Source organism: Rhineura floridana, chromosome 9, assembly GCF_030035675.1.
Source record: "Rhineura floridana isolate rRhiFlo1 chromosome 9, rRhiFlo1.hap2, whole genome shotgun sequence".
Classification (NCBI taxonomy): domain Eukaryota; kingdom Metazoa; phylum Chordata; class Lepidosauria; order Squamata; family Rhineuridae; genus Rhineura; species Rhineura floridana.
The window spans coordinates 58,813,449-58,957,627 of NC_084488.1; positions in this window are offsets into that span (position 1 = coordinate 58,813,449).

Sequence of the window (144,179 nt, forward strand, 5' to 3'; positions counted from 1 at the left end):
TTTTGATGCTATTGATTATGGTAACTTCCTGAACAGACTCTATTGAATGGATTTCAGAGGCACTGTATTACAGTGGTTCTGTTACAAAAGGACCAGGCCTGAATGCAGGCCTGACAGATATAGGCTCTCAATTCCTTGAGATGCCAATAAGGAATGGAGACCAGACCAGACAACAGTAAATGTTTGCCTTTATTAAACCTTTGCAAAGGGAGGGCCTCAATCAAGTGGCTCTCTCGAACAGTTGACAAGCATCATATTTATAGGCTATTAACGCGTCATATTCATAATCTTTAAGGCTTCACAAGCTCAAAGTACATTAGTAATCAAGAATACATAATGCGGTGCTTTCCTAAAATTGTTTAATTTTCCACTTCTCTGTTCTCATCTTCAGACTTCCTTTATCCTTGACCTTTGGTCCTACAAGCTAGCAATAGCATCTCTAATTGCTGAAGAAGCAGATAAACAGAAATTCCTGTATTTTGCACAAAGCAAGCATATGTTATATTTCGCATCAATTGATTTTATATCAGTGACATTTTAATTTTTAACCCATTGTAACATTTGCCCCTCAGATACTTTCTTAACTTTCAAAAGTGAGAAAGTATCTTCTTAATTATCAATGGTGGCATAAACATTTTCCTCTCCGGCAGGAACTACTTGGGGAGCATAGACAGTATGGTTCCATACCTCTTCACGGGATGGTGACATTTCAGTGTACTCTCCCTGTATCTCATGCAAGGCTAGCTGCTGATACATCATCAACTGGCCTTTTCTTTTCATGACTCGGATAAGCATGCCAGATACACAGGATATGATACATGGTAAGCACATAAGGATGAGAAATACAATGCAGCCAATAACAAATAGATGTTTCAGCCAGGCCCAGTTTGGCAGCCAGCTAGTAAGCCAGTCCCAATTTAGGCCCTTCCACTGCTGATTGCCCACATACGCTGTCATTTCTGCATGATCTACTAATTGATTAATTACCTGTGATTCATCTCCAATTTCAACACAGCACTCACTGCTAGTGTTTAAGGTAGCGCAGAGCCCACCTGAGCTGGGGAGTAATAGGTCAAGACCTTGTTGGTGTATGACCAATCTTTTACGTATCTGCTCAGTTTCCTGCGTTAAGGTGCGTATCGCTTCACCAGTAGCATTTGTAACTACTTCTACTACCGCTTGTAACCTTAACAGACCATTAGTCATGGATCTAGCTCCGACAATTCCTACGCTACTCCATGTTAGTGGTTCATAATAATCGATCAGATCTTGGGGAGTCCAAATTTTACTTCCCCAATTGTGGCCTCCTGCATGTAACGCATACCTCTTATCTCTGGTGTGGGTGTACAGAGGCCTGAAGATGTGTTGTCCTTTAGGCTTTACATTAACATTGGGTATCAGATAGGCAACATAACAACTCCCTTTCCATTTGGGGGGCAAGCAAGTATATGCAGTTGTTCCACAAACAAACCAGTGATGTTTAAATGCACATTTACCCAAGGGCCATATCTGTGAATGATGGGCTTGCATGGTCCCATTCAAACGAGACTGAAAACCATGCTGTGGGGTGAAGTACCAACTCATGAACAATGGCTCAGTATATATAGGGCCACTAGCATTGCATCTAGTTACTCCTGGGAATGTAGTCATGCAAGTATCTATCCCCCTTCCCTTCCGATCTTTGACATACCAAGAATCGGAAGCTATGTACACTTCAGACCAAGCTTGGGGCTGATCTCCTTTGTACCATCTAAGCATAGTGGTTTGGTCTGGAATGTTGGTGGTCCAACTGTTAGCACGACATAAGGTTAAACCATACCATTGCCAATAATCGTCTAGTCCTGTGTGGCCACAATGACAAGGGGGATTTTTCTGGAATGTGTACTTCATGCCCTGTGGTGTGCAATTACATCTGGTGTTATTTATGTGGGTGTTGTTATACTGTAAATTAAGACAAGGAATCCCTTCTGGCCACTTCTGCCATGGGCCTCTTTTGTGTGTGTAGAAACAAGAGGAGTAGCCCAACTGGGGCCCTACGCTATCATTGTTTTCCCAACACCACAATCCCCTCCTCTTCATGACTTCCACTTGGTTATACCGTGACCAAGTTTGGTTATGTGCTGGGCGATCCACAGCCAGTTCAAGGATGGTGAGTGGAAGGGGATACAATGGAATCTGACCATGGTATATTTGCAAGGGAGCACATACCCAACACTTAGAAAGCTTGAACTGGACCACGATGTCCTGTACCAGCTTAAGGAAGGTATTGGTTTGTGACAGGGACTCATTCTTAATCAAGGGGTGTGTCCATGCCGGAAATAGAATGCAAGATAAAGCAACATAATAAAAACCATACATGCTATAATTATGGCTATGCATATGTAATACGGATTAAATATATTCTGAGCTGCGGGGCTAATAACTAAGTCTGGGGCACTCTGCAGAGACGTAGCTTCAGGCTCAGACCGGGGACTGTCTGCGAAAGCCACTTTTCTTCAGGGATCTTCTTCCGTCCCTCACCTGTTGGGGAATCCTTGGCTATTCCCGTCCCTGGCTCCTGCACCTCTATAGGTGCTGATGCTTTCTTGCCTCTGGTGTGGTGGACCCACTTGGCCTTTCCAGCAATCTTCAGTGCTGCATCCGTTGTTAACAGCACCTGGACCGGTTGGCTCCACTCGGGCTGGAGGGTCTCCTTCTTCCACATCTTTATCCGGACCCAATCTCCTGGTCTAAAAGGATGGATCGCTGCGTCCAATGGCAACCTCTGGAATTCTTGGGTGTATCTATAAAGTTTAGAGAGAACAGACTGCAGGGCAATAACATATTCTTTGATCACAGCATCTCTCACTATTTGATTTATTTCAAGAGGCTGGGTCTTGAGAGCTGCCAGTACTGGCGGTCTCCCAAATAAAACTTCAAATGGGGTCAACTTAGTCTGTCCTCTGGGAGTGCAACAGAAAATTGTCAATGCCATGGGTAGGGCACTCACCCAATTTTGTCCAGTCTCTTGGCAAAGCTTGGTTAACGTGGCCTTCAAGGACCTATTAGCTCTCTCTACCTGCCCAGCTGACTGTGGCCTCCAGGCCGTATGAAGGCGCCATTTAAATCCAAGGGGCTGTTGAAGCTGTTGAACCACTTTAGAAATAAAGTGGGGTCCTCTGTCAGAGTCTATTGTTTCAGGGAGAGAATATCGGGGGGAAATTTCCTTTAACAGTATTTTAGCCACTACTACCGCAGTGGCTTGTCACGTGGGGTAGGCCTCTATCCAGCCAGATAGCTGGTCCACAATCACAAGAAGATATTTGTATCCATTTTTCCTAGGAAGCTCTGAAAAGTCAATCTGGAGTCTCTGGAATGGGTAATACGCCCAAGGGCGGCCTCCCATTGGCACGGGTGCAGTTGGCCCTTTTTGATTGGTGGCTGCACATGTGGTGCATTGCGCTGCCGCTCGTGCAGTTTCAACATAAAGTCCTGGTGCCATTATTTGCCTGACCAATAAATCTCCTAAGGCGCTCCCTCCTAGGTGCGTGTTTTGGTGTGCTGCCAGTACAACCTGTCTCAAAAGGGGCCGTGGTACTATAACTTGTCCCGTTAACAGCTTCCACCACCCTTCCGATGTCAGAGATGCTCCTTTGGTGGCAGCATCCTCTGCTTCAGCGGGTGAGTAGTGAGGCTTCAAAGCATTCAGAGGGGTAAGCTGGAGAGCAACTGTGGGATGTCTTTCAGAGAGGGCTGCTTCCTTTGCCACTTTGTCAGCTAAGTCATTCCCTTCCCTCAGCCTCTTCACTTTCTCTCTGCCATGGGCTAAAATGTGCATCACGGCTACTTCTTGGGGGAGGGCGACTGCTTTCAAAAGCCTTTTGATGATATCTAAGTGTTCAATTCTTTTCCCCACACTGTTTATAAACCCTCTCTCCTTCCATATCATGGCAAAAGCGTGAATCGTGTTAAAAGCGTATTTACTGTCCGTATAAATGTTGACCTTTTGCCCCTTAAATAAGAAGAGTGCTTTTTCAAGTGCAGTTATTTCTGCCTGCTGTGCGGAGTACCCATCTGGCAATCTACCGCTGGAAAGCACTTGACTTCCTTCTATTATGGCAAACCCTGTTCTTCTACGACCTTCTATTGCTCTGCTGCTGCCATCAATGAAAACTTCATGGGCGTCAGGAAGTGGCAGGTCAGAGAGGTCGTCTTGGGGCTTTGTGGCAATCTCAAGGGCATGTTCACAATTATGCAGCAGCTGTCCTGGCTGGGGCATCAGGGTTGCAGGGTTTAACGTATTGCAGGTGCTAAGGGTGATTCCCTGTCTCCCAAAAAGTTGTTGCTCAAACTTGGTTAGCCGGCTGGGGCTTAAAACTCTGGCTGCATCAGCTCCCATTATTTTCCTCAGGTCATGTGGTCCTAGGACCTCAACTGGGCTTCCAACCATAACTTTGTCAGCCTTCTTAAGCAGGATGGAGGCGGCTGCTAGGATTCTTAAACAAGCAGGCCATCCTTGGGCTACAGGGTCTAATTTTGAGGAATAATATCCTACAGGTCTCTGTTTGGGCCCCCATTTTTGTGTTAACACTCCTGCCACTACCCCTTTATTCTCTGAGATATAAAGGCGGTATGGTTTATTGCCATCTGGTAATGCAAGCACAGGCGCTTGGGTTAACAAAGTCTTAAGCGTTTGGAAGGCATGCTGTTGCTCTTTGGTCCAACGCCAAACCTCTTTTAATTGTTCAGTTTCCAATGCTTTATAAAGACGCAGCACTATCCTGGCGTACTCAGGAATCCATGGTCTGCAGAAGCCAAACAGTCCTAATACTGTGCGTAACTCTTTCACATTTCTAGGGGAATCCAAGCTACAAATTGCTTCCTTTCGTTCAGGGGACAACATTCTGCCATGGTGGGATATTTTATATCCTAGGTATTTAACTTCATTTTGGCACCACTGTATTTTCTGGTGGCTGGCGCGATACCCTTTTTCAGCCAAATGGTTGAGCAATGAGACGGAGTCCCGCTCACAAGAATGCCTGTCTGGGCTACAGATCAAAAGGTCATCCACATAGACCAAAAGGACAGTCTCCTGGTGCCACCCCTCTAAGACTTTTCGCAAGGCCTTAGTAAATTCTGAGGGGCTTCCCACGTATCCTTGGGGTAGCACGGCCCAAGTCATTTGAGAGGCTTGGCCTGTTTGGGGGTTTTCCCAGGTAAAGGCAAACAAATCTTGGCTCTCAGGATGTATGGGAATGCTGAAAAAGGCATCTTTTAAGTCTATCACAGTGAACACTGCCGCCTCAGCTGGAACTCCAGAGAGGAGTGTATGTGGATTAGGAACTACAGGAACGTCTTCTTGTACTTGTTTGTTGATAACCCGTAAGTCTTGTAGGAACCTGTATTTACCTGGTTGGCCAGGTTTCTTAATCCCAAAGATTGGAGTGTTATGGGGAGATGTGGCTGGACGTATCCACTTGTCTCTAAGAAACTGCTTTATGAGCACAGTGAGACCTTCCCACACATCTCTTTTTAATGGAAACTGTTTAACAGGGGTGGGTGTTGCTCCTGGCTTCAGTCGGACCTTCACAGGTTCGGCAAATTTAGCTCTGGCTGGGTTCCCTTCTGCAGCCCACACTTTAGGGTTTATATTCTTATTACTTCTTACATCATCATAAATGGGGCGGTCATCTCTCTGGTATAAGATTGCCATCTGATATGCGGCTTCCATTGCCTTAGGAATGGTAATAACAAGACAGTGTTTCTTAAAGGAAATGGTGGCTTGCAACTTTGCCAAGACATCCCTTCCTAAAATGGGTAGGGGGCATTGTTCTGAAACAAGGAAGCGATGCTTAAAGACTTGCCTTCCCGCCTGCATTTCTACTGCTTTGGTTAGGGGTAATTTCTGCTTATTTCCCGTTACACCCAAAATGGTTCTGTAATTGGGGCTAAAGTGGTGGGGTGCCGCCCCTGGAAGCATGGAATAGGTAGCTCCGGTGTCAACAAGGGCTCTCAACTTTTGATTTGCCACTGTTATGGGGATAAGCGGCTCTCCCGGATCACTACCTTGTATGCCCGACCACCTTCATTCAGAATCTTCTTCAGCAAAAGCTGGAAGGAGGGGGGCCGTGGGTTTCTGTCTTTCTTCATTTTTGCAATCCTTGGCCCAGTGTCCCTTTTTAAGACACTTGGCACACTGATCCTTATCCAGCCTTCTTCTGGGGCGTTGTCCCCTGCCTTCTTCTCCTCTTTTCTTATTCCCGTCTCCTTGCAAGGCAGTGGCCATTACCGCACACTGTCTTTTAAACATACGCTGATCCTCCCTTTTCTCTCTCTCATCTCTGTTCACAAACACTTTATAAGCAATGTCCATTAATTGACTCATGTTCATTCCCATAGCTCCCTCAACCTTCTGCAGCTTCTTTCGGATATCTTGGGCGCTCTGTCCTATGAAAAGTGTAACTAGGAGTCTCTGATTGTCAGCACCAGCTGGGTCAAGGGGGGTATATTTCCTCATAGTGTCCTGCAGTCGCACAAGGAAAGAGGAGGGATCTTCATCTTTGCCTTGTCTGACTTCATACAGCTTGGCCATGTTAGTGGGCTTGGGTATGGCGTTCTGTAACCCATGAAGAATGAGACGCTGGTAATTTTCAAGTTCGGTGCTGCCACCAGGCGAAGCATCCCAACCCTGGTCTCTTTCCGGTAGGATAAGGGCAAGGGGCTGTGCATTAACTCCTGCTGCTGCCCTCTCTAACTCAGCCTGTCTGCGGGCCTGTCCCATAACTAAACTTTTCTCTTCAGAAGTTAACAAAATGTTCATCAGTGTTTGGATGTCTGCCCAGCTAGGGTGATGACTGATAAATATTGACTGCCATAGGTCATACGCTTTCCCAGGGTCTTCTCTCAAAGGGGGTGTTTGATTTTTCCAATTAAACAAATCAGAGGTTGTGAAAGGGACATAAACATACGCTGTACCCCCTTGTCCATCAAGGACCTCTCGCATGGGGGCCTGGAGGTAACTATTGCCACTCCTGTGTTCCCTGTGGTCTTCTCTTTGTCCAGCAACTTCTTCTGCAACCTCTTCTAAAATTCGGATTCTCTTCTGTTTATGGGCTTTTTCCTCAGGGGTATTTGCTGGACTATTATGGATTTCATGTACATATTTGTGGACAATGGTTGGGCTATGTCCTGTTAGACACAGAGAACACTCTGGATTATTTTTGAAGGGGGGTGTAGTTGGAGCAGTTGGGCTTGAAATGCATGCTTCCTGCGGAAGTAGCAGGGTGCTGCGGGCTTCTAGTGGCCAGAGAGGATCTGGTAAAGTCTTTATGGGGGTCTCTTGGATTAAGAAAGGGTTGGTCCCATGAGGCAAACTAGGATTCAACAGGGCGGCTTCTGGGCTAGCAGATGCATCTGACGGGCTGGCCACAGATGGGCTGACGGGCTTTCCTTCCTCATTCAATGGTTGCCTATATGGTGGCGGTTGTCTATACGATGGTGGGGCACTGGGCAACGTTTCATCGTCCCCTGTTTGTGGCAGTACTTGTTTGACTGGCCTAAAGATGGGGCCTCTTTGCATCATGATTCTCATCACGATTGGAGAGGGCGGATCTCGGTCCAATGCTTGCCACATCAAGGCATACTGGATGGAGTCATGCTGTTTTTGGTCTGTGAGCACCTTTAAGACTTTAACTATTGCTTGGAACTGAAAGGTGCCTTCTGGTGGCCACCCTGTTCCCAAAGTGGGCCACAGCCTCTGGCAATAGAATATTAACTTGTCTCTTTCTAACGGGTATTGGGTTTCTGCCTGTATAATATCGAACCCTTTGAGGACAAGCTGCAGTGGGGTGTCCTGTTGTTGACTCTTCCCTAGCCTCCTGTTCCTGGCCTTGGAACCAGCTCCTCCCATCCTGGGGGCTCTAAAGAGGTCTGTTAGGGCACAACAACACTCGCGACTGTCGCTTTGTTCTTTTCCCGGCCTTTTCCCTCGCGGGAGAAAGGAAACGCGGTACTGGAACTCCGCACTAGCTTCAGGATAGTCCACTAAGGATACGTCCTGTCTCAAGCACACTCACACATACAGCACTCCCCTCCAAGGTTCGATATATTCTCACCTGTCTTCTGGTGTCCTGTCTGACCCGCTTGCGCTGTCAATCAGAAGATTATAGGTTTGACTCCTGGCTGGCTCGCCAGTTTCTGTTACAAAAGAACCAGGCCTGAATGCAGGCCTGACAGATATAGGCTCTCAATTCCTTGAGATGCCAATAAGGAATGGAGACGAGACCAGACAACAGTAAATGTTTGCCTTTATTAAACCTTTGCAAAGGGAGGGCCTCAATCAAGTGGCTCTCTCGAACAGTTGACAAGCATCATATTTATAGGCTATTAACGCGTCATATTCATAATCTTTAAGGCTTCACAAGCTCAAAGTACATTAGTAATCAAGAATACATAATGCGGTGCTTTCCTAAAATTGTTTAATTTTCCACTTCTCTGTTCTCATCTTCAGACTTCCTTTATCCTTGACCTTTGGTCCTACAAGCTAGCAATAGCATCTCTAATTGCTGAAGAAGCAGATAAACAGAAATTCCTGTATTTTGCACAAAGCAAGCATATGTTATATTTTGCATCAATTGATTTTATATCAGTGACATTTTAATTTTTAACCCATTGTAACAGTTCCATTCCTACCCAAGGGGCTGAGTTCAGAGAATAGCATTGGGGAAGTGCTCTTCAGTCCTCTGGCACTTATGCTATGTCCTACAGAGCACTATTCTAGCCCCAATGTTATTTAACATCGATATAAAACATTGGGAGTGGTCATTTGAAGTTTTGGAGTGAAGTGTCATCAGTATGCTGATGACACTCAGTTCTATTTCTCCATACCATCTGAATCAGAAGTGCTGCTCAGTCTCTGGACTGGTGTCTGGATGCAATGTTGGACTGAATGAGGGCCAGTAAACTTGAGTTTGAATCCTGGGAAGATAGAGGCTCTGTGGGTGGGTGGGTTCCATGTTTGGAAAATTGGTCAGTTGCATATTCTAGACTGGGTTGCAATCCTCGTAAAGGATCAGATACATAGTTTGGAGGTACTGTTTGATACCACACTGTCATTAGAATCCTAAGATAGATAGATAGATAGATAGATAGATAGATAGATAGATAGATAGATAGATAGATAGATAGATAGATAGATAGATAGATGATAGATAGATAGATAGATAGATAGATAGATAGATAGATAGATAGATAGATAGATAGATAGATAGATAGATAGATAGATAGATAGATAGATAGATAGATAGATATCCTGCCCTTCCTCCAAGTAGGAGCCCAGGGCTGCAAACAAAAGCAATAAAAACACTTTAAAACATTAAAAAAACAGAATTAAAAATATATTAAAACAAAACATCTTTAAAAACATTTAAAAAACCTTTAAAAACATATTTTCAAAAAACAAACAAAAAAGGTTTAAAAACATCTTAAAAAGCAATTCCAACAGAGAGACAGACTGGGATAAGGACTCAACTTAAAAGGCTTGTTGACAGAGGAAGGTCTTCGGGAGGCGCTGAAAAGATAACAGAGATAGCGCCTGTCTAATATTTAAGGGGAGGGAATTCCAAAGAGTAGGTGCCACCACACTAAAGGTCCGTTTCCTACGTTCTGAGGAACAGACCTCCTGATAAGATGGTATCTGCAGGAGGCCCTCACCTGCAGAGTGCAGTGATCAACTGGGTATATAAGAGATAAGATGGTCTTTCAGGTATCCTGGTCCCAAGCTTATAGGGCTCTGCACACCAAAACAAGAACCTTGAACTTGGCTCGGTAGCAAATGGGCAGCCAGTACAATTCTTTCAGCAGCTAGCAGAGATGGCACCTGTCTGATATTTAAGGGGAGGGAATTCCACAGGGTAGGTGCCACCACACTAAAGGTCCATTTCCTACGTTCTGAGGAACAGACCTCCTGATAAGATGGTATCTGCAGGAGGCCCTCACCTGCAGAGTGCAGTGATCAACTGGGTATATAAGAGATAAGATGGTCTTTCAGGTATCCTGGTCCCAAGCTTATAGGGCTCTGCACACCAAAACAAGAACCTTGAACTTGGCTCGGTAGCAAATGGGCAGCCAGTACAATTCTTTCAGCAGCTAGCAGAGATGGCACCTGTCTGATATTTAAGGGGAGGGAATTCCACAGGGTAGGTGCCACCACACTAAAGGTCCATTTCCTACATTGTGCAGAATGGACCTCCTGATAAGGGGGTATATAAGGGATAAGGGGGTATATAAGAGATAAGACGGTCTTTCAGGTATCCTGGTCCCAAGCTGTATAGGGCTTTGTACACCAAGACTAGAACCTTGAACTTGGCCCGGTAGCAAATTCTTTCAGCAGCAGGGTGACATGTTGGTGATACCCTGCCCCAGTGAGCAGTCTTGCCACTGCATTTTGCACCAGCTGCAGCTTCCGGACCAAGCTCAAGGGCAGCCCCACATAGAGCGCATTACAGTAATCCAGCATACAGGTTACCAGTGCGTGGACAACAGTGGTCAGGCTATCCCAGTCCAGAAATGGCCACAGCTGTCTTACCGGCTGAAGCTGGTAAAAGGCACTCCTAGCCACTGAGGTCACCTGGGCCTCTAGCAACACAGATGGATCCAGGAGCACCCCCAGACTACGGACCTGCTCTTTCAGAGGGAGTACAACCCCATACAAAGCAGGCAACAGACCAATTATCTGAACTCCGGAACCACCAACCCACAGCACCTCTGTCTTGCTAGGATTCAGACTGTTTATTCGCCCTCATGCAGCCCACACTGAGTCCACGCAGTGGTCCAGGGCTTTCACAGTCACTCCTGATTCAGATATTACAGAGTAGAGCTGGGTATTGTCAATGTATTGCTGACAGCTCACCCCAAATTCCCTGATGACCACTCCCAAGGGCTTCATATAGATGATAAACAGCATGGGGAACAAGATGGTACCCTGCGGCACCTCACAGTGAGCGCAACTGCCAGGGGGCTGAAAGACTATCACCCAATGCTATGCTCTGAAAACAACCCTGGAGATAGGATCAGAACCACTGTAAAACAGTGCCTCTGATACCCTCTCACCAAGTCGGCCCAGAAGGGGACCATGGTCAATGGTAACAAAAGTCGCTGAGAGATTAAGTAAGAGTAACAGAGTTGCACTCCCCCTGTCCTCCCGATAAAGGTCATCCATCAGGGTGACCAAGGCAGATTTAGTCCCATAACCAGGCCTAAACCCAGACTAGAATGGGTCAAGATAATCTGTTTTATCCAAGAGTACTTGCAATTGCTGTGCCACAACCCTCTCAATCACCTCTCTAAGAAGGGGGTATTTGTGACTGGATGGTAGTTGTCACAAGCCATTGGGTCCAGGATGGGCTTTTTCAGGAGCGATTGGATCACTGCCTCTTTCAGGGTGGTTGAAACCACTCCCTCCTGCAATAATGTGTTGACCACACCCTGGATCCACTAGGTCAAATCCCCTCAACAAGCTTTAATAAGCCAAGAAGGGCAAAGGTTGAGAGGACACGTTGCTGGCCACATCTTTGCAAGTACGTTGCCCATGTCATCAAGCCACATCAACTGAAACCATTCCCAAGAAGTTGCAGCAGACTTTGCACTGGACACCTCACTGGGACTATAGTAGATGTGGATGGGGCATCAAGATTGCTATGGAGGCTAGCAACTTCACCCTCAAAGTGCCTTGCAAACAATTCACAGTGGGCCTCCAAAGGGTCTAAATCTCAATTTCCTGGAGTTGCCTCTGTGCCTAGGAGTACCTATTACCAGTTTGTCAGGTACACCAGTTCTGGCCAGTTCTGGATACGGATAGTCTGATCATTGTAGTTCTTGTGTTAGAAACCTCAATGCTGGATACTGTAATGTGCTCCATGTGGGGCTACCCTTGGGCCTGGCCCAGAAGGTCCAGCTAGTGCAGAATGCTACTAGGCTAGGTTCAAGATCCTTGTATTAATTTACAGAGCCCTGAAAAGCTTGGATGCAAGATACGTTAAGGACCACCTGAGGAATAGTGTTAACTTTCTCACATGTGACTTACACCTGCTTGATATCTACAAGAAATCAAGTATTTAGCATGGCCAGTCCAACAATGTGGGATGCCCTCCCAATGGAAATCTGCCAAGTATTATTGCTTGTTATTTTTAGACATCTTTTGAAGACTTTCTTGTAGCGACAGGCCTCTTCAGTTGGATGAATTTAATATGATTGGCCAGTTCCTTATGATTTTCAACTTTTACATTTTTCTTATAGTTATTGTGGTTTTATATTTATTGTACACTGCTCAGGTGTTTTCTATGTGAACTAGCACCATGCAAATATTTTAATAAATATAAATAAATAAATAGTGCTAGGAGAGTTATGAGTTAATAATTGTAGGAGAGGTCATCTGCTTACCAGAGGCACCATGGGAAGAAGAACCCTTGATATTTGTTTGTGTTATTGATAAGATGTCTGACTGTTATTGGATGCTCTAGGCCTCAACCAAGGCAACTATGCAGTTACATTCCAGTTTTTTTTATCATTTTTATTTATTTAACACAATTTATATACAACTTACTACAACAAAAAAAGCCCTCTAAGTGGTCTCCAACAACAATCTAAGCAGTTTATAAGAAGTATAATTGTCTTTCTCACCAAAAGCCTAAGGAGATTCCTGACTCTCTACGACAGCATCCCTAAACTCTTTTGTTGCTCTCAGGTATAGAGGAGGATGCTATCCTGTCATCAGCATTGAACTAAGAGGCAACTCTCAGTTTGGCTGACTTCTGTATATAGACTGGGAATGGGCCCATTTTGTCCTTTGTCTCAGATAGCAAATGTCTTGGGCCAGCAAGTCATGCTCCCCAGTTCCCTGAGGGATGAGACATTGCAGGGACAGCATGTTTTGGCTTAGTTTTCTTTGGATGAAAGAGCCCTTGAGACTTAGGATGTTTTTGTTATATATGGTTTGTTTATGAACATACAAACAGAGAATAAGTGGAGGCAAAGAGTCATTCCCACAAGGCAGCAGATCCTCTGTCCTGCATCAGACATCTGGAGAGAGGCCTGCATCTTCAAGGTGCCTTCAGCAAGCTCCCAATTCTCTCTCTGTGTGTGCCTCACTACGACTCTTTCAAACTGATAAAGACCCTGCTGCTTCTGTACATTCACAAACCTTGCTAATACCCCTGGTCCTCAGCTAAAGGGGTCTCACCTTCCCCCGAGCTCTGATGGGTAACTCATTCAAAGCACAGAGAGATTCCCAACTCCTAACTTTTAGCTCCAGTAAGAAAGTTCCAAGCAACCATCTTTGGATATTAAATCACAATCCACCTAGCAAAGGAATGGCCATGTAATAGTACTATTCCAGGAGCAGGGGCACATCTCTTACGTATGGATTAAGAGAGTGCATGGTAGACCTTTAGGTGTTTCTCATTGTGAGGATGATATGACTTCAGGTTGGCTTTTGTCTTTGACATCTACATTTCTATTGGTTTACTTTTGATATCTTGTGCTGCTTTTGAAAAATAATAACATGCTCCAAATTGCCTTAACAAGAGGCAGCACCTCTTAAAAAGAGATAAGTGGATGTCAATGAAAAGCTGTTGCCATAGTAACCAGCTGCACAGTTCAAGGGCAACAATCGAGTTTAATCTGTCAAAATGCTTCCTGTCAAAAACACAAACAATAATCCCTATCATATTGGTGAGAAAGGGGGAGAGGGTTATTATTTTTTCCTAAGATGAACAACATCCCTAATTCAACTACATTCTGTTTTATGTGCCTCTAATAAGGTGGGTTCTAATCCACAAAAGTATTTGCTATAATATTTGTTGTCCTTTCAGGTGCCACAAGACTCTTCCTTTCCCCCCCTTTTTTTGCTGCAACAGACTTGGAAGGCTACCCCTCTGGAAACTGTTACATTCTTAAGAAAATTGAAAAATCTGGAGAATCTGTGCACATATTAGACATCATCACCCTCTGCCTGCTGTGCCAGAAAATGAAGTGGAATGGGGCCAAGGATGTGGCCCCACACCCCCATTCTATGTATGACTCCCTCTCACACAGTGTACTCATGTGCTGTGCTGAAATCTGTCCTCCAGTTTCTCAGAATTTTTCTGTCCATTTCATTCCTCCCAAGGCACTTTAGAAATTCTTTAAAGATTCTTTATGATGGACCTTTCCCTGGTGAGATTTGAAATGAATGTGGCTACTTCCCTCTGCAAGTGTGTTTATGGGGGGGGGGCATTGAGATGGTCTGCTCTCAGACACTTATGGAATCTGATAGATTCCTGAATGCTCTGGGGGATTTTTCTGACTGATATGGCTGGTGCTCCTGGTGAGACTCTTGTCACCCTGTGGAATGGTGAGATGCACAGAGCAATTGACACAATTGCTCCTGAGTGCCCTCACTGTCACCGTGGAACACGTAGGTCACCTTGGTACTGTTGTGAACTTAGTGTGATGGAACAGGAAGACTGGCAGCTAGATTACGCAGGTAATGTAAATCTCAGTCTGAATCTGACTGAACATGTGTGGAGACACGTTACCATACATACCATGTGGCAGTGACAGCAGTGAAAACTTCCTTCTCCACCAGAATTGTGTCTGCAAGTAGCCGTCCGGCAAACCTTTCTTGAATTGGTGAGGAGGGTAGGGCAGGTTTGATCATTTGCATGCTTATTGAGCTCAGTGGGATTTACTTCTGTGCAATCATGCTTAGGATAGGTGAAACTGACCATGGCGGATGAGGAAGAGGAGGGAGAGAGGGCTGGAGTGGGCAGGGGTGGAGGAGGGGGAGGAGAGAAAAAGGGATGATGGGAGAAGAGAGGAGGAAGAGAGAGGGGGAGGGGAGAGGAAGTAGAGAGGGAGGCAAAAGGCAGGTCTGATCATTTGCATGCTTACTGAGCTCAATGGGATTTACTCCCATGCAATCATGGTTAGGATAGGCGAAGCTAACCACAGGGAGAGGAGGAGAAGGGGGAGGGAAGGAGGAGGAGATAGGAGAGGGAAGGAAGAAGGGAGAGGAAAGGAAGAAGGGAATTGGAAGGGGAGGGGGAGGGGCAGGAGGGGGAAGGAAGGGAGAGTGAAGGGGAGGAGGGAGGAGGAGGCGAGGGCAGGTTTGATAATTTGTATTCTTATTGAGTTTAATGGGATTTACTCCTGTACAATCATGCTTGGGATAGGTGAAACTGACCCAGGGGAGAGGCAGGGAGAGGGGAGGAGGGGGAAGGGGGAGGAGATTGGGTAGGTGTGAACTGGGCAGAAGGAAAGACCCTTTACTTTCCCAAAGGAAAACACTGTGAATAGTATCATTGTTTTTCAGGGTTTCACCCACCTTTTTATTCTACAGCAGGCACATGTAGTCTCCCACACAAATTTAAACCAAATGTGTCCCTGGCCACATCGATACCAGACATTTATTCCACTTTAAATAGTCATGGCTTCCCTGAAAGAATCCTAGGAAGTATAATTTGTGAAGGGTGCTGAGAGTTTTTAGGAGATACCCTGTTCCCCTCACAGAGCTCCAATCCCTAGAATTCTCTGGGAAGAAGAGCTGATTGTTAAATCACTCTGGCCACTGGAGCTCTGTCAGGTGAATAGGAGTCTTCCATACACAATCATTTTAACAGAATGGCTCATGTAATTCATCAGTGGCGGCAAAACTTTCCTGATAATATGATAGCTTGGCCACTGATCAGAGATGATGGGACTTGTAGTTAAGCAACATCTGGAGGGACACAGGTTGCTCACCACTGTCATACATTTTATAAGTACCACAATGAGGGAGCAAGCTGAACTTCACCCAAGGTGTCGTGTCATTAGGAAAGTTTAGAAAACATATTCTAATTGTTCAAGTCTCATGTGGAATTCAGTTTATTAGCCTATTATATTATTTATGCAATAAGCCGAAGAAGTGATATTTTACTATCTAGACATTAATTTGACATCTAACAGTAATATGTGAAACACATTATAATTGTTAATAGGTTATTATTATAACTGTTAATTGGTTATCACCAGCAGTTAAGTCAAAGAATTGAGCTGGCCAATATTCCATGGAGTCTGACATGCAGTGTCCAGCACCAGTCCCATCACAGCAGGCATTCAAAGCCTGTATTTTTGTCCTGTCCTTCTTGCAATGTTTCCCTTGAGGATTAATTAAATACTGAATTCAGAAGTATGATCTCTAAAGGAATGGCAATTCCACATATTTTACAAACCCCAGATTGCAGAGTGGTTGCAATTTCAAATCAACACATTCTGTAAGAATGGATACCTGGTCTGAAATAGGCCATTGCAGTGGTTCATAGAATATGTTCATCCATGAAGGCTCACCTTGATAGAACATTCATATATTTTGTTTTTTGTTTGAAATTGGAGATCAAAATGAGAACACATTCCCTTAAATAAAACAGTTTAGAATATTCATAATTTTACTATGTATTAGATTTTTATCCTGCCTTTCCTCTCAAAAGAGGTGACAATTTTGTGCATTGCTGTTGCTAATGAAAAGTATATTTAACGTGATATGCTAATGGGAGCACTTTGTGGTTTATTTTCTTAAAATATAGAATAAGTGTTTGACTCAACAGATGACATTTACCTATGCCTTGACTGCAGATACAACCAGAAATCCTTTGCTTTAGCAGTATGAATTGCACACACATCACACGCTGGTACATACACAAATATGTTTATCATCTGTTTTTAAACTTTAAATACAATTGCATTCGCATCATCTGTGTTTGATGCAGCTTGTCAGTATATTTAATAACCTGCATATAAGTTCATGTAAGCCAGTTGTGATACAACCATTCCTGACCTAGGTTCACAAAGCTTTCTGAAATTCTGTTTCACTGAAGTACTTGGATACTTTGGCACATAGAACTGAACTACTTTGGGAGAGAAAGTGGATTTAAGCTGGGAAAACTTATTCTCGATGAAACACGTAAAAGGTCATTTCAGGATCACTCAGTCTCAATATTTCTTTTCTCAGACTTAATTCCAGCTACACAACAGATACCAGGCATTCAAACAAGAATTTTCCAATAGTGATTATTTTCCTAAAGAATATGCTTGCACTTGGTGGACCAAGCCAACTGGTCCAATAGGGCCACCATTCACATGTCATTCCTTTTATATAGATATTCTTTTCTGTCCATGTGTAATGGTTTTACTTGTTTTATAATTGTAACTAACTGTTTTATTTGTTTGTATAATTGTATGTTAGATTGTTGTAACTCACTTTGTGATCTTATGGGAAAAGGCAGATAAGAACTCAAATATAATTTAATTTATATACCGCTTCATACTTCAAAGAAGTCTCTAAGTGGGTTACACCATTGTAAAAATATCACAAGTAAATACAATAAGAAGCACCCAGCTCTCACCAGGGAGCCCTCAAATCATTCCTCCCCCTTAACAATACCATAAAAACAAAAACAGCAACAAAAGGGAATGGTGCCCTCTCACTCTTCGTGTAATCTAAAAGGTAGGGATGGATCATATAGGGAGTGTGTGGAAGAGAGACACTGAACTCTTCCCACTCTCATGCCTAACCTTCCTGCAGTTCAAGATTGGCTCCAGGTAAAAGTGGGCCTCCTATGGAGTGGGGTTGAGTCCTGAGGAACAACAGTGGGCAGCAACACTGAAATTTCCCACAATGCTCCCAACCTAGTGCCAGCCCAGGGCATTGTGAGAAAGGAAAAGGAAGATGCCTAGACCTAACCACTTTGCCAGTGATTTGAGTGGTGGGATTTTTAAAAAGGAAGGGTAGAACAGGCATTGGTGGAGGGCCTACCGGGATGATGGGGCCCCAGCAGCCACATGAGGGCTCTTCTGCTACAGTTGGTTGATCTGTGAGCTGGGAATAGAGAAGTGGTTGGAACAAAAGACTGAGGTGGGCTAAGGTACAGCAAGGGAAATTCTGTTAAAGGCTCCTCCCCACCCTCTGTTTTGCTTTATTTATTTATTATTAAATTTAACTGAGGTTATCATACTTTGGACACATAATGAGAAGACATGATTTATTAGAAAATATAATAATGCTGGGAAAAACAGAAGGGAGTAGAAAAAGAGGAAGGCCAAACAAGAGATTCCATCAAGGAAGCCACAGACCTGAACTTACAAGATCTGAACAGGGTGGTTCATGACAGACGCTCTTGGAGGTTGCCGATTTATAGGGTCGCCATAAGTCATAGTTGACTTAAAGGCACATAACAACAACAAATTAAATTTATATCCGGTCCTTCCTCTCAAAGGGAGTCCAGGGCGGCAAACAACAAGTGACAAAACACTAAAAACATCTTAAAAACAATTCCAATACAGATGCAGACTGGGATAAAGGGATCTACTTAAAAGGCTTGTTTTATACGTGAATGTAGTGGGCAAATGAAAGAACGTGTCCTGTATTGACACAGTTTAGCTCTTAGTCAAATCATGCAGATACATACACTTTAAACACTATTACAGTCATCCAAGCTGAGAAACAGCCAGTTCAGTTCAGCTAGTGTAGCAATGTATGATTGTGTAAAGAAATCCTGGATAGAAGAAAAATCACTTAATATTTTCAGCATGAACCGATGCTCAGGAAAACAACCCATTAAAATTTCATCTACATTTTCTACCCAGTAGGAATAACTAAAAAGGGCACAAAAATGCAATGCCACTCAGTTCTAAAGAGTTTTTTTGCAAAATGCAGAACAGCCTAAGCACCTAATATGTCAAAAGAGTTCCCTTTTCATTTCCAGCACATCAGTGTTTCTAAGACAGACTTCATTTTGATGGGCATTTCAGCTTTTGATTGGCAATGTTGAAAGCAGCATTAGAACTGGAAACAAAAAAGGAAGCAGATGTTCAGATGGCTTTTGAGGTTTTAAAATGTGTTTTGTGAGTATTTCTATACGTGCATTTTTATGCCATGCAAAATGATAGTGTAGCTAATGAGCAAATAAAATGTTGACTAGAAAGGTGTGTGCACAGCTTCTAGGCAAGCTTATGCACAATGAAATGTTGACTGGGTTAAGTCGGAGGAAGCTGCCTGATAGTACTGCTCTGGGGACTGCACCCTTGTTTGTTAAACTAAATGTATGATGGAGGAACAAGGGGAAAAGTTTTTCTTTTTCTTTTTCTATTCACCATTTTAATTGCTCTCAGTATTTCCTCATTATCCCAGGATAAGGTCTAAGGCACATGAGGCCACCACCTTGCTGAAGCTAAGCAGGTCTGGGTCTGGTCAGTACCTGGAAGAGAGACTACCTGGGAACCACAAGTATACCGCCTTGGGTTACTTGATGATTATAAATGTAAGAAAATAAATAAAAATCCACAGTTACATGCATTTTCCTCATCCTTTGGGCCTCATCGCATCACAAGTTTCCCCACTATCCAGTGGAGGCCGGCCACTAAAGCAAATGGGGTACTGCACGACCAACGTCAGTCTGGCCTAGGGATGGCAAGATTTATTTATCAAATTTATATCCCCCTCTTCCTACCAGAAGGAGCCCAGGGCAGCAAACAAAACATGAAAAACACTCTAAAACATCTTAAAAATAGATTTTAAAATATATTAAAACATCTTTTAAAACATCTTAAAACAAAACATGTTAAAAACATATTTTTAAAAAGCCTTAAAAACATCGTAAAAAGCAAGTCTAACACAGAAGCAGACTGGGGTAAAGTATCTACTTAAAAGGCTTGTTGAAAGAGAAACGTCTTTGGTAGGCGCTGAAAGGATAACAGAGATGGTCCGTGTCAAATATTTAAGGGGAGGGAATTCCAAAGAGTAGGTGCCACAATATTAAAGGTCTGCTTTCTATGTTGTGTGGAATGGACCTCTTGATAGGATGGTATCTGCAGGAAGCCCTCACCTGCAGAGTGCAGCAATCGACTGGGTATATAAGGGGTAAGACGGTCTTTCAGGTACCCTGGTCCCAAACTGTATAGGGCTTTGAATACCAAAACCAGAACCTTGAACTTGGCCCAGTAGCTAATGGGCAGTCAGTGCAATTCTTTCAGCAGTGGGGTGACATGTTACCAATTACTCTGCCCCAGTGAGCCATCTCACCACCACATTTGGCACCAGCTGCACCTTCTGGACCAACCTCAAGGGCAGCCCCAGATAGAGCTGATTACAGTATTCCAGCCTGGAGGTTACCAGTGCATGGACAAAGGTGGTTGGTCTTGCGTGGTCCAGAAATGACTAATCAGCTGACTTACCAGCTGAAGATGGTAAAAGGCACTCCTAGCCACTGAGGTCACCTGGGCATCTAGTGACAAGATGGATCCAGGATCACCCCCAGACTACAAACCTGCTCTTTCAGAGGAAGTATGACCCCATCCGAAGCTGGCAACTGATCAATTATCTGAACTCGGGAACCAACAACCCACAGCGCCTCAATCTTGCTCCATCTTGCCCTCGTTCAGCCCACCACCGAGTCCAGGCACAGGTCCAAGGCTTGCACAGCCTTTCCCAATTCAGATGTTACAGAGAAATAGAGCTGGGTATCATCAGCGTACTGCTGACACCTCACCCCAAAGCTCCTGATGACTGCTCCCAAGGGTTTCATATAGATGTTAAACAGCATTGGGGACAAGATGGTACCCTGTGGCACCCCACAGCACAACTACCTAGGGGTCAAAAGACAATCACCCAATGCTAATCCCTGAAAACAACCCTAGAGGTAGGATTGGAACCACTGTAAAATGGTGCCTCCGATACCAGTCTCACCAAGTCAGCTCAGAAGGATACCATGGTCAGTGGTATCAAAGCCACTGAGAGATCAAGTAAGAATAACAGGGTCACACTCTCCCTTCTCCCAATAAAGGTAATCCATTAGGGCAAGCAAGGCCGATTCAGTCCCATAACCAGGCCTAAACCCAGACTGGAATGGGTTAATCTGTTTCATCCAAGAGTACTCCCAATCACCTTCCCCAAGAAGGGGGTGCTTGCAACTGGGCAGTAGTTGTCACAACCACTGGGTCCAGAGTGGGCTTTTTCAGGAGTGGCTGGATCACTGCCTCTTTCAGGGAGGTTGGAACCATTCCCTCCCACAACGATGTGTTGACCACACCCTGGATCCTGCTCGGCAAGCTTTAATAAGCCAAGAAGGGCAAAGGTTGAGAGGAAACATTGCTGGTCACATTGTCACAAGCACCTTGTCCACGTCATCAGGCCTCATCAACTGAAACCAATCCCAAGAAGTTCCAGAAGATGTTGCACTGGGCACCTCACTGGGGATTACAGTAGATGGGGATGGGGCATCAAGACTGCTATGGTAGTAAGCAACTTTACCTTCAAAGTGCCTTGCAAACACTTCACAGTGACCTCCGAACAGTATAAAACTCCATTTGCTGGAGGTGATGTCAATTTTGGTTCTCGCAGTGTCTCTTTTTTTCAGGCTTAAATTCAGATCTCCACATTTCTGCAGTAATTTGTGATTTTTTTAAAAAAAAATCCTCATGAAAATTCTCCTGCATGATACCGTGGATTTCTCCTAATAAATGCATTTTTGTAGGGAGTTTTGACTAATGTATACATTTTTGCTAGTCATTTCACATCATATAATGCATTTTTGTATGTTATTCTCACTCATATATTCATTTTTATGCACACTTTCCCCTAACATATGCATTTTTGTAAACAATATTTGATTGGCAAAGTGCACCACAAAATCCGAAGTACAAATTTTGAAGGACAGCTGTGTTTTGGTTCTCATATTGTTTTGGAAAGTGCAAATTTGATAAATTCTATTTGAAACGCAAACTGAATAGAAATTCTCGTCCATCCCTAGTCTGCCCTCAGCCCCCACCCCACCTGTCCTCTTAATTACAATCAGTCAGGAGGGCTTTCTCTGTTATTGCTTCTGGCTCCACTTACTCCTGGTCTCCCTGCCTTCCATCCTACGAGTCCCATTGAGCACCAGCCACCAGCACAACAGGCAGCCAGTGAAGGAAAGCAGGCATGGGAAAAGTCACAATGCAATGATGATGAGGATGATGGTGTGTGTTGTTTTGCCTTAAAATATATGTTACAGGGGAGAGAGGGAGGAACAAACACTGCAGATTGTGCAGCTGCAGATTGTGGTGGAAGAACAAGTTACTCCAGTCTCAGTGTTTGTTAGTTTATTTATCACATTAATATCCTGCCCTTCTTCCTGGAGCTCAAAATCACTCTCCCACCCAATTTTATCCTCACAACAATCCTGTGAGGTAGACTAGGTTGAGTGATAGTGACTAGCAAAAGGTCACCTCCTGAGCTTCATAGCAGAGTGGGGATTTGAATCTGGGTCTGCCCGCTCCTAGTACTAACACCCTAACCGTGACTCAGCCCTTGTTATTCCATTTCTGGTGATCACAATCAAACATTTTTCTTTAGCATGTTCTGCCTTCTTCAGCAGGGATGGGTTTTGTTTGCAAGCATTCATCTAGGCTTGCGTCTACTTTGTCTTAGCTGTACTTTGTACAAACACCTCTATTTGTTTAGGTTCTCTACACTGGCTGTCAGTACAGCTGTAGCAGAAATCATTAAATTCCCATCTAATTATCGTGTTGTCATTTAGACAGCCAATGCTCAGAGTTAGTCAATGTTTGTGTTAGAAATTCCCGGTCGCAGGGCTTTATAGCAAAATACTTTGTGAGGCATATCAGGGGTGATATGTGTTTTTACAAAAAAAGAAAACAATGAAAAATGAAAACTTTATAATATTTGCAGATGTGATTGTGTTTACTCTGGAGGACTGCCGCTATGATGGAGACTAGCCCCTTAACATCCTTCCCCCCCCACTACCCATTGCCTGTAAATATTCCTTTCATTTATTGGTATTTCCATTCAAAATATCGATATTAGTATCAATATCCTAAATATCAAAAATTGGACCGGTAAAAGCAATGGATAGTGGACAAAGAACAAACTGGAATTTATACCATCTGTTAGGTCAACAGAATGCTTTCAAAGTGGCACCAGTCAACAGATCTGATCCCTAGTTCCAGGTAAGTTTCTGAAAGGTATGTAGAGGTACAAGACTTACTGAGAAAGAATCAGGACAGCTTCTGTAAAAGGAAATCCTGCCTCATTGGCCGTTTGGAGCTCTTTGAGAATATTAACAAGTATGCAGATAGGCCTAATCTGGTAGACCCAGACATTATACTTGTAGACTTCCAAACATCATTTGACAAAGTTCCTCACCAATGGCTCTTGTGTAAATGTAGTAGTCATGCAATAAGAGGATTGTGCTGTTATAGACTGGTTTTTGGTTAAACAACGAGAAGCAGAGAGTAGGAGTATATGGACACTTATCAAAGGGACTAAGGGATGTAACAAGAGGTGTGATCCCCCAAATAATTTACAGTGGAACCGGTGCTATTCAAGTTTTTCATAAATGATTTGGCATTCTTTCAGTGTGGCCTCTCCAGGCATTCTCCCACACATTTACTACATATTTTATCTGGTCTGGACAAGTCCTGGATCCTGAAATGGGCTGATTCAGGTCAATCTGAGATTTGCCTGGAGTGGTTTGAGGCAGCCCGGGATTGTCCCCGGTCAGATTGGGTCCAGCTAGAGCTATTTGGGGCTGTCAAAAGGTACAGGCAGTTGGGCAGCAAGGAGAGGGGAGGCAGATACTTTGATATGCATAATTTCCTTTTCCCCCACCTCTCTCCTTGCTGATAACCATGTTTAATTAGAGTTTAAAACCCTGATTAAACATGTGGCTGGGGGGGGGAAGTAGAAGGAGGTGATGCAACCAACTGCATTACAGTTTAAAATTCTGTTTAAACATGCAGCCATGGGAGGAGGGGAAGGAGGAGACAATGCTGCTGACTACAAGTTTAATTATGGGGTCAGGTAGGACCCAGATCAGACTAGGACAGATTGGGGCCTGATCAAAATCATTGAATTGGGCTCCAAACCAAATCAGGAGTGCCTTGCACAGCCCTGGTGTTTACCATTGTGTAAGGGGAGGACAGAGTGGGCATGCAGTCCCTGATACCCTCTGTCATCAATGGCTACTAGTGATGATAGCTAGATTCTGCCTCTACTATTGGAGTCAGTAGGTCTCTGAGTACCAGTTGCTGGGAATTACAGGTGGGGAGAATGCTGTGGCACTTTGATCCTGCTTTCAGGTTTCCCATAGGCATGCAGTTAGCCAATGTGAGAACAGGATGCAGGACTAGATGGGTCAATGGCCTGGTTCAGAAGGATATTCTTATGTTCACATCACAGTTGTCATTCCTGGAACTTCTGCAGCATGGAACCTACTCTATGTGTATAGGCTCTCCATGCAATTTTAAACCCTGGAAGAACCGGGCTCTAAATTGGACAAAGAGCCTGTACAATTAGAAAAGGTTCCCCACATCAGGAGTTATTCCTTCAGTTCACAAAGAGCAACAAGGGTGGTGACAGGAGTGGTGGAGTTGATGCACTCAGCCCCACTCTCTTTATTACATGAGGAAGTATAATGTTGGAATAGGGGTAATGCTAAAAAATATTAGATAGTCTGCTGCAGAATTCTGAGTGTTATGTCAGGCAGAAATATTTAGAAGGGTTTTTCTGTAACAAAAACTATGATGAGAATGGATGTGAAATACAAAAGGGTACAAGACAGGGATGTCCACTGTCCCCTCTTTTATTTATTTTGGTTCTAGAAGTGCTGCTTAGAGACATAAGTCAAGACAAAAGGATTTCGGGAATAAAGATAAAAAAAGAGGAATATAAACTGAGAGCATTCGCTGACAACTTGATAATTGTATTAGAAAATCCCTTGGAAGGAATTAAAGTATTGATGGATAAATTAAAAGAATTTGGACCATTAGCAGGATTTAAGATCAATAACAAAAAAACAAAGATGTTGGTGAAGAATTTATCTTTAAGGGATCAAAAAGAGTTAATGGAGAAGACAGATTTTAAAATAGAAGAAAAGGTGAAATATTTAGGTATTATTATGACAAATAAAAATTCAAAGTTGTTTCATAATAATTATGAAAAATTATGGACAGAGATTAAGAAAGATTTGTTAAAATGGGATAAATTACAGTTGTCATTAATGGGTAGAATATCTGTAATAAAAATGAATGCATTGCTGAGAATGATGTTTCTATTTCAAACAATACCTGTCATATCCTCTGATTTACCTTTTAAACAATGGCAAAAAGATATTTCTAAATTTGTTTGGCAGGGGAAAAAACCAAGAGTTAAATTTAAATTATTACAAGACGCCAAAGAAAGAGGAGGACTGGGATTACCAAATTTGAGACTTTATTTTGCTGCTTGTTGCTTAGTCTGGATAAAGGAATGGATTGTATTGAGGAACAAAAGATTATTGGATTTGGAGGGCCACAACCTGAAGTGGGGATGGCATGGATATCTATGGTATGATAAAGTAAAAGTTAATGTGGATTTTAATAATCATTTTATAAGACGTCCTTTGTTGAAAATATGGAATAAATACAAAACAAGGTTTTTTTTAAAAATACCACTATGTGTTTCAAGTCAAGAAGCATTTTATAGAAGAGAAATGGCTGGAAAAGAGAAATGGTTAACTTACCAAGAACTATTAGAAAATGTGCATGGAGAATATATAATGAAAGAGAGAGAACAACTAATAAAGGAAGGATATAGTTCTCAATGGTTTGCCTATTTACAATTGTTAGAAAGATACAAATTGGATAAGAAAATGTATGGGTTTGAAATAAATAAATCTGATTTTGAAATAGGTTTGTGTACAAATTATGAATGTATAATTGCAAAAATGTATAAATTTTTATTGAAAATGGACATGGAAGAAGAACAAGTAAAAGAATGTATGGTCAAGTGGGCAAACATTTTTGGTTATAATATACAAATGGATCAATGGGAAAATATGTGGAAAAAAGGTTTGAAATTTACATTATGCTATAATCTTAAAGAAATTTTTTATAAAATGATGTATCGTTGGTACATGACTCCAGAAAAGTTGTCAAAAATGTATAGTAATGTTTGTAATGTATGTTGGAAATGTAAACAACAAGAAGGATCTTTTTATCATATGTGGTGGTCGTGTAAACAGGCAAAATTATTTTGGGCACAGATAGGTAGGATGATGCAAAAATTTTTAAAGATAAATATTCAGTCAAAGCCAGAATTTTTTTTATTGGGTTTTATGGATAAACAAAAGGAAAAGAAATATGGAAGAATAATATTATATATGATTACGGCAGCAAGATTATTATATGCACAAAAGTGGAAAATGGAATCAATACCAACAATGGAAGAATGGCTATTGAAATTAATGGATTTAGTTGAGATGGACAAATTGACATGCCTTCTCAGAGAAAAAACGACAGATACATTTCCTAAGGAATGGAAGCCTCTTTTGGACTTTTTGTTGAAAGAAAAAAATGAAATGATGATAATGGGATTTGACGATTAATTAAGATAGACTATGGAAAAAAGTGAATTTCGTATGTTTTAGGGGACAGGTTTGATATATATTATATACTTATAGCTGATCTGTAACAAATTGGAAGTCAAGTTCTTTTTTATTTTTGTTGTATTGTTTTTGTTGTTTGATTTTGTTTGTGTTTGTTTTATGAAAATTTGAATAATAAAAATTATTACAAAAAAAAAAGAGAATGGGAAATGATGTGTCATAATGCTGTGTTCTTGTGGCAATAATTATAATAAAATTATACAGCCACAAGAGTGGCTGTATACTATAGCCAGTGTGGATTTTTCACATTCCGCACTGTTAAATTGAAAATACCCCATGCCATTCTGATGCCTCCTATAAGTTCATTTCAAAACAAAACCTTACAAAACTTATAGTTCTGAAATCAGAAACGCTTGCTTAACAACCCTCTCAATTTTCATGGTGATAAATGAAATAGTCAGAAAGAACACAGAGTTCAAAGTCTAAAGAGAGAGAGAGAGAGAAAACAGTACCCTTTTGGACTTTCCCCTCTGAGAGTTCTCATAATCTGTTGAAATCCATTAAAAATCACCCATGTTCACAGAGGACCTGTAATACTATTACTGACCTTGCCCCATGTTCTGACCTTCATCTTCTGCAGTTTAAAAGTTTAAAAAATGCCTGGCTGATTTTTAATTAATTTAATAAATTTTGCATTGAACTGAACGATAATGTCGGGCATGCTCAGTAAGAACCTATTGTCAGGGTTCTAAAAGCCAAACTCACAGCTGCTGGCCTTGGCTAATCAGGGGGCCACACCCACAACAGATTTGATTTCATGTGAGACAGTCATGGCTTCCCTCAGAGAATCCTGGAAAGTGTAGTTTATGAAGGGTGCTGAGAGGAGACTCCTATTCCACTGACAGAGCTCCAGTGGCCAGAGTGGTTTAACATTCAGCCACTCTGATTGAAGGTCTGTGAGGGGAACAGGGTGTCTCCTGCAACTCTCAGCACCCTTCACTAACTACACTTCCCAGGATTCTTTGTGAGAAGCCATGACTGTCTAAAGTGAAATAAAGGTCTGGTGTGGATGTGGCCAGTGACAGCTTTGGTTTAAATTTGGGTGGGAGGCTACATATGCCTGCTGTGGAATAAAAAGGGGGGGGAAACCCTGAAAAGCAATGATACTGTTCACAATGTTTTCCTTTTGGAAAGGGGCTTCCCCTCTACCCAGTGCCCACCCACCCAATCTCCTCCCTTCCCCCTCCCCCTCCCCTCCCTGCCTCTCCCCCAGGTCAGTGTTGGACTATGACCTGGTAGACCAGGGTTCGAATCCCCACACAGCCATGAAGCTCACTGGGTGATCTTGGGCCAGTCACTGCCTCTCAGCCTCAGGGAAGGCAATGGTAAAACCATGAATGAATACCGTTTACTCTATTCATAGGGTCGCCATAAGTCAGGATTGACTTGAAGGCAGTCCATTTCCATTTTCAAACATGATTGCACAGAAATAAATCCCATTGAACTCAAAAAGTATGCAACCAATCAAACCCACCCTCTCTTCTCCTCCCTCTTATCCCCTCCCTCTTGCCCCTCCCCTCCCCCTCCAATCCCCTCCTTCCCCCTCCTCCTCCCCATGGTCAGTTTTACCTATCTTAATCATGATTGCACGGGAGTAAATACCATTGAACTCAATAAGCATGCAAATGATCAAACCTGCCCTCCCCTGCCCCTTCATTTGCCCCTCCCCCTCCAATTCCCTCCTTCCACTCCCCTCTTCCCTCCCTTTCTCATTCCCTCACCTCTCCCCTCCCCCTGCTCCTCCTCCATGGTCAGTTTTACCTATCCTAACCATGATTACATAGGAATAAATCCCACTGAAATCAATAAGCATGCAAATAATCAGACCTGGGTTTCCCCTCCTTCCCCTCTCCTCTCCCTTCTTCCTCCCCTCCCCTCTTCCTTCTTCCTCCTTCCCTGCCCACTCCAGCCATCCCTCCCCCCCGGTCAGTTTTACCTATCCTAAGCATGATGGCATGGGAGTAAATCCCACTGAACTCAATAAACATGCAAATGATCAAACCTGTCCTTCTCCTCCCCTGCCCCTCCTTCCTGCTCCCATCCCCCTCCTCCCCTCTGCCCTTCCTCCCCTCCCTCCTCCTCCTCCCCTCCCCATCCCCTGTGGTCAGTTCCACCCATCCTAAGCATGATTGTAGGGGAGTAAATCTCACTGAACTCAATAAGCATGCAAATGATCAATCCATTCTTGGCAAGCTTGCACAGGATCACATTTCTTATCTCCTGGATTAAAAAGCAGAAAAATTCACTAATAGGCAAAAAGCCTTGGGGTTTAAGAAGGTACCTATAGCCCACAGATATTTCTATCAAACTTGGGCAGCTATAGTGAATGCACCAGGGGAGCAGGAGACCTGACCTCCTCTCTGAGATATTGTACCGCCCTACAAATATGTCAAAATGCAAACACAATTTGGGTTGGTCTTTCACAGTCCAATCCACTTCCTGTGTAGCTTCCACTTTCTGAAGCAATGCATCAACCGAAGCACAGCCATCCTTCAAAAATTTTTTTTCAGATTTTGCAGTGCAGTTCTCCAGCCATTTAATATGTGCAAAGTGTCCATAAATACACAAATATTGGTGAAAATTAAAAAATGCACTGTATTAGGGGAAATTGCTTTGCAAAAATGTGTATAATTTGTATTTAATTGTTTTAAATGTTTAAATTGTGTTTTAAATTGTTTTTAAAAGATGTGTTTTAAATTTGTATATGTGTTTTTAGTGTTTTTAGGTACTGTAAACCGCCCAGAGAGCTTCGGCTATGGGGCGGTATACAAATACAATAAATAAATAAATAATATAAATAAATATAATAAGGAAAAATTGCATTACAAATATCAGGAGAAATGTGCACTAAAATGCTGGTGAATTTTCAGGATGACCTTTTTTTGAAAAAAATTCAAACTGATACGGAAATGCAGAGAAGTGAACTTGTTTTTAAAAAATTATTCTATGCTTTAACGTGTTATAAACCGCTTTGATGTTTTTAACGAAATAGCGGTAAACAAATATTTTTATAAATAAATAAATAAGATTGAAAAAAATAAGAAATGAAGAAAAACGCAAATTTGCCCATCCCTGCTCCCAGGAATGTTGGGAGATGTTGTCCCATCACCAGTGTTGAAATAAGTTGTGACTGCCAATCCAACTGCAGTTTTTTGTATGTGAAACAAGAGGGTGCCGCCTCATCCTTGGCCTCAGACAGAAAACCCCAAACTTCCAAATCCTCTATGCTCCCCATCTTCATTTCCACCTGTTTGTCTGGGTGATGCTCCAGTGGCAGGAAGTGGAAGAGAGGAAGCTAGGGGGAAGGTGCCAGTCGCCCTTCAGAAACTACATTTCCCAGGAGCAACTTGTGCCTGGCACTCTGAGTAGCAACATGTCAGATGCCAGCAGCCAGGTAAGCAGATGGGAGAGGTTGGCTTGGAGTATGGTTAGGAGGAGCAGGCTGGCAGGCCAAACTATTTGGATTGACTCAGAAATATTCTGAACTATTTCTTGCTTTTTGGGGCAATGCCTCAGCTTATTCCAAGCTAATCTTTTTTAAGCTTGAGGGAAATGTGGCCATCATTATCCTGCATTTTATAATAGTACCTTCTCAAAGGTTGGAAACAGATACTCCCCCCTGCCCCGAGAGTTGAAGACAACTTTAAAAGAGGGTCACTGCTCATGGTGTGTTTGCTCATCTGCTAGTAAGCCAAGCTGGGACGTTTTTGTATTGCCCTAAAAACCTGCAAAGCCTGTTTAATCCAAGGCAAAAGTGGGACCAAAGAAATACATGTATACAACATAAGAAGTGATGCCCCTCTTAGGCCACATCTGCACTTTACATTTAAAGCACCCTTGTACACTTTAACAATCATGGCTTCACGCAAACAATCCTGGGAATTGTAGTTTGCTAAGAGTGCTCAGAGTTGTTAGGAGACCCCTTCTCCCCTCACAAGGCTACAGTTTCCAAAATGGTTTAACCATCAATCCCTCTTCCCAGGGAACTCTGGGAATTGTAGCTCTGTGATGGGAATGAGTATCCTAACAAATGTCATCATTCTTAACAAACTACAGTTCCCAGGATACTTTGGGGAAAGCCATGACTGTTAAAGTGATATAAGAGTGCCTTAAATGTAGGGTGTAGCTGTGGACTTAAACTACTTTCAACTATAATAACAATATTGTCGATTTCCAGGTATAAATGTTGTTTTATATCTGTAAAAACCATCTTACAATTCCCTCATCTATAGAATACAGTAGCTGTAAAGAGTTAAACTGGAGACAGAGCAGGGGTGTGTGCATAGGCTGTGCCCCCCAATGTCCCTTGGCTCAGGGACCACTCATGATTAGTGCAAAGATCTGAAGAAGAATGTTAAGTGTATGCAGTTGAATGCACTTGTAAACTCTCCCCACAGTTGGAAACCCTGATAAGCCAGGATTCCCACTCACAGAGAGGTTTCTAAGCGTGTTCAAATGAATGCTGTTACAAACCCTCTCCAGACTTGGCGCTAATCACTCAAAGATCTGAGGAGCAGCTAGGTGGTGTTGAGAAAGGGCGTGTGTCTGCCCTTTGCATATTCAGGCAAATGCCTGAACACAGCTAGTGGGTATCCTGCATTTCAGGTTGTAAGACATTTTGATTTGACAATTCAGTTCTGAATTGAAGTTGCAATGTCTGGGGGGTATTCAGTGCTGCTCCTACTCAGAACAGACCCAATGAAGTTAATAGACATGACTAAGGGCACAATCCTATAGGTATTTATGCTAGGCTGAGAGGAGTAGGATATGGTGGATCTCTATCTGAGCTGCTGGGTCCTAGCTCATCCGGGCTACCTTAGCATAAATCCTTCATCCTGGCTTAGCTGGCAAAACCCCACCCCTCCCAGCTCAACTGAGGCTCAGCCAACTCAGCTGATAATGGTGTAAGTGAAGCCAGTGTAAGTCCCAAAAAAGGGGTGTTTCAGGGATGTGGTGGTGATGGGATTGAAGGGATCGTATCCAGGATGTTCAGCTAGGTCATATGACCTCCAGTCCTAGCATAAATTAAGCTGGGGAAAAGGGTGGTCTAAGAAATAATAGCTCTGTTTTTTATATAATAGTTCTGTTTTTTGCTGCTTTTATTTCTTTCTGCTGGGCTCTGCTGGCTGAGCCGGCATTCTGCCCTCACAAGGGCTCCTGAATGGAGTTAGGAACTGGTGTACTTTAAGCTGGCGTAACTTCAGCCAGCTTAAGTTACGCTGGCTTCCTTGATGTAGGATTGCTATAGTGTCATTAATTGTAATTGGTCTACTCTGAGTAGGACACAGTTGAATACAACCCTCTGGCTTTTGCTATATTATGGTGAGCACAATACAAGAAGTTCCTACACAGGCCCCATTGAAATTATTGTCAGTGACCTTGTTCACACGATACAGCATGTAGAATGAGCACATGGAAGAGGAGCAGTAGTCAGGATCACTGGTTCCATCCCCAACCTGTTCAGTATAACTTATGAACAGATCCTACACTCTGTATGCTCAGTATGCACAATGTGGGAGTCTATAAAAAGGTCCTTCTTGGGTAGACTACCTTCATGAGAGAGAGCTTTTCTGGGAGGATGGTATGTTTGAACAAACTCTCAGTCTTATTAAAGCCCTGAGAGAGGCAATTTTTCATGTTGTAGATGGATTATGAAGCTGCCATGTGGGAAGCATGATCTACTGGATATATTTTCAAACGCTTACAATTTCATGAGCATTGGTTTGAAGTCCATCAAGGATTGGATCCCAATTTCTCTTGATTCTCACATTGCAATTGCAAAAACCAATGCACCATGGCTGCATATATCCTAGCCTGTATTGCTTTGTCCAAGCATCTGGACTGTGGATCAGGGTGCCTTTGATAGGTTTTTCAGAGGAAGGGAGGCTTCCTCCTTTGATTTTGATTAAAAACACACAATTGATGCTCAGTTAACAAAATCATTAGCAACAGTGGGCATTTTACTTTCAATGGGATGCATAATATGTAGGTTTCAGAATTGCCACAATATGCTGTATGTTTTATTCGGAAACTGATGGGAGTTTACTGTGTTGCCAAGTGACTGTCACAAACTGGAATGAAATGTCTTTTGCAAAGCTATTCTTGAATACCCAGAAGAATTAAGGAGCAAGCGCCAAATTTACTGCCAAAGCTACCCCCACTGACAAGAACAAGAAAACCTTGTAAATACAGATAATTTTTTTTCATTCATGATATGCCAAATGTAGTTTTTTTTGTCTTTTCAGTGGCATTTTATATTTGCTAAGATACATTTGTGTTTGTGAGTAAATAATGTGCTTTTAATTATCACTATAGCACTTTGGAAATGTGCTATGCACTTGTACATTTTCTCACATCCATCCTATGAAGTAACTTGCTGTAAGGTCCATAGCATCAATCATATTGACCAGCAGTAAACTGAAGCTTGTTGTGAACACATGAAGCTGCTAATTCTGAGGCAGACACATAGCTCATCTTGTTCAGCGATGTCTACTCTTACTGGCAATAGCTCTCCAAGTTCTCACTTCATGATTCTCACTGTAGCATGGAGCCCTCTTCATACATTCAAAATAATGCCTGTGATCATAAAGTATGTAAATAGAGCACCCTGGGTCCATGCCTGTGTCTCTTCATGCACCAGGTGCACTTGCTCCACCCCAAACATTCTGTATTAAATGGGAAAGTCTGAAGGGGTCTTCTAAGCTTGTTCATCTGAATACATTTAGAAGCCTCTTTGGGCCGGGAAGGAATTGTCAGGATATCTTCTGCCCCAGACTCTGAAGAGACCTCTACAGAGGAAGGGGCTTGGGGACACATGGAGAACCACAGTCCAATGGAAGACCTGGAGGAACCTGCAGGAGTCCAAAGGCAACTTGATCAACCTCATATCAGAGATGCTTCTACTGGGCCTCCAAGAACCCCTTCAGCCCTATTCCAAACCCCGCCTTGTTCCCTGATTCTTTCCACTGCTTCTAAGGTCTTAGGAGTGAAGGCAGAACAGGCCTAATAAAAAGCCCAGAGTCACCAGAGGAGCAGCTATCTCACCAAGTGTCTACTCAGGAGGACGGGTCTACGTGGGAGGAAATAACACCCTCCTGCAAGGAATGACTCAGCTACAAGCAATGACCTAGCAGAAGATAAAGAAGGATCTATACAAGCCTCTTATTTTGTGCTGTACTTTGCTGGGTTGACAGCTCCTCTTCGAGAGATGCTGGCCTTTGTGCCAGGTCATAGACTGGGATGTATGTCTGTTCCTTCTGCACACTTTATGCCCACACAAGGTTTTTTGAATAGGGCTAAAAACAGGTGTACGTTTGACACACATAACTGCTATATAACACATAGGCTGAGGTTGAAAGAATTTGACTCAGAAAAATGATCATATTGTAATATCTGGTTCGCAGTATCTGACCTTGGAATCCATTGCAACCTATTCTGAGGCAGAATTTTAATGAACAAAGAATTTTAGGGCTGAGTGTATGATTGCCTCATTTTCCATGGAACTGAATTCACCTTTTTTCTTGACAATGTGGTCCATAGACATTTATGTGAACTTCCTTTCGGTGGTAGCCTAGCATTAACAAAAATGGTAGATAGAAGTCTGTTTGATCTCCTGTTGAAATAAAATTGCAATATATGTTATAAAATAAATAAGAGTGTCTGATAACAGTTACAAAGCAAACCAAGAAGAGAGTGTGTGAAAGTACATGAAAGGGCAATATGCTACCAGCAGCAGTTCAAGCATTTAAAGCCCTAAATAAATTGGGACCAGGTTATCTAAGGAACCTCCTTGTCCCATGTATGCCTGCCCAGCAATGGCACTCCTTAGATGCACCCATGCTGAGAGTGCAACATGCCCCAGAGATGTGTTTAGTTTATACTAGAAAGTGGGCTTTTAGCATTGTAGACCCAGCCCTCTGGAATCAGTTCCCAGCTGAAATTAGACAGGTGCCTAATAACTTCATGTTAGGTGGCGCCTGATGACATTTTTGTTTATGAAGATTTTCCCTGAAATGTCACGCAGTCATTTTATGGAATATTTGTAGAAATAGTTTTATTGCTTTTAGAATTTGCATCTTTTGCAAAAGATACACGCCTTGGATAGCTTCTGGCTGAAAAGTGGTTTATGAATTTGTTAACTAAATAAATCATTATGGCAATTGTGAAATGAGATGGAAATGGATACTTCTATGTACTGCATGGTAAAGACACTATACATTTATCTATACCAGTTGATAGATGTCCTTTTGAATATGAAGCACATAGCAGGATGGTCAGGCATTCTCTGTTTGTTGGATTAGGTTCTCAGATATTTATCCAAAGGTCTGTGTTAACAGTAGTCCTGCTTCTAAACTTCTTGCAGCCAGTTGGAAGCAGCTATTGTTAATATGTATTCTTAGTGTATGTGTTTGTGGGGGGAACAATAGGAGTGTCTTGTAGCAAAATTTATTATGGCATAAGCTTTCATGGACTAGAGTCCACTTTGTCAGATCCATGAAGTAAAGTCTTAGGTACATAAGGGGGGAAATTGTAAAGTGGGAACTGAATGGCAATGGGATGTAAACATCAGCCAGTAATCATAAGAACATGAATACATATTAAATGGGCAAACCTTTAACTTTTTACAATAGCAGATTAGTGATAATTGCTCAGATAATTGTATCAACATCTGTAGCGGGGCAGGGAACCATTCACAAGAAACAGTTAGATAGCACAGAAGATATCTTGGCATTGGTAAACTAATTAGCACATGTAGTGCGATAAAAAAATCATTTGCCTCAATTAAGCCCACAAGTGATGGCAGTGAACTTTTTGATGAATTGTATTTGAGCTGTTGCACATTCTAGCCTTCCTTTGAAGCTCCTTTGTTGCAGAATGCCACTCTGAGATCAGTTACAGAGTGTCCTGGGAGGCAGAAAGTTTCTTCCACTGGTTTATATATATTGCCATTTCTGATGTCAGATTGGTGCCCATTTATTCTTAGGGGAAAGGCACTCTGTACATGCTTAGAAATGCTTTTTCCTTGGGCATCAATTATTAAAACCCAAAACTTTATTCTTGTCAGGGGAAAACATTTAGCATCTGCATCGTAGCATTCTGTCTTTGGTGTCTGGAGTTTTGTTTTTAAAAGGTGGCAACCTTAGCTGAAGAAGTAGACTCATAACTTATTCATATTTAAAATGCTGACCTTAACTCTGGATGTTCAGCAAAACTGCATTTGAGCAACAAATTGGGTAGACTTTGAACATACAAAGCTCTGGGACCTGCAAATCCTCAAGCTTCTTAAGGATTTGAAGCATGATACCTTCAGACTTATAATGTCTGATGTGTGCATATTAAAGCAGTGTGCACTAGCATAATGGAAGTTATTGTGTGATTCTTATACATGGCCTGACAGTAGGTTGCGGAATTCTTAAACAGAGTTATTTGAAAGGTAGGCTCTAAAATCTTTATAGTGATTGATACAAGCATGAACTTGAAGCATGAATTTAAGCATGACTTAGCTGCAAGTGTAACCCACAAATATGTCACTACATTAAATAGAAGTGGAAGGGTTCAGTCTTTTCTGACAGTGTGATTCCCATCCATAGTTGCAGTAAAAAAACACAAGGATCAAAATTAAATATATATATTAAAGAAAAATAGTTCTCATATATTATCAGAACAGATAATAATACTCTTAGTACTATTAACAATCTGGCTGCTATTCCTTCATAGCAGTAAAGAAATTACATTTTTTTAACAACTAATAAGATGTAAAGAAGAAGAAGAAACCCAAAACAAACAATGAGTTCACAGTCCTTTAGATTTGCTGTTATTTTCTTGTGCAGGTGGCAAAATTTTCTTTTGTTGCTGCTTGGCTCCTACAAACTATCAAAGCAGGCCTGTGAATAACACAGAGTTTGCTGGCCTTCCCATCCCCTCTGGAGCAGCTTCCGCTTCTTGAGTTGGGGTGGTCTGCTCGAATCTTCTCTTTCCATACATTATTCAAGTATATACTTAACCCACCCTGGGAGTTTGGGGTGAAGAGCAGGCAATAAATCTAAATCTTAACAACAACAACAACAATGCCTCAATAAGAGAAGTTAGGTTGTTCTGAGAAGCGTCTCTCGATGATTACTGCCACTCAAGGAATGCCTGAATGTCCATACAGTCCATAGCTGATCCTATTCCCAAGGCTGAATGTGCCAACACAGCAGCCAGCACACTGTTGCTCCCTTCTGAGGCCACTTATTTGGATTGGCTGACTATTAACCTTTTGTGGAGCCATCCTGTGATTCTACAATGACATTTTTAATGCTCTGAGCTATATCTCATCATGTAGTTCCCAAGCACAGAACAAAGTTAGTTAAAGGTGGCCAGTTCTTCAACCAAAGACAAAATATGTCCCTAAAGCAAGGTGATAAACCACTCTACATTGAACCAGTAAAGGAAATATAGCATTTTTTTTGTTTGCTGCCATCATATAAAGCCTATATACAGTGCTAGTTAAGGTTTTGGAGGGTCCTTGAGCAACACACCATCCATGGTCCCTGCTCCTTCAGTGAGTCCACATCCTCACCACCATTAGCACCATCTGCTCCTCTTCTTCCCTATCATTGCTTGTTTGTGAAGCAGAGTGCCAATAAATAAGCATGCAGACCTCTATTGCTCCTCCTGCTCTTCTCACCTCTCCCATTGCCTGGACCAAAGCAAGAGGTGGGTGAACAAGCAGGTTGACTGATGAAGGGGGGGGCACATGCCCCAGGGACTCTTGTCAGTGGAGTGCCTGCTGGAGTGTGAGTCTTTGGCAGATGAACAACCATGCTGACCCTGTCCATACAAATTGTTTTTTGTGGTCTTTTTCCCTTAGCAGGTGAGGTAGGGAAGCTGTGACATACACACATTTCCCCAAGGTCACACTGTAGAATTTTGGATGGATCCAAGTCATTTAGTTAGTTGTACTTGGGGCACAATCCAACCCCCTGGTGGGCTACAGCAGGGCTTAATAGATCACCAAGGCCACCACTGCATCTAGAGTCCTGTTGCTTGTGCCAGCCAGGGTAGAAGGGGGGCAGGGAAGAAAATTCTGGATTTTTTTTTTTTTGCTGTACCGCCTTCAGACTTGCACAGAAGAGGGACCCAGATTGGGCCAGCTTCTAAAGCTTGCTGATAGGGGGCTTGGGATGCAGAAGATCCTTGGCTGGCCCAGTTCTACCCATTTCCCATTCCATAATATCCCATTTCAGCAAGAGCTTCCACCCACCCATGGTTTGTGTGGGCACCAATGGGCAAAGGGATAGCTCTACCTCATCCAAACTCCCTCCAGAGCAGGTTATGGAAGGTTTGCATTGTTCTGCACAGTTACACATTGAAATTGGTAGCACTTAGATTAACTCACTCTGCCTTGGTGTTTTGGGTTTTATCAGTCTGTTTATCTTGCCTTTTAGAAAGTTGTTCTGCTGGCATTTTCTTTGTTTCATTGTGTTAATTTTAACTGAGGCAATTCTGGTTTTTTTAAATTAAAAATGTGAAAAACTCTCTGGACCTAGCCTAAAGTAAGCTGTTTAACTCTTGACCATTGCTACACATGCATATTTAGAAATTGTGCTTCATGTATCTTAATAGGTGACACAAACCCATGCAACTGTAATATATGCCAGTAGCAAACATGTTTCCTGTTGTATATATATCACAGGTATGCACACTGCAGACCTAAGATTAGCCATTGCTCATTAGCACATATGCATGAAATGACAAACTATTTGCATGTACTATTGTATAACATGTGAAAGCTCCCTGGTTGCCAGAAATGCAAGCTTGTTATTATTTGTTAACTTATTCTAATTCAACAATGAAAAGTTAAGGGTAATTATGTCTGCGGAATCTTATCAGTTTCCTTTATAATTTTAATGCTAGAATTATAATATAAAGAAGTGTTAGATGTTTTAAAATATGAATGAGATATTAGAATATGAATTGCATATTTAAAGAGCAGCTTAGAATATTGACTTAATTACTGTGAAGTGGAGATGGAAAAGAAATTCTATTCAGTCCACATTTAAAGCCAAACTATCAAATCACACTTTCTGAAATAACATGAGAACAAAAACACAGCCATTCTTTGAAATTCGCAAGTATCTGAATTTTGCGATGCAGTTCTCCAACCAACCAATGTTTATAAAAATGCAGATATTAGGGGAAAGTGTGCATAAAAATGAATATATTGGTGAAAATAACATACAAAATGCATCATATTAGGAGAACTTGCTTGCAGAAATGTGTACATTAGTCAAAACAGCATACAAAAAGTCTTTATTAGGAGAAATTCACATTAAAATGATGAAGAATTTCCATGATTATTTTTAGCAAATTGCTGCAGAAATGTGGAGAACTGAATTTTAGATCGGAAAAATGAGAAACTGAGAGACCAGAAATGGGCAGATCCTTCCGTCCCTACTTTGAACTCAGAAGGATTCATGCATTCACAAGTTGTGCATGCTGGAATCTTCAGCTCTATGTAGAGGTGGAGTAACTACCCTTTATCCAATATTCCTGGAGCTTCTTTCTACCATGGGAGGAGCAGCTGACCCAGGAAGCAAGTCCCTGCAGCTTCCACCAGTTTCTTTCATCAAGCTCTTTGGTAAAAGTAATTATTACGTGTTATAGTAATCGTCTGGAACGCCTATGGAATTAGCTTTCCAGGGATGCTCACCTAGTGCACTGTTATCTTTTTTGTGCTAAGTGGTTTTTTAAAAATTGCCTTGGTGTTTTGGGGTTTATCAGTTTGTTTATCTTGCTTTTTAGAAAGTTCTTCTGCTGGCATTTTCTTTGTTTCATTGTGTTAATTTTAACTGAGGCAATGCTGGGTTTTTTTTAAATTAAAAATTGTTTTGGGAGACTGTATACCTGTATACTGCAGGATATAAATGCTTCAAACAAACATTAAAAGGAGTCTGGAAGGCAGGGAACTGAAGGTACCATAATATTCTTTCTAATTAATGCAGATGCTAGCTCTTTAAGATGTGGGGACAGATTTCTCTGGAAATCAGGATTGGAATATATGAATGTTGGTTTCCTGCTAAATCACTGCTTTTGTTTTTCACCAAAATACATGCCTTAGAGAAGTGCTTCTCCCCATCAGCTGACACATTAGCATAATGTTTATGGCCAATAGGTTGTTGAAAAGCTTTAAAACAGAAATACTGTATATGTCCTTTCATTGGGAATGTAATATCCTTCCATCTGGAGTGACTCATTGCTGCAGCCTGTAGTTAGTAGCAACTCTTCTAAAATAAACCTTGTTGCTCTTTACATCCTAAATGATTCCAGATTTAGTCACATTTTGCCTTTTTCCCATTTTGTTTTCTTTTGAATCCCTGACTGTGAATTTCCCAACTTGAATTTTTTAACAAATTATGTTTGTCACTCCTGCAATGAACTATTTTGGTGGCTGGTAGAAATCTTTGGGGACCTTTTGTCCAGACTGCACTTTCCCATATGTCGCAGAATCAGGTCTGTGCATATAGACTGTTGCTGCTCCTAGCTTTTGCTTTAAAAGAAAGATAAGAAGTGATGTGTATGTATTGTGTCAGAGGCTTGTCCTACAAGTTATTTTAACTTCTAAAAATGGGCAGGAATCTTGCGCAGGATGGAAGGCTCACTGGAGTTGTATAATCAAATCACAGTGTGTGTGTAGGTGTGTGTATTATGTGTGAATATATATGGGTGTGAGTGTGTATATATATATGTATGTATATAATTTACATATACTTTGGATTAATTAAGCAAAAATAAAACAGTCCCAGAATGGGGGCAAATAATATCTTTTCAGCTAAGTCATTTTACCATCTGGGAAGATGAATATTTTTAGCATTTTTGAGTGAAATCACCACTCACCTCCTTACAGTTACACATTTAGCTTAGAAATCATGCTATTTTAACAAATAATTAAAATTGTAATACCTTTGATTTATGTCTTAATTTTTTCTAAAGATTCAGAAAAAAGGATTCTGTATTATGCATCTACACAAGCAAAGAATTTATTTTGGCATCAGAAGGAAGCTTTATGTATGCAAAAGGTCCTAAGTTCAATCCTTGACATATAGTATTTAGGAAGGCCTGGAGAAAACTCCTGTCTGAAATCTTGGGCACCAGCTGCCAGTCAGTATAGGCAATACTGAGATAGATGCTCAGTATAAGGCAGATTGCTATATTCCTAAAAGAAAATAACACAGGAAGATCAGGCCAACGGCCTATCTAATCTAGCATCCTGTTCTCACAGTGGCCAACCAGATGCCAGTGACTGTAAGAGCACTCTCGCGTCCTGTGATTTCCAGCAACTGGTAATCAGAAGCATACTGTCTCTGACCATGAACACAGAGCTAGTAGCCATTGGTAGCTTTATCCTCTGTGTATTTGCTAATCCTCTTTCAAAGCCATCCAAGTTAGTGGCCATTAATTCCTTGATCCGCTAGCCCCATGTTTGCCTTAACATCTATATGGAACATGCAATACTTCTAGGATGGTCATGTGTTCTATTTTTACAGGATTTTTACGGTTCTCTATTAAAAAGGGCTATCAGATGATATTTCTCTGTTGAAGCAGTCGTCTGTTGGAAGGGTGGTCTGGTTTAAATCTGGTTGAAAGATAAGGAACCATAAGAAGTGTGAGCCGGGGCCTTGAAGTTGTCCATCAACAGTTAGCACCTAGACAGAGGACTGACCAGGCTCACAGATCACCTGGTCACAGACCCACTATAGTGAGATGTATTGTATTCCTATTAAAACTATAGTAAGTACTTCTAAATTTATATCTATATATAAAACCAGCATATGCAAATATTATGCAAATCTGTGCCCTCTTTTGTCCTCTTTTCTGGTGGTCCATTTCTTTTTTTAAATTTTTGATGATGGTGGACATCCTCGGATTACATTCTAACAGGCCTGAGCTATGTGATTTTCACCCATTGCAATGTATGTGCTGTTGCACCATTTTAAAGGATAAATTTTATACTTTATGGTCAATGCATACATAAGGTAGAGAGTGTACAATCCCAACATGCATTCAGCGCATATGGTTTGCTTCTGTGCTGAATGGGCCTTTTAAAAGATTCATTTTTGTTCAAATGAGAGCTGATATTTTCAGTATTTCACTGGGAATGTACAAAACAGCCTTGACAGGTATATGGACCCTGCCTACTCCTCTGAAACTATGGAAACCCATACATTTATTGATAGTGTAGGAATGAAAAATGTTCAAGACAAAGAAACTCATCAATTAAACAGCGGGGGGAAGCTGCTTTTAATCACAGCAATTTCCTGCGTCATTCTTTATGTTCAATTATCATAATAGCTTTTATCTGTCATGTAATGCAATGCCTGTTTGAAATGCACTGCAGCAGTACACACCAAAGCAAACAATCTCCTCCAAATAAATAAATAAATCTGATTGCCTGATATTGTGCAAGAGATGGAAGGACGGGGGGGGGCGATTCAGCAGCTTACTAATGGACTGCTCATCTCTCTTATTTACTTCTGAGACATGATAGGTAAGGTTAATAAGAACATAAGAACATAAGAAGAGCCTGCTGGATCAGGCCAGTGGCCCATCTAGTCCAGCATCCTGTTCTCACAGTGGCCAACCAGGTGCCTGGGGGAAGCCCGCAAGCAGGACCCGAGTGCAAGAACACTCTCCCCTCCTGAGGCTTCCGGCAACTGGTTTTCAGAAGCATGCTGCCTCTGACTAGGGTGGCAGAGCACAGCCATCATGGCTAGTAGCCATCGATAGCCCTGTCCTCCATGAATTTGTCTAATCTTCTTTTAAAGCCGTCCAAGCTGGTGGCCATTACTGCATCTTGTGGGAGCAAATTCCATAGTTTAACTATGCGCTGAGTAAAGCAGTACTTCCTTTTGTCTGTCCTGAATCTTCCAACATTCAGCTTCTTTGAATGTCCACGAGTTCTAGTATTATGAGAGAGGGAGAAGAACTTTTCTCTATCCACTTTCTCAATGCCATGCATAATTTTATACACTTCTATCATGTCTCCTCTGACCCGCCTTTTCTCTAAACTAAAAAGCCCCAAATGCTGCAACCTTTCCTCGTAAGGGAGTCGCTCCATCCCCTTGATCATTCTGGTTGCCCTCTTCTGAACCTTTTCCAACTCTAGAATATCCTTTTTGAGTTGAGGCGACCAGAACTGTACACAGTATTCCAAATGCGGCCGCACCATAGATTTATACAACGGCATTATGATATCGGCTGTTTTATTTTCAATACCTTTCCTAATTATCGCTAGCATGGAATTTGCCTTTTTCACAGCTGCCGCACACTGGGTCAACATTTTCATCGTGCTGTCCACTACAACCCCGAGGTCTCTCTCCTGGTCGGTCACCGCCAGTTCAGACCCTATAAGCGTATATGTGAAATTAAGATTTTTTGCTCCAATATGCATAATTTTACACTTGTTTATATTGAATTGCATTTGCCATTTTTCTGCCCATTCACTCAGTTTGGAGAGGTCTTTTTGGAGCTCTTCGCAATCCCTTTTTGTTGGTAGATAACAAGTCTTCTCTAGCCCTTGAGAAATTTGTAACGGAACATTTTGTATTATTCTAGCTTTCCCCCCCACAAACAGACGTGGTGAAATCAGCATGTGAAAATATTTGATCTTGCATATAGATGTTCTGCTATACCCATAGGTAATGCCTGCAATCAGGCATTTGGTCTACCAGGCAATCAAATGAATGCTTAATGAAGAAAAACCCACATATTTAAAGGCCCATTTACAGTCATGCTGTTTAGTAGTGCATTTATAGTAGTGCTATGCGAATCCCCCCCCATTTCTCGAAAGTCTTCCCCTGAGAAAGAGGCTTCCCTTTTTCTGCCTCATCCTCAGGGATGCATTTGGGAGGGTGCAGCTGAAGGTTTGAGCTTACCTTATTATTGTAAGGTGGTCAAGGATGGTGCGTGTTGTTGTTTTTGCTTCCAGTAAACATAACTCCAGCATCCTTAGCTGTCCACACTTCCTGAACTGAAAGAGCCCCATGGAAGGAAATACCCCATGGTGTCTTCCCCTGGGCTTTAATTAAAACACAAGTACCCAGGCAGGCTGCAGGGAGCAAACTACTGGCGAGATGATCTGCAGAATGAAAACCTTCCAAAAACCTTGTGGCCTTCTCAAAAGTAAGGTAAACTTGACAAAAACTCAGCACCCCACCCATGAGGATTTTGCTGAAATTGTCTGTCTTCTTTGATGTTTTTTGAATGCAATTTCTTTTCTCATTATTTGATGGAGACAAGTTGAAAAAAAGTGGGGAAAATTTTCATCCTAGTGCTATTTTATAGTTGAGTTGATCCAGGATTCTCTAAGGCTTCTGCTGCCATAGCTTGTAGCAGAACCAGTCCAAGTTAAGTGCAGGAACCTTTAAGGCATAAAAAAAGAGGAGAGTGCCCTTACCTTGCCATCGAGCAACTATAATCATGCTTTGGGGGAGGTTTCCAGCACACTGGGTGTACTCAGCAATACCTACTTGCTGTAAAGTGTCATTCCCTTTGTAAAGTATCACTCCTGTTTGCTACCCTGGGCTCCTCCTGGGAGGAAAGGTGGGATATAAATCAAATAATAAATAAATAAATAAATAAATAAATAAATAAATAAATAAATAAATAAATAAATAAATAATAAAATTCCCAGTCCCCAGATGGTTGAGAGAGTGATTCGGAGGCAGAAAACAACTTTATGGAAGTGGGTCTGTGGGATTCTGCCTCAAGGCATCTTGAAGTTTCAGTCTGAAGAGACAATTCTGCAGGCCACCCATTGTACACTTCTTACGAGGTCAGGGGTTCAGATTTCTCAAATGAGGAATGAGAATCTACAGCTCTATCCTATAACCCAGGGATGGGGAACATGTGGGCCTCCAAATGTTGTTGTACTTCAGCTCTCATCAGCCCCAACTAGCATAGCCAATGAGAGGGATGGGAGTTGTAGTCCAACAACATCTGGAGGGCTACAGGTTTTTGTACTCTATGCCAGCCTTTTCCAATCAGTGTGCCTCCAGATGTTGTTGGGCCACAACTCCCATCAGCCTCAGCCAGCATTGCCAATGGTCAGGAAAGATGGAAATTGTGGTCCAACAACATCTGGAGGCACACTGGTTGGGAAAGGCTGCTCTATGCAGTTGCCCCTGACTACAATTCCCATCATACCTGACCATTGGCCATGCTGGCTGGGGCTGATGGGAGTTGGAGTCCAGCGACATCTGGGGACCCAAAGATTGGGAAAGCTGTTCTAGGCAAAGCAGATTGAGAATGTAGCTGGCAGAGAATCAGGTGAAAGCACAGAACCAGGTTCCAAGCCAGTGCACAATCCTCACTACAACTGCACCTTGAACGCTAAGTAGGATTTCTCCACTGTGTAGGTCAGGGGCAGGAAACCTGGTTTTTCAACTCAAGGGCCACATTCCCTTTCTCAACCCAATGAATATAAAGTTTACCTTTGCACATTAGGCTAGGTTCTGTATACACATTGCTCTGTGTCCTCCATCCAGGCAAGTAAGAGTTCTTATCAGTGTTCAAAGACACATTCCAGCCATCAAAAAAAATCAAGGAGGATATGAAGCAAGGGTGGTGGGGTGTATGTCCTGGGCAGAATCCCAAAGATCAGAAAGCGAGTCCAGAGGGGCACATTTGGTCTAGGTCTCGGTGTTCAGTTGAGCAGATCTTTGCTTAAGAAACTTCCATTGCCTCTGGGAGTCTCCCCTGGGAGCTAACCCAGCATCTGCTGTGCTTGTTAGCACAGATACCTCTGTTCGAGTTGTGCCATAGGTTATTCTTCTGGAGCTTGTTCAGCATTTCATGAGTTCGCAGCTTTGCTGGAACAGACAGAAAATGAATTTAATTTGGAGCCAACAGATATGGTTCAGAAAGAAACCTATTTTTTTCATCTTGCTTTATAGGTGCATGTTGATTACAGATTTGCACAATATTTATACTTGCATTGTCAATCCAGACAAGACTGAGATGCTGCTAGTGGGTGGTTCTTCTGACCAGATGGTGGATGTCCAACCTGTCCTGGATAGGGTTGCACTCCCCCTGAAGGAGCAGGTTCGTAGCTTGGGGGTTCTCCTAGAATCATCTCTTGTCACTTGAGGCTCAGGTAGCCTCAGTGGCGCGGAGTGCCTTCTATCAACTTCGGTTGGTGGCACAACTACGTCCCTATCTGGACAGGGATAACCTGGCTTCAGTTGTCCATGCTCTGGTAACCTCCAAATTAGATTACTGCAATGAACTCTACGTGCGGCTGCCTTTGAAGACGGTTCGGAAACTGCAGCTTGTGCAAAATGCAGCGGCCAGATTGGTAACAGGGACCAGACCGTCCGAACATATAAAACTGATTCTGGCCTGCTTGCACTGGCTGCCTTTATGTTTCCGAGCTTGATTCAAAGTGCTGGTTTTGACCTATAAAGCCTTACACGGCTTGGGACCATAATACCTGATGGAACGCCTCTCCCGATACGAACTCACCCGCACACTACGTTCAAGATCAAAGGCCCTCCTCCGGGTGCCTACTCCGAGGGAAACTTGGAGAATGGCAACAAGGGAGAGGGCCTTCTCAGTGGTGGCCCCCAAATTATGGAATGATCTTCCTGACGAGGTGCGCCTGGCACCAACACTGTTATCTTTTCGGCGCCAGGTCAAGACTTTCTTCTTCTCTCAGGCATTTTAGTATGTGTTTTACATTGTTTTAAATTTTTAAATTGTGTTTTAAATTGTGTTTTAAAAGATGTATCTTAAATTGTATTTATTTTTAGTTACTGTAAACTGCCCAGAGAGCTTCGGCTATGGGGCAGTATACAAGTATTGTCAAAGATCCACCCCCCTGGGGTTCCTTACCCTCAGTACCCCAAGGGGGTTCTTTGCTTCTGAGAACAGTCCCCACCCCACTGGGTTCCCACTTCTCGGGCACACTCCTCCCTTTCCACAGAACTAATTACCCCTGGTATTCACTGCCACCACCCTTCTTTCTGAATTCTTCCCCTGAGTAAAGGGGCCTCAGAGAAGTATGTGATTTTAGAGGGATTTACCCTCACTAATCAATCCGTAGCGTTCAGCCTTCCAGCACTAGATTTAGAATCCTTCGTTCCAAGCCAATACACACCTTTTATACAAAGATTGTTTATTTAAGGGTAGATACATTGGTATATACAAAGGAGAAATAGTAGTTTGATTCCTTAAAGCTATTTACCCTCAGGCGGGCTACACATGGTCATTGGCATAACAAAAGGAGATGTTCAATACAGACACGAAAGAAAAGAAAGACTTATCCTAACTAAGATCCTATACTTACATCTATGTAACTCTATTCCTCCGTGGAGCAGCCGGGTTCCCAAAAGGCAGTCCCTGTTACACGTCAGCAAGTCAAGGTAGATGGAACAAGAGGGAACTCCCTTTTGAAAGAACCTTCTTCATATTTATGGGTTTCTTTTCTTCCAACAAGGAGGGGGGACCGTAAATAGCCATATCCTGCCCCTGCTGGGGATCCCTTCCTTTGAAGTCTTTGAAGATCGAGAGAGCTAGACAGAATCATCCAGGTGTCCCGATCTACAACATCCCCTCTTCCTGACTTTTAATCCCAGGAAGCTGATAAGGGGCAACACCTAAGAATCAGTTGCATTTCCTTGCAAGGTTGTAAATTGCCTGTCTGACACTGAGCTTCGGATCTTCCCCAGTAGGGAATCTTAAGGAAGACACAGGCTCCCAGAATTCTCTCTGGTTGCCTCACTTCAGCTTGACCAAAGTTAGCTATTCTTGACAAGTATAATAAATAAAAATAAATAAAATAATGAAGTCAGAGAAGAAATCTGTCCTTGAGCCTACAGAATAAACGTACATTACTCATAGATGTGAATCAAGTACTATATTTCTTGGGGGGGGGATCACATAAATAAGAACTCTGTTCCCATATAATTATTTCTTCTTTTTAGGCCACAGAGTAAAGGCCATCAATAATTGCATGACATGCAATTTAGAGCAGGCAGTGATTGTTCAGTTAAGAGATCAATAAGATACTTCCTAAGCAAATGCTTGTCAATGATAAATCCATAACAGTTGTTTAAACTTTTTTTAAAGTAATCATTGAAAAATCCATGAGCAGAACATAGAATTAAACAAACATTAGGGGTGTGTATGGGCCCTAAGATTTGCCTTTTATCTGTATCTGTGCATTTTAAAAAATACTGGTCTGTTTGAGTTACTCTGTGCTATCTTCACATCAGTCAGTGTTTTGGGTTCTGAGCTGCTCTATATACAACAAAATTCTGTTCCCCTTTCATTATAATGGGGAATCTAAAAAAGACCATCCTTTTTGGCCAAGGTGTATGGAATTTACAGGCACAGGAACCCCTTCAGAGTGTATTCAGCCTGCCAAATTGCAGAAAAATAGTTCCATAGACTTTCTGTGGGGAAGACAAGGGGTTCACTTTCCTCCATAATCTCTTATGGGAGGGGATTGTCTCTTGCTCTTTCTTGTTGAAGATAATTAAAAAATTGGCCAAGTGGTGTATATTTTTGCTTGCAATTTTTTGAAAAGTTTGCAGCTTCATGCAAATCTTTCCTTTCTGGTGCTCGTGTCCTCCAATAGGCCTTTCAGGCCTTTGGTAACCCTTAAAATGTGATGCTGTCCAAAATGTTGCCTGCAGAGTTCTGAAGAGCTCCGTGATATTTTTTTTTATTAAAGCAGAGCAATGCAGGACTGAAAAAAAAGCTTTTAACTTTTTAAAAAAAAAACAAAAACCCTCTTCTGCTTTGTTTTTTTAAAAATAATAAAGTAGGACCCCATTTAGACGGCACGTTAGGGACCAGACCCCCGCCATAAAGCGAAAATTGCCAAAAGTGGAACATCGATCAGCTGTAGTGTGGGGAGCTCCAGCTGACAGTGCTTGGCCCCTGAAGCTCCCCCCACAACAGCTGATTGATGTTCCGGTTTTCTGTGCATCGCTCTCCCCCCCACTCGCTCGCCCTCATTATGGTGGGGGAGTAGTGCTCCCCTTCAGTGGCAGGCTCCCTGCCATGGATCACAGGGAGGGAGCTGCCCACCTGCCCGTGCCTGCTTGCTTGCCCTCTGCTGCCTCCCTGGCTCGTCCCCCCCTTGCCCACTGGCTCGCTGTCTACTGCCTCCCTCCCTCGTCCCCCCTTGCCTGCTTGCTCTCCCCCCTTCCTGTTCGCTCGCGTGCCTGTTCACCCTCCGCCGCCTCCCTCGACAATAAAATGGCACCGGACACCCTTCGCAGACTCAGCTGCTGAGTGCGTTGTCAGAGCTTGGAAACATTTCTTTTTTGAACTACAACTCCCATCAGCCCAACTGTAGTTTAAAAAAGGAATGTTTCCAAGCTCTGACAATGTGCTCAGGGCATCAGGCGCCATCAATTTGCGTCATGCCACAAAATCCCAAAATCACCACAAAAACAGAACAAGCACCGAACATATGGGACATGGACACAATTCAAAACCGCCACATTAGCGAAGCGCCGAGAAGCGAAGCGCCATAAAGCAGGGCCCTATTGTAATAATCCAGAGCTCTTAGTGCTCCACAGGCAACATTTTGGACACCTTCACTTCTTGTAAACCCTATAAATCTAGAAAAATATATACATAAGGGGAAACAGGGTAGGAAAGCACAGAAACAGTGATACAAGAGTTTGTGGTGACCCTGATCCAAGTAAGGGTGTGTGTGTGGGTGTTTACTGACATTTTTCTTTGACCTGAGTGGAGGCTAGCAAATCCACCAATACAGCCCTCCCTAGTAGTTCTACTGACTTTGAGTCCTATGAATCTTGGCAGAACTGGAAGGAGGAGGGCAGAAAATCAGCTAAGATTCACTAACTTTAATCTGAGGGATCACTATGTAATCACTGCCATGACATGGTGGGTGCTGCTGTCAAGTCACAGTGAAAGGGGTGACCCTGAAGGGGACCCTGAGAACACAATCCTCCTCTCGTTATTTTTTGGTTTGTTTGTTGTTGTTTTGGGAAAAGGAGTGGGGAGGTTTATGCTGTAGTTGCTTGTGGGTAGTGATTCTGATTCATGCCACCCAGGGTGAGAGCTTGGGTGGGTTGAAAATTGGGGGTGAAAATTGTTAAATTGTTCATAAGCCACAGAGCAAGAATCTGTTGGCACAGTGTGTGGTGTTTGGGGGGAGTATTTTAGTTCATTGGAGGCCCTGTCTCCTTTATCCACGTATTTGATTCAATTAGAAATTCTATTTGTTGTTTATTTTTATTTTATTTTATTTAAAAGCATTTATACACGCTTAATATTTCAAAAATCTCACAGCATACAGTTTAAAAAACAAAAGTCTAAAAAACAAAATATATCATTAAAACATTGAAATGAAAACACTGCATAACCTTATGGCAATATAAAATACATAAAAGCAAGTACAACAGAAATTCTGGATATTCCAATCTCATTGCTGTGTTTTAAGATGGAGTTGTTAATTTGTTTATTACTTACTGCACTTGTGTTTATGGGTTCTGACATTTTTGTATATTATCTTTTTTCTGTGTATTTTTCTCTTGTTTTATGTTATTGTTCCTCACTCTGGGATTGAAACTTTCACTGGAGACCAATTGTTGTTGTCATTGATTTAATGTAGCTCACCATGCTTGCTGTGCCCTCTAGGAAGAGCAGTCCTGTAGCTAGAAGTGGGCAATTATATTATTTTAAGTGTTGAATAGTATTGTGGAAGGGGGCAGTAATATTGGCTACCCTCTTACAGAGAGGCCTGCCTTTCCAAGGGCACATATTTTTGCCTAATATAAATGAATGCAAGTGGTGATCTCATGATAAAGCTCACTGACTATGCTGCAGATGTTTTTAAAGGATCACACCATGGTGGTGGCATTCTTGTCTGCTACCATAAATTCTGCAAAATGCGGATCTGCAAAGTGTCTAGCGGAACTGTTCCAGCTTATAAATGCCTTAACAAATCCTGATTGTCTCTATTCAGAGCAAGAGAGAAGACCTTCCTTCTGCAGTCAGGTCCCCATCTTGTCATGGCCAGACTCCCTATCTTTGAGGGATGAGGCTGGGAATTTTGAGGAGTAGAGGGAATTTCCTTTAGGGCCTGCCCCAGATGTCCTTACTAACCTAGGAGCACTTTTGCAAGAGGAGCTGATGCCTGATAAAGCAGGGTGGGCTCCTTAAAATGAAAACATTTATCCTAGAAGGAGGAAATACCTACTTGGAGCTGCAGCTCCTATTTAAAGGCTCAGTCTGAGCTGACTGCTGCTGAAACAACATCTGAGCTCTGTCCCTGTGGAGTATCCAGCCTGAGCCCTGGATGGAGCTGTCCACAGTTTCACTGAATCCTGAAACTCTTGCCTCAGCCTAGACAGACTGCTTTGCTTCATTTTGCTGTGTTAGTTCAAACATGAACTTTTATCAGAACTCCCATATTACTGAGGCCATCGCTCACAACAGAACACATATGTTCAATAGGTAGTTACTCAAATTACTCACAATGTGGATATATCTCTTTTACAAGGCCAAACTAGCTATAACTGCATGAACGTGACTAATGTGCACCTTTGTTTTAGAGAACCATGAACAGCTTTGCAGCTGTGGGGATGGAGCTTCTTCCTGCCACAGTCCTGACAAAAATCACATCTCCAAAGTTCCTAGTTGTATTTCAAGGAGAGCTCCCATATGATGAATCTTGTTGGGACCATGGCAGTGAAAGAAAGAGTTGATTCTCCCCTCCCCAGCCCTGCTGGTTCTGAAGGTGTTCAGGCATGCATACAATTGCCACCACATTAGTTTTGGCCCTCAGTGTCAGCTTTAATTGAGGTGCCTCAGCAGTCCAGATGGTATGCATAGAGCAAAGTATAAATCCAAGAGTGAGTTGGAGCCTTGTCCATCCTACAGGATGAAGGGGCCAGATGGGAGAGGCGTTGACCATTGCTAATGTCTTCTCTTTAAGAAGGCAAGATTCCAGAGAAACTCAAAAATAGAGTTCAGTTCTGTTCAGAAAAACCAGCTCTTAATGACGATTCCATAGGCAGCTACCATGCACTGATAAGTGAAAGTGGGGCCTTAGGCAGCTCATCTGCTTCTTTTCCCTAATTCATCTGAAGTGATAGGTACACAAGCACCTGCCCTCAAGCAGCCTGAGTTGCTTTACTGAAATTCTCCATCCCACTCTCACAAGGGAGTTTTAAATCCTAATACTGTTGATATTATAAATTAAAGAGCATCATAGCTTAGCTGGCCTGGAAAAATGCTGATCGTCTTCACTGGATCGTTGATTGAAACAGTAAAAAGTACAGTAGTGAGTAAGATGGCCTATTTTCAGTGTTTCCTTAAATAATAAGTCCTGTTCCACATGTATAGCAGCCAAAGGGTAGAGAGAAGTCTCAGCTGGATTTCAGTAGAATGAAAGCATATACTTGACTGCTTTCTCAAACCAGTACTTACACAATATTTTGTGGGTAAACAGCATTGATTGCATTCTTCTTTACAATTCCCAACAGACACCTTCCTTTCTTAAGGTGAAATCTAAACAGTAATGACCTCAAGTGGGAAATTTCCTTATTGACTTCAGTAGAGGCTAGAGTTAACTCTTGACTAACCAGTTTTTGTCACTTTTATGTTGGTTTATTTATAATTAAATAAATATATTTTTATATGTATTTCACATTTTATAGTGTCCACCAACTAAGTCTTCCAGCTGGTCTACAAAGCACTAAAAACGGTAAAATACAAACAACAATAAGCTGAAAAACTGTATTAATAGAATATCAACACCAACATAAAAATCAGCACAGATTAGCACAAAACCCCATCAAAACATCAATATAAACCAATCTAAAAAAGAGTAGGGAATTTTATATGATTAGTGTCAAAAATCTAAAATGCACTAAAAATGCAGCTAAAAATATTAACTACTCATGAGTTTCCACAGTGCTTCCAGAAAAAAAAGTTTTTTTAATAGTTTACCTCTGAAGCTATAAACACAGGAGCATTTGAAAATCATAGAATAGTAGAGCTGGAAGGAGCCTATAAGGCTATCAAGTCCAACCCCCTGCTCAATGCTGGAATCCAAGTTAAAGCATACCTGACAGGTGGCTGTCCAGCTGCCTCTTGAATGCCTCCAGTGTTGGAGAGCCCACCACCTCCCTAGGTAATTGGTTCCATTGTCATACTGCTCTAACAATCAGGAAGTTTTTCCTGATGTTCAGATGAAATTTGGCTTCCTGTAATTCTGTGTCCTGCACTCTGGGATGATCGAGAACCCAGGGCAAGTTCGGCCTCTGACATCAAGGCTGAACGAGTCCCAGCGCAAGGGAAAGGCATTGCCTGAAACGCCAGCAGGAGATCCAGCCCATCTGGAGGAGTACTCAACCTTTTCTCCTGAGGCCTGGACCCCTCGGGAATAAAGAACTGGCTACAGGTCATTAATAGGAGTCAGCTGAGGTTTGAAGTGTGGTTCTAGCTGCTCCAGCATAAAAACCCCAGTGCTAGGCTAGAAGGGCTGCTGGAGAAATGTCTATACATTAGGTCTGTACCTGACCCATCTACTGATTGCCTGTTGACCCCACACCTGGCCTTGGACTGCTCTGGACCCACCTCTTGCCTTGCTCCTGACCTGCTTGGTTGCTGACCTTGGACTGTTCTGACTATGCTTCTCACCTGACTCCTTTGTTGTTGTGGACTCTGTTTGGACTCTGACTTTGCTGGCCCTGGATACTGCCTCAACTATATTAGTGCTGGGAAGTCTCTTGCCTCCTGAGAAGCCTGGTGAGAACAGGATGACAAGCAACTGAGAAGTCTTTCTTCTTAACAATAACCAATGTCTCTTTCCCCAACTCACTCTAATTTAGTGGTTCCCATATGTTTTCCCTGCATGAACCTCTTGAAAATTGCTGATGGTCTTGATGGACCACTTAATGATTTTTCTGCCTATTGTAGAAATGTAATGCACTGTGCTAGATGCTGCAAGATTTTTAATTGTATTTTATTGCTTCTTTTATTTCTTATATTGTATTTTATAGTATTACAGTTTGCATTCCATAGAATTCAAATCACAACACTATAAAATGCAATATAAGAAATAAAAGAAGCAATAAAATGCAATTAAAATCAATATAAATATTTAATATGGGCATGCCATGGTCCACCTGAATGAAGCTCACAGACCACTGGTGGTCCATGGACCACAGTTAGGGACCCCCTGCTCTATTTGATTCTAAATACGTTGGAATGCTCTTGTCAACAGCCTTTCACCAAAGTTACAAAAGAACTAGAGCATAATTCTTGCCTAGCCCTTTGTTTATAACTAGACGAGTATGCATGGTATCTATATATATAAAATGTGTCACTCTCTCCGTGTGTGTAACCAAACATCAGCCCACATTACACCTTTTAGTCCCAATCCTGAGTTGTAGCACTGTGGGGAAAGCTTTAATGAGGATGGGAAAGGAAAAACAGTTTTTTTTCTCTTTCCTCTGCTCCTGAAATATCCATCACCCTGAACTGCTTCTGAAGGCTCCTATTCCAGGCTGGCTGTAACTCTAAATAGGAACTCCTGTGACATAACTTTGTTATGGGTCCCAACTCGTATAAGATTTTTTTCATTAGAACAAAAACTCCAGGCCAAGTAGATACCAAAAGTACTAATTTGAGCTACCATGTTAGCTCTTGGTGTAAGACATGTTTCCTGCCCACTTTATCAGTTACACTTAAATGACAGCTGATTTGTTGTTGTGGGGATGGTGATGGGGAAATCAAGGAAGCTCAAATGATTGACCCTAAAAGCTCATGACTTCACGCAGGGCCGGTTCTAAAGGGCGGCCAGGTTGGGCACTGGAGCGAGGGCCCCAGAGCTACAGGAACCCCTGAGGGGCCCCTGAGGGGCCCTCCACTCCCCTTCTGCAATCCGCACCCCACCACGCCCCCCACTTACCTGTCAGCCAGCTTTTAAAAATTGCCCTTAATGAAGATGGTGACCGCAGCTTCCCTAAGATACTGAAGCCGCTGCCGCCATCTTAGTTGATGGCAGAGATGTGCACTTGTAGCACGCATGTGTGCCATCAACAAAGATGACAGCGGAGGCTTCATTCTCCTTAGGGAAACCGCGGCTGCCATCTTCATTAAGGGCAATGGTAAAGACTAGACAGGTAGGGGGGCCGTGGGGGGCACGCGTGCACGCATATACATGCACACGCACACACACCGCCTGGTGGGCCAGGGCAAGCTGATGCCCAAGGGCCCCCACATGCCTGGAGCCGGCCCTGACTTCATGCACTTTTAAATGTGTGCAGCATTGAAGCTTGAATAAGGCTGTCCTATTTGCATCACACACAGTTCTTACATTCTACCCTAATTTAGATGTGTTATTTAAGAACTATAATAAAATATTAATAAGAGTTCTCATCACTTATTTATTTGAGTAGCTTAAAAGTGTTATGTCTTCACTCTATGGGAACTGCATAAATGGGGGAAATTAAAGCAATAGTTTTTTAGACTTTTGACACTTATGAAATGAACATTTTACTCTTAAATTTATTTCTAGGTCAAAAAACTTTGTACAGTAGTATGGGTCTCTGAGCTGGCACGATGCACCAGGCCTGCAAGTACTTATACAGTGTGATTACCTTGATGCCCTTTGGGTGCACTGGAATTTCCCACTTTTGCCCAGTAGCACACAAAAATATAGAACAATGGAGGTATTGATCATGAAAAGGAGAAAAAGTGGAAGGTATTAATCAACAAAGCAGCAGGATAGACATAATTTCCTGTTGGCACCTTCTCCACTTGAATATAGAGATTCTTTCTGTCTGTTTCCCCCCACCATAATTCCTAAACATTATTAAAGATTACAGTAAGATATCCAGATATATGCTTAAAAAAATGAATCTGAGCTAGTGAGTTTAAATATTGATTATCAGATTTATAATCAGTAGGATTTTGACATGTTTAATAAAGGATCTGGTGCAACAAAGATAATCAAGATACGGTTGCTAATTTAGTTAACAACAAAAACTGAGATAGCTAATAAGTTGAAAGATGGTGAACTACCCGATTCAGCTAATAAGTGGAAAGATGGTGAACAACCCGATTCAGTAGACCAGTTTTAAAAGGTATTAGAATAGATGATTTAATAAGAAATAAGGATTGGAATAAGAAAAGATTTAGACAGAGTGAAATGAACATAGTGGATAGATCACATTAAATGCTTTTCTTACTAATGAACCTGTAAAAAGAACTGAAAAAATTTAGTACTTATTGATTAATGGATTTAATTATCAGTTATATACAGTAGCTGCTGTTGGAGTGGTAGTGTGGAGCTGTGTTGCTGACTTGGCTTCCAAAAGCTGTGCATGACTGCCAGTTACTGAGGGGGAGAGGAGGAGGGACAAGGCAGTGGGGAGCTCAGCATAGTGCAGTGCCAGGAGTGTTGGATTGGTTCTGCCCTGGGTCCACACCATTACAGTTGGGTAATTGGGTGCATTTAGCACATGACAAACATTGCTGTATCTTGCTCTGTCCAACCTTCCATACATTCCCTCCTAAAGCAGAGATTAGCATAATATCAGATAAGGGAAATATCACCCATGACTTGTTATGACAGGAGCAAGACTGGTGTAGAGTTGCATGGATTTTTCTTTGACCGTAGTAGTAGTTTGGCTACTTAATAACCACTATATAGAATCAGGGCAATCCAAGGCCAAGCCACTCCCCACCTCACAATTTTTGTACTTCACTTGCAATTAGAGATCATCCCTACATGAAGGGGGCTACAAAAATGAGTTATATCTCATACAGAATACAACTATCTTCATACGATTTTTCACTACAGCTTTCCTGTAGGATGAATAACTGAAAAGTTCTGCTGATACTCCAAGAAGATTAGAAAGGCATCAAAAGTAATTCTCAGGAATCCATGGGCTAAGGCTAGCTATGCCTTATTTGGAACTAAGTTCTACTTTCGACTGTGATGGAACACAAAGGGACATACTACCAAGTAAGTATGGTTAGAATGTGAAGATGCCAATTTGGGGTATTGTCAATTTAAAAGTAGAACATTTTAGTTGGAATATATAGGGACTAATCACCCAGGACATAACTCTGAAATTTACACAGGCCGAACAAAATCTGTCTTGCTTTTATCAAATCTGCAGAGTACATGAAAATCAGAAGTTCCAATGTGTTTTGTAGTTTCAGCAATGCTCATTCTATATCTTCACAATATCTTTAACAGCCTAAGAATATGCATGTTCATGTGGCACAAAAACCAGCACAATCCCAACCATGTCTGCTCAGAAGTAAGTCCTAGTGAATTCAGTGGGGCTTACTTCCAGGTATTTGTGGTTAGAACTGCAGCTTTATTGAACAATTCCAACTATGGGAACCCACCATAATTTACACTGGTTTATTTTAAGCTGGTGAAAAGTATGCCAGATCTAAACCCCATCCAGGAGCAAGGCTATTGCTGGCTGAGCTGGCCCAAGCCTGGCAGAAGAAAAATGAGCATTTAAAATAGTTTGATTTATACCACTTTTTGTCAGTGTAAATTCCACCAGGTTGCCAGGTCATGTGACTGCGCTGAACAGAGTTAGGATCCAGCATGAGTCCCCTCCCTCGCCATGCCCCCAGGAACATCCCTTTTTTGGGACTCACGCTGGCCTCAGCTGTGCCCCAGCTGATGAGGAACTTACACCAGTGTATCTCTAGCTGAGCCAGGGTTGAGGACTTATGCCAGCTGGGGTTCAGCCAGCTGAGCTGGAGAAATGCTGGACCATCCTGATGGTCATCCTGGTGGATCTTGGGTTTGAATTGCTCCCGTTAGTCTACTTCGTTTATTAAGATGTACTCCCAAATAATTGTGAATAGGATTACAGGCTAAAATGGGGTTGGGGTGTAAATTAATTCTATTTATTTATTTATTTATAAATAGGATTGCTGGTAATTCTATCAGCCAACTCTCGGATCTCCAGTTGCTGCTTTTTAATGCCAGATCGGTAAATAATAAAACCTCCCTCATCCATGATTTGATTATGGATGAGGTGGCTGATCTGGCATTTATTACCGAGACCTGGGTGAGCGATCTGGGAGGTATTAATCTTACCCAGCTGTGCCCACCTGGGTACTTGGTTCAGCATCTGGGTAGATCTGAGGGTCGGGGAGGGGGAATCGCTGTGATCCATAGAAGTTCCATCCCTCTTGTTAGGCACCTTATCCACGTGGCTAATGGTCTGGAGTGTCTTCATATTGTGTTGGGTCAGCGAGACAGACTGGGAATACTGTTGGTGTACCGTCCATCCTGCTGCCCAACAGCTTCCCTAACTGAGCTGACAGAGGTGGTCTCGGATTTACTGTTGCGATCCCCTAAACTCTTGGTATTGGGGGATCTCAACATTCATGCCGAGGCCGCTTTGTCTGGAGCGGCTCAGGACTTCATGACCGCCATGACAGCCATGGGGCTGTCTCAATTTGTTACCGGCCCTACGCATATATCAGGGCACACTCTAGACTTGATTTTTGCCACTGGATTAGGGGACGGTGATCTGGGAGTAAAGAATTTTACTTGGACAGATCACCGCCTACTGAGGTTCAGGCTCACAATGTGTTCTCCCCTCTGCAAGGGTCGAGGACCAATTAAAATGGTCCATCCCTGGAGACTGATGGATCCTGATGGTTTTCAAAAGGCTCTGGGGAATTTTCCGGCTGATAAAACTGACGCTCCTGTCGAAACCCTGGTCACTCTGTGGAATACAGAAATGACCCGGGCAGTTGACGCGATCGCCCCGGTGCGCCCTCTCCGCTGCAGAACTCAATTGGCTCCTTGGTATACCTCGGAGCTAAGAGTGATGAAGCAAGATAGGAGACGGCTTGAGTGCAAATGGAGACGAACTCCCGACGCCTGTAGTCTTGCACTTGTGAAGGCCTCCACCAAACTCTATGTGAAGGCAGTGAGAGCAGCAAAGAAGCAGTACTTTGCTGCCTCCATTCAGTCATCTTCTAACCACCCAGCGAAACTTCATAAAGTTGTCCGGGGACTTTTACACTCTGGTCCTCGGGACGCAATGATACCATCAATAGCCCGCTGTAATGAGTTTGCGAGACACTTCCAAGACAAGATTATTAACATCCACCGGGACCTTGACTCCAATATTGCTGCAGCTGAATCCAGTGAGGTGTCCGGAGCACAGTCTTGTCTTGTTTTATTGGATGAGTTTCAGTTGGTACAGCTCGAGGATGTGGACAAAGTGCTTGGACAGGTACGGGCGACCACTTCTGCTCTGGATCCTTGCCCCTCGTGGCTAATAAAAGCTAGCAGAAATGGAACAGCCGGCTGGGCCAAGGAGGTGATTAATGCCTCTTTACGAGAGGGAGTGGTCCCACTCTGCCTAAAGCAGGCGGTGGTGAGACCGCTCCTAAAAAAACCCTCATTGGACCCTGATAACCTTGACAACTATAGACCGGTAGCTAATGTTCCTTTTCTGGGCAAGGTCCTAGAGCGTGTGGTCGCTCGCCAGCTCCAGGTTCTTTTGGATGAAACTGATTATCTGGATCCATTTCAATCGGGCTTTCGGCTGGGGTTTGGTACAGAAATGGCCTTGGTCACCCTGTATGATGACCTCTGTCGGGAGAGGGACAGAGGGAGTGTAACTCTGTTGATTCTCCTTGATCTCTCAGCGGCTTTTGATACCATCGACCATGGTATCCTTCTGAGGCGACTTGCGGATTTGGGAGTTGGAGGTACTGCTTGGCAGTGGCTGTACTCCTACCTCAAGAACCGTCTCCAGAAGGTGGTGCTTGGGGAGCATTACTCGAAGCCCTGGGTACTCCAATATGGGGTCCCGCAAGGCTCAGTTCTGTCCCCCATGCTCTTTAATATCTATATGAAGCCGCTGGGTGAGGTCATTAGGAGTTTTGGAGTGCGTTTTCAGCAGTATGCTGATGATACGCAGCTCTATTTCTCCTTTTCATCTTCTTCAGGTGAGGCTGTTGATGTACTAGACCGCTGCCTGGTCGCGATAATGGTCTGGATGAGAGCTAATAAACTGAGACTCAATCCTGACAAGACTGAGATGCTGCTGGTGAGGGGGTCCTCTGACCAGATGGTTGATGTCCGACCTACTCTAGATGGGGTTACACTCCCCCTAAAGGAGCAGGTCCGTAGCTTGGGGATTTTATTAGATCCGCTCCTGTCTCTGGAGGCTCAGGTAGCCTCGGTGGCATGGAATGCGTTCTACCAGCTTCGGCTGGTAGCCCAACTACGACCCTATCTGGACAGGGAGAACGTTGCCTCAGTTATCCATGCTCTGGTAACCTCTAGATTGGATTACTGTAATGCACTCTATGTAGGGTTACCTTTGGAGACGGTTCGGAAACTTCAGCTGGTGCAGAATGCTGCGGCCAGAGTCCTCACTCGGACTAAAAGATCTGATCATATAACATCTGTTCTGGCCCAACTGCACTGGCTACCAATACGTTTCCGGGCCAGATTCAAAGTGTTGGTTCTTACCTATAAAGCCCTTAATGGCACCGGACCGCAATACCTGATGGAACGCCTCTCCCACTATGAACCTACCCGTTCGCTGCACTCGACGTCGAAGGCCCTTCTCTGGGTTCCAACTCATAAGGAGGCCCGGAGAGTAACAACGAGATCTATGGCCTTCTCGGTGGTGGCCCCCGAATTATGGAATGCCCTCCCTGACAAGATACGCCTGGTGCCTTCTTTGATATCTTTTCGGCGCCAGATAAAGACCTACCTCTTTGCCCAGGCATTTTAGTTTTAGTTTTGTTTTAATTTTAATGATATTGTTAATTAGTTGTAAGTTCTATTTTTGTCTTATCTGTTTTAATGTGTTTTTATACTTACATGTTTTTATCCACATTCGTTGGTTCTAAATGTGGTTTTATCATATTGTATACCGCCCTGAGAGCCTGTTGCTATAGCGCGGTTTAAAAGTGTAATAAAATAATAATAATAATAATAATATTCCAACCTTCCTCCCCATAGGACCCCAGGGCGGCATTAGATATGATCTAATCCCATCTTTCTCATATCATTTTTCACACTACCTTGGCTAAACTCATGTTATTGTTCCCCTCTATCTTTCACTAATGCATGAACACATGTAGCTGCCTTAGATATCTGGTTGGCCACTGTGAGAACAGGATGTTGGACTAGATGGGCCACTGGCCTGATCCAGCAGGCTCTTCTTATGCTCTTATGCTGAGTCAGACCATTGGTTCATCTTGCTCAGTTTCATCTACACAGAGTGGCAGCGTCTCTCTAGTGTCTCAAAGAGAGGTCTTTCTCAACACTACATGCCAAGAAGATGCCAGGGACTGAACCTGGCATGAGAGATGCTGGAGGAATTCATTCTTTATGAATTCCAATATGGAATGATCTAGACTAATGCACAGAGTGAAAACCAATGGACTGCCTTCAAGTCGATTCTGACTTATGGCTACCCTATGAATAGGGTTTTCATGGTAAGTCATATTCAGAGGGGGTTTACCATTGCCTCCCTCTGAGGCTAGTCCTCCCCAGCTGGCTAGGCCCTGCTCAGCTTGCCACAGCTGCGCAAGCCAGCCCCTTCCTTGTCTGCAACTGCCAGCTAGGGGGCAACTGGGCTCCTTAGGACTATGCACCTTGCCCCTGAGCCACTCACTGTGGGGGTGATCTTTAGCTGGCCCTTTACACCCAGGTGACACGAGCGGGGATTTGAACTCACAGACTCTGGACTCTCAGCCAGGCTCTCCTCCCTACTGTGCTATTTTGCACTGATTTAAAATTTTCAAATTGTGTGATGCAATGTGACTTCAAGTACATCTGGGCAACAACTTTAAAGAACTGTGTTCTATGTTTGCATATCAAAACAAAACAAAAACACCATGAAGGGAAGTACGTATCTAACGAACTTTGCACCAGGCTTGAATCATCTTGTGAAATCTGTTTTCCTAAGGCTTTTGATCCAGTCCCAAACCAATCATGAATGAATTTACGTAGTTCAAAGTAAAGCTCTCTATATTTAAAATACTAAAATTCTACTATGCTGTTAATTCTTTAGGTCCCTCTAGAATTAACCTTGATCAGTTCCATACATGCCTCTTATAAATACAGTATTAAAATGAAAATCAATGTAACCTCATTTGGATGTACTTGCAGGTGCCAATGTGTTGCCCTGTAGGCACTGATCCTGTCCCTTGGGAGTGAAAATAAACAGGAGAATGATGAGTGTCTATAGGTGCCTCGGTGTTAAGGCTCTGGGTAAAAGTATAATTGGAGTTAATTATGCTATTGCAGAAGGCACAACCTAGAGGCTGCAATAGTGCAAAAAGGTTTTGGCTCTTCTATGACATATGCATATAAAGCCACATTCCATATTTTAGTCCCATGTAGACTGATGAGCATCTCTCAGGGCAAAGAGTCAAGTGCTGAGGTAGTTTCCTGCTATCTAATATACTCGGGTACTGGGCTGAAAACCCTTTAGTGCTAGCATGACAGGAAATGTCAGGGGGATAGAACAAAGGTCCTTTCCCACCTCCCTCTCCCCTGCAAGACCTGTTCAGCCCTAAAAGGCTCCATTTCCAGGCTGGCTGAAGCTCTGAACAGAAGCAGTCAATTTAGAGACTGGGGGCTGGGGATATGTTGCATCACTGTGTTGCGATTCCCATTTGTGTGCAGTTATAAAAATAATTGCCAATAGACAAAAATAGCAATGTTTCTTCTTGAATATATTTGGGTTTTGTATACAAATGCCATAGCTTTCTTGTATTTTTTGGTCTTTGACCTTATTTCTCACAGTACTTTCCCCCTCTATACTTGTACGTGTATGGTTGGATATATAATCTGAGGACAGCACCTCATGTGAGCTCCAGACTAAAAAAATGTATGCAATAATATATGTGTTAGCCTTTTAAGGTACCATAAGATGGCCTGTATTTAATATATAATTATATAATTGGTAGCAGAAGATGGAGAAGTTCCATACTTTCTGCTAAAACAAGACCAGGAGCAGACTGCGGTACAGATCATGAACTGTTCATATAAAAAATCAGAGTAAAGTTAAAGAAGAACAGCAAAGCAATCATAATGCCAAAATATAATTTAAATAACTTCACAGAAGAATATAAAGATCAAATAAGGAACAGATTTGAGGCTTTAAACTTAGTTGAAGAACTATGGATTGAAGTCAGAGACATTATCAGGGAAGAATGCAAAAAGACAATACCTCTGGTTAAAAAGAGAAAAAGACCTCAATGGATGATGGAAGAAACTCTTAAAATGGTTCAAGAGAGAAGAAAAGCAAAAGCAAAAGAAGACAGAAACACAGTCAGAACCCTAAATGCAATAATACAGCAACTAGTATGTAGGGACAAAGAACTATTACAATAGTTATTGTATAGAAATAGAAGACAACAAAAAAGGTAGAACAAGAGCCGTGTTCCAAAAGATTAGAGAAATTAAAGGGAAATTTAAACCAAAAGTAGAGATGTTGAATAATCAACAGGGGAACACACTGACTGACCGAGATGAAATAAAAGGAAGATAGAAGCAATACACTGAAGTACTCTATAAAAGAGATGCAAGATTCATTCACAGACGAACCGTATGATGAAGAACCAGAAATTTTAGAAATAGAGTTGCTACAAGCTACTGAGACTGAATCTGTCCAAATTCTGACAAAAATTTGTCAACAAATATGGAAAATCAAACAATGGCCCACAGACTGGAAGCGTTCAATATATATCCCTATTCCAAAGAAACTGAATCCGAGGGAATGAAGTAATTATCGAACTAATGCCTTAATATCCCATGCAAGTAAAGTAATGCTCAAGATTCTGCAACAAAGGCTCTTACCATATATGGAGTGAGAAATGCCAGATGTCCAAGCTGGATTTAGACAAGGAAGAGGGATCATATTGCAAACATACATTGGATAACGGAACGGACCAAGGAATTTCAGAAGAAAATCACCCTGTGCTTTATAGGTTACGGCAAAGCCTTTGATTATGTAGGTCATAAAAAACTGTGGAATGCTTTAAAGGAAATGGGGGTGCCACAGCATCTGATCATCCTGATGTGCAGCCTATACTCTGGACAAGAGGCTACTGTAATTTAAGATGTGCAGATGATACCATACTACTAGCAGAAACCAGTAATGATTTGAAACGAATGCTGTTGAAAGGACTACAGCTGAACGTCAAGAAGACTAAAGTAATGACAACAGAAGATTTATGTAATTTTAAAGTAGACAGTGAGAACATTGAACTTGTCAAGGATGATCAATACTTTGGCACAGTCATTAACCAAAACGGAGACAATAGTCAAGAAATCAGAAGAAGGTTGACTTCCGGGAAGGGTGACTTAGCCTGTGCCTGCTTTTGAGACGGGCCCCTGCCTCAAAAGAAGCTTATTCAGATATATCAGTCAGTTTTTTCTTTTTTTTTTTGACTGATTAAACTTCTCCCGGGTAGGGAGAAACGAAGAGATTAACCTCAAAGCCTATTTTTGTTGGGACGACCAGATCTCATTAATTTATGGGACGAGGTCCAGCCGACGAAGGTGGGACGGATTTTCAACAGCAAGCTCTATCTGTTAAAGCGAACGTTCATCTTATCTTCTAAGAGAGAACGCACTAACAGGCAAGCACCCTTCTTTCTATATTTTTCTTTTACTTGACTTAAATTGTTGCTGTTTAAAAGAGATTTGCCAGATTGATCAGTTTTTGACATCTCACTGGGGAGCCGTAACTTCTCTCTGCTACGCACTAATTAATAGCTTATCTCTGTTTTTGTTGCAAAAAGCTGTCCTGGATTTGCATTCTAAAGATATACACAGAAGAGGGATTTCTATTCCAGATTTTTATTTTGAAAAATATTATACTGTTTTGAGACTACTCTCTTTTTGGTCTATTTTATTTTGACGAATCTGTTTCTTGACGATTGCCATTAATTGTTTCGATCCTGGGAACTGCATTTTGTTTACTTAACTATTGGAGAGATAAGGCTGTCTGCTCTGTTTATACTGTGATGTCACCAAGTTTGGAGAATTAACCCAATTGTTGCTGAAATAAGAAGTGGTTTTCCTATATTTTTCTTTTAAAATGGCAATTAAGAAAGTGGCTGAAAATCTGGAAATAACTATGTTTCAGAAAATAATGGATGAGATTGAGATAATGAAAATTGAATTGAGTAAAATGAAGCAGGAGATTAAAGATATAAGGGTCCCTGTGAGAGAGGTGACCCTGGAAGGGGTCCCTGTGAGAGAGGAGACCCCGGAGATTGGAACAGGGGTCCCTGTGAGAGAGGAGACCCTGGAGACTGGAATAGGGGTCCCTGTGAGAGAGGAGATCCCGGAGATTGGAACCAACGTGGAACAGGAACAAGATTTGGAGTCTATGGACTTTAGAAATAAAATCTATTGTTTGGAACTCAATGTTATCTCTGAAGAAATGAATGAAGATTCTAGAGATAAAGTTATCAATGGCATGGATAATCTTCTGGACTGGAATGATGTGATGGAGCCCAATATAGAGAAAATCTATGGAATTAACTGCAGCCATGTGACAATGGAAAAACTTTTAAGAGATGACCCAGTGTATTTTGAAAAAAAGAACAGAGATATGATTTTACAGCAGTATTTCAGCAACCTATTCAGAATGGATGGCAAGAAAATATTTGGGATAGAGGTAATTCCCATCAGACTCTTACTATATGACTATGGCTTTGACAGCAAGATTATTATGGAATACTGATAATGGAAGATTGGATATTGAAATTACTGGACTTAACAAGACTACTGAAGATGGAAGATGGAAAATGGAACTAATAGAGATAATAGAACAATGGCTACTGAAATTATTGAACCTAACAGATTCTGATGTGATGGATTAATTGAAATGTTTATTTTGACTATGGTTATGACAATAAGATTATCATAATTAGTAATGAGATGGATTAATCGATATGCTTATCTGGAAAAAAAAATTGATAGATATATTTCTTAAAGAATTGAAACCTCTCTTTGACTTTTTGTGGAAAGAATAAAGTAATGTTTATGAGATTTGATGATTAAGTAAGATAACTACTGGAGGAAAGTGATTTTATAATATGACTTAAGAGACAGGATTGTTATATATTATAGACTTATAACTGATTTGATCTTTGACAAATGGGAAGTCAATATTTTACTTTTTATTTTTTATTTTTGTTTTTTTTTCTTTTTTTCTTTTTGTTTAATTATTTTTGATTTTGTTTTTTGTCTTTGAATGTTTTATGATTTTGTCTTGTATGTTTTATGAAAATCTGAATAAAAATTATTGAAAAAAAAAAAAAAAAAAGAAATCAGAAGAAGGCTAGGACTGCGGAGGGCAGCTATGAGAGAACTAGAAAAGGTCCTCAAATGCAAAGATGTATACTGAACACAGAATTCAGGATCATTCAGACCATGGTATTCCCATCCTCTATGTATGGATGTGAAAGTTGGACATTAAAAAAAGTGGATAAGAGAAAAATCAATTCATTTGACTGTGAAAAAGACAAATAATTGGGTGTTAGAACAAATTAAACCAGAACTATCATTAGAAGTTAAAATGATGAAACTGAGGTTATCATACTTTGGACACCCAATGAGAAGACATGATTCACTAGAAATGACCATAATGCTGGGAAAAACAGAAGGGAGTAGAAAAAGAGGAGGACCAAAGAAGAGATAAATTGATTCCATAAAGAAAGCCACAGACCTGAACTTACAAGATCTGACCAGGGTGGTTTATAACAGGTGCTATTGGAAGTCACTGATTCATTGGGTCGCCATAAGTCGTAATCAACTTGAAGGCACATAACAACAACAACAACAACAACAAGATGGCCTGTTGGTTGTGCTACATCAGACTAACATAGCTATCCCTCTGGATTTCATCTCTTGAGAGGTCTTGAGCCACTTTCCCTTACTTTTTTTTAAAAAAAGCCCATCTATCATATCGTATTAAAATGATTGACAACTCATAAAGAATCTGCAAATTTTTGATGTTGCATCATATTACAGTGACATCTTATGCCATGCCATTTGGATTGCTGTTTGGTAAAGAAAATAACAACTGCAGAATGGTGGATGATGCTTTCAGAAGTCCTAGGACATTTAATTCTACATCGCTTTTTCAGCTAAAACTGAGGAGGCAAAGCAGCAGTGGCACAGGGGATATCCAGGGCCACCTCACCCACAATGCTGTGCTCTGATAAAGAACACCTTCTGCACAGTGAGTTGTGGTGGTGTGACAAGCCCTGCTGGGGTGCATCTTCACAGCAGCAGTTCTCCATGGCTTGCTAGAGGGTGGCTAAGTGGGTGGCTGGCAGCATTGCTGCCACCACAGCAGTCTTAGTCACAGTAGGTGGGCAGTGTGGCCATGGTACAGCAGTGTCAAGGCAAAGATTCATGTGGTAGGAACATAGGCTCTAACATAAGGCATTTATTTTTCTAGAGCAAAACTTTGGAAAAATCAAGACATTCTGAAAAATACCCTTGTTTTCACGTTTTCTCACAACTGATTACTGCAAATATTCAGGTAACATGAAGATCATAAGAGGCAAAAATATTTTTCTTGGCTATTGAAGATACTTGGTCAACTGCAAATAAAATGTTAATTGGAAGTAAGATACTTCAAAAGATACTTTGGTTTTTGTGCAAATACCAACAGGAGAAGGAAGGGTCTTCATCTCCACTCTTGAGACAAGAAATATATTGCTCAGCCATCAAATTGTTGTGATAGGGATATGCAGTTTAACCATTACCCTATTCAAGGCACTTGTATATTAAGCAGGAACAGGGTCCTGCCTCTGGCCCCACCCCCAACATTGCATCTTTAGGCTAGTTCTACCCTTGATGCATAGCTGTATGAAAAGGAATGCCTACTCATGTGGAGAGGCTTCATAATGAGGAAACCTGGTTGCCCAGGTAGCCTGATATTGTGTAGCCCATACATACAAGCATCAGGTCATGTAGGGGGTTCCTTTTCAGATGTCTACATTCAATGTATGGGCACTGCAGCCATAGTCAGGAAATGAAGAGGCAAGACAAGATGAAGTGTGGGTACATCAAGGGCCTTGTTTATTTAAATAAAGACATTTAAGTGCTTGATTGTATACAAATGATCTGCAGAGAAAAGTGCGGGACCGAACTCTTACCCAATCAGGCGAGGACACCCTGCCATGGAAAAGGGGGTGATCCCAGCCCAATCTCCTTCTCTCGGCCCCATCCCCACAGGGTGGTTAGGGAGGCCTTCCTTCTCCATCCCCTCAGGACCACACAACTCTATGTGGGTGTTACAGGTTAGCTCCAAAGGTGAACCTTACCCTGCCAACAGGCCTCACAACCTGGAAGGCAAGCCTCGCATTGTACTTTTCACCTTAAAGGGTGCCTAAGGATGCTCACCAAAACCTACCCTGTGAAATTCCCACACATATCCGCCACAAAAGAGGACAAGCCTCAGGTTAGTCCCTCTTTCCTGGCCGGTAAATATCAACCCTGCCACACTTTACCTCTGGGTGATGTATTACCTCATCCTGCCTATCAGCAAGAGTGAGCCGGACCTCCCTATTTACTTCTTATGTGCCTTGTTCAGGCTCCTGGGGTCAATTACCCCCCTCCAAATCCTCCTAGTGAGGATATCAGACCAAACAGTCACAGTCACAGGCCACCTTCTATGTATGGCCTCCAAGTCCAGGCAAGCCTGAATGATAAGGGCTTTCCCCTTAGGTTTCCACATTTTATTGCCATACAAAGAAAAAAATATAATTGTTAGTGGGTGGTGAGATATGCCACTATTAATACATTTCAGATTTGGTACAGTACCTAAGAACTGTGCCTGGTGTGCCAATGGAGTGGGAGGAGACAGTGACAAAGACTGCAAACAATTCATGCTCCGTCTGTCAACTTGGCTCATCTGCCCCTTGACACAACTGATTATGGATGGGATCTTGAGTTTGCTTCTGCTGGTGTGAATGTCCCTTGAGTGGAATTCAATTCATGTGTTCCTGCCGCCAGTGGAAGGAGGAGATGGACCTCACCAATTTCTCCTTCCACGTGCAACCACTTGTGCTTTCAAAATGTGTTCTGGAGCAGGGAGGAATTGGCAAAAATTGTCTCCTTTCTTCTGCCAGTAGGCTCTTTTGCTGGATCTCAGTTTTCTCCATGAACAAACGTTCCTCCACTCATAGTTGCCTAGTTAGGATCCAAGCCATTGTCATTTTTCATTCACCTATGCTTTCCAATCTAGCATTGTTTTCTGGACAGGAATGTTTTGTGCAATGTCTCAGAAAAATAAGTTATATGTGGAATAGAAGGTACACAGCAGGAAATCTATAAAGTGTGTTGGATGGTAATATCTCAAGTAAAACTGAAGAGAATGTTACTGTTAACATTCCTGTTTCTGGCTGTCCATTCTCTAAAGATAGTTACCTTTACCTGAAACATATTTTATGTTAGAGGGGCAAGAATGCGTTCACCAAAGATAAAATAGAAAATAGGCCATAAAGTCAGCTTGTTCTCACCAGAACTGGCTTTATCCAATTTGGGAATGTAATCTTGTTGACACCAGGTGTTGCCGTGGAATAAAATATCTTTCTCTCTACTTTGACACGAAGCAGAATTTTCAGCCTCAAGAAGACAGGATAGCAGAATTAGAAAAGTAGCCAGCCAAATTTGAAACAGGTGTTTGAAAAGCATGTTTGTATTCTGTCTAGAAATTACTTCAGCATAGAAAAGTGTTCAAGTGTTGTCATGATAATTAAAAACACTTCAGTAAACGAATGGCTTTAATTTGGATAGTTAATTGGACAGTTGTTGCTAATAGATAAATATTTTATTAGTAAGTGGAATAGATAATGCTTATTTGGAATTAAAAAATAAAACAGAAGTAGATACAATTTGTAAAATCCACTGAACAATATAAAGTAATGCACACCAAAGTTGACCCAACTTAATCCAGACCAATTAAAGACCAAATTTAAAATTTTTAACACTGTTTATTGAACATCTTTAGATCATTCAAAGGAGATAAAATTCCATAATGTGGAGTAGTCACTAAGATAGTGTCTACAACTGCAGTCCTAACCCCACTTACCTGAGAATAAGACACATTGAATTCACTATGACTTACTGCTGAAGAGACATGGTTAGATTGCGCTGTAAATCATGTTCTCAACAGTCTCCTTTAGGTCAGATGACCAAAGAGATTGTAATGAAAGGTCAACAATGAAAATTGGCATTTTGCATTTATTTTATTTTCATTTATTTTGACAAAATATATATACCACTTGATTGTGGAAAACCTCTAAGTGGTTTACAAAAAAATGAAAGTTATCAATAAAAACAATTAAAAACAAGTAATTAAAAGCACCTTTAAAACAATTAAAAAACATTGTGCCTCAAAGACTACAGCAAGCCACTGATGACATCAGACCCTCACATAGTTAGGCATACACATTTTAAGTATGTACTGTCACTTCTAATTATTAATGTTGCTTGTAAATCTGAAAGTTATTTTCAGAAGAAAAATGCATATTCATGGGAGATGTCATTCAATACTAAACACATATCTGAACCTGATTCATGGACAAGGATATGATATAAGTCTGACACCAAAATGCATACTGTTCAAATAGTGGAACCATTCCTGTTTCTCCTGTTTAAATATCTCAGTGGGTCTAGCTGAACAAATTCCATTATAATTGCAGTGACTTGGGACAAGACAAAAGAGCATAAATTAAATGACTTCCTGTGCTTCCTTTCACCAAAATTCCTGGTGAAATATATAACATAGTAATATAAATGTAAATATAGTAATATACAGACATCACAAACACTTAAGGCCTATTGGCAGTTTCCGTTTTTCAGTCACATTCACTAACTATTTCCATAGCTTCCTCCAGATTTTGTGTTTAGATAGAGCTGTATTGTCCCTTGCCTTGCAAAAAATGCTCTGCAATACACAGTGGTATTCTAAAAAACATGACTAATGTTTGGAGCAAAAGTTGGAGATGCACTCATTCCTAATGTCAGGGGATGATACTGCCTTCTTCCATGATGGAATAATATCAATATGTACTAGTCAAGGGAGGCCGTTAACTTTTATTTTCATTTTGAGAGTGATAGCCATAATCTTCTCACACTAGACTTTTCCCTTTCGAGAGTGGACTGAGGGATTTTGTTCCGATAGCCTTAATCCTACCACTTACTTCAACTTCTATCCCAGACTGAATCTAGAAGATATGTTTGTCATGTGGTTGTCTATCCAAGGCTTATTTTTCTTTCAGATATAGCAGCTGCACATACACCCCAATTCTGGACCAGAACCAGTGTGTTTGTGATATGTGCATATAACCTTCCACTCTGTGTTGTTTTTCCACTGACCCCCCCCCCCAAAGCCATGTGCCCCTGGTGATATAACACCTAAAATGATTTTCAGCAGGAAAATGGAGGGGAGGGCCAACCTCTCTTCCCCTTAAGCATGGTCACAATCTGGGTTGGACACCCCTGAGCTGCTGTTTATAAAAGAAAATCAAGCCTGGAGGAAACATTTTTTTATTTTTTTTAGCAAAATGTATATACTGCTTGATTGTAAAAACCTCCAAGTGGTTTACAAAAGACATTAAAATTATCAATAAAACAGTTAAAAAGAAGTAATATTTTTTATTATAGTCAATAGACCATTGAATCATCAGATAAAAACAGATTATTACTACCTTATTTAAAAATATAAATGGAATATATATAAATAGGTGAAATAATACTTTAAAAAATACAAAGGACCAAAGAAGACACAGTTGATTTGGGGACTATCAAACAATCAGTGTAATACGAATAGCCAAGTTCAAGAATTTGGCCTCTTGCTCTGTAATTGATTTGTTAGTACCCTGAACTAATATAAGAGATTCAACAGAATGACCAGGGAAAGACTGGGTAATAGGGTGTATTAAGTCATTCCTGGCCCCTTTAATTAACAATTAAAACAACAACAAACGAAAAAGATTGCCTAATTCCAGGATGTGTTCACACCATTCATGTCATCACCCCAGAGTCCAGTAGCAATCAAAATTCTGAGTCAGAGGATACAGAATCTCCAACTAAGGAATCAATAAGGTTCAGGTCTCAGAGCCTGTGGCTGGAGATCCGGAGTCCACTAAGGTTGACAGACAAGAGCTTTCAGGATTACCTTCTGTATGACCTGGGCCTTCAGGGGCACCTTCCCCTGAGCCTCAGAAACCAAAGGCCCTCCAAAGTACCTCATCAGTCCAAAGGTACAGAGAGTGCACCAGATGGGAGACCATGGAATGCAGGAATGCCTGTCTTCAGGCCAAAGAGTTGACCCTTTAAAAATCCTAAAGTTATCCCCAAGGGGAGGGGAGCCCAGGAGTGATAGTCTGGAGGAAGAGGCTTAACTTTGGACCATGTTCCTCACTCTGAGCTATTCATAATCCTGCAAATTCTGACCCACCTTGCTCATGGGTGCTGGCAGACCAGAATGTGACAATTCAAAATTTGCCCTTGTAGAATGAAGGATTAAATACATACTATAGCATAGGATTGCCATTGGGGCTGCAGCTCAAGTTTCTCTTTCCTAAGACTGTATCTAGTTAAGTAGTTCTGCCTTAGTAGAAATTGTTTTCTATTGTACAATCCAGGACATCCGATTTTCACTGATCCCCTTGCCTACTGCAGCTCTTTGTGTAGTCTGTGCCATATCCCAATCTGTTCTAGAGGGTTCCTCAACAGTCAGGAGCATAATTTTGAGATGAATGGGAAGATCAACAACAACTGGATGCCCTTACATGAGTGGAATTGTTTTCTTATAAGCCAAAGTCACCATTAGATATAGCTAATAGAGTTAGCTATATGTTTCTTATGAGTAAAACAGCATTAAACATAAATGTCTAACAAGAGAATGGATTTAAAGTGACTTGCTTTCCATTCCTGATCCCACCACTGCTACCAATTTGAGGTATTTCATTGAGTATACTTCCTGGGTGGATGTTGAAACCCTTGCAGTGTTAATTTCAACCAGATGTTGAAAGAATATGTGCCCCTACTGTCTTACAAATGGGTTATTTATTTATTTTTTATTTTATTTATTACATTTATATACTGCCCAATAGCCAAGGCTCTCTGGGTGGTTTACAAAAATTAAAAACATTGAACATTAAAACAAATATACAATTTTAAAAGCATACAAAATTTAAAACCATGAAGCACAGATAAACAAGTTAAAGGACCTGGGGTCAGAGCTCAGTACATGCTGTTAGAATGTTAGATTTGTGTGTGCTGTGTGTGCATGTGCTGTGTGTGCATGTGCACACATGCATGAATGCATCCAAGTGTAAGAAATCATGGGTGAGAATAGTGTACATTTAGCAGTTTATAAATAACAAGCAATTTATATGTTACAAATATTGCAAAAACAACCTAATGAGGATTGAGCATGCTCAGTGGTCACGGGATGTTATTGGGGGGGCGGGGGACAGAAAACAATGTGGAAGGAGGAATGGAACATTTTGGAGGAGGTCAAGATTGGCTGACTGGAACAGCAACCAGGATCATTCCATGTTGCAACATTTTGAAAACTCTGCTTGAAAACTCTAAAAGCCCACACATTCCCTATTCCTTTACAACCATGGCCCCATCTACACTATACATTTAAACCTGTATCACTTGAAACATCCCACTGAGCTCCTGCTGGGAGGAAGGGCGGGATATAAATCAAATGATAGATAGATAGACAGACAGACAGACAGACATAGCCTTTTCCCAAGGAATTTGTTAAGGATGCTGAGAGTTTAAAGACCCCCTATTGTCCTCACAGAGCTACAATTTCCAGAATGGTTGATCAATCAATCAGTCCTCCCAAGGAATTTTGGGAATTGTAGTTCTGTGAGGGGAATATGGGTCTCCTAGCAACTCTTGGGACACTTAACAAGCAACATTTCCCAGGATGCTTTGGAGGGACCATGACTGTTTAAAGTAGAAAGATACTGTTTTAAATGTATAGTGCAGATGCAGCCTTTATCTCTCTTTCCACAACACTGGTTCATAGCCTTGGCTTCTGCTCTTGCAGCTCTCAGCTTTGATGGCAGCCTTCCCCTTGGCCAATAGCTGCTGGACCTTCTATCTAAACTTTCTCCCATGGGCTCAAGAGGCTGTGCTCTCCCCCCTATTGCCCTTTACTGTTCAGTTTCTGACAGATTCTCCTAAGGTTCCAGACAGATCTCTTGCCAGCTAACTGTTTTCAGATGTCATGTTTTACCCCCTCTTTCCCAGTAGACCTCTCCTTCTGAATTCTCTAGTTCCCATGGCAACTGGAACTAATCAGCAGTCTGCCTTTTACCTGGGTTAACATTTAGTTAGCCACTTCTCGACAACATGTTACTGTGGTAACGCATGGCTACACAGAAGATCCAGGTTCATTGTCTCTTTTTATGACTCTTTTCTTCTTTATAAAATACTCTTGATTTTTGAAATCTTTCACAACATTTTTTAAAAAGGTAACTTGTCCTCTTAAGTGACATGCAGTTTAGAAGTGTACAGGAATTAACAAATAACCATTAAGGAGAGAAATCAAAATAAATAGTCTCTTATATGCAGTGTCATTGTAATCTACAAAACCCCATGCAATGCATACAGTTAGGGCAGCAAAAGTGTGATTAAATATGTGTACACTCTTATTGCCTTTTTATTATTTATTTGTTTATTACATTTATATCTCGCCCTTCCTCCATGTAGGAACCCAGGGCAGCAAACTAAAACACATAGCCTTGTATTTTTATGAATCAGAAGTTTATTAAGATTTTTCATTATCTATGAAAATAATGATCAATCATAATAGACTTAAAAAGAAAATTATGAATAAAATTAGAAGAGCTCAAAGCAGCTACATTATTCCTTTGGGGTAGTGATCGCCTTGGGCCTCTGTAGTTATTGAAAATACAGCCTCTTGTCATCCAGGTAAGCAGGAAGAAAGGGAATCATGAGTTAATGAAAGATAAAAGAGAAACAAAAGATGGGAAGGAGGAGATGTGGTGATGAGTTGTGTGTTAATTGCATAGGAAGAACCAGATTATAGCAGTTGCTTTGGAAGGAATATTTCTGCACTGCGTGCTTCAGTTGCTTTTACTGCTGTTTGCTGCCTGACCTGAGGACACACATGTAATGCTGCTTATATTGGTTAAGGGCAAGCTGAAACCATAACAGATATGTCAAAGGAATCAAATATATTTAAAAAAATGTTTCCAAGGCAACTAATAGCTTCATAGTTTAGGAAGAAAAACACATACTTGTACAAAATCGTTTCAGCTGTTTTTTTATTTGTACTCACATAAAAGACTTGCAATTTGAAGAAATCCTCTAGTCAAGATTTGGCAAACTGTTCTGTTGGCAAAAATAGTCTTGGAAATCAAGTACGTTTTTACAGAGGACTAACTAATCTGCACTGATTATAAATTCCTAAAATCTGAGACTCTCCAACTTAACCCTGTTCCAAGAAAACTCAAAATTGGACACAGTTTTACGGGGTAGTTTTCTACTCCATGTGACTTTCAGTGTAGTATAAAGTTGACGTGGGGGTAATATGAAATCACATATACAGTTTTATGAGGTATTTGTTCAGGGTTGTGCAACCAATCAGTCATAATCCTAAACTGAGTCAGGCTGATTTATGCTGATTTGTGCCCTGTCTGGACTGGGTTGGGCCAGCCACAAATTGGTACAGCACACTTTGTGCTAACCCAAATCAATTTGTACTGATTTGTGCCAATCTGTGACTGAAAACAGTGTCTCAGAAAGCCAGACAGTTTCCAAAGAGTTGCAATTATTAATTACAACACCATCAAAGGAGAACACGGGTGGGGAGAGGGGGAGGAAGGCAACTGGAGTTTGCTTATTGAGAACTGCAGGGCTAGAATCTCATCCAACACGCTCCAGTGCTTATGGGGAGCGGAGAGAAAACTTAAAATGCAGGAAACACACTGCTTTCACTTTTTTGGAAGTTTTGTCTCTTCAAAAGAGTTTGGCAGCATTTGTTCAGTGTGTGTTTTGCTTCCTTCACATTACCCTACCCAGCATTTCCCAATCAATCCCAGTCTTATCTATCGTTCTATCTCAAGCTGGTTGTCTGTGTTTGTCTTATAATCACTCAGGCAACGTCCCGTGCCCCTTACTCCCCCCTGCTCCAATGACGGCCCTAGTTTGATTTAGGTAAGTTGTGTTCTGTTTTCTGTATCAGTCTTTATTAGTACTTTGTTTTTGTGTGTGTCTCCATGCGTGTCTGTGTCAGTACTGTGAGCCTTGTGCTTACAGTGCACACAGTCAGTGCACAAGCAGCACAGATCCAGTGTAATATTGCATAAATCAGTGCAATACAGTCTTTTTTAAAAAAACCCTTTTTTTTAAAAAAAAGCAAATTTAAAGGTGGCTAGCACAAAAAACCTGTAGGTACCTATCTGAAATTTGGCATGGTTAATCCCCTCTAAAGTGGCTCCCATGTCTCCAAATTACATGCACCTATATGAAAAAACAAAGAAGTTATGATGATTTTGGTTTCCCAATGCAAGTGAATGGGATTTCCAAAGATTTCTGGATCTGGATTGCGTTGGATTGGACTAGATCCAGATAGCTGGAGTGGGCCTCAAATTGGATTGTGAGAACTGCACAGCCCTAGTATTTTTCTATCTCAAGCCAATTTAAATGTATCTCAGGTGATAAAATGTTCCCCAAAAGTATGTTGTGTCAGAAGAAAGATACTTCTGTTTCCCTGGGTTGAATTTTGCTTGAAAAAGTGCATGGGTTTTTATTTTGGTTTTTTACTTAAATAGGTTAACATTGGCAGGGGTTTTTTAAAACAAGCACCCCATTTATAAGATTCATTTAATTTCTTGGCATAGTTTTTGTAAGAGGTGTTTTTTCATTTACAGAATGAAAATTGTAATTGGCAAATGACTGAAATGTGGGGGCGCTGTTAACTACTGCGCAGATAACATAAATTAGAAGGACTACATTGTAGGTCTACTTCTGTGTAAATTGCAGACAGTGCTCCAAAAGGCCTAGTGGCAACTTCTCCAACTAGAAGTAACCAAGTCCAGGGTTCTTCTCTCCCCCCTCCCTCCCCCCCCCAATTTCTGACTTAGCACTTCTAGGAGAATTCCAGAGATCAGCAATGTTGTTCTTATATAAATAAATTACAAATAGTGTCAGATAGAATACTTTGATGCATTGTGGGCATGCCTACTGGTGCATGTGCACTGTACCACTGTCCTTGCTATCTCTCCCCTCCCAGTAAGCAGCAGCAACTCACTTGCAGGAGATCACGTGAGCATCCCAAACTGTGGTCCATTGACCACAAGTGGCTTGCGAGCTTTAGTCAGGTTGTCCATGGTGTGTCTGTGAAGAACAGGTTTGGGAACCACTGCTATAGAGAATCAGTCTGTTAAATCAGGGTAAAAGCAGTGCTAACACTTGTCCCAACGTCCCCAAGCAGTGAGTAGTTTTAGGGATGCAGCACATATCTCAGTTTTGTTTCCTTTGGAAGGAGGATGCTTATGGCATTTGCGATATTTGAATTTATTTAAAAATATACAGCCTGAGCATAGTTTGGAAACTCTCCTATAGACAGCCAAATCCACTGCCTCTCCTCAGAACTTCAGAAAGTGACATCCCCCTTTTCAGTGCTTTGGGGTCCTAATGCCAGTTCTATGTGTCTCTTCCTTAAAACTGTTGCCTGTCCTTTGCTTCTTAGCTTGTCATCCTTAGCTTGAGGGAGGTCTGCTTTTGCCCTATATGGAAGATTTAAGAAAGATCTAGTCATCATAAGCAATCATCTAATAATTAGCTGCCACGAAGGTGCATCACCCAAGTATCCAGGGCTATGTCCAAGTTTTGGTTTAAGACAACCCATGCTGATTCACAGAAACCTAATAGCAAACCCATTACAGTATGTATTCTCAGAAAATGCATTTTGCAGAATGAAAAGCATATGCCTGGATTGGCTCCTAGAGTAAACATGGTAACTAACCAGAAGCAGTTAATATTCAGTGCTGGTTGTGATATTCATCCTTATTTAGAGTGTCTTAGGGCTTGCCAGCTTGTTGTGAACCAAGAATGCCTGTATGATCCATTTTAATTCAGGATGCCACTGTCCCTAAGAAGAATGCATCCATGATGAAATGTTCCCACAATTGGCAGGCACTGATAAATATGAAATCAAGGGATCATACCAGATGCAGAGACAGTCCTCAATTAGGCATACTTGGCATATATTGTGCTGCCATGCACCAAGTAGCAGCTTGATTAATAGCCACAAGCATTGCAGTGTCATTTGTTATGGAAGAGCACATCTGCTTGTGCATGTTCATTACAGGAAGCCTTTCTTTAATCTCTTCAATCTTTCTTGCCTCCCTTGATGATTCTCATCATGGACCTCTGACGTTTACACAGCAGTGCAGAGCACTGCAATGAGTGTTCTCTGTTGATTATTGGTGTCTCACATGGAGCATGCTAAGCTTGAAGGGCCCCCTACTGGAGTACAAAGACTCCATTTGCCTATTGACTACAAATTGTGAATAGTATCTCAAAATGGTGTCTATAAGCATATAGCTGCTAAACAGAATAAAAGAAACATTTTATAAATGTTTGTTAAGATTTAGTGGCTTGTAATGAAGGTAAAGGCAATTATTTATTTAGAATATGTACAGGACACTTTTCAGCAATGATGTCAGAGTGACTTACAATGAAATTACTATTTCATTGTAATCACAAGACACAACAAAGCAATAAAATGTTGAGCTAGCATAAAATCTCAACATGGCAAACATGGTTTCAGTTGGCATCATAAAGAGAACAAAGATGGAGCCAGGCGCACCTCTTGGGAGGGAATTCCAGATATGGGATGTCCCAACAGAAAAGATCTTGTTTGCTATCATCAGCTATCTTACCTCAGAAAATGATGGGACCTGGAGAAGGACATCAAAGACTGATATTAACACCCAAACAAGTTCATGCAATAACAGGCACTCCTTCAAGTAACTTGATCCCAAGCTATGGGTTTTGGAGGTCAAAACCAGCAGGTACCTGTTTTCTTTTGGTGGGGGTGGGATGCAGTGGGGGTGGAGTGATAGAAGTGTATATTTGGAAGTGTCTTTGGATCCCTACTATTTTGCTAAGCCACAACTGATTTAATAAACTGAGGAAAATGGTTAGGGTTGTGAGAACACTTTATGTTTCCAACAGCCTAAGAGTCTCTGACTCTGTGCTGGATTTTGGCCTGTATTACTAAATTAATTAATCCATGTAGCAGAACAAGAAAATCTTATCATGACTCAAACCTAATAGCTTGACAAGTTCCCATTCAAATTTCATCCTGTAGACTCCACACTGTGAGACTGAAATAATCTCTTACTGGTTTCTGGATAATGCTATTTCTGTTGCGGCATGGGTACAAGCATGTATTTATGTAGACCTATCTTGAGTTAATACACTCTGGATCGCCTCAGATCTTAGTTGAACTGAGAGTTCATATTGAATCAAAACCATTTAGGGTTTGTAGATTTCTTCCTGGAACATCACATGAAACCAGAGCAATCTCTGGAATCCTGTTGTATGGGTTTCTATATTCTTGTTCTTATTAACGTATGTTTTTCTATATTCAGTATTCACTGAAGATTCTGAACTCTAATGGCATCTCCACGTAGAACACATTATAATAAGATAGCCTAAGGGTTACAGAAGCATAAACTGCTGCACTTGCTAAAAGGGCTTCTTAAGACACAGTTGGTAATAGAGGCCATCACCATATCTGAGGTACAACACTGAATCCAGTACTGCCCCAGTCTCAGATACATGTCTGAATTCTGATTATTATTAATATTTGTCTCCCCAAGTTATTTGATTAATGGATGAACATGGACATTTTATTTAAATAATTCTGATGAATAAACTGGTTCAAAATTCATCAGTTAAGACTGCAATTTTAATCCCACTTACCTGGGAGTAAATTCCATTGAATTAATAGGATTTATTTCTGAGTAGACATGATTAATCTCCTTCCACATTCATTATGTGTGCAAGGTTATTATTAGCCCGCCACCTCTGTTGTGCTATTTTAAGAATGTGGTTTAGCATTTTAAAAAATCCACATGTAATGAAAAATGAGATTGTGCATGACTTGAATTCACTGTACTGATGCTTGACGTTATACAATATGAAGCAGCTACAGAGAACACTTTTAAACGATAACTGCCATGTTTCAGCTGCTAAATTATGTTTGCTTTAAAAGGTATTTCCATAACATTTTTTAGGAGAGAGAGCCTCAGAGTTCAAAATATTCTGCAGACAACTTTGCCTAGCAACAACAAAGAATGTATTCCTGAATAACAGTAGTAGCATTCTGAATGAAATTATGGAAATATGGAATATTTTCAGATCTCATACAGAACCTTACTTAGATATGAAACAATTTTTTTAAAAAATGATGAATGTTCCTCATCAATCCAAATGCTATTGCTGTTGAAAAGAAGCAGTTATAGATAATAGTCACAATCCAGTTTCAAAAGGAAGTGTTGCTTGTGACAAGTAACATGAAAGCTAGTAACATGAGGCTGCTTGCAGTTGAGGGGCGAAATAAAACACAGAGACATCAGCTTGGGTTGAACAAGGGCCACTTTATTTAAAATTCTAGCAATAAAAACCCAATTTAAAGTGACCTGCAGAAGGAAACCTAGGTGCGGGAACTGTCTATAAGCAAGTAGCTTGCTACACAGCTCTCGGGCGACCAGCCCCTGCTGGGGCAAGGGCAAGCCCATCTGCTTATCCCTTACCCAGGCCACACCCTGTAGGTGAGTAGGGGGGCCTTTCCATGTCTTCCCCACCCGGGGCCGTATAACCCCTGGGTAGATGAGATAAGTTGGCCCCAGAAGCAGCCCATATCCTGCCTTCGAGCCGTAAAGCCCTGACAGACAGGCCTCCGGAACCGCCAATCACCTCCAAAGGGAATCGTGAGGTCTCTGTCTCTTTCCCCATCACTTTTTGTTGGATTCATTTAGTGATATCATAGCTGGACCATATGGCCAGTACACACATACACACATACTAAGTAAGAGAAAAACAGCTGGTGGAGAGCTAACATCTTTTAGAATGTTTTTAGAACGCTGTAGTGGGAAGAGCTCTGCCTAAGAGTAAACTGGGCAGAGGCATAGCAGAGCTATGCAGAGCTATGCTAAAAGCAGTGGCGTCTATGCGAAAGGGCGTTAACAGAGGGGGAGAGAAGGAGATGCCGCTGAGTGACTAGTAATAATGGCAATAAGTGTCCAGTAACAACAGTTACAAGCTCTGTTTGAGAGTGTGCTGGGCAGAGAAAAGTAAACATCTCTCCAGAATGCCACAGTCGGAAGAGACGCCGCTGAGTGTTCAGAAACAACAGTAATAAGAACAATAACATCAGTACTATAACAGTAATGCTGTTATAGAAGAGGAAGTCCTTTAAAAGGAAGGAGTCAAGTTATCACCAGGACACAAAGGAAAACTGTTGGTTCTGACATAGTGAGACCCACCACAAGCGTGAAGAAGACTGTATTCCACACCACACCACGATTACCCCCCCCCCAGTGCTTCACGATCCCTGCAAGGTATGGATCAATATCAGTAGAAAAGGAGGACTATAGATGCTTTGTGGGAGGCTGCAGGAGGAAGAAGAAGAGGTTGGGGTGCTCTGTTGCTGCTGCCTGGACTTGGCTTTTCCATCGGGTTTCCCTGCTTTTTGCAGGACTAGGATCGTGACCAATTAGCTGTTTTGCTTACTTGCTATCCAGACATTTTATTTTGAGGGTTTTTTTATTTGTTTGATACTTGCCTGTCGGTTGTAGGGTGTTGGTTTTAAGAGTATAGTCTTGCCTGCTGTTAAGGAAGGATGTGTTTTCAATATAAGTGGGTAGGGTAGGGGAACCAGGGGGCTGCCATTCATGTTTTGGAGGGCAGAGGGAGATACGGAGTGGGGAGACAGTTATGTCATCGGGGGAGATGGAAGAGTAATAGGGTGATGGTTGCCCCCAACCTGTATCCCCATTCAAATAGTCTGGATAGCTGTGTTGACAGTTCCCCTGGGTTGAAAATGCTGCTTGTGAATGCCAGGTCGGTGAACGGTAAAACAACGGCCATTCAGGATTTGATCCTGGATGAGCACGCCGACCTGGCTTGTATCACGGAGACCTGGTTGGATGAAGCTGGGGGGGTTAATCTCTCCCAGCTTTGCCTGCCAGGTTTCTCCGTGCAACAGCAGGTGAGACCTGGGAGATGGGGAGGTGGAGTTGCAGTCATCTATCGTGATATATCTATCGTGGTGCTGGAGGCAGACCAGGTCAGAATAGAGGAACAAGGGAAAGATGCATAATACCTATCCCTTGCTCCAGGTCTGCCCAAAACCAGAAGATAACTGGGAAAGTCAGGATTCTAACCAACCTTCGTTTGCTGCTGTGTAATGCCAGGTCTGTGGTGCAGAAAACATCTTGCATCCATGATATGATCTTGGATGAATCCGCAGACCTGGCATGTATAACGGAGACCTGGTTGGACGAAGCCTCAGCACCTATTTTAGAGGCAATGTGCCCACCAGGTTTCCGCTATGCACAACAGCCGAGGGAAGGAAGGTGGGGAGGGGGAGTGGCTGTCATCTATCGAGAGTCCTTAGTCTTTGCCAGACCTCCTCTCCAGGGGACCAAGTTTGTTGATTGCATGTACTGGAGGCTGGGCCCGAAGGGCAGTTTAGGGATCCTGCTTGTGTACCGCCCGCCTCGCTGCACGGCAGAGTCCCTGGCCGAGGTGCTAGAGGTGGTCTCGGGTGTACGTATGATGACCCCAGAACTATTAGTGATGGGGGACTTCAACGTGCACGCCGAGACCACTCTCAAGGGAGCCCCTCGGGATTTCCTGGAAACCATGACTTCCTGGGAACTGCACCTTAGTAATACTGAGCCCACCCATGTAGCTGGTCATGCTCTCGACCTTGTATTTGTCCTGGGGGAGGAGGAAAGTGCTCTGAAGTTAGGGACTATGACTTCTACCCCTGTGTCATGGTCAGACCACCATCTGGTAAATGTAGACTTCTCGTTGCCACACACCCTCTGCAAAGGCACAGGACCTATTAGAATGGTCCGCCCCAGGCGTCTGATGGATCCAGAAGGATTCCTAAATGCGCTTGGGAAACTAGATCCTGCTGAAGGTCACTCGGTTGAAACCCTGGTGACGGAATGGAATACAAAGATCACCAGGACATTAGACCTAGTGGCTCCGAAATGTCCTCTCCCCCTGGAAAGATCTCAAACGGCACCTTGGTACACACCACGGTTGCGTGTTCTGAGACAGGAGGTGAGACGACTAGAGCGCCGGTGGCGTAAGTCCAGCTCCGAAGATGCCCGGACACAAGTTAGAGCAGCAGTAACTGCCTATCATGTGGCAATAAAGGCAACAAAGAAGGACTACTTTGCTGCCTCTATTGCATCAGCAGAGTGTTGTCCCAGGAGGCTATTCCAAGTGGTCCGAAGCCTGGTCGGTCCAGTTGCTCAAGAACCCTTGGAATGTTCAAAAGCCTCCTGTGACAATTTAGCAAAACACTTTGCTGATAAAATCGAGCATCTAAGAAGCTCGATTCCGCATACCGTGAATGCAGATAGTGGACCGGAGTTGACCAGTCATAATGTGATCCAATGGGATCGGTTTCGGCCTCTTCCTTCTGAGGATGTGGACAAGGTACTGTCAACTGTGAAACCTACCACCTGTCTCTTTGATCCTTGCCCGTCATGGCTCTTGATGAGCTGTAAAGAGAAATTGGGCGATGGGATCAAGGCGGTGGTAAATGCATCCTTGAATGAGGGTGTATTGCCATTAGCCCTCAAGGAGGCAGTTATAAGACCAATTCTGAAAAAGCCCTCCTTGGATCCCCAAGATTTAAACAACTTTTGCCCAATTTCAAATTTACCATTTCTGGGCAAGGTCATTGAGCGAGTGGTGGCCAATCAGTTGTCAGCGCATTTGGATGAAACGGATTATCTAGATCCATACCAATCAGGCTTCAGGACTGGACATGGAACAGAAACAGCCTTGGTCGCTCTGGTGGATGATATGAGGAGGGCATTAGATAGGGGAGAACTCACATTTCTTGTCCTCCTGGATCTCTCAGCGGCTTTCGATACCGTCGACCACGATATCTTGCTGGATCGTCTGGAGGGATTAGGAATAGGAGGCACAGTATTACAATGGTTCCATTCCTTTTTCTCCGGTAGACAACAGCAAGTAGCATTGGGAGATGAGGTTTCAGACCCTTGGCCCCTCAACTGCGGTGTGCCACAGGGTTCTATCCTTTCTCCCATGCTATTTAACATTTATGTAAAACCGCTGGGAACCATCATCAGGAGGTTTGGGCTGCAGTGTCACCAATATGCGGATGACACTCAGCTCTACCTCTCATTTAAGTCCTCACCAGAGTCGGCTGTGGAAACCATGTCCAAGTGCCTGGAATCTGTGAGTGGATGGATGGGAAGAAACAGGCTAAAGCTGAATCCTGATAAAACTGAAGTACTGCTCGTGGGAGACAAGGGAAGATTGGGAGACATCGACCTGATATTTAATGGGGTACAATTGCCCCTGAAAAATCAGGTCCGCAGTCTTGGGGTGATTCTTGATTCCGAGCTGTCTATGGAGGCCCAAGTTTCATCGGTGTGCCGAGGAGCTTGGGGTCAACTGCGCCTCGTTCGAAGGCTGCAACCCTATCTTCCTGTTCACCAGCTCCCACTTGTAGTGCACGCTCTGGTCACCTCTCGTTTAGACTACTGCAATGCGCTCTACGTGGGGCTACCCTTGAAAACAGTCCGGAAACTACAGCTGGTACAAAATACGGCGGCTCGTTTACTCACGAATAGCCGCCGATACGATCATATTACTCCAATGCTTTACAATCTCCACTGGCTTCCAGTTATTTTCCTGGCTCAATTCAAGGTGTTGGTATTAACCTTTAAAGCCCTATACGGTTTAGGCCCAGTATATCTGACGGAGCGCCTCCACCGTCATAAATTGTGCCGCCCTACGAGATCTGCCACACAGGACCTGCTCTCAGTCCCGCCAACTAAAGTGGCTAGGTTGGTGAAGACTCGGGAGAGAGCTTTCTCTGTGGCGGCCCCCTCAATCTGGAACTCCCTCCCAATAGATCTTCGACATGCCCCTTCCCTAGAAATATTTCGCCGGGGCCTGAAGACTTGGCTCTTTAACCAGGCCTTTACAACCTCTGAGACTTCTAGGATAAATTAGCCTTGTATTGAAATGCTGATAATTTATTATACTGAACTTGTATGTAATGTATTGACTATATCTTATTTATTGTATTTTATCATATTTTACTGTAAGCCGCCTAGAGTGGCCATTGGCCAGATAGGCGGCCTATAAATTAAAGTTTATTATTATTATTATTATTATTATTATTATTATTATTATTATTATTATTATTATTATTATTATTATTATTATTATTATTATTATTATTATTATTATTATTATTATATAATCTCCCTGACCAGGTGCCCTCTCCCACAGTCTTCAGGGTTCAAATGTGGGTTCAAAGTTGGGTAGCTGGGACAGAATAGGGATTCTGTTGGTGTACCGCCCACCCTGCTGCTCAACAGTCTCCCTTCCTGAGCTAGCTGGGGTGGTCTCAGGGTTGGTGTTGGAGTCCCCACGACTTGTGGTATTGGGTGACTTCAACATCCATGGTGAGACCTCTCTGTCGGGAGTGGCTCAGGACTTCATGGCCTCCATGACAACCATGGGTCTGTCCCAAGTATTATCTAGCCCCACTCATGCCACTGGCCACACTTTGGACCTTGTTTTCTGTGCGGGTTGGGATGCTGGTGATCTTGGTGTGGAGGAACTCTCTGTAGTACCGTTGTCATGGACATATCACTACCAGCTCTCTGCACCATGGCTTTAGGATGCCTCCTGTAACCCTGATGAAAAAGCTGAATATTGGACTGCTGATGCCTTGAACCCTTCCATTCTAAGCTCAGGTTGGAATGTGTGTAAATAAATAAACCATATTTCATAAAGACACCACAGTCTCCGCTGACCTTCTTCCCAAAGGAAACCAAACCTTGGAGCAGCACAGGGACCCCAGAAATCTCACCGCTCAGAGATTGGGGGAGGTGCGCAACAATATATAAAGATAGATATTAACATATTGTTGTGCACCACCCCAATCTCTGAGCGGTGAGATTTCCAGGGGTCCCTGCGCTCGCCCTGGGTTTGGTTTCCTTGGGAAGAAGGTCAGCGGAGACTGTGGTGTCTTTATGAAATATGGTTTATTTATTTACACACATTCCAACCTGAGCTTAGGATGGAGGGGTTCAAGGCATCAGCAGTCCAATATTCAGCTTTTTCATCAGGGTTACAGGAGGCATCCTTTTTTTTTTTTTTTTTTTTCAATAATTTTTATTCAGATTTTCATAAAACATACAAGACAAAATCATAAAACATTCAAAGACAAAAAACAAAATCAAAAATAGTTAAACAAAAAGAAAAAAAGAAAAGAAGAAAAAAAAAAAACAAAAATAAAAAATAAAGAGTAAAATATTGACTTCCCATTTGTCAAAGATCAAATCAGTTATAAGTCTATAATATATAGCAATCCTGTCTCTTAAGTCATATTATAAAATCACTTTCCTCCAGTAGTTATCTTACTTAATCATCAAATCTCATAAACATTACTTTATTCTTTCCACAAAAAGTCAAAGAGAGGTTTCAATTCTTTAAGAAATATATCTATCAATTTTTTTTTCCAGATAAGCATATCGATTAATCCATCTCATTACTAATTATGATAATCTTATTGTCATAACCATAGTCAAAATAAACATTTCAATTAATCCATCACATCAGAATCTGTTAGGTTCAGTAATTTCAGTAGCCATTGTTCTATTATCTCTATTAGTTCCATTTTCCATCTTCCATCTTCAGTAGTCTTGTTAAGTCCAGTAATTTCAATATCCAATCTTCCATTATCAGTATTCCATAATAATCTTGCTGTCAAAGCCATAGTCATATAATAAGAGTCTGATGGGAATTACCTCTATCCCAAATATTTTCTTGCCATCCATTCTGAATAAGTTGCTGAAATACTGCTGTAAGATCATATCTCTGTTCTTTTTTTCAAAATACACTGGGTCATCTCTTAAAAGTTTTTCCATTGTCACATGGCTGCAGTTAATTCCATAGATTTTCTCTATATTGGGCTCCATCACATCATTCCAGTCCAGAAGATAATCCATGCCATTGATAACTTTATCTCTAGAATCTTCATTAATTTCTTCAGAGATAACATTGAGTTCCAAACAATAGATTTTATTTCTAAAGTCCATAGACTCCAAATCTTGTTCCTGTTCCACGTTTGTTCCAATCTCCGGGATCTCCTCTCTCACAGGGACCCCTATTCCAGTCTCCAGGGTCTCCTCTCTCACAGGGACCCCTATTCCAATCTCCGGGGTCTCCTCTCTCACAGGGACCCCTTCCAGGGTCACCTCTCTCACAGGGACCCTTATATCTTTAATCTCCTGCTTCATTTTACTCAATTCAATTTTCGTTATCTCAATCTCATTCATTATTCTCTGAAACATAGTTATTTCCAGATTCTCAGCCACTTTCTTAATTGCCATTTTAAAAGAAAAATATAGGAAAACCACTTCTTATTTCAGCAACAATTGGGTTAATACTCCAAACTTGGTGACATCACAGTATAAACAGAGCAGACAGCCTTATCTCTCCAATAGTTAAGTAAACAAAATGCAGTTCCCAGGATCGAAGCAATTAATGGCAATCGTCAAGAAACAGATTCGTCAAAATAAAATAGACCAAAAAGAGAGTAGTCTCAAAACAGTATAATATTTTTCAAAATAAAAATCTGGAATAGAAATCCCTCTTCTGTGTGTATCTTTAGAATGCAAATCCAGGACAGCTTTTTGCAACAAAAACAGAGATAAGCTATTAATTAGTGCGTAGCAGAGAGAAGTTACGGCTCCCCAGTGAGATGTCAAAAACCGATCAATCTGGCAAATCTCTTTTAAACAGCAACAATTTAAGTCAAGTAAAAGAAAAATATAGAAAGAAGGGTGCTTGCCTGTTAGTGCGTTCTCTCTTAGAAGATAAGATGAACGTTCGCTTTAACAGATAGAGCTTGCTGTTGAAAATCCGTCCCACCTTCGTCGGCTGGACCTCGTCCCATAAATTAATGAGATCTGGTCGTCCCAACAAAAATAGGCTTTGAGGTTAATCTCTTCGTTTCTCCCTACCCGGGAGAAGTTTAATCAGTCAAAAAAAAAAGAAAAAACTGACTGATATATCTGAATAAGCTTCTTTTGAGGCAGGAGCCCGTCTCAAAAGCAGGCACAGGCTAAGTCACCCTTCCCGGAAGTGAGGGTTACAGGAGGCATCCTAAAGCCATGGTGCAGAGAGCCAGTCTCCCTGCCTGCCTCCAGTTCCCAGCCTTTCTCAGACACAGCTCAAAACACAAGCCTCTCCTAGGCCCCAGGAGGAGAGGAGGCTCTCCTGAAGAGTTTCAATGACAAAAGGGTCTTCCTGGCCCATTCACCAGTTGCTGGGCACCTGATAGACCCATTAACAAACCTGGCCACTCTATTAGCTTAACAAAAGAAACACATCTGACCAGCAGAGCAAGTTTCTCTCCCTAAGGCACATGATTCCAAATCAGAGGCTGGAAGGGGACTCATAGGAATTATCCATTCCAACCCCCAAACTCACAACACTATTAATATTAAAAAAGAAAGGAACTGACAGCATAATGAACTTTATCTGTGAGTGCTTCCAGACTGGGGCTTAATATGGCAAATGGGCCATTTAGGTATCATAAACAGGTCACTGCCAACTAGAGCTGTGCACATACCCCCTATCTGCCCCATAGCTCTAACCCAGAGGGGGAGCATCAGGCTGAACCGCCCTGGGTCAACCTGGGAACCACCACTGCAGCTCATAGCCACTCCCAAATAAGTTTAGGGGTAGGGCTCATGTTTAATTAGGGCAAAAAAACCTAATTAAACATATGATGGGGCAGGGTGGGAGGACACATTGTATCTCTTTCTCCCCTCCTTCCAACTGGGCACAGGGTCAATTTATCATGTGCAATGCTGTTTTGCAAAGGATTTTCCTGCACTCCCCCAGGAAGGATACATCTGGATTAAGGGGAAGGGATGCTGATAGCATTGTGTGGACTCTGATAAAAATGTGCATGTATGAGCAGTACCCATCCAACAATAAATACCCATCTGGAAGTATCCTATATGTTGTGTGTGTTTTCACTCAAAGAGAAAGGATTTCGGGTTCAGATAGTACAGCTTCGAGGCGGGCTTGGATACTGGCACCTTAAGTTTTGACAGGTGAACTGATAGGTTAATCCCTTTCCAGATGTTATATGAATGGAAGAATAAGCATAGCTGCAGCAGGCTGTACCCCAAACTACATGTGATTTGTGCTGGCCCAAGACATACTTTTTTTCCCTGGCATTTTAAATTGGTTTGATTGCCTCTGCTTGCTTTATAGCTTTGTGTCTCAGTCTTATGTTATGATGATACATGCTGATGTGATGCTTTATCATTCTGCATTTTAAAATTGTAGTACTACCTCATTCTGAAATTTGTTAGTATGAAGTTTAAATTAGACATTTTAAAATAAATCAATAAATGCATGGCCAGGGCCAGTGATCTAACAAATGTGTGTAGCTCAGGGTGGAGCCTACCTCTGTAATGCTTTCTACCCCTCCACATGCACATTCATGCATTTTATTGATTGATCATAAAATGAATTTTCTAGGCATCATACAAATAAAAACATACTACAAAACCTCCACCAGAAATAAACTGAAAAGAGGTTGTAAGATGAAATAAACTTGAGAGAACCTGCATAAAAAACCAAATATATAACTGGCACAGTAAATAGTATAGACAGTACAGAACTGAAACAGCTGTCAAATACATATGTTATAGCCACACATACATTAAAGCCATCTACTGTACTATAGGAGCATAATACCAAATCTTAAAAGGCCTGGTGAACAGAAAACCTGGTGCTGAAAAGACAGCAATGTGAGCACCAGGCAGGCTTCCCTAAGGACAGTATTTCATAAGGGGGAGGAGGAGAGAACTACCATAAAGACTGTCTCTCTCATGGCCATCTTCTGAGCTTCAGAATGAGATGCCTGCTTGAAGATGAACACATGAATGCTATAAGGGAGGCAGAGGCACCCACTTATGTAAGCTCCACCCCTACCCGCAGATCTCTGTGTTCAGTTCCTGACTTCCCTGTGCTGAGCAGCAAAGATCTTCTGGGGATTTTGCTTATGCTGCTTTGAACCATGAATAGAATCCTCCATTTATGTGGAGCAGTCTATCTGTGTTCAAGCAGATATGAGCACAAGCCCCTTGAACACCTTCCCACACAACAAGACTATGTGATATTTCAGTGGGCCTCTTTGGAAACTCCTTTCCTCTGGCAGCTATTTCATAGGTTTTCTCCTCCCATAAGGAGGGTTTTTCATCATTCTATGCATAGCTATTTAGCAGAGAAAATCCCCAAGATTAATAGTGCTGTATAATAGTTATATGGGAAAATCTTATGATTGTCTTTGTTACACTCCGTTTTCCCTTTCATAACTCAACATGAAGGAAAATGGAAAACACTAAAAATATTACAGGAGAAATTTGTATTCATTAACTGTGCACAAAAAAACCCAGTGTACTGCAGTTTGTATTACTATGCAATGTTTTAAGTGCTTTGTTCAATGTCTATATAAATGTAAGCATTAATGATACATTTATGTGAGAGCTACTGCATGGCGTTCTCATTTTTTATCTTGTAAAGATAAATTACAAACCTTGACCATGATTGAAAACTGTATGTACTGGTTTACATGATAACAGGTTTCCTGAAATTTATAACTTCAGTTCCTTCAGTTCATAAAGACTAGTGCTTATTTGTGAAAAAGAAATAGATTTTTAAAACAGAAATGTATTTTTAACAGCTATCTTGCATTGGTATAAGATTTTTGTGGCGGTCTTGCATCCTATTATGCACTATAGATTCATGCATGTTTTTCTTTGATATTATAATTTGTTTACAAAATCTTTGAACTTTAACCCAACTGAAAATTGGTTGAAGACCAATAGGTAGTGATAAACACCTTTTAGAATAACATATTGCTCACTGAACCCTTGCAACCTCTATGACAGTTTGGTGTGGTGCAAGTCCAGTGTTTTTTTGGGGGGGGGCATGGAGGCTGTAGCATGAAGAGAGGCCTCTGTCACTGAAGCTTTATCTTTCAATGAATTTGGGTTACTTGTTGAACTAGAATATCATCAAGGATAGAAATGAGACAACGATTTGAGTTCCACACTTGTGTGTATGAATTTTCTGGTGCAAATGGCTTCCTTTGTCAATAATATACAGTACAACGGAGAAGAGTCTTCTGGTTTCCGGTGATGGTGGTGTTAAGCTCCCACTCCCTCCTAAGTATTTTCAATTGTATCCAGGTTTAGACAAAGACAGAACAAAATAAAACAGACTTAGGAACTGGTGTTCTGCTGGTATTTTATCAGTGGAGAAAGGAGGTGTTTTTTTAAAGGAAGAGCATTGACAAAGCAAGAACGCATGACCACTGAAGGGAGCCGATTAAGGAGAGTAAGGAGTGGGTAGGAGTCAGAAACGGAATCATCTTTATCTCAAGCAAAGGAAATCTTCCTGTTTTGTTTTGAAAGAACTGGTGTTAAGAGGAGAATCTCATATGTGACCAAGCTCTGGTTATATTATATTTATACCCTTACAGCCTAATCGTCAACAGTAAGGGAGAGTAGAAACAACAGTAATGACCTATTAGCTATGCAGGTCTGAAATCATACCCCTGTAATTCACCTCTCCTTAATCTAAATGATGAGTAGGGGTGGACAAGGAATAATTGTCTTATTCGCTCCCCTCCTCCAACATCAAACAAACAGCTAAACCAGTGTGACAGAGTGAAAAACCAGAAGCTGAAGTAGTAGCGTAAGAGGTTTATGAGTCTTCTGTTAGGCTTCAGTGCCCAATTTTGCTAGTTTTCTTCCAAAGAGGACTTTAGGTACAGTCACCTGAGATTATACTCTATTGAGACATTTTAGACTGTGTTTCATCTTTTCAAGGAACCTCAGAACCTACACTATGGGCCTCAGAAAGTGAGCTAGAAGTTCTTCTGATTCATTTCAAGTTACTGATCCCAAGCAACCAAAAATTGATGGTATTATGGTTACAACAAACTGTTGCCACAATTCTGAAGAGTTTGCAATACTGGTATCCAACAGATTCAAATGTCTGGATGTAAATGAAATGCCATTGCATAATCCTGGTAAGGATAAGCAACCATACTGACAGTTTTGCTGGCAAAAATGATATTGTGGACTCTGTGCTTGACCTTGAAAAGAGTTTAGCTGATCCGTTTTGTTTGGTTGTAAAAATGGTTCAAATGCTATATGACACTTTAAATGGAATGAACATGAAGCTGGATAGTCTCTTGTCCTCCAAGAAAAAAGTTAAACCTGTTAATTCCCTTTCTAGTTACACTTCAAGAAAGATGGCAGCCCAAATGAGGATCACGGATATCAGAATCCTGCTACAACCCAAATTACCCATCCTCTGGAAACAGATGTCTTCTTAGGGCCATTTATAGGGCAGGTCAAGGATCAGCCTCTTAGGGATCCTTTGATCCCTTACAAGAATAAAGGGAAGGCCCCTTGAAACACCACAGCCTTCAGGGTGAGGACTTTTGTCAGCTGGTGCTTCAGCCTCCTCAGATTAGTCTGGTGGTTTTACCTGTAAATGGTTACCATGCTCCTTGGCACGTTAGGCCAAAGGCAATTCCTTATCTGCATCTCATTTTAAATTGCAATTCCAATTGTATTGACCTGCAAAATATCAAGACTCTCTTGTTTTTGCTACACCAACAATTCCATCTTTCATTATGAAAAGAGAAAGTCGGTTGAAGCAGAAGGGGATAGTTGCTTCCTGGGTATTTTGGAATACTACTTTATTGCCATTGCTGAAGTCACAGACCAAACAGCTTCTTAACTTCAATTTACCTGCAATGATAAGAAAGCCCAGGCAGTCAATGGACTTCATTTGTGACCAAATTAGCAGTGATGATGTTGTAGCAACAGAGTTACTTAAGGGCACATATTTGCCAACAAGGCATTTTAAGGAACCTTTAGAAGAAAACTTGATTGATACTTTTGCTGCACTCCCTGCTACCGAGCAGTTTGCTATAATAGACAGCTTGAGATCTTTAAGAAATATTATTCTGAATAAAACAAATATTAGACCTACTTCTGTAGTTACACCAGAGTTAAACTCTCAATTGGTGGACAGTTCACCTTGGTCTTCTACAATTCAATTAAAAAATGGTAACCTTCCTATTAACCTTGGCGTTCTTGACAAATTGCAGCCAGCCAGGGAATTCAACTTCAGGAAGTTTTCCTATGACCATACATTAGCACAGGATTGGATAGCATGCTGATTCTTAGAACCCCATGAGCTTGGCTTTAGGTAAATCTGCTAGCTCTGTGTTTTTTGTTCATTCATCACTCAAAAGCAATGGCTGTATATATAGCAACAAAGATATGGATATAATTATTCCAGCCTGACAACCATTTGTACTTTCTTGGAATATTATGGGATGGGGAAACAAGCTCTGTGATGCTGATTTCATAACCTATTTACAAAAATGTAAGATTCTCTAGTAGGAAACTTGGGACCTTGAAACAAACTTACCATCACTCCAAGGTTTTTATTCATTTTCTACTCCTGCTCTTAAAACTAGTGTAAAAGGTTGGGCTTACTATATTTATCTCAGTTGATCTACAGGCTGATTTGCAGTTGCTGAATAGCACCTATCAGCAATATAGTCAAACCTTTCATATTAAGGGCAAGCAAATAGACCCTCTTACTTGCATAAATGTCTATTTTCCACCTAATATTTCTAAAAATATGGGCCCTAATAGTATTTGGAACAGTAGTATTTGGGATAGTTTATCTGAAACTCTGGTATTTCTGGAGTCTCAATATCCTAATACGAGATTTTTGTTATGTGGAGATTTTAATGCTAGAATTGGTGCTGGCCTGGCCAATCAAATGGACTGTACAAATCATGGAGCAGGTTCGCAAGATCTAATCATTGATAAAACCCCAGGATGAAATTATTAACAAACCAGGCCTGAGGCTCCTAGATGTCTTGTCCCTTCATCATTGACAGTGTCTTCATGGCACTTGTTTTGATAAGACTAAGGGCACATATACTTATCTTACAAAGAGAGGTGGCAGCACAATAGATTACATGGCAGTTTCTGATACCTTACTGCCTGAGATAAAAAGCTTTGAGGTTGACAACAGAGTTGAAAGTGACCACTTTTCTCTGCTGTTGACAATCAACCTTTCAAACCTCCATTCCCTATTTTCACCAAAAATGGGATGGAATTCATCTTGGGGATATGGAGAAACAGAAAAAGAAGCATTCTGAGTTGTTGTTGTTACTTCCAATAGCTAGCCACAGGTAATATTATTACTATTAAATAGTATTTTTACTTCCCTCTATACTCTGGACAAGAGGCTACTGTAAGGACAGAATATGGAGAAACAGATTGGTTGCCAATCGTAAAGAGTATGAGACAGGAATGCATTTTATCATCCTATTTGTTTAATCTATACGCAAAACATATACGGAAAGGAGGATTGGACAAAGATGGAGATGTGAAAATTAAAGGGAGAAATATCAGGAGCAGCTCCTCGCCACAGCAGAACCTCCCGCCCGCAGGAAAGGGGGCTTCCCCTCTGTCCAGTGCCCACTCATGGAAGACCAGGGCCAAGCCGGGCTCTGGCTCCGCTGCCAAGCAACAGCCTCTGGTGCTGCAGAGGCCATGGGAAAAGCTGCGCCTGGAGGAGCGGGAGGTGGAGAAGGAGGCGAGGCGAGTCAGCAAGAACATTGACCGGGCGCTCAGGGAGCAGAAGAGGGAATACAAGCAAACACACTGCCTGCTGCTGCTGGGTACCTGTAGGATACTGGAATTACTTTAGATACCGTATTGTCTGCATCTAGACGCAGGAAGGCCGTGGCAAGGAAAGGCCTCCAGCGGCTTCTCGCTCTTCCTCCCTCCCCTCATCGGGCTCCACCTTTGGGACCCTTGCAAGGCGAACCAGAGGCTCCAGGGCCAGAACCACCATCCCGCCACCATCGTAAGTGTGAGCCCCGGCTTCTGTGGGCTGAGAGGGCTGCACCACACCCAGAACTATGGGGATAGGACTATGACTGAGAGAGTGTGGCTAGCCTTGCAAAGTAGCCCAATGTCTATAAAACCAATTTTGCTAAAGTGAGGGGGGAGGTAGTTTGTGTTAACTTTGAAATGTATTATAAATTGTATTGTTTTTATTGTTTATTGATGTATTATCGATGTTTTATTGATATATTATTGATGCTTTATTGGTGTGTTTTTATGTTGGTGCTCTTTTGTAAGCCGCCTTGAGGGCCTTTTGGCCGGAAGGCGGAGTAGAAATATTAAAATCAAATCAAATCAAAATCAAATAACTTAAGATATGCAGATGATACCATACTACTAGCAGAAACCAGTAATGATCTGAAATGAATGCTATGAAAGTTAAAGAGGAAAGCACAAAAGCAAGACTACAGCTGAACATCAAGAAGACTAAAGCAATGACAACAGAAGATTTATGTAGCTTTAAAGTTGACAATGAGGACATTGAACTTGTCAAGGATTATCCATACCTTGGCACAGTCATTAACCAAAATGGAGACAATAGTCAAGAAATCAGAAGAAGGCTAGGACTGGGGAGGGCAGCTATGAGAGAACTAGAAAAGGTCCTCAAATGCAAAGATGTATCACTGAACACTAAAGTCAGGATCATTCAGACCATGGTATTTCCGATCTCTATGTATGGATGTGAAAGTTGGACAGTGAAAAAAATGGATAAGAGAAAAATCAACTCATTTGAAATGTGGTGTTGCAGGAGAGCTTTGCAGATACCATGGGCCATGAAAAAGACAAATAATTGGGTGTTAAAACAAATTAAACCACAACTATCACTAGAAGCTAACATGATGAAACTGAGGTTATCTAAATTTGGACACATAATGAGAACACATGATTCACTAGAAAAGACAATAATGCTGGGAAAAACAGAAGGGAGTAGAAAAAGAGAAAGGCCAAACAAGAGATGTCTTGATTCCATAAAGGAAGCCACAGACCCAAACTTATCTGACCAGGGTGGTTTGTAATAACCAGCCTAATTTTATTAGACCAACAACTAATAGATGGTTTGACCATGAATGCAAAGCTGCCAGGAAAATACTTACATATTATTTGCACCAGGCTGCTAGAAATAGAGCCGCTATTTCCCCTGAATATTTAGTGTCTCTGAGGTCATCTCATAAGGCACTTTTAAAACAAAAAGAAAAAAAGTATGCCAAATCACAATGGCAACAATTAGACCTGACAGTGCTGGAAAAGAAGGAATCCTGGTTCTGAAACATTGTTTCCTTCGGTATGAGTGCCATTAGACCTATTTAGTTGGGCAAATCCATGCAAGTGAATGGTACACTCACTTTAGTATGGTTTATGGGACTACTGATATGTTTAGTCCTCCCATCTCCTTTGCAGCATCTTATCTGCCCCAGTGGCCTTCTGTCTCTGAATTTGAGATAAAGAATCTTATAACATCTCTCAAGCCTGGCAAGGCCCCAGGTGAAGACATGATGCCACCTGAAATATACAAGTATTTCTCTGATTGGCTGGCCCATTTATTGGCTAAAGTGTTTACTCAAATTAATAACTCAGGTATATTTCCAATTGGTTGGAAACAGAGCATTGTAAGAAGGGTGACAGAAGGGATCCTAACAACTACCAGCCAATAAGCCTTTTGGACATAGATTCTAAATTATACAGCAAATTTATCTTAAACAAGTTAGAGGATTGGGAAACTTCTAATCATATCATTCTCAGGCTGGCTTCAGAAAAGGCCAAAGTACTATTGATCATTGCTTAACCCTTCATGTTTTAGCTCGACAGGCCATTGCAGGCCCCACCAAACACCTTTACATCACCTTTGTGGACCTTGCAGTGGCATTTGATTTGGTTGATAGAAACCAGTTGTGGCTTAAATTGGCCTGCACTACTATTGATAAACGTCTCTTGTTCTTGATTTAAAAACTCTATACTAACACATTTGCTAGATTAAGAATTTGGATTTCTGTTTTTTTAACTGAACCTATTGCCACCACCAAAGGTATAAAACAAGGGTACCTTTTGGCCCCATCACTGTTTAATTTATATTTAAATGATATAGTCCCTAAGTTATCTGGTTCAGAATTCTTTCCTCCTTGAATTGGGGCAAGAAAGATTTCCATTGCTGTCCATAGCCGGGAAATGAAGAGGCAAGACAAGATGAAATGTGGGTAAATCAAGGGCCACGTTTATTCAGATAAAGCCAACTAAGTGTTTGATTTCATAATAAATGATCTGCAGAGAAAATTGTGGGACATAGCTCTTACCCAGTCAGGCAAGGACACCCTGCCGTGAGAAAGGGCATGGTCCAAGCCCAATCCCCTTCTCTGGGCCCCATCTCTGCAGGATGGTTAGGGAGGCCTTCCTGCTCCACCCCCCCTCAGGGCCACACAACTCTGAGTGGGTGTTAGCAGAGCTTAAATAACCACCCTGTTCCATCCCCTATGAGACATGGTGTGCATGGCCATGCCACCACCCAAGGGGGAAGGGGCTTTGAAGCCATGCCAGGTCCTCCTGACATGGCTGCAAAGGCTGGCATGGCCAGAGCTCTTGGGGTCTGACAGTGGCAGGAATTCTTTTGTATGCTCATCACTGTTTAACTTCAACCTTTCCCGCACTTCCTCAATAAAGCGACCATTAAGTATTAAATTCAAACAGCCAAATCAACCTAATAACCACAGAAAAAACACCCGTACTAACCCTGAATGCCCTTCCTGCTAACCATATGGAGTAGGCAAAAGAAACTCGCTGGCTAAAACGCAGGCAAGCCAAAAATTCCTACTCGGCCCCAGAGGCGACCAAATGAATCACACTGCAGCAGAGGGAGGGTAGGGCGGGTGCCACAATTATGAAGAGGGAGAGGGGGTGGATAGCGCGAGCTTAAATAAGTCCCTAAGTTATCTGGTTCAGATTTCTTTCCTCCTTCAATTGGGGCAAGAAAGATTTCCATTCTTTTGTATGCTAGTGACATGATTTTATTATCAATTACTCAAACAGGCCTAAGTAGGCTGTTGTCTAAGCTTAGTAACTATTACAAAAAAGAAAAGTTAAATATAATTATGCCAAAACAAAAGTGAATAATATTTGGAAAGAGACACTCCCCTTCTTGATGGTTTATTGATGGTCATCAGATTGAGCAGTGCAAACCATTTAAATACCTTGGTATTCATTTTAAGGAAAACCTCTCTTGGCAAGCTCATGTGGAAGCAACTAAAGGAATGGCCTTAAGAACTATTGGAGCCATCTTTAAATTCTTTCACACAGCAGGGGGCCATTTAGTTGGCCCAGCTCTGAAAATTTACCAGAGTAAGGTAGTTGCCCAAATTTTATATGGTGTGGCAGTTTGGAGGTGGGATCACCTACAGCTCTGATTCAGGCCCATGCCCACTGCTCCTTGATTAATTATTGGAGAACTTTATTAGAATTTCCAGCCAGGGTCTTTCCCAAGTTGTGTTACAATCACTTGCTGAAGTGCAAGTCTTAGACAGCAAGGTATCACAATCTGCTTCAGACTTACTTTGCCCTGGTTGAGACATTCTCTGACATACAGTCAAAAGACAGGCTTTATGAAGTTATTTTTAGGCATGATATATTTTCAGACAGACAAGCTATTATTCAAAATTTTCAAAATGGTACAGACTGTATAAATGTGATCATCAAAGAGCTGCCTATTTGTCAATGCTTACCTTTTCAAAACTTAGGCAAGCTTTTACAGCTTTTATGGCCCTTTGTTTCCAAACAATACCAACAGCTTTGATTGATGGTAGATACTTCCAGGCTCCTTTGGCCCTCCGCCTTTGTATATGTAGAGCCCAGAAGACTGGAGATCTGCCTCATTACTTGCTGTTTTGTCCATTGTATTCAGATCCTCGATCTAAATTTCTGGGTTTTATTTTGTCTTGCCTGCTTTTTAACTCTGTCCAAGAGAAGATTTTTCTCCTCTTGTCTGATACAGACAACACTATAACCTACAGAGTCTCACTTTTTGCTCTGGTGGCATCAAGAATTCATGAAAAATCTATCATTGATAATGCAGTTGCCTGTTTGGGGGATGCCTTGATTTAATGTTTTTGCTAAATATTCTGATTTTACATTATAACCTATTTTAATTTTATAAGCGATCTAATTCCCTGTTAATTTTATTTAAGTATTTAGCTTTCTCATTTTATATGTTATATCTATTGTAAATAGCTCTATGTTTTAATTCTTTTAATCCTTCTGTTTGTATCTGCAATGGCCTTTGGCCCAAGCAGTAATAATAAACTGAAATTGAAACAGTACAAAAAACACAGATGAAGTGAGAGAGGTTCTCTGGATTTATCCTCAGTTATTCAAGGATAAGTTGGTGGTTAGAAAGCAACTTATGGAATGAAAACTTCCTCCTTTTTTAATCCTGCAAGAGCTTTGGACTGCTGCATTCATCAGATATTTCTTTATAGGAGTCCTTAAGAAAACTGTGGGACAGGGCAAAATATTTCCTCCACCCATAGTGGAGACAGCATGTCTTCAAAAGAAATGTGTTTATTATATGGAATACAAAAATGTAGCAATGGACCACAAGAACAGATTGCACTCAGCTCCCTCCCAGTTTCTAGACATGTGACTTGAGTCCTTTTATTCTAGAGACCTTGTGGAAAGGGACGCATCTGTTTCAATGCTGCAGGTCTTCTCCTCCCACTTCTGGGGCTGTTGCTGGAGGTCATAGCTGATCAGGCTTTGACTATGGTAAAGCAGCAGCAACACAGCAGTTGTGGGTGGAGGGGAGGGTGCAGAAGGCCAAGGACTTCCATCATCACTGTCATCTTAAAATTGTCAGTGAATCTTTCTGAGGGAATTGAATTTGATAACAATTTGGTTTTAAGAAAGTTTCAAGAATGTACCAAAAGTAGGAGTCATCTTTGCCCTACATTGCAGCACCAGAATGATGATCTGATAGTTTCTATTTTCAACAGCATTTCAAACAAAAGGCCTTGAACCTGAATTCAAATACTAGATGCAGATTATATTGAATACACCATTTGAAATGCTTCATACTGAATATTCTATATCCATGGTAACCAGGTGCCTCTTGAAGGGCAACGTATGACAAGCTGCATCATTCTAATATGCCACTGAAATACTTGAGACCATAAACAGTTATAATTAAGAACAACAAAGCATCATGCTAGCAATAAAAAAGATATTTAAATTAAAAGTGTTTTGTAGTCAGTGAGCATCAGCATCTAGAAACCGCCACGAATAACACATGAGCTAGAGATGAGAGATCAGTTTGAATAATATCTGAGACCTAGATGGTATTTAGCTCTTCAAGCGACGGAATAGAACATCATCTTTAAGTAAAATGGCAGAACTCTCTCTCTTTCTCTCTGTAGTTATCAGTTATACAATACTACCTAGGACTATCTAGAAATTATTTTTTAATGTATGGTACATAAAGATGTGATGCCAGAAAGTAAACAACAATTGGGACCTAGAAGATGTCATATGGACAATCATTAACTAAGCACGCATTTCTAAGTGTCATTTCTTAGATGATCCAGAGGAAAAGAACAGATTTCCTGACACAAGCTGTGTCATTGTAACCTTTGTTATCAGGGTTGTGCTGCACATCTGCAAATTATTTTCCTATGTTCAGCAAATAAGATCTTCTGGAACATGAATGATTAAGGTGAATTTAGTGCAAGTGCTATAAGGACCTCTCCTGAGTGTAGCCCCAGTTCTATTCTACAGGAGGATAGGCTACTACCAGTTCAGTGGAGCTGGTCCAGAAACTGTTTTCCAAATACACATGAGCACAGTGTGCATAACTTTAGGAATGTAATCTAAGTAGCACAATGTATCTATAAGGTACTCAGGAAAGAGCAACTGAGACAGGATCGGAGATTTTCCAGAAACTGGAACCAAGGCAATGTAGGGGTTAACTATTGAAGGCTGCCCCAGAAAAGGAAAGAGTAGAGAAGGATGAGACGTCTGTGACCAAGGAGACTGCTAGGTGATGCTTTTTGTTTTAAGGGAACAGGAGGGTTGAAGTGGTGGAATTCTCTCCATTATGCTGGGTCTGAAACATGGGGGAGGGGAGCAGGGATCCTTAACAGCATCCAAAAAGGAGGTATAAAAACAGACTTTGGTTGGCCGCAGCAAGCCTTAACCAGCAGAGACTGCTGGATGTTGGAGTGCAGAAAAGAGTACCCAAACACGGGAGTCCAGAGTCTCTCAGGCTACGTTTATCCCAGAAATTCCTCTTTTAGACCCAGGGATGAGGAACCTGTGGTTCTCCAGATGTTGTTGGACTCCAACTCCCATCAATTCCAGCTGGCATGGCCAATGGTCAGTGATATAAGAGATACAAGAATTGGCAACTAAATCCAGGAGCTCAAGAGCCAACCAGCAAGCTCACTCTCCTGAAAGTCACACTGATTTCAATTATCTGAAACCAGTTATAGTACAAGAAAATGAAGAATCACAAAAGAGTGGGATGGATAGCCTCCTAGAATGATGTTTTCCCAAAGGCAAGAGGTTCAGGGGATTTCAAAGGCAATGAACACACCAGTGGAGAAGATTTACAAGTTTTATTTGAGTGCAGCTGGTGATTTATAGCAGGCAAGGCACTAAACAAAAAAAGGATATAAGCAGCTACGGCGCACAATTTATCTTATGTTCTCCTTTCAGTAGCCGGGAATCCCAGATAATCAGCAACGGAGAGATCCCAGCTGGCCAATAGGTACACAGCACCTCACCAGTCTAGGTCTGTGTTGAAGCTCCCTGAACAGAATTAGGGAATCTTATTTATACCTAAAGAGCCCCTGGACCTGGGTACAGGTTTGCACCTGTGACTTTAATCAGCTATATCTACTGAGATGTTTTTAATTTGGGTCTCACACTTTTGTCTTTGTTTATCAATCCTGTTGGTCAGTGTCTTTGAGCTTTGTAGCAGCATGATTCATTGCACCTGCCTTGAAGGCCATGTTCCCAGCCTTGAGCCGTGTGTGAAAACTTCTTCACTAATGAGCTATTGGCATCCATCGATTTTGGCCAATTAAGGACCTCTCCTTACCTCTTCCATGTTACATAAACAAAGCCTCCCAGCCTTCTGTACTGTAGTATACTACGTAGGCTGGATGAGAAAGTCTGCCAAAAGACCCACCTGGCTGGAATGTAGGGGCATGAGATAGGAGCATGGGATCAGGGAATTGAGCACCTCATCCTATATTTCATCATTACATTGAGATGTCTCCTGAAAATATTTTCCCATACAAATGGACAGTCCCCAGGTAAGAGGCCCCTGTTCCCCTCACAGAGTGGTATAATAGTCAGTCCCTTTTCCCAGGCAACACTGGGAACTGCAACTCTGTGAGGGGAATAGGGGTTTCCTAATAACTCTCAGCACCCTTCACAAACCGCACTTCCCAGTATTCATTGGAGGAAGCCATGACTGTTTAAAGTGGAATAATAGTGGAATAAATATATGCTGTGAATGTGGCCTTAGAGTTCATGCAACAAGTTCTTTGTATCCTGCACCCCTCAGTAACGGAATGTAAGCTTCACAGTAATACAGTAGGCCTTAGCAAGATGTGGTTCAGCAAGGAAAAGGAGGAACTAAAATCAGCACAGAGCTCCTTAATCCCCCCTACCCCCTGCACTTCTGCATATTTACTAATGGGTTTGTTTTGGTGTGTATCATAGGACAGTGTTACTATTTGCTTAACATTTTAAATGGTTGATTTATTGACCATATGTTTGGTGAAATATAACATGGCACTGTACTCCCACCTCTTGGAGGAAACCAGTGCATTAGACAGTTTGAAGGAAATCATGGAGAGCTGAAGGGAAGCTGAAGTCCCCACAAGTGTAGGAATGATAGTCTACTAAAAAAAAGCAAGGGGGAATTATATGGATATTATGAGATGGCAAAAAGGAGGGAAGGCTTGGGTTTTCTTGGAGTAACTATATAAATAGATATAAGGTAGGGGGTTTAGAGTGAACATTATGGTTCCGTTGCAGAAGGACGTACACTGGCAATGGTCTGGAGCAGCTTTCTTCAATCTAGTGTCCACCCAATGTTTTGGACTCCAGCTCCAACCAGGGCCAGCTAGCATGGCCAATGGTCAGGTATGGTGGGAACTGTGGTCCAAAGCATCTGGAGGGAGCCCTATATCCAGGGTGGGACAAATGGGTGCAGCACCACCCTCGGATTGTTTTCAAAAATTGTCTTTTTAAATTTGTGACATGACAGACAGGATCCATTTAAAGAATGACAGCTTGTTTTAAGAACAGGAGCAATTTAAGAATAGGACCCTTTTCAAAATTTCATGAATAAGGCAGGGCAAGAGCACAGCAAAAGCCTCATTCGGAAGAGCACCCCAAAATCTGCTCACTCAAGACTTTCCCTGACTGAGGGTGGATTTTTCATGATCACAATCAACCTATATTTACTTAAGTGGTCCTGAAAAAACCAGCCTGCATGGCCCTTGAGTTAAATACTAGAACTAGACTCCATCCCTTGGACTTCCCTTTACTTTGCTTTTCAGTTTCAGTTGTGTTCTCTACCCAGCCAGCAATAAAGAAGCATGTTTGTTTATCTGAAGTAAAAAGTCAGGGTTTGTTTATTCTGCAGTTATTATAATGAGTAGAACAGGATTGGGTGCTTATTGCTAAAGAATAAAATACAGAGATAACTTAAAGTGATCTGAAAAAAGTCTACTCTAAGTTACCCTTTATTCTTTTAAAGCCCTCACTATACTCACAATCATAGAGGCTATTTTTCTTCTTTTTCTTCACTACTTGATTACAAAGGATGAAAACAGCCTTAGAAGAATAGAAACACTGCTGTGGACACTGCACGTGGCACAGTTAGCTGGCTGGCTGGCCACCTTGTCTGTAAATCAGGTCTAACGTCTGATTTTCTCAATGTGTGCAGCTCAGTATGAGACCTTTTTAGGGTTTCTGGGCAGAAAAAACAACCTAGCAACCACTAAAGTAATTTCCAATTGCTTTCCACACTTAGTTTCCAATCACTTAATTAGTTCTTTATATAGCAGCCAGTTAATTTTTTTCCCCTTGATTGTTTAACAGGAAGGAAAATCTAAAGGTCAAGAACAAGACTAGAAGGAGCCCTCAAGGAGGAGTTAAAACCATTTGGTATCCCCTTGTTCATGATATCATCAATATTCTTTTTTCTTATGAAACCAAAAATATGCCAGCCACTTAATTCCTGGTGTTCATACTAAATTGTTTGTTAGCTTGACCTTTACAGAGCTCATTATGTAAATTGACATGCTCTCTGCATGGAGGAAGGGTGAGGGGAAAGGTTACTGCCTTTCCCTTCCCCTAGCCTGGCCCTTACATCCTCTCCACCACTGAGTGGGGAGGGGATTGGTGGGTGCTATGTGCCTCTCCCTTAAAAATGCCCCACCTAACAAGGAAGGCTGGCTGCAGGGCTGCTGGAGGGTGCCAGCTTAAGGAAGACTAGAGTATAAATACTGCAAATATAAATGTTGAAACTCTTTTTAATTCCTGTCAAACGTTTGTTCTTTGCTTAAAATTCAATAAGCTGTTGTTTTGTTTTGCATTCAAGAATTGTCCTATTGGATGTTGGATCTGGCGCAAGCAGATGCCCAGGATGCAGAACAGTATAGTGACAGGCTAGATGCCTGTTGAAGGAATGAGCCGGACAAGCAATAAGTTTTAAGAGTTACTTTACTGACAATATATCACAGCTCTCTCTGTACAAACTCCTCGACCCCCCACACTCTGCAAGTGTCTGCTGGCCCTCTATATAGATAAGGCCAGCTGCCCGAGCCTAGGTTGCATAGCCACGTGTCCTTGAAGATGGCTCGAGCTCTGCCAACTTTCGCTTCTAATCCACGTAGCTCACTTATGGAAATTTAACCTCTGCTTCCTCGGTTTAATAGCCAACAATCCCCCACCTTAAATTTCCACATTCTGCCAGTTACATTTCTTTTCCATTTACATGTGTTACATTTCATATTTACATTTGCATCATCTGGTTTTACAGCCATTACATTTCATTAGAATCTTAGCATCATTTTTATTACATACATTTATTACAGCAATTATTTATTACTCTTCATGATTTCCATCATCCCACTTTTTCCAGTTACTGAAGTCTATATGTTTAATGGAATTTATTTTAAATCTAACAGGTGGAATACCTTTGGTTGTTCTCTCTGATCTGCGTGGTTGTATTTCTGCCTTAGTGTCTGTGTCTGTGTCAGGCGATTCCTCTGTTTCTCTCTCAGAGCTAGAACTTGATTCACTACTGCTGCCTGTTTCTTCTTGTTTTATTGGTACTGTGTCTGCCTGTTCTTGTTCATTACTAACTTCACTGTTTCCCAACTCCACATATGTTTTCTCTTCCCAATCCTGCTCTATTGCTTGCACGCTTCTGCTTAACACCACAGACCTTTGTTTTGGCATCCAAATTCTGTAATACGTGTTTTCAAATCCCAGCATGTACCCTTTGTCTGCTCTCCTTTGCAGCTTCCCTGTCCTTTTATTTTTGGGAACATGTACCCAGCATTCTGCTCCAAACCTAATCAAATGTTTTAATCTGGGTTTTCTGTCATACAATTTCTGATAAGGAGACTTCCAGTGGCCTTATGGAATATTCTGTTTTGAATGTAAGCTGAATACAGAACACACTCTCCCCAGAAACCTTGTGTTAAAGAGGAGTCACACAGCATTGATCTTATTGAGTCCTGAAGCAACCTGTTCCAGCGTTCAGCTAACCCGTTCTGATGAGGACTATAAGGGGCTGTTAACTCCTGTTTTATCCCTCTTTTATCCAAGTATTCAGTAAAAGAGTGTCCTGAGAACTCTCCTCCTTGATCTGATCTTATTCTCTGTATTTTGACACCAAACTGCACTTCAATTTTTGTAACAAATCTTTTCAGTTTCTCTGCAGCTTCACTTTTAGCTTTTAGTAAATAAACAGTGCAGAATTTTGAAAAATCATCAACTATTGTCAGGAAATATCTTGCACCCCCCTGAGTAGGTTGAAATGGCCCCACTAAATCCACGTGTATTAACTGATAAGGTGCATCAGTACTAGGCATGGCTTCTTTGTTCTTTGCAGCCACAACTGCCTTAGTTTGTTTACACACATGGCAGTCTACATATTTACCACAGTTTCTCAATGTAATATCATTACTGTTCTCAGTTGTTTTCACCACATTTTCATATCCTATATGGCCTAGTTTTCTGTGCCATAAATGTACACAATCATTATGGGGTTTCTCATTAGCACACATGAGTACATGATTTGTTTGTTTCAAGTGTAAGAAGAACAATGAGTTCCTTACTATTCCTTTCATGAATATTTGTTCTCCTCTCATAATATGAACGGAACCCCTTTTGAACATTACATTGAACCCCATTTCATTGAGTTTCGACACAGCCATAATGTTGCATTCAATGTCAGGAATAAACAGCACATCTGTCATTATTGTATTAAAACCTGCTAATTTCACTGTTCCTCTACCTTTGATAAGTTTCTTAGATCCATCAGCCATTATCACATAATCCTCTACGTCACAAAATGTATGAAACATGGATTTATCTTTGATTATACTATTTGTAGCCCCACTGTCAATTGCCCATAAATCATCACAGTTATTTCCCTGCTCATTGTTAATACATTGCTTATTCTTACTAGCATAGATCACCTGTACACATGGTTTTCTTCCTCTTTCTCTTCTTCTTGCTTCACAATTCCTTTGAAGATGTTGCTTGGAACCACAAAAATGACATGCTTTTTGTCCATACAGTCTCTCTTGCGCTGCTTTGTTGTTCAGCTTTTCCAAGTTGTGTTTAGACTCAGTCCTTTCTTGCTTTGCCCTTTCTTGCCTTCTTTGAAATTCTTGTAAAAGTTTACCCTCAGTATAATCCATGTTGAGATTTGCATCATCCATTGCTTCCATAGAGCTCACCAGACTATCATAACTTGAATCTAGTGAAGATAATATGATATACAATTTTTGCGTTTGAGAATGTTCAATTTCACGTTCTGACAACTCAGTAAACAGTCTGTTTATTTCCAACAAATGCTCTGACATGGCTGTATCTCCAGATAAGCGCATCTGATATAATCTTCTGGCAAGATATATTTTAGAACTAGCAGTCTTTTTCACATGAATATTTCTTAAAGCTTCCCAGGTTTCCTTTGCTGTTACTGCGTCACGCACGTGCAGTAGTTGAGAATCATCAATAGCAAGAACAATTAACGCCTTTGCCCTCTCATCCAGCCTTCTCCAATCTGCTGGAATAGGCACCACGGCGGGTGGGTCTTCTGCGATAGCTTTCCACAGGTCTTCTTTCACTAGCATAGCCTGCATTCTCTGTTTCCAAGTGCCATAATTTTTCCCTGTCAGCCTTTCCAGGGGAATCCCGGCCGATAACGTAACAGACATACTTTCACTTTACACAGTTCACCACCTTTGTAATTAGAGCTTCTCACCTCTGTCCTTCAGTCAGGTTTTTTTTTTCCCACGGCTCTCTCACAGCTTTCAGCTCAGCTTTCGGTTTCTCCGTCTCTCTGCTGTTTTACTCGCTGGTCTGCAGTTCTGGCTTTTCTCTGCCGCTTTTCTGCAATCCTCAGCACCAGGTAATCCTCAGCACCAGGTAACCATCAGCACCAGGTAACCATCAGCACCAGGTAACCATCCTCTGCTACCACTTGTTGGATGTTGGATCTGGCGCAAGCAGATGCCCAGGATGCAGAACAGTATAGTGACAGGCTAGATACCAGTTGAAGGAATGAGCCGGACAAGCAATAAGTTTTAAGAGTTACTTTACTGACAATATATCACAGCTCTCTCTGTACAAACTCCTCGACCCCCCCCCACACTCTGCAAGTGTCTGCTGGCCCTCTATATAGATAAGGCCAGCTGCCCGAGCCTAGGTTGCATAGCAACGTGTCCTTGAAGATGGCTCGAGCTCTGCCAACTTTCGCTTCTAATCCACATAGCTCACTTGTGGAAATTTAACCTCTGCTTCCTCGGTTTAATAGCCAACATGTCCATCATACAGTATACAAGCAGACATCCAAGACATTTCTTGTTTGCCCTTCTTTGATAACTCTGGTGTTATCACTTGAATTCGGGACAGGGTAGCTAGAGCAGGAAGGTGCTCCTCTGCTGCCATAGCAAGAAGGAAGCTGTTAGGATTGCCATGTCTCTTCTTTTAATCCTGCTTCATGAGAGCAAAAGCAGTGTGTTAAAAAATTACCATGAGACACAGCCAGATCCTCAGCTAAGGAGATATGAATGACGTACATTATTTTCATAGCCTTTAAAAATAAAACTCTTTGCATACCAGTAGTGTCTGTGGTTTCCATGGCCACTTCAACAATCCTTTAACTGCTTCAGTAATTGCAGAAGCATTATGTCTGCATGGAGTGGGCGGATGTTCTTATTCTTACTGGTATATAGACAAACACCTACTCCTATCCCTTTCCTCTTGCTTTCAGTTGTGAGTCTTTTGAGGCAAGGTTTCTGTGTGGTGTCAAGCACTTTTGTAGAATGAATAGAACAAATGTAGAACTGAAGTACTAATAATGCCCAAACAGACAGTGCAACTCTGATGCCATCACTCCAGCAAAACAGGCAGCTTTTCTAAAGGGAACTGAATGACATGATTAATTAAGGGCTATATGGTAATAAATAGAAACATTTAATGGGCAGTACACTTGTAATTTAGGTTGTGCAGAGCCCATTGCTATAAATGGGGCTTTAACAAGAACACCACTTTCCTTATGTTGCTCCCATTAATATAAATGGGGCTAATGTGGAAGAATTCTACTTGCAAATGCACAGTGCATCAGTAATGATGCATTGGCACCCTCCAAAATATGCTTGCAAAATTGGTCCAAAATTATTAGCACCCTCCAAAACATGTTGGTTGCTATGGAGCATGCTTGAAGAGTGCCCAATTCCTCATTCTGTCCCTATGGAATTGTGGTACCCCCTATCCATACATGCAACTTATGCATGGTTAACCAGGAATGAGGCTGTACTGCTGGACCTGCTACTGATGCCATGTATGACACTAACCCTGCCCTCTGAAATTGCCCATTGACCATGGATGTCTGAAACAGGAAACCTATGCATGGACAGATGCTCATGAGTAGGAACTGTGTAGTCTGGAATCCCAAAGGCTTGGAGTGCCTACATATGAGTGGCTGCTTACATATAGGCTTTTCTTTTTAGACATTTAGTTCAGACTAAAACCTGGAGGGGATTCCACTGCCCCACTGACATGGAGCCACCAGCCGCCACTGGGTCACGGAGTTGTGCAGCCCCACCTCCTTTAACTGCATGGATTCCCCTTAATATGAATGCACATGGTGCCCTGGATTGTGCAGTTGATTGATACTTGAGTGTAAGGTGCCTGTGAGTATTTGGTCCTGTCCTGAGATAGGGTCACCCTTATTGCCTCTTTTAAATCTGTGAATCTATATTTGGCCTAAGCTTGGACTCAAATTTAAATGTAGGCTTTGCCAATAGAAAATAGCACATTTTGCAGATGGCATGGCATATGAGTTATACTTCCCTCCTCAGCTAGCCACCCCCATATATCACACACTGCCTTTGTACCTCATAGTGGTGTATTCTGTACATAATTTCTGACCAGGCTCTCAATCTTGGATTCCATTACCACCCCCCCCTCTCTCTTTTGAAAAGCATCTATCTACCTATTTTCTATGCGCAGGCATGCAACTATAGCTAACTGTGTGTTTTCCATTAGTACGATACATGAGAAATAGTTGGGAATAAGTCAAGTTTTTAACAAAATGGAGGTGATTTTAAATCTGTAGTGTTTGACAGTCTAAGTTAATAGGTATATTTATTTATTATATCAATTAAATTCCATGTTATCACTAGAACAATAAATGAAAATAGCCAGCAGTGCATAAATGCAATCATGAAGAGAAGACACAAATGACACCTCTTCCTCCATGGACATAGGTGCAGACATATTCTGTCCTTGTCTCTATCTTGCTCTCCACCCCCCTCCAACACTTTCCAGCTGTAGGCAGAGAGCCAAGGCACTCAGCCTTTTAGATTTTTCCAGCTACATTTCCTACCATTCATTACATATGAGTCATAGACATTGTGCTTTGGATTTCTACATTTGCTCTTGCCACCTACTCATCCATTAGTCAGACAATCATCTTTGGCTGTAAGTGATGGAAGCGGAAGAGTAACTGGGCAGTTACATAACAATATAAGAGCTGATTCAACACCAGATGAAAAACCACATTCATTTTCACAAAATATATAACCTAATTCTTTTTTTAAAAATTATGGTTGCATTTGCTGTTCATTTAGGATAAGACAATAAGATGACATCACAGAGTGTTTATATCAAGACCACACAGACAAGATGCAATTCATGTAACTGTGTGAATGGCTTTTTAACAGTAAATGCAGGGCCCAGTCTGGATCAGGACCCTAGCATGGTGACAGGAGAGCTTTAACCCTTTGACTCCCCTGTTGTCCCAATCTGAATTGGACATCCTGTGTTGTATTGGTATTAGAAGGATCTGTGGCCCCGTCCAGAGGTTGTTGAACTCCAACAACATCAGCTCCAGCATGGTCTATGGTCCGGGATGATGGGAGTTGTAGTCCAGAGATCCTTGGGAAGAGGGGTTAATTGTTAAACTACAGAGAAAGAGAGAATGCAGAGTGCAGAAATAACTATTCTGTTAAGAATTGTAGTTGAAAGAATATAGAAACTTAAGGCTTATTACCATAAAGAGGAAAAATCATAGATGCTGAAGCAGCCATGTGGGAGCCATTACTAACTAACTGAGAATAAAAACAGGAAGAGAAGGAAGGAAGAGAAGGAGCAAAGGCTGCAAAAACAACAAACTCTTCAGAGGAGCAATCAGCAGAGGAAAGAATAGATTACCTTTCTGTTTATCCCCCACCTCCCCCCCACCCGGTTCAGGTCACTTGTAACATGTGTTGCTGCTTTAATCCCAACAAAACCACTCTGGGAATTGTACCTCTGTGAGCAGAATATCAGTTCTAAAACGTATCAGCAACCTTAACAAACTACTGTTCCCAGGATTCTTTGGGGGAAGCCATGACTATTTAAAGTGGTATCATACTGCTTTAAATGCACAGTGCCAATGTGTCTGATGTCTGGTGTGTAAATCTAATTCAGTCCATTTCCTGTATGCTATAGAATTAACAGGGGACAATTCCTTTAAAGCAGGGGTCAGGAACCTCTGGCCCTCCAGATGTAGTTGGACTTCAACTCCCATTATTACTAACCATTGGCTATTGTGACTGGGGCTGATGGGAGTTGGAGGCCAACATCTGGAAGGCCACAGGGGAGCAGGAGACCTGACCTCCTCTCTGAGATATTGTACTCCCCTACAAATTTGTAGAACACCAACAAACATATAAAAAATGTAATTCTCCATCTTTGGAGAAGGCAGGTGTTGCCACCACTCACCATATGCTCAGAGGCACATGTTACCAAATTCATCCAAACTACACAGGAAGTGGATTGGACTATGAAAGACCAACCCAGATTGTGTTGGCATTTTTACAAATTTGTAGGGCAGTATAATATCTCAGGGAGCAGGTTTGGTCTCTTGCTTTCCTGGTGCATTCACTATAGCTGCCCAATTTCTCTGCTTTTTAACGTTTCATAGAAATATCTGTTGGCTATAGATACTTAAACTGCAAGGGGTTTTTTGCCTATTAATGAATATGATAGCAAGATTAAAGCCAATCATAGTTACTTCAGTAAAAGTGCTTGTCTGATATCTATTTTAGGCAACAAAATACCACTTTCTAAAAAGGTAACGAGGCAGCATTTTTTCATGTATGAGGTAGCAAAAACATGAGCAGGGTAGGCATCATTATAGCCTGCTTTTTAAGAAGAATATTGAATATAAAATGTTCTCAAAAACAGTCACAAGTTGCAGACAAAAGTCACATAGCTTGAGTGCAACTTTTAAAAGCTATTTTTGCTATTCTCTTTGAGCAGTGTGTCTATATTTACCCAGAAAAGGCTAAAATATATAATTGCAAAATAACAAAGTTGGCTGTGATTATCATTTTAGCTGAATCAAAACTAATATGTCTGCAGAGCTAAAATTCTGTTGCTTGAAGAAATATATACTCCTTAGTGTCATATAAAAGTCTTTTCTAATGTTGATTTCCAGCAGGTTTTGGTTTAGGATACTTCTCTCTCTTTTTTCAGTTGAAAGAATGAATGGATGGCTGCCCTCGAAAGGCTGGACTAAACCAATGAACCAACCAACAAACAAAACTGGAGAAAGTGTGGATGTCTCCAGCATTTCTATGGTGCAATCAACTTGGCCAGAATTATTAACACAGAATTGAAATGATGTGGCTGGGGATGAGGGAGAAATTCTTTTCAGTTCACATATAATGCAAACCAAACTCCTGAAACAATACATGAACCAAAGCACAGCTATCCTTCCAAATTTTCACTTCTCCAAATTTTGCATTGCAATTCTCCAACAAGAGTGTATACAGAGATGTGTACATTAGTGGAAAGTGTGCATAAAATGCATATATTAGTGAAGATGAACATACGAAAAGGCAATATATTAGGGGAAATTGCTTACAAAAATATATATGTAAAGCAAAATGTGTATGTTAGAAGAAATGCATACTAGAATGATGACTAATTTTCATTTTAAAAAATTCACAAACTGATGTGAAAATGTGGAGAACTGAATTTAAGACTGGAAAAATGAGAAACTGAAATGGACAGATTTTGTCCATCCCCCAGATGTGGTATCACCAATGCAGAGGCACCTACACTTTTGGTACTGCAGAAGCTCACCCACAGCTGGATCAAGAGGAAGTGAAGATGTCAGGCACTGAGCAGCAGAGTGAGCGAAGGAGGGGGGCAAGGGGAAGGTGAAAGGGCAGGTCTTGATAAAGCAGTGTCTCATCAGTTGTAACTGGAGCTATGGGGTGGAGCTGTCAATGGCTATGGAGCCTTCAGCCTGAACACCCTCTAACTGCAAGTGACTAGGGCCTTCCCCCAACTCCCCTTCCTTCTTATCCTCTTCTTCCTCATCGCTCCAAAGCCGTTCCACGGGACTCATGACACTGAATTCACATGGTGACAACTGCTATGTGGTGGTCCAAGGAGCCAGGCAGTAGCAAAACTTATTTTCACAGACAAGTTTGTGTTTTCCTTAGATTACTGCCCTCGCTGCCTAACCCCCCACTGCCACTTGCAGGACAATGTAGAAAAGATTTTACACAAATGCATGCAAACACATTCTCATGTGTCATAAAAACACAAGCTCTGTTTCATGAAGTCTAAATGTATCTGTTTCTTAATAAGCACAGTTTGGGAATTGTAACTAGCTAGGCTGCATTTAGATGACACTTTATTCCATGTTTCCAGTGTTTCCTTACAGTGTTTTCAGTTAATGTTCCCATTTTATGTGATCTTTCACATGATGCAAAAACCACTTCTGGAAATCTAGCAGAACTTTAGTGCTCAATTCTGTGTTGTTTCCAGAAAAAATCTATTTGCAACCCCTTACGTTCAATGGATGGTAGCAAACTTCTTAAGGATAAAGAGTCTATTACACTGCACTGGAAAGAGCATTACCACGACCTCCTTAATCGTAACTTTATCGTGGCTGAGGAGGTCTTCTCAGAAATTCCACAGAACAAACTAGAGATGAGCTTGCAGTATCCCCTAATTTGGATGGAGTCAGTAAGGCCATCAATCAAATGAAGAACAACAAAGCTAGTGGACCTGATGGGATTCCTGCTGAAGTCTTTAAAGAAGGTGGGCCTGAACTTACACAACAACTTCATAAACTCATCGAAAAAATCTGGATGAGGGAGGACATCCCGGAAGACTTTAGGGATGCCATAATTATCACCTTTAAAGAAGGGTGATAGAACAGATTGTGGGAACTATCGAGGTATCTCTCTTCTTGCTACCGCAGGTAAAATCCTTACAAGGATCCTCGCAAATCACCTCCTACCAATCTCAGAGGATGTCCTCCCCGAATCTCAAAATGGTTTCCGCCCTTCCAAGGGGACAGTGGACATGATCTTCACTGCACGACAGCTTCAAGAAAAATGCCGGGAGCAGAATCAACCTTTATGTATGTCGTTTATTGATTTGACTAAGGCTTTTGACACTGTGAATCGAGCCACTCTCTGGACCATTCTTCTGAAAACTGGGTGCCCTGATAAATTTGTGAATATTTTGCGACTCCTTCATGACAACATGATAGCAACAATTTTGGACAACAATGGCTTTCAGAGCGATCCATTCAGAGTCGGATCATGCGTAAAACAGGGATGTGTCATTGCTTCTACCTTATTTGATATCTTCATTGCTATGATTCTACATCTTATTGAGGGGAAACTTCCTACTGGTGTGGAAATCATATATTGAACAGATGGAAAGCTTTTTAATCTCAGTAGGCTGAAAGCAAAAAGTAAGGTAATTTCAACCTCTGTCATAGAACAATATGTCGATAATGTAGTCTCTGCACATTCAGAGAAAGATCTTCAAGCTATCCTAAATGTCTTCGCAGAAGCATATGGAAAGCTTGGGCTCTCACTTAATATTAAAAAAACCAAAGTGCTTCATCAACAGATGCGAACTAGTCCCTCTGTAGCACCATCAATCCAGCTTAATGGTGTGACATTGGAGAATGTTGATCACTTCCCCTATCTCAGCAGCCATCTCTCTTTAAAAGCTGACACTGATGCTGAAATTCAACATCATCTGAGTTCTGCAAGTGCCGCATGCTCTTGAATGAAGCGTAGAGTGTTCAAGGATCGGGATATTCACAGGGAGACCAAAATGCTTATGTACAAACCCATTGTACTACTGACCTTACTGTATGACTGTGAAACATGGACCATTTATAAACGCTACTCCCAACTTCTTGAAAGATTCCACCAACACTGCCTCCAGAAAATTCTGCAAATTACTTGGGAAGACAGATGGACTAATCTTAGTGTTTTGGAAGAAGCAAAGACTACCAGTGTTGAAACAATGATCCTTCAACATCAACTTCGCTGGACCGGCCATGTTGTTTGAATGCCTAATCATTGTATTCCAAAGCAGCTCCTTTACTCCCAACTTAAGGATGGAAAACGGAACATCGGTGGACAGCAAAAGAGGTTTAAAGATGTTCTTAAAGCTAATCTAAAAAAATGTAACATGAACATCAACAACTGGGAAGTCTTGGCCCATGAACGTCCCAAATGGAGGTCGGCTATTATCAAAGGTGCCGTGGACTTTGAAGAAGCACAAATACAGGGCAAATGGGACAAACAAGCTAAGCAGAAGGCATGTCAAACAAATCCTCATTGTGACCGTCTTCCATCTGGAAACCTATGTCCTCACTGTGGGAGGCTGTGTGGATCCAGAATTGGCCTCCACAGTCACTTACGGACCCGTTGTTAAAGACCTTATCTTGGAAGACAATCTTACTCGGCCACAAGTGATCGCCAATGAATGAATGCTCACATAACAAATGGTATTTTGGCACACCATGTGGTGAATCACAGAGGAGCAGATATGCTCCTGTGTGGAAAGGGTGGGGGCGTGGCTACATGTTCAACAATGTTCATTGTTGTGTTACATGGCCACTAGTGTGAATGAAATTTAGTGAAACATGGTGGTATAGCCATCAAAAAGCCACAGTACCATAACACAATAGATACTGCAGTGTAATAGGAATGTTAGAAATCAGGACAGAAGTGCCCAGTAAAACTGATGCAATAAACCCCACATCTGAATGTGGCCCTCAGTTACTCCACATTTTTCAGGATCAGCTGCCCAGGACTCTGGCTTACCTTCCATTTATCAACCATTTCTCTTTTAAACTAGAGAATAGCTTTGTCTATAATCATTTTTCTGGATTATCTAGGTTTAAGCCAACCTAGTTTGAGCCAGTACTGATTTAAATCCAAGGATCATAGCTTAATTTTATTGTGATGGGATTAAAACTCTTTAGAGGGGTAGTGACGCGCAAACAAGCTCTGTCCCCAATGTCTCTGTGCATTTGACTGGTCTCTGACTTCGTGAACTAAGCATGCAGGTCTGAAGGAGGCTTCTGTGTTTTCAGCAGAACACAAAACTGGAAACCCTGCCATGTCAGGGTTTGCGACCCCACAGAGGTTTCAAAGTGCATTCAGCAAAACACATGTAGAAGTGCCCTTCGGACCATCACACTAAACACATGAAGGTCTGAGAATACTCACATGCAATGGGAACTCCTTGTCCCTCTACAGAGTTTTAATTTTGCATGTTCACTATAGCCTGAAGAGGGCTACAGTGGCTAATTAACTTTCCTTGTTATGGGGATTGCTTTCTCTAGCTCAGGTCTTCCAAGAAGAAAGCCTTCTCTTCTGTCTCCTCACAGGTGTCAAATGAGTCTGTGTTAACAAAGAAAGCAGCTTGACTAATTGCAGCAGGGAGAGACTCAGAAAAAAGTCAAGTTGCAGGTCAAAGAACCAAATGGAACTCTGGAAGAATCTTTAGGATACAATGTCTCCCTTGAAATTTGGTGGTAATTCTCCATCTATGTTCAACCTGTATGTCTGGAAGTAAATATACATGTTACAAAACACCTCTGGTTTTGGGTGACTTCATTCAAAGGGAACCAACCCAGAATACATGCTTTTCTTCTGGTTTTAGATAGTTTTAGACATTTTAATATGTTCATTTTAATTTTTTATGTATTGTTTTAACACTGACTTCTCACCCCCCTCAAAAAAAAAATCCTACAGATGTCTATTATGGCATATACAATTACTTAGATTTTCATTCTGAAGTACTCAGAGAACTCAAGGAAGACTATAGTTGTTGTTGTTATGTGCCTTCAAGTCGATTACGACTTATGGCGACCCTATGAATCAGTGACCTCCAAGAGCATCTGTCATGAACCACTCTGTTCAGATCTTGTAAGTTCAGGTCTGTGGCTTCCTTTATCAATCCATCTCTTGTTTGGCCTTCCTCTTTTTCTACTCCCTTCTGTTTTTCTCATCATTATGGTCTTTTCTAGTGAATCATGTCTTCTTATGATGTGTCCAAAGTAGGATAACCTCAGTTTCATCATTTTAGCTTCTAGTGACAATTCTGGTTTAATTTGTTCTAACACCCAATTATGTCTTTTTCACAGTCCATGGTATGGGCAAAGCTCTCCTCCAGCACCACATTTCATAAGAACATAAGAAGAGCCTGCTGGATCAGGCCAGTGGCCCATCTAGTCCAGCATCCTGTTCTCACAGTGGCCAACCAGGTGCCTGGGGGAATCAAATGAGTTGATTTTTCTGTTATCCGCCTTTTTCACTGTCCAACTTTCACATCCATACATAGAGATCAGGAATACCATGGTCTGAATGATTCTGACTTTGGTCTATAGTCGAGAAATAAAACCACTGAAAAGATGGTTGGAAAAGGAAAGGTTGGATGAGATCCAACTTAGCAGAAGCAGGCCTCCTCTCATGCAACAGGTCTTCTTCCTTTCCTTCCACCTGCACACACACACAGCAGTGAGGAATTCCTAGCCCAGAAAACTGTCTGGCCCCTACTTTAAGCCAGGACGTGCTCCACTCACAGCTAATCCTTTCACTGAATTCCACAAGGAGAATGATTGCCTCCTCCACCCCAACATAGCCCTTTTCTTCTTTAACCTAACCATTGTACTAGAGTTCCACCTATTCCTTTCATTTTGATTTTTTTGCTTTCTTATATTTCTGAGAAGAATTATAGTAATAAAATCACAGACAGCACCTTCAATCAATGTTGCAAAGAATGTTAATGAAGGGCTAGTGTCTATTAATAAATCACCAATATGCCAGTTTCAAGCCAGTAAATTATGCTATAAAACCATGCAGCATTGCTGCAACTGGGCAGAAACCTCATCTGTTAGGTAATCAAAATCTGCAGGTGAATGGTTTTTGGCTTCTATAAATTCTAGGTAAGTAAGAAAATCTATGTGTGATTTATTGGGCGGTTTATGACATATATGCTTTATCATCCAGTCACTAAGGCATAAGATGTGATATTGGTAGGAAAGCATAAGAATGCTAGATGCTATTAGACTGTGTAAGAACCTTAGGTTACAGTCTTATACATACTTAAACTATGTACACACTGAAGTAACTAGGGCTTACTTCTGAGCAGACATGTATAGGAAGGGGCTGCACTTTTTTGTTTTTAGAAAAAGAACAATGTATTCAGCTGGGAAACAAAGAGAAGCATCAAAGTATGTTTTGCAAGTCACTCCCAATTCACACAATACCTAACCCAAAGTGAGTCTAACAGCAGAATCCTACGCATGTTTACTTTGACTCAAGTCCTGCTGAGTTCATTGAGGCTTCCTCCACTGTAAGAGTACATAGGTTTGCAGCCGAAGGACTGTTTCATGCCAGCTGTTTTTTCTACCCCAAACCAGTGCTTAAGCATGCAATTGCAGAGCTTCATGGCGCAGGTGTTCACCTACAATATATAGCCAGCAGCCTAGTGAGCTACCATGGACAGTGTAGTGTATCCAGAACTCAAAGGACAGAAGGTAATAGGCTCTGCAAGTGGCATGCACTTTCAGGGCCAGCTCCAGGTCTTAGGGGAAGATGACCAAAAAGTGGGGCTGCCAGGTTTGAGCAAGCCCTGGGCAAGATGTCCACTGGGGGACCCCTCTGACATAATTGTCCCCCTGACATTATTTTGCCAGTAGTGCATTGTGGGGGGCTTGCTAGCAGTGGCAAGCAGCACTAGCACAAGTGCATGATCTCCAAGTTTACAGCTGCCTTCCATTTTAATTATCCAGGGCATTGTTCAAAGGGACTGTGTGAAGATCAATGGCTGCTGGCTCACAGCTGCGTACCACTGCCACTGCCAGAGTCCAAACCAAGAAGGATGGGAGGACAGTGGTCTTGGAGCAATAATCAACACCATTGGGTAGTGCTGGGGCTTTGTCAGCTGTCTGATTATATCAGATGCTGGTGCTGAACTTGTTACTATGAAGCTTGTGGACTGACCAGAATTAGAACAAATCCTAGGAGACTGGTCTTCTGTCTGGTCAACAGGGCACTTCAGAGCCTAGCAGAGCTTGGAAGATTACTTTTAAAAAGTAATAAATTACAGTTACAATTACTTGGCCCAAAAAAGTAGTAATTACCGTTACAATTACAATTGCTCTGAAAGTAGCTGATTACTTTACTTTTTCTCAAAAGTAATCACTACAATTACATTTCAGTTACTTTTTTAAAAAAACTCCTACAAGGTGCTGGCCTTGGCTGCTGCACATCTAAGAAGCCTAAAACAATATTAAAAATAAACACACACACACAGGGGGTAGTAGAATAAAAAATTTTATCCATAAGATTAACATAATGGCATAACAGAATCTCACATCCCCCCAAGCAATGAAGATACCCCAACTCTTGAAATCAAATTTTACACTTGAAATGCTTTTATAATATGTTTCTGTTATGTCTCAAAAGAACAAGATGCTCAAAGAGCATGTCAGACAAGGAATGTCTTTTTAGAGTCATTGCGTTGCCACCAGTACTGAACAGGCGTTCTACTGCGGCGCTTGAAGGCATGCCTGTGTTGCGCTGCAAAAAACACCGCAGCACACATGGAAAGCCATGGAGTGATGACACTTCCCTGCTGGGAGACCTCAGGTACCTCACCAGTTCCTCCTCAGCAGTGTCCACTGCTGACTTCTTGTCCTGGGGCAGAAAGTTAAAGAAGTCATCTTCTAAGTCATCTCCTTCCTGGTCTTTATCTGAAGACTGATCACTGTCCTCATTAAGTACACCCATCTTTATTTCAGCTTTCAACAAGGCTTCCATTGTGTATCTAAGGAAGAGAGAGGATATGTTAACACATATATGTTAGGAAACCATCATCTGCTCTTCATTTCCTGATGCTTGTCATGTCCCCTGGTTCAGGGTCCAGCCTGAGCCTGTGGATGATGACATGGAAGGTAGGAAGGTGACCAAGTCACCACACTCATGGGGCAGCACAGCAGACCCTTAAGGATTACCTGCAGCAACCCAAGGTTGTGATGAGGAGCCCCAGGAAGAAAAGGCCCAGCCCCTGCCTACCACCTTAAGCCCTCTGATGCCTCCCTTGAGACAACATTTCCCTTGGAGTAATCCACCCAAAGGGCTTCCCTAATGTTCTTACTTGTTGGTATGGGTGGTGGCCTGACATGATCCCAGCCAATCTAGTTTGAAGCGAGGGTGTAGGCAGGCTGCCAGAAGAAGCCTCTTGTCCTCCCAGATAGCTGCAAACTGCTTTCTTAGGGCTTTGCGCACACCTCTCAGCAGCTGAAAACAGTATGTGTACCTCTCAGGTTTGTTTTCCAGTCCTTCTAACTTGCGGTCCAGATTGCAGAGCGTTGGTAGCAAATACCCCATGAACATGCCGTTCTCCCATTGCAGGATATCTAGGGACTGGGCTAGTGGCTCCATAATCTCTGTGTATTCCTGTACCACTTCAATCTCAGCAGCTGTGATCCTGGACAAGGAGCAGCGGTCCATTATGGCATGCATTTTTAGTGGCACAGTTGACAGGAGCTCATGTAGTTGCTTCAACGCATCAAAGGTGGAATTCCACCTGGTCTTATTCGGTACCTTCAGATACACACCACATTGCGCATGGATATACTCAGCAATCTGGGCTAACTGGTTCTGCTTGGACCACAACTTGCTGCACTTTCCCATCAAGGAACGAAACTGTTTTTTGAAAGGACCAAGAAGACTACTTTTGGAGGAGTCAGAAAGCATGGCGTCTATGTCTTGTGTTGCCACAAGGTTGAGGGTGTGGCTAGCACATCTCTGGTGTGGTGGTAAAACAAAATCCTCTCCTGAGTCTGCAGCTTCTTCCTCTGCCTCAGGTCCTGTGTCCAGGATCTCACAGATAGGCACAAACTCCACCTCAGCCTCCTCCTCCTTCTGGTTATCACCATCATCGTCACTGGTGCCTGCAGCTTCCACTGGTTCTTTGGCCATGAAAACTCTGAACACTTCCACAAAGTTGGAGCCATTGTCTGTAGTAGTGCACATAACTTTGTTGTAGATCCTGTACTGCACATGTACATCATGCAGTGCTTTTGAAAGGACATCTTATGTATGGCGCCCCTTCAGACGCTTACAAGCCAAGGCCCCGACCTCACGTTTCAGGGTAGTTGGGTTGATCCAGTGGGCTGTTACCCCAAAGTAACTCTTCTTGCCATTGGTCCAACAATCTGCAGTGGTTGCTATATATGCCACAGCACCCATTCGGTTTGCAAGAGTTTCTCTCATGTGGCATGCTCTCTTCTCAATTCTGTCTCTCAGAGTCTTGGCACATATGATGGTGAGATCTTTGGGGAGTCCAATGCGAACCAGATTAATGAATGATGGTTTGTCCACAGTCTGAAGTGGTAATGTCTCCTCTACAATGAAATCAATGATTCTCCTGTCGAGATTGCTCTGGGTGACAGGCTCCCTGCCAGATCCCCACCTCTCAAGGGTTGTCTGCTGCTGCTTCAGCATTTTGGGAGGAAGGGTGTCATGCATTGGTTCAGGAAGACCACGTCTCCTTGCCTTTATTGCTTCTTCAATTGCTCTCAGCTTCTCAGGGTGTGCCCTCTGAGGAAGAAGAACAAAGCATGAATCCAAGAAAAAATGGAAGAGGAACTTTACAATTTAAACATAAATAGACAATGGACACTCTTTGAGGACCAGCATGACAAAGGCTTACCTCAAAATGTTTCTTCACATTGGATGAGGAGGAAACAGCTGATCTCAGATTTTTGATCCTTGGAAGGCAGTAATTGCATCGTACAACAACATTTTTCCCACTCTGGCTCACAAATGTACAAGCTTTCTCAAAGACAAACCATGGTACTTGCTGTTCTGCAGTTGTGGCTGTGGGCAACTGGCACTGCTTCATGCCCACCTCCTCCTCGTGCACAGGGCCTCCTTTCTGAACCTCACTTTCTAGTTTTGCCTCCTCAGGATCAACAAGCTGTGACTCAAGTGGCCGCACTAACTGACTGCTGCTCTCAGCAGCAAAACCTGCAACAGGCGTCTCTGTAATAAACAAGAGATAATGCTCCTATATGGGTGAACTTCAGCTGTGATGTGCCCCCATCTCTTCCCCATGCTGTAAGATCCCCCAGTCAGAGTGGAAGTAAGCAGGTCGATAGCACAATTAAAGGAGATCCTATTTGCATCATTTTTGCTCACTAAATAACCCTGCCTGGGCCAGTCTAACCTACTATCTCACAGGGTTGTTGTGAGAACAAAATGAGACTAGGGTTCAAATCCCCACATAGCCATGAAGCTCACTGAGTGACCTTGGGCCAGTCACTGCCTCTCAGCCTCATGAAAACCCTATTCATAGGGTCACCATAAGTTGGAATCAACTTGAAGGCGGTACATATATTTTTTATTTTGAATATGATGATTATGATAATAAATATGCAGCATTTCAAATTAATTCTGTATGAGAAGCATTCCATGCCAAGCTTGGAAAACCAAGGATGAGGTATAAAATGTAGACAAAAATACTTTTGACAAAATGCCGTTTATCTTTTATCTTTTATATATATGAGCCTGGGTAGGGAACATTTAATCTAGCCTACTTGCTTTCAGCAAGAAGGGTTAAGTGCCTTCAGGCTAGGGCAGTCACCAGAAGGCCACAGCAGAGACAAAGGAGCCTAGTGTTGTGGAGATGTTAGATGGGAGCTTTGGGGAGTAAAGATGGAGGCTCCTGAAGGCTGCAGTTCTAAACACACTTACTAAGGGATTAAGCCCCATAGAACTCAACAGGACTGACTTCTAAGTAGATATAGTTTGGACTGTGCTGTTGGTAAACCTTGACTAGGGTTTTTCTGCAAAGACATCCATATCCAAGCAGGGTTGGCAACCCCCTGCCTGGAATACCCTGCCCTTATCTTTTAATGTGGCTGCTCCAAATGTTTTTACAGATTTGACCCTTTACTTCAGAAAGAGGTCTGAAAAATGAGTAAGAGTAAGAAGTATCTTTTAAAATTGTTCTTTTCAATTCACTCTTGAATGAACATCATACCTAGGGCAGATCCACACCATTCCTTTAAAGCACATTCAACACCCATTTGAAGCACATGAATCCCACCACAGAATCATGGGAACTGCAGTTTGTTAAGAGTGGTGAGAACTATAACTGTGAGGGGGAAATGACACTTCCCAGAATTCTTTAGGGGAAGTCATGCGCTTTAAATGCGAGTTGGATGTGCTTTACACATATTGTGTGAATCCGCTTAATAAATTTTGCCTGCATGTAAATTGTTTTAATTAATTTTTCAAAATGGAAATAAGCTATAAAGTGTAGTGGGTGACCATGGGCTACTCACCATTTCTCAGCCTATCTGCACCTCAGGATGAAAACAATGGAGAACCATGACTACCCCAAGGCATACTTAAAATGTAAAGGAAGTATTGTACAACCATAGTATGCAATTGGATACTTATAGGGACACAGCATGACAAAACTGGGTGGAAGTAATGAGTGGGGTACCACAGGGCTCGGTCCTGGGCCCAGTGCTCTTCAACATTTTTATTAACTACTTGGATGAGGAGGTACAGAGCATGCTTATCAAATTTGCAGATAATACAAAATTGGGGGGCATAGCTAATACTGTGGAAGACAGAAAGAAAATTCAAAGGGACCTTGATAGGCTGGAGCATTGGGCTGAAAACAACAGAATGAAATTCAACAGGGATAAATGCAAAGTTCTACACTTAGGAAAAAGAAACCAAATGCACAGTTATAAGATGGGGGATACTTGGCTCAGCAGTACGACATGCAAGAAGGATCTTGGAATTGTTGTTGATCACAAGCTGAATATGAGCCAACAGTGTGATGTGGCTGCAAAAAAGGCAAATGCTATATCAGGTTGCATTAACAGAAGTATAGTTTCCAAATCATGTGAAGTATTAGTTCCCCTCTATTCAGCACTGGTTAGGCCTCATCTTGAGTGCTGTGTCCAGTTCTGGTCTGTGCACTTCAAGAAGGATGCAGACAAACTGGAACAGGTTCAAAAGAGGGCAACAAGGATGATCAGGGGACTGGAAACAACGCCCTATGAGGAGAGACTGAAGGAACTGGGCATATTTAACCTGGAGAAGAGAAGACTGAGGGGAGATATGATAGCACTCTTCAAGTACTTGAAAGGTTGCCACACAGAGGAGTGTGATCCCAGAGTGCAGGACACAGAATAATGGGCTCAAGTTGCAAGAAGCCAGATTTTGACTGGACATCAGGAAAAGCTTCCTAACTGTTAGAACCATACAACAATGGAACTAAATACTAGAGAGGTAGTGGGATCTCCGACACTGGAGGCATTCAAGAGGCAGCTGGACAGCCATCTGTCGGGAATGCTTTGATTTGGATTCCTGCATTGAGCAGGGGGTTGGACTTGATGGCCTTATAGGCCCCTTCCAACTCTACTATTCTATGATTCTATGAAAATATTTATATAAGCATGACTATCAAATATGTTTATTTATATAACCTGTAAAGATATTTATAGTGCAATCCTATGTTTGTTTACTCAGAAGCAAGTCCCAATGTATTCAATGGGGCTTACTCAACCAGGGAAAACTGCAGCCTCAAGTGATAAGGAACTTGTTCTTTTAACAAGTCCTTTAAGTTGAGACCTTATCCCAGTCTGCATCTGTGTTGAAATTGCTTTTTAATATGTTTTTAAACTTTTTCTTAAAAAAATGTTTTTAAAGCTTTTAAAAATGTTTTTAAAGATGTTTTGTTTTAATATATTTTAAAGTCTGTTTTTATGATTTTTAAAGTGTTTTTAGTGCTTTTGTTTGCTGCCCTGGGCTCCTACTGGGAGGAAGGGTGGAATATAAATCAAATAATAAAAATAAATAAATAAATAAACGTCATTCATTTTTTAAAAAAATGAGTATTAGTTTCCTACATAATAAAAACTGTGATAAACCCTGCCTAATTTCTTTAAAAATAGGGTTGGAGGGAGAGAGATTTACAACACAAACACAAGTCTGCACTATGTTTACTCACAAGTCCCATTAATTTACAGCACAATCCTAACCATGTCTACTCAAAAGCAAGTCCTAATGGAGTTCAATGGGGTTTACTCCAGGTACATGCTTTACTCCCAGAAATGGCTTTACTCCCAGAAAAGCAGATATTGGATTAAATACTTTCATATTTCATAGCCCAGGGTCTGACTCTTGGACAGAAGAGGAAAAAAAACATTAAGCCATATTACTTACGCAAACTGCAAAAAACTCAAAGCCACCGTATTCTGACGTTCAGCCTAGGCATGCCTGGATCAACAAGTCACAACTCTGGCGTCATTGGCTACAATCATGAAAGGGCGGGGTTACACCCAGAGCTTTGAAAAGTTACTTTTTAAAACTACAACTCCCATCAGCCCCAGCCAGCATGGCCACTGGATTGGGCTGATGGGAGTTGTAGCTAGAGCATGGATCTGTTTTAAAAAAAGTTGTGCAGGGGGGTTGATGTTTTTGTGTACATCTCAGGAATTAGACCACCTAGAAACTTACTTTTTTTTTTAAATTGAAGCTGAGAGTCCGGAGAGTAAGGGGTGATAGCCAGAGAGCCGGAGGCCCCCCCCAAAACCAGAGACTCCAGCTGAAAACACACACACCGGGGCACACACACACACACACAAATCATCATCACTCACCTCCACAGCTCTTCGCCATTCTACTGCTGCCTTCCTTGCCCTGGCTTTTTCCTCCGGCGTCCATTTTTTCCTCTCAGATGCTAGCAGGCCCTGCCTATTCACCTCTTCCCTTATGCCTCCTAACACAGATCACGAGGGAAGAGAAAGTCTGCGTAGAGGTCCAAACAGTGTGAGGCACATGTCTTGTGTTAACCAATCACAACCAGGAGCTGACTTCCTCTTGTTCCCACCCCCAAGTAACGTTCAACCTAATGTGGAAACGTTAAAGTTGCAGCTGAAAGTAGGGAAATTACTAGTCATTCCTTTACTTGCCAAATGTAATGGAATTACCCACTCGTTATTTAAAATTGTAACTAATTACAAGTAACTCGTTAAAAATAACGAGTTACTTCCAAGCTCTGGAGCCTAGGTCAAGCTTCTGCTCTTGCACAGCTGAAGCTCATACTCTGATTCCAGCTCCAGATCTGTCCTATTCCCCTCTGCCAGCTTCAGCAACTTACAGACATCCAAGGCTGGAGAATACATATCTCAGTTCTGGATTGTGGGTGGGACAGTAGCTCAGTGGTAGAGTTCAGTCCCAGTCATCTACAGTTTTAAAAAGCATCGGGTGATAGTAGACCGACCTCTTCCTGAGAGCTTGGAGAGCCACTGCCAGTCAGAGGAGACAATACTAAACTGGATGGTAAATGAGATGGACCAAATGTCTGTCTCACTATAAAAGTAGATTCAGAAACATGACTGCCCTTCGCCAGACAAACATCAGTGGACCACCATTCTCATATTGGAAGGCATTCATAAGATGAGGGCTGCTATCCTGTTCGTTGATGGTTTGCAGACTGATGCAGATGCAGCTGTAAAACCAATGCAGGGGCCCCTTCGATTAGAAGGATTTGTTATTATTACTTTATTACCTACCCTTCACCCTAAGCTCCCAGGGAAGGTTACAAAAATGTAAAATACAACATTATCATTGCACTATTATCATTGCGTAATTATCATATCATTGTGCTACAGCCTACATTGTGTTCTCACTGGCAACTACTGCTCTTTTATTTTCTCAGCTGGGAGCTACCAGAGTGCCCAATGGGGCAGAAATGAAGACTGTTTAACTTGAGGAAGAAGGCTGATTTCCTGCCACACATTCAAGGAGGTCTTCCGTTATTTGGCTTCAGGGTTCTGAAGGAGTTATTACAGCTGCATGCTATTGCAACTCTCCTGAAAACTTGCACTGTACACTAGAGTAAATCCCCTGTTTCTGAAGATATCTAGTGTATATGCTTTTATTTTTCACCTATGGGGGGGCAGGGGAAGGCCATTGCCTTGCCCATTTCAGACAGTCCAACCTGTTTGATTTCTATCTGATTCCCTAGGTTGAGATGGTTGTGTGTCTAATATATTGTTACACATACCCCAATCACAGAATGGTGAGATTTCAGGGGTGCCAACACATGCCTGGATCTTGGTTTCCTTGGAATGAAGGTTATTGAAGATTGCAGAGATTGCATGTCTCATGCTTTGAGACAGAGTGTAAATATAGAAAAAGTATAATGATCATCCATCACTTGAAGCCAATGTGTTCATCTAGAAATAATGATGCAAAGATGTTTCAAAGGAAGTAAGTGAAACAATACATCTGTGAGTGGAATAGGTTTAATTAACTAGGAAAATTATATAGCTTGATGTTGCTTTGCATCAATTTAACATACAATAAGTGGTCTTCCTAAGAATATGTGGCAGTTGTCTGTAAATGGTGTGCATAGTTTTTAATGAAGCCCTAGTAGGAGCCAACACAAACAAAAGATGAAAATTAACTGAGTGTTGCACACACAGTTCTCCTCTAACTTGACAGATGGCTATTATTGCTGCAGAAAGGAAATTAAAGGCTCCAGTTTGGGTACCTGGAAGCTTCCACATGAATGCAACACCTGCATGTGGAGAGATACCCTCCCATAACATAAAACTGGACACTGGATAGCTCCATGGGAACCCTGCTGACTGAAGGCAGCTACAGGAAAATGTCTCTGCAGGGAGCTAGAGCAAACTGAAGCTTTACATAGACTGACAAGACCTGGTGTAGTACGTGAGACACTAGGTGGGGATACTACAGAGGCTGGTCAGGGCTGTGTCCTTTGGCCAGGCAGGCTCTGAATAAGACACTGACACTTTTACCTTGAGAAAGCAGTCTCAACTTTAGGATAGGATGGACTGGCATGGTGGAATGGGCTGGTGGGAAGGTGGACAAGTCAGGCCCCATAAGTGTGGGGAAAGTAGGAATTAGGCCCTCTTGAGCAGCCCAATTTTTGAGGGGAGCAGGTTTTGGGATGAGCAGCCTTCTGGTGAGTTTCTTAGGTGAGAATCTCCATTGTATATGGCCAAAATCCTTAAATTACTTTCAGACCACAATTGTGGTCCTCTGAAAAGTTGCCTACATATGACTCATTTACTGCAGTAGGATTTAAAACATTCAGGCTGTGTGGGTCACCAACCTTCCTCTTCCCCCCAGGTTGTTAAGATTCCCCCCCCAGGTCACCAAGGTTCCTCCCCCCCCCACATGGATCAGTAAGATTTCTCCTGTCTCCCTTCCCATGGGTCACCAAGGTTCCTTCTGTCCTCCCCCGATGGATTTCCAACCTTCATCCTATGTCCCACCCATTGCCAAGTTTCCTTATTTGAAGTCCTTGTGGTAGCAATGGCAAGGCATCCTGGAGTTGCCCTGGCCTGTAGCTTGGCTAGGCCACCACCTGCAGCAGCCAACTTGCCCATTCTCCCGCTGGCTGCTGGAGCTGCCCTGGCCTGTTGCTCCATGGTTCAAAGCAGCTGCCTGCTCACTCTCCCACTGGCTGTCCTGTTGTCCTTCCCCTTATGAGTCATTAAGCTTCCTCCTTTCCTCCCCCCCATGGGTTGCCAACCTTCCCCATCTACTCTGCCCACATTGTGAAGCTTCCTGCATTTGCCTTCCACTCCATTGTTGCCATGCTTGCAGCCCATCATTCTTCTGCAAAGAATTCTTAGCAATTAAAGTACTTCCAGCCTAGACAGAAGAGCACTAGTTTGAGTGTGGAAATAAGAATCCAAAGAGCAATAAAACAAAGCATGAAGATAAGTCAACCTCACATAATTAGCTGCTAAACATGTTAAACATTTTCATTTTTAAAATAACCAGTAAAAATAGATATTGATGTCCTGTCTTCATTCAAACCAGCTGAAACACTTTAGCTGGTCTTACTTGGACTGCATATAGTATGCTTTCTGGGTTTCCAAATCTCTTGAATACACCACATATCTTGCAGGCAAGTGTCCGGAGATTTAATTTTACATTTACAAGTTGCATTAGCCAGTGAATGCCTTGCTAATGTGCTGCACTGATCTGATCTCCAAATCACAGCTGGGTTCCATGTGGATTTGATTAGAAAATCACCAAAAGAGTTGATAAAAATGTTCACATGGACACTGAAATATATGTAAGTGCCAGATTTTTCCATTTGATAGTAATTATGTTCTGGAAAAGGAATGCCATGTAAGTTGTAAATTTGCAGGTAGGGTGTTAGTAGTAGCAGCAGCACAGGAGACAACATAGCCTGGCTTGGAGACTGAAAAACTGAATGAGCAGACTCACTAGAGAAAGGGAAAAGGATATGTCATTGTGCACTAATGGTACACCTCTGCTGTTTCCCTCGTTCCTTCCTGCAATATTTTTTAAAAAGGAGGGTTTTAAAAAATTAGGTTTGTGTTACTAGACATGTGTAGCTAGCATCAGGCAGACACCGGATGGCAGCTCCATGGAGATGACATGCACATAAGGACATGTCAATTTCAGATGGGTAGCTCCAGGGGTTTTCATGCTAGTCACCTTTATAATATGATTGTTCCAAGAAAGCTTTTTTTTTTAAAAAAAAGATCCTGTCATATAGGGGGCACATTGCCAACAGCAGGTTTTGTTGTTGTTATGTGCCTGCAAGTCACTTTTGACTTATGGCAACCCTATGAATCAGTGACCTCCAATAGCATCTGTCATGAACCACCTTGTTCAGATCTTGTAAGTTCAGGTCTGTGGATTCCTTTATGGAATCAATCCATCTCTTGTTTGGTCTTCCTCTTTTCCTACTCCCTTCCATTTTTCCCAGCATTATTGTCTTTTCTAGTGAATGCTGTCTTCTAATGATGTGTCCAAAGTATGATAACCTCAGTTTCATCATTTAACTTCAAGTGATAGTTCTGGTTTAATTTGTTCTAACACCCAATTATTTGTCTTTTTTGCAGTTCATGGTATCCACAAAGCTCTCCTCCAACATCACATTTCAAATGAGTTGATTTTTCTCTCATCTGCTTTTTTCACTGTCCAGCTTTCATATCCATACATAGAGATCAGGAGTACTACGGTCTGAATGATCCTGGCTTTAGTGTTCAGTGATACATCTTTGCATTTGAGGACCTTTTGTAGTTCTCTCATAGCTGCCCTCTCCAGTCCTAGCCTTCTTCTGATTTCTTGACTATTGTCTCCACTTTGGTTAATGACTGTGTGAAGGTATGGATAATCCTTGACAATGTCCTCATTGTCAACTTTAAAGTTACATAAATCTTCTGTTGTCATTACTTTAGTCTTCTTGACGTTCCGCTGTAGTCCTGCTTTTGTGCTTTCCTCGTTAACTTTCATCGGCATTTATTTATTTATTAAACTTGTATACCGCCCCATAGCCGAAGCTCTCTGGGCGGTTTACAACAACTAAAAACAAATGCAATTTAAAATACATCTTTTAAAAACAATTTAAAACAATTAAAAAATTTAAAACATTCATCATTACTGGTTTTTGCTAGTAGTATGGTATCATCTGCATATCTTAAATTATTATTGATATTTCTCCCTCCAGTTTTCATACCTCCTTCATTTTTCTTCAATCCTGCTTTCTGTATGATATGTTCTGTGTATAGATTAAACAAGTAGGGTGATACAGCCCCCATCCATCCAGATTTTGAAGATGGTGCCAGTGCGAGAGAAGCTTGACACAGCCCCACTGCCTCCACTACACACTGGGGATCTTCAAAGTCACAGTGGACTTCCGGAGCAGCAAGGAGTGTTTTCCACCCTGCTGGGAATACCACCAGCAGTTTGGGCACCAGCCCTGCCTGGACTACCCGCTCTGCCACCACCCGCTATGCTACTACAACTGTGATGGCGAGAGCAAGCCGCCCCAGCAGGCATGCCCGTGCACCGTCTTCACCCCGTTTACACCTTCATCCATGCCGTGGCCTGTGGCTTCTTTGATTCCATGCTGCCTGACTACAACAACGAGCCGATGACAACTGGCCGACCAAGGTCTACATCTACCCAGTCTATTTGCTGCATCTGCAGATGCCGCTGGGGAGTCGTTCAGCCAGTCCTAGAGGAACTTACGGTGGCACCCACCGCCCTGGAAGAGCTAGAAGATTACAAGGCCTGGGAGCTACCACTGCAGCGTCGGAAGGCCCGTGGGCCAGATCAGTTGGTCGGCCTGCCATTTGCGGCTGCCCGGTTTTCACTTTACCAGCAACTGTGGCAGTGGCAGCATCCTGGGCCAGGGCATGCAGATAGAGACCCCCAGCATTAAGATGCACTACTCCTGGCCTGAGCTGCAGGCCATTGCCATTTCGGACTGGTGTACCGCCCCTTGAAATAGCTGTAAGTTCAGGCGAGATGGAATGCCTTTCCTGGATATTTTTTCTTAATTAATGTTATTTGCTATTTAATTTAATTTTTTGTATAATGTATTGCTTTATTGATGTATTGCTTTATTGATGTATTGCCTCGTTGATATATTTTTATATTTGTGTTTTACTTTTTCTGTAAGCTGCCTTGAGGGTTGTTTGGCTGAAAGGCGGGGTATAAATGAACATTAACATAAAATACACCCCTCTCTCACACCCTTTCAAGTGGGGAACCAATCAGTTTCTCCATATTCTGTCCTTACAGTAGCCTCTTGTCCACAGTATAGGGAGAAGTAAAAATAGTATTTAATAATAATATTACCTGTGGTTTGCTATTGGAAGTAACAACAACAACAATAATTCTTAACTCAAAATGCTGGCTAATATGCCCACAAGGTTTGGCTGGCTGGCTGGCTGGCTGATATTAATAATAAAAAATGTGTAACCACACAAGCAGGCTACTTCTTATTTTTGTAGGTAGCAACTGGAAAACAATAACAATAACAATTATACTTTCAGAAAGCTGTGGTTAAATATGCTCACAAGATTTAATAATGATTCTCCACAATGAAGATAGAACAAAATAAAACAACACACACAACTTTTAAAAAATGTAAATAAGAATGGGACTGGGATTTATTGGAAAAGAAAGCATACACAAGCTGAGCAAATGCCACCCAACCCCCACAAACATTTCTAAGAGGCAGAACTTAAGCTGTGCTCACACGGTTTAATAATTCTTAGCTATGAGAATAGAATAAAATTTTAAAAAGCAACAAACTTTAAAAAAATGTAAATAAAGGTGGGACTAGTATTGATTGGGAAAGAATAGGAAACATAAACAAGCTGAACAAATGCCATCCAACCCTCACCAAACATTTCTAAGAAACAGAACTTTTAAAAGATTTATGTATTTTAAGACTTCACCCCTTCCAAGCATTGTGATTGGAGAGTATTGGGTGGTGTGACAGCATACTAGCCTTCCTCCCTCTTTCCCTTTGCTGGTGTTCTCCTTATATGGTGCTGTAATTGATCCATTTCAGAGGCAACCTGTCTGGGTTCATTAGGGGCTATAGAGATTTGTAGTTGCTTCAACCCAATCTGAACACAATATAAATCACCCCAAATCTACCAAACTTTGTTTGTGCTTTGTACAAATCTGGTGCACAACCCTAAGATGCAACAAATTCATTGAGAGTAAGGGTATCAAAGGTTGTTAGCCAAGATAGTACAAAGCTAAACTTTCATGTTCAGAGGCAGTGTACCTTTGAGTATCAATTGCTGGGAAGAAAGGCTCTGGACAGGGCTATTAACTGTATGCCAGGAGTAATGAACATTTTTCAGCCTGAGGGCTACATTCCCTCATGGGCAATCTTCCAGGGGCCACATGCCAGTGGTTGGCAGGACCAGAGGCAAATGTGGGTGGAGAAATAGATATGACTCTTACCTTTGTACAGTATGCTACATTCCATCTGTGCAAAAGACACACGCTCCCACCCACACATCTCTCAACCCACCAGTCACACAAGCATGAGGTATCATGACAGTTCAGGAGACATTCCCAGCCAGGCAAAAGCAGCTGAGGAGGACCCAGAGTAGGGTTGGAGAGCCCAGGGAGTATCCCAAGGGTTGGATAGAGAGGCCTGGAAGGTTGTATTTGGTTCTTACCCCTGAGTTTCCCTGTCCGTGTTTTATGTCCTGTTTCTAGGTTTCCTAGCTGGTCACGGTTGGGAATTCTTTTTTCTAAGGTGTCTCATCTATTTCTGATTCTCTAATTACCTTTTCTAATTTGTAGCTTGCTAATGAACTTGAGAGGAGATAAAATGAAATCAATAATAAAGTACATCACATTGAAATGAAACTGTGGAACTCAATCAAAGTACTTTAGGCTGTAATCCTACACACACTTACCTGGGAGTAAGTCCAATTAAACTCCACAGGGCCTACCTCTGAGTACATGAGTATAGGGTTGCACCATTATATTGCATTTTCTAATGGTTCATATAATTCTTACTGATGCAAAACTGCCACTACAATAGCAGGCATTTTAGTAGTCTATAGGGAGCAGGACATAAATTTCAGGTTTTTATGCATGTACGGTTCAGAGAGTTGATAAGAAATCCTGCATGAGATGCCTGCATATGCAACAAGATGTTGCTAAGCAAGATCCAAAGGTCTTTTTCCCAGGTAGCACTTTCATTGTGGATAAGTCATATTAAACCATAACATTTTGTCTCTGGGATAAAGGTGTCCTCATCTAGAAATCTAGTGCTCAGTATGCTGTGGGGTTGTCCCAAATGTCACCGGCATTTATTGGATAGTGCCCATGATATCATTGGTGATGAAGACAGATTCCTCTCCATCCAGCTATACAGAAGTATTTTGAAAATATTTTTTAGTCCCTCCATTCCATTTATACTTTAGTTTAGTCCCCATTATAGCGCACCACTTGGAGTACTCTTTGAAGATAAACACTAGCAAGCCCTGCCATTTCTTGTCCATGTGGGGGGGTTTGTGGGGGGGACATCCATTGTTGTGGGAGAAAGCATTAGGACCTCAATCTAGAGCAAAAAGAGGGGAGGGGGCATGGCTATGACTAACATGATGCGACCCTGCACTTCTGAATTTGCCACTACACTACTGGGTGGAGCAATGAATATAAATGTTACCTTTGGGTAGTAGAATAGTTCCTACATATACACCTCTCTATCCACCATCCAGGCTAGCATTATCAGAGTTTAATACTACACTCCAGCCAGGCAAAAACACTCACAGAGGGTGTGAAAAAGGGTCAGAGCAAGATGTGGCCTGGGGTGAATCCTAAGGACCAGTCAGAGAGGTCTTTAGGGAAGCATGTCCTTAGGTCCCCCATCCTTGCTCAAGAGTGTTTCCCCCTGCAAGTAAACTATACCCCAAAGATATACTGCTAGTCTGGATTGAGTTTGTACTACTTTAACCCTAATTTTACTGCTAACTATTAAGGCTTGTATTCAATGCTAGTCCTACTCAGGGTAGACCCATTGAAGGTAATAGACATGACTAACTTAGGTTCATTAATTTCAGTGGGTCTGCTCTGAGTAGGACTAGCATTGAATACAACCCTAAATTATAATTTCCTTTGATGCATAGAAGAGTCCAGAAAGGAACATTGTGAGAAAACTTAATATTGGCTGAACAAAAAGGGTAAAGCAAAGAGGAAATGAAGAAATTCATTAGCCCTCTTTATGCATGAATTGCACAAAGGGGGTATCACGGGTTTTTGGGGAGTAGAAGGGCACTGGTAGCCCAATCTCTGGCATATAGCACACTGTCACTGTTGGTCCATCCCCATGGATGAAAGGGCTACTGTGTGAATTACTATCAACACTGAAAAACTGTTGTTAATCATCTGAATCATATCTGCTGTTGCAGAATGAGCATGGAGTGGATTTTACTTGCTGCTGTTTTGTGATTATGTAAATTTAAATTATATAAATGCATTTTTTTAAAAAAACTAAGCAGTTCAGAAATTATATATATATATAGGCAATTTACAACAGTTTGATGATGGTCAGAATGCCTCCAAGATGCTAATGGCCCCAACACATTATCTACATATATAAGCTCATACATAACGCTCCACAGAAATAATACTCGGAATGTAGCATTTGTGACAGAATCAGTATCTTCAGATTTGGATTCATGAATCTGGAAGCTGGCACGTGTATAGGCTGGCAATGAACAGATGTTATGTAGCTGTGAAATAATAGTGACTGCGGCAGGGAATATACAGAAGTAGTATGGTCTCCATTGGAAGATATGAAGACCACAGCAATACACAATACTATAGTGAAGAAGTTCAGGAATATTTTTAAATAAAATAAATCTATTTTATACTCTTTAGATGCTGTAGTAGGCACCATGACTTTTTATTCCATAAACCACCCTGTGGTTTTCTAATGAACAGCAGTATGTAAATGAAATTAATAACAATAGTCATAAGGATGAGGATGATCCAATGAATTTGAAGTATTGTATTTGTATGTTTTCCACAGAAGGTAGGCTTAATAAGGGAAAGGAGCTAGCAAGATAAAGCTTGCCATTCCAAGTCCAAAATATTAATTTGTAGTACACAGTGCACAATTGTCACAAAATAGGAAGTGGACCTTTAGTGTTGTGGCACCTATCCTTTGGAATTTCCCCTCCCCCTTAAATATTACACAGGCACCATCTCTGTTATCTTTTTGGCACCTACTGAAGACTTTCCTTTTTCAAAAAGCCCTTTATACAAGTCTGCATCTGTGTTGGACTTGCATTTCAAGATGCTTTTAAAGCTTTTTTTAAAAATGTTTTTAAAGATGTTTTGTTTTAATTTGTTTTAATTAATTGTGTAAAGTCTGTTTTTATAATGTTTTAGAGTGTTTTTGTTTGCTGCCCTGGTCTGCTACTGGAAGAAAGTGTGGGATATAAAGAAGAAAGAAAGAAATTTTCTGACCCAGGAAAAAGGCAGCAGCTTGGTGTGGGAAAATATAGGCCTCGCTTGGTGTCACAGGCAGACTATCACAAATACTGGTTTTTCTAGTGGCAGCCATACAACAAGCAGATCATGCATGTATATGTAGATGTTATTAGAGTGTATTGTATAGAGGGTTCTACAGCTGGAAATTCTGTATGCAGGATTCACAGCTCAGTGCTTTGCATACAGAAGACCCTTGCTGAGACTTGGTAAGAGACCTCTGTACCCCTCACAGAGCTACAATTCCCAGAGTTCCCTGTGGATTGATTGTTCAAACACTCTGGAAACTGTAGCTCTGTGAGGGGAATAGGGGTCTCTTAACAAGTGTCAGCACCCTTCACAAAGTACACTTCCCAGAATTCTTTGGAAAAAGTGATGACTGTTTAAAGTGGGATGATACTGCTGTAAATGTATAGCACAGATGTGGCAAAGCGCTCTACAGAGTTGGGAAAAGATTTCTTCCTTGGAGTACTGTATCCAGTCAGAGCAAAAAGTACTGAATTAGATGGACCAATGTTTTAACTCCCTGTAAGGCAGGTTTATATGGCTTCAAACTTTCCCATCATTACTTCAAAGCAAGTTTTTCTTTAAATTTCCGATTGAACTCAGTAAGGAGCATACCCTTAGGCATGCTTGTGTTTATCTCTCCTGACATGCTGCCCCTTGCCTACCACAAATTTAATTCCAGAGGAGCTGCAAACAGTCTTCAGTGGGTCAAATGTCTCTGCTAGAATCCTTTTGAGTTAGGGCCATCAAGCTTGTGCAGCTTGCCTCACAGTTCACTTCTAATGGAATATAACAACGAGAAAAAATGGCCTCCACTATGAATGAAGGAAGACAATTGGACCTTTTTATTCTGTGATTTTGGTCATTTTTTGTTATCTTTTCAGATACTAAGGTATTCAGCACACTTCATAGGGTACAATTTTGGCTTGCATAGATACTGCAAAACCTATTTCACAGGGATCTTGTTTGCTTCACCATATGTGTATTTGTCTCTATTCTGTTTAAGAAAATTACTGCATGCTTTACCACTGACATTCTTAATGTTGCTGTTTACACTTCCAGAAATAGACCCACTTAAGCATTAAAGGATTTGGATAAACTTGTCAAATGTGTGTACAGAATGTTTTACTATAGCCTCCTAAAATAAGGGCAGAAAATGTGTTTCTTCCTATGATGGATGCACTTTCACAGCTTCCACCATAGATCTAAGTAACAATGTGATTCATTTGTGTTATTTACAGCAAGCAAAATTACCAGAGGATTATTGTCTAGCAAAAGAGTCCACTAGAGAATTCTATGTCACCCTTCATTATTTATTTCCATTTATTACACAGAAAATTAAGGGAGAAAACAGAAACAGTGGGTTTTGAAAATGTTGCTAACCATTTTTACTCTGAACAGAATACTCCCTTGATGGCTGTTTCATGAAATGGAAATGGACTGCCTTCAAGTCAATCCCGACTTATGGCAACCCTATGAATAGGGTTTTCATGGTAAGAGGTATTCAGAGGTGGTTTACCATTGCCTTCCTCTGAGGCTGAAAAGCAGTGACTGGCCCAAGGTCACCCAGTGAGCTTCATGGCTGTGTGGGGATTCGAATTCTGGTCTCCCAGGTTGTAGTCCAACACACTAACCACTACACCACACTGGCTCTACTCAGCTATATTTCAGCTGGTCATGTTGTTGGTACCATACTGCTATAGTTGCAATGTTGAAGCATCCAGATGTTTTTGTATTTACGCACTTTGCTCTCAGTCATACTGCATCATTTATCCAGGCTTTTGTAATTACTAGTGAATTACTAAAGATCAATGAGCCCATGATGTTATGTGACTGTGTGTGAAGTGAATATGCATGAAACCAATGTGAAAAGATTGGAAATATGGCTATGCAACAATGCAGATTCTGGTGAGAATGCAACATACACACCAGTCACTTGCTTATTTGAAAAGCAATAAACTCAGACCCAGTTCATGAATTAAAGTTAGCAGATATATCATGTGAATCCATGGTACAGCTCATAACTTGTGAAACTGATATGCACACTTATTTCACTGGATGCACACATGTGCATCACATACATTTTCTTCATTTGTTGTGCAGTACACCATAGGTACCTTACCATATTTTCAGTGGGAGCCATTGAAGTGAGACAAGGTTGTGTCTCTCATTACAAGTTTAATTAATACGGAGATGCTCATGAGCCTTGAATGTATATCCCAATGCCATGAATCCACTAGCTAAAGTAGAATCCAATTGGTTGTGGTTCATTTGCCAGGCAAACCTTCCTCTGCCAGCCAAGGATTGTGTCACTCTACACAAGGCCAGTGAGTCAGATATGTTCACAGGATATGATTCACTAGAGCATGGGGCACATTCTTCTTTTTCTTTATGACCCACACCAACATTGCATAAGCTCTTCTGCTCAACTGCTAATGCGTCCACATTAATTTCACTGCAATTCTGGCAGTGGAGCTGTCAGCATCAACGTGACTTCACCTGGCAATACAGCTTTGAGTTAGCAAGCAGAATTTAAGCTCCTACTCACATTCTCTGCATGCTATGGTGTTTTAATTTAGCCTCTTTGCAGTTATTGAATATAGACTGACAGATGTACCTCCCATTGTGAGGTTATCAAAGCATTTACATTCAGCATGTTCAGCTATGGATTAATCTCCCATGGCTTGATGATGTTTGAATTGTATTAGCAGGAGAAAGTGCAGATCTCTGCAACGGGCTGACATTTTGGTTGGATGCTCAGCTGGGAAAAAAACAAGGGACAACATCAGAATGTAACAAGGACACGTATCAGGATACAGACAAAGCTGTAACATGAAAATGGGAAGGTCAAGAGATCTCTGTGGTTGCTCAGGCCATTAAATATTTTATGGTATTATTTTCTCTGCTTTGGCTCAATATATGTAACTATGCTCATACTTCTGGTAATGGTAATAATAATAATAATAATATAAAAATATGAACATGTTGCATCTTTAGATGATTTTTCCTCTTTTTCTGTTTCTCTTTTGCAATTTTCTTTTCCTTAATAAAGATTATTGGAAAAAATTATTTTATGGAAGTGCTAGCTCAACAAGGGAAGATCCATAGGCACACCATCAAACTAAGGACAGGTGGACAAATAAAGGAGCAAAATTTAGTTACAGCAACTCCAAGGCAACATCCCACTCCCAGTGCTGTCTGGCCATTGCTCAAACCTTAGAGGATGAAATTAGATAAATGAATGAATACTATGAGTTATCACATGTAGAACAGATTTCAAAATGGCTCTCTGCTATCCTGCAGAGAGAGACTGGTATCCCCTCCAATGTGCATTTTGCCCAACATTGTACAGCTTCCATCAGTGGGTTAAGAGGCATCTCTTTGCCTATACTTTTGGAGGGATGGGCTAAGGTGATGTTTTTAGTTAATTGCACCCCTCTGCTGTATTTATGAACTACTGCTACTATTATTATCATCATCATAATCATCATTTATTTATATATGATTATGCCATCAAATGCACATGCTACTGTACATAGTATAAAAGAATAAAAACCAGTCCCTGCCAAAAAGGCGTACAATCTAAATTAAATAAAATGAGGACAACAAAGGAAGGGGGGAAACAAATAGAGGACAAAGTGACGTCTGCAAATATAAATACTCTAGGCATACAAATGATAAACAAATAAACAAATAAATAAACCTAAGCCAAAATCCAAAAACTTTGGAAAAAAGGAAGGGTTTTAGATAAGACTTAAAACCTAGATTGAGGGAACAGTCTGCAAGTGCTCCAGAAGACAATTCCAGGAGTAAGGAGCAGCAAGAGACAATGGACAAAGTTGAGCTTAAAAGCAAAAAACCCCGGGACAGGTAAGCAGTGTGGAGTTTGAGCAGCAGAGATCCTGAGCAGGGTTTTAATAAGAAAGACAACTGAGAGATAAGGAGGAGCCAGGTCACATAAAGCTTTAAAAGTTGAAACAAGAAGCCTGTACTGAATCCTGAAATAAACAGGGAGCCAGTGAAGGGACTGCAAAATTGGAATAACATGGTCAAAATGATGGGCCAAATAAATGACCTTGTTGGCAGAGTGTTGAATAGAAACCAACAGACTGATACAAATTTGTGAAATACCAGTCAAAAGATTGCAATAGTCAAGGCGAGAAATAACTAAAGCCTGAATTAATATCTTTGCAGAGGAGATAGACAAAAAAGGTCTGCTTCTAGCAATATTATAGAGGAGAAAACAATTGGACTTTGCTACAGCCTTAATATGGGAACAAAAGAATAGTTAAAAATAAGACTACATGCTTCTTCCATGGGATAGAGAAGGTCATTGTTAACAGTGATGAAAAATGCATATTGTGGAGAGGGCTTAGAAGAAAAGATGAGCAATTCTGTCTTCACCATGTTAAGTTTCAGGTGCCAATGAAGGTTGAAATGTTCAAAAGACATGCCATAATACGATGTTGGACATCATAAGAGAGTTCTGGAGTTTAAAGATATAACTGTGTATCATCAGCCTACAAGTGATACTAAAGGTCATGAGATCTAATAATCATAGAGGTAGCACATAAATGGAAAACAACAAAGGTCCTAAAAATGAGCCCTGTGGTACCCCAAATAAGAGGCGGAAAGAGGATGATGCACAATCTCCAGCAAACACATTCAATGAATAGTCCAACAAAGAAGAAAGAAAACCAACTAAGAATAGTATCACAAAACCCTTGTTGGAAGACAGTCCAACAAGAGATCATTATCAACCATGTCAAAGGCTTCAGTAAGATTACTGCAAACTGCCCAGAGAGCTTTGGCTATGGGGCGGTATACAAACAAACAAATAAATAAATAAATAAGATTGAGTAAAATAAGAACTGAATAGAGACCTTGACAGTAAGAAGGTCGTCTATGATCTTCGGAAGAGCCATTTCAGTGGAGTGCAAGAGATGAAATCCAGATTGAAAGGGATCTAGAGCAGAGGTATGAGAAAAGAAGTTGAGACAACATGAATAAACAGCACATTCTATGACTTTCAAAACAAAAAACAACAAAGAAAAAGGGATGTAATTAGAGAGACAAAAAGAATCAAGCGAAGGCTTTTTGAGAATGGGAGAAACGCTATCATGCTTAAATGCAGAAGAAAACATGTCAGAAGAAAGAGACAGATTAACAATGTAGAGAAGAGAAGGAAGACCAGCAGGAGCAACAGTAATTAAAAGATGAGAAGGAACAGGATCAAGAGAGCAAGTAGAGGGATTTGAAAATGATAACAAACTTGGACAGTTCAGCAGATGAAATGGTAGAAAAAGTAGAGAAGGCAGAACAAGAAACAGGCATTTGAATGGCCAATAAGGAAGAGAGTCAGTTGCAGCAAGATCAGAATGAATAGTTTCAATTTTAGTATTAAAGGAAGTAGCAAAATCATTAATGGAGAATGAAGGCGGAAGAGGTGGTTGGGCAGGCTTTGCAAGAGAATTGAAAGTAGAAAAAAAGATGCTGACGGTGCCCAGCATTAACATGAATTAATGAGTATAGTACTGCTGTTTGGCTAGAGAAATAGCAGAGGAAAAAGAATAAATTTGTAATGAATATAATCTGGCCCCTCCTCTAGGATGCACACCTTAACATGGTGAGGGGGTTTGAGAGTGTTGAAGAAGCTGAGATCAATGCCATCAGGAGTCTAGACCAAGAGGCTAGACTCCTAGCAGGGTCACCCAAGACGGAATGGTCAAAGCTGAGACACCAGACTAAGAGGCATCCAAACTCAAAGGAAGGCAAAGGTAAACCACCCCTGAATACCTCTTACCATGAAAACCCTATGAACAGTGTATCCAAAATACAACACAAGATGGTACTGGAAGATGAGACACCCAGGTCAGATGGCACTCAGAGAGCTACTGGGGAAGAACAAAGGACAAGTATGAGTAGGGCTGTGACTAATGAAGCCACTGGGTCAAAGCCAAATGGAAACTCAGAGGCTGATGTGCACAGGTGCAAAAGGAGAGTCCAGAGTTGTACAATGTACACAATAGGAACATTGAATGTGAGAAGCATAAACCAGGGAAAGTTGGAAATTGTCAAGCAAGAAATTGAACACATCAACATTACAATACTGCATGAATTTGCTGGTCATAGACTGAAATAAATTTATTCACAATACTGCATGAGTGAATTAAAATGGATCGGAATGGGACATTTTCAATCAGGCAACTACAAAATATTTTATGCAGGAAATGAGAAATTAAGAAGAAACTGGGTTGCTTTAATAGTGAGAAGTGATGTAACAAAAGCAATTAAGAGCTATAACCTTTCAAAGGGCTACCTTTGAAGACAGTTCTGAAGCTACAACTAGTGCAAAATGCGGCGGCCAGATTGCTGACAAGGACCAAGCGGTCCGAGCATATAACACCTGTTCTGGCCAGCTTGCACTGGTTGCCAATATGTTTCCGGGCTAGAGTCAAAGTGTTGGTATTAACCTATAAAGCCTTATACGGTGCGGGACCACGATACCTTGCGGAACGCCTCTTCCGATATGAACCGGCCCGTGCACTACGTTCTGCTATGAAGGCCCTCCTCCGGGTTCCAACTCACAGGGAGGCCCGGAGGGTGATGGTGGCCCCTGAACTATGGAACAGTCTCCCCGAGGAAGTACGCCTGGCGCCGACTCTGCTCTCCTTCCGGCGCCAGGTCAAAACCTTCCTATTCTCTGAAGCATTTTAAGTTACACTGATTTACTTTTTAAAATGTTTATTGTATTGGATTGATGATTGTATTTTAGTATTATTTTGTTATTCATTGTATTTTTATGCTATTTTATGTTCACCGCCCAGAGAGCTATTGCTAGTCGGGCGGTATATAAATTTAATAAATAAATAAATAAAATAAATAATGCAGGGTCTGAGCGAGTTATATCAATGAGATTAAACGGGAAACCTATTAACATAACCATCATCCACGTCTACGCTCCAATGGCAAACACAGGAGAAGAGGAATTGGAGAGATTTTAAGCAGAAGTACAGGACGAAATTGATCACACACCAAAACAGGATGCTCTCATCATCATGGGGGACTGGAATGAAAAAGTAGGGAACAGAGAGGAACTAGAAATTGTGGGGAAATGGGGCTTAGGAGACAGAAATGAAGCAGGAGAAAGACTTATTGAATTCTGTGAAGCCAATAGTTTGTTTCTTGCAAACACATTTTTTGAGCAACCGAAAAGACAATTGTATACATGGACATCACCAAATGTCAATATAGGAATCAAATTGATTATATAATTGGCAACAGAAGATGGAGAAGTTCCACACTTTCTGCAAAAACAAGACCAGAAGCAGACTGCAGTACAGATCATGAACTGGTCATATCAAAAATCAGAGTAAAGCTAAAGAAGAACAAAGCAATCATAATGCCAGAATACAATTTAAATAACATCCCAGAAGAATGTCAAATAAGGAACAGATTTGAGGCTTTAAACCTATCTGATAGAGAGCCAGAAGAACTATGGATTGAAGTCAGAGACATTATCAGAGAAGAATCCAAAAGTCAATAACTCTAGTTATACAGAGAGAAAGACCTGAATGGATGACTGATGAAACTCTTAAAATGGTTAAAGAAAGAAGGAAAGCAAAAGCAAAAGGAGATAGAAACATGGTCAGAACCCTAAATGCAACAATACAGAGACTAGTAGATAGGCACAAATAATAATAATAATAAACTTTAATTTGTTAGTCGCCTATCTGTCCAATTTTGGACACTCTAGGCGACTTACAGCAGCAGCAAGTACAATATACAATACAATAAATACATTACACAATACAATAAATAACCATATTCATCAATTAAAACTAACATCAAGACATCAGTTAAAACATTACAACTAATCTAGCTCGAGTTTCTGTAGGCCTGCCTGAAGAGCCAGGTCTTTAACGCTCGTTGAAAACTCATCAGGGAGGAGGCATGTCGAAGATCGTAGGGGAGGGAATTCCAGAGGGTGGGAGCCACTACTGAGAACGCCCTCTCTCTGGTCCACACCAGCCGAGCTGTTTTGGCCGGTGGGACCGAGAGGAGATCCTGCGTGGCTGATCTTGTAAGGCGGCTCAATTGGTGGACTTCCGGGAAGGATTGCTTCGCTTGTGCCTGCCTCTGAGACGAGCTCTCGTCTCAGAGGAAGCTTTTTCAGTTTTAAAACCAGTCAAAAGGTTTTTTTTTGACTGGTAAAAACTTTCTCCCAGGCAAGGGAGAAACAAAGAGATCATCCACAAGCTTCGTTGTGTTTGTTGGGGGACTTGAATTCATTAGGATTGCCTATGAACGAAGGACCAGCCAGCAACGTTGGACAGAGCCAAGGAATTTCAAGCAAGCTCAAACTGATTAAGCGAGACTTTTTCTTTTCTTCAAAGAAAAACAG